The sequence below is a fragment of the Miniopterus schreibersii genome, assembly GCF_964146895.1.
Source record: "Miniopterus schreibersii genome assembly, chromosome: 14".
Taxonomy (NCBI): Eukaryota; Metazoa; Chordata; class Mammalia; order Chiroptera; family Miniopteridae; genus Miniopterus; species Miniopterus schreibersii.
In genome coordinates, this window is record NC_138114.1 from 3,485,486 (window position 1) to 3,629,664 (window position 144,179).

At 40.6% G+C, this 144,179-nt stretch overlaps 1 protein-coding gene and 3 pseudogenes across 6 annotated transcripts; 2 read left to right on the forward strand and 2 right to left on the reverse strand.

Annotated features, from left to right (window-relative positions):
* Positions 1-31,443: 31,443 nt before the first annotated feature.
* Positions 31,444-121,076, reverse strand: WAPL (WAPL cohesin release factor). 3 transcript variants are annotated; one of them, XM_081158748.1, is made up of 19 exons: positions 121,015-121,076; positions 116,906-117,426; positions 92,138-93,184; positions 88,926-89,044; positions 60,843-60,938; positions 59,704-59,856; positions 59,296-59,432; positions 58,245-58,356; positions 56,304-56,531; positions 53,129-53,240; positions 52,658-52,755; positions 51,188-51,264; positions 48,448-48,623; positions 47,999-48,114; positions 47,210-47,374; positions 45,124-45,331; positions 42,447-42,535; positions 35,045-35,140; positions 31,444-33,759 (listed from the first exon to the last, which is right to left on the reverse strand). In XM_081158748.1, exons 2-19 carry the CDS (start codon positions 117,402-117,404, stop codon positions 33,694-33,696), a joined length of 3,594 nt encoding a protein of 1,197 aa, XP_081014874.1. In that variant the 5' UTR covers positions 117,405-117,426; positions 121,015-121,076; the 3' UTR covers positions 31,444-33,693. The 3 variants fall into 3 exon arrangements, with proteins under 3 accessions (XP_081014874.1, XP_081014875.1, XP_081014873.1); XM_081158749.1 differs by having other exon boundaries at positions 88,926-89,026; positions 120,617-121,044; XM_081158747.1 differs by having other exon boundaries at positions 120,617-121,044.
* On the forward strand, positions 36,026-39,703 carry LOC308567172 (small ribosomal subunit protein eS1-like; annotated as a pseudogene). Its single transcript has 2 exons — positions 36,026-36,194; positions 39,064-39,703. The product of its transcript is annotated as a small ribosomal subunit protein eS1-like (transcript).
* LOC308566914 (outer mitochondrial transmembrane helix translocase pseudogene) lies at positions 102,422-103,503 on the forward strand (annotated as a pseudogene). Its single transcript has one exon. The product of its transcript is annotated as an outer mitochondrial transmembrane helix translocase pseudogene (transcript).
* A 16,432-nt stretch (positions 121,077-137,508) lies between the features above and the next one.
* LOC308566740 (small ribosomal subunit protein eS6 pseudogene) lies at positions 137,509-138,159 on the reverse strand (annotated as a pseudogene). The gene has a single exon. The product of its transcript is annotated as a small ribosomal subunit protein eS6 pseudogene (transcript).
* Positions 138,160-144,179: the final 6,020 nt, after the last annotated feature.

Below are 144,179 nucleotides of genomic sequence, written 5' to 3' on the forward strand. Positions count from 1 at the left end.
CATATATTCTTTGGAATTAGTGTTTCTTGTTTCTTCAGATATATATTCCCAGAAGTAGAATCACTGGGTCATAAGGCAGTTCCATTTTTAATTTTTTGAGGAAACTACACGCTGCTTTCCACAGTGGCTGTACCAATCTGCATTCCCACCACCAGTACACAAAGGTTTTCTTTTCTCCACACCCTCTCCAAAACTTGTTTGTTGATTTGTTGATGGAGCCATTCTGACAGATTTGAGTTGATATCTCATTGTGGTTTTAATTTGCATCTCTCTGATGATTAGCGATGCTGAGCATTTTTTCATATGTCTCTTGGCCATCTCTATCTCCTCTTTGGAGAAGTGTCTATTCAGGTTCTCTGCCCATTTTTTAATTGGATTGTTTGTTTCTTTGGTGTTGAGTTTTATAAGTTCTTTATAAATTTGGGATATTAACACCTTATCAGATGTATCGGCAAATATGTTCTCCCATTCGGTGGGTTATCTTTTTTGTTGTTGATGGTTTCCTTTGCTGTGCAAAAACTTTTTAGTTTGATGTAGTACCATTTGTTTATATTTTCTTTTGTTTCCCTTTCCCAAGGAGATATATCAGAAAAAATATTTCTATGAGAAATGCCCGAGATTTTACTGCCTATGTTTTCTTCTAGGATTTTTATGGTTTCAAATCTAACATTTTAAGTCTCTAATCCATTTTGACTTTATTCTTGTGTGTGGTGTAAGAAGGTGGTCTAGTTTCACTTTTTTGCACATATTTGTCCAATTTTCCCAAAACCATTTATTTTATTATTATTATTTTTTTAAATCCTCACCCAAGGATATTTTTTCCATTGCTTTTCAGAGAGAGTGGAAGAGAGAGAAACATCAATGTGAGAGAGACACATTGGTTGGTTCCTCCTGCATGCGCCCCAACCAAGGCTGGGGATTGAGCCTGCAAATTGAGATATGTGCCCTTGAACCAGAATTGAACCTGAGAACCTTCAGTCCACCAACCATTGCTCTAACCATTGAGCAAACTGGCTAGGGCCCAGCACCATTTATTGAATAAACTGTCTTTACTCCATTGTATGTTCTTGCCTCCTTTGTCAAATATTAATTTACCATAAAGGTGTGGGTTTCTTTCTGGGATCTCTGTTCTGTTCCATTTTTCTATATGTCTGTTTTTATGCCAGTACCATGCTGTTTTGATTACAGTGACCTTGTAGTGTAGTTTGATATCAAGTAGCATAATTCCTCCAACTTTGTTCTTCTTTCTCAAGATTGCTGTGGCTATTTGGGGTCTCTTGTGGTTCCATATAAATTTTTTTCTTTTTTAATGTTTTTAATTGATTTTTTTAAAGAGAGAGAGGAAGGGAGAAGGATAGAGAGAGAGGAATATCCATGAGAGAGAAAGACATCATCTCGATCGGCTGCCTCCTGCACACCCTGCACTGGGGACCCAGCCCAAAACCCGGGCATGTGCCCTGACTGGGAATTGAACCGGTGACCTCTTGGTTCCTGGGTTGATGCTCAACTGCTGAGCCATGTCGGCCAGGCCATATAAATTTCTGAAGTATTTGTTCTAGTTCTGTAAAATATGCCATTGGTATCTTGATAGGAATTGCATTGAATCTATAGATTGTGTAGTATGGACATTTTAATGATGTTAATTCTTCCTATCCATGAACATGGTATATGCTTCCACTTATTTGTATCTTCTCCAATTTCTTTCTTCAGTGTCTTATCATATTTTGAGTACAGGTCTTTTACACCCTTGGTTAAATTTATTCCTAGGTATTTTATGCTTTTTGAAGCAATTGTGAATGGGCTTATTTTCTTAGTTTCTCTTTCTGATAGTTCATTATTGGTGTGTAACAGTGTAACTAGGAGAGTGATGTGAGAGGAATGGCAGCATGAGAGATCCCTTTGATCTCTTCCCCTGAAATTTCAATAAGTTGAATAGCTATAGCTCAACAAAAGATTCCCTGCTCAACATACAGGCACACCTGAGAGAACTGCACATTGAAGCACCTAAAGGTGGACATGTGGGAACAAATAGGGGAGGCCAGAAGGAAGGAGAGCTCATATGAGCCACAGACGCAGCCCTGCAGCTGGGAGCTCATGGCAGACTCAGTCCAGAGAGGGGAGGAAGCTGGCTGGCTGCGGCTGGTGCTTCCTTCAGCCAAGAAGTGCAGACAGACTTGTTGGGCACTCCTGCAGGAGTGAGCAGTGTGAACTGTGGCTGAGCAGAGACCTGGGCAAGGACACAGCACAGAGTTCCTGCGTGGTTGTTAGGCAGTTGGCATTCTAGACAAAGAAAGAAAGCCACAGAGCCCTACCACCCCAAGGACTCTCAAAACTCGCCGCCTGTCACCCTTGATGCTGGGTTGTGGACCACATTGTCTGCAGACCTGAGAACTAGTACGACAATCACTATTTCTCCTGAGCAAAGGGTGCACTCTTTTTTTTTTAATCCTCACCCTAGGATATGTTTTTATTGATTTTAGAGAGAGAGGAAGGGAGACAGAGAAAGAGAGAAACATCAATGTGAGAGAAACATTGATCAGTTGCCTCCTGTATGCGCCCCAACCAGGGATTGAATCCACAACCTAGGTATGTGCCCTGACCAGGAATTGAACCTGCAATATTTTGGTGTATGGTACAGTGAGCCACCCAGCCAGGGCTAAATGGTGCACTCTATAACTTATCCCTGGTTGGGGACCTGTGGGTGAGGACCCCACAGATGTGAGGTTCAAGGTCACCATTACCAAGAGGACAAAACAAATAAGGTGGCCAGATTCCCCCAGACAACCTCATCCCTAAGCATCCTGGCTATACTGATGGCAGCCACAGAGGTCAGCTTTGGAATTTCACAGAGATAAAAAATTTGTGATTCTGTGCCACCTACTGGGAAATAATAGAAACACCTCTTCATAGAAATCTGCTTGAGAAATGCCACTAATACATAGATGCCTGGACAGAGAAGGAACCCATCAAATACCATGAATAACCAAGGTAGTGAAGCAGCTCAAAAAGAAAATGAAAAATCTCCAGAAAGCAAACTTGAACACATGGAAATATGTAATATAAATTACAGAATTCAAGGCAGCAGTTCTGAAAATACTCAACCAGGTGTGCGAAAATACAGACAGCCAATTTAATGCAACCAGAAAACAAATGAACAAAACGAGTATTTTACTAAAAAGATTGAAACTTAAAAAAAAAAAAAAACTAAACAGAAATCCTGAGGGTGGAGATTTCAATAAAAGAGATAAAGAATGAACTAGTGAGCATAGGAAATAGAGCCAACCAGATGGAGGAAAGAATTAGTGATATAGAAGATAGAAATCTAGCAATAACACGGAGGGAAGAAGAGAGAAACCTGAGCATTAAGAAAAAATGAAAAGAGCTCTACAAGAACTATCTGGCTCCATCAGAAAAAAGCAATATAAGAATAATAGGCATGCCAGAAAAGAAGAGAGGGAGAAGGGAATGGAGAGTCTAAACAAATAGTTGGTGAGAACTTTTCAAACCTATGGAAAGAGTTAGATCCTTGAATCCAAGAAGCAAACAGAACACCTAGTTACCTCAATCCAAAGAGACCTTCTCCAAGGCACATTGTATTAAAACTGTCAAAAATGAATGACAAAGAAAGAATTCTCAAAGCAGCCAGGGAAAAGAAGGAAGTGACCTACAAAAGAAAGTCCACCAGGTTATCATCAGACTTCTCAGCAGAAACTCTACAAGCCAGAAGAGAGTGGAACCAAATATTCAAACACCTGAAAGAGAGAAATCACCATCCAATAATAATATATCCAGCAAAGTTATCCTTTGAATATGAAGGAGAAATAAAGACTTTTTCAGATATGCAGAAGCTGAGGGAATTTATCACCAGAAGACCTCCATTGCAGGAAATACTCAAGGGAGTTATTCTACCTGAAACAAAGAGCATAAGGTCACAACACTATAAGTAAGATCACCAACAAACTTACAGCATAAACACGGATAATATGTGACAACAAAAACATCAAGGGGATGAGGGTAAAGGTCTGAACTGGCAAAGGAGCATGGAGATCAAATGCACTCTAAGAAAAACTATATATGCAACTTTCTTTTTCATAAACCTAATGGTAACCACATACAAAACCCCCCAAACTGAGACATTACTTTAAAAAAGAGAAAACAGAAGAAAGAAGTATGAAACACCACCAAATAAAAACAGCAGATGGAAACACAAAGGAAAAGACCCAATGGAGGCACAGAGCCACCAGAAAACAAAAGATAAAGTGGCTATAGGAAGTCCTCATACATCAATAATTACCCTAAATATAAATGAACTGAATTCACCAATAAAGAGACACAGAACAGCAGATCAGGTCAAAAAACAAAACCCAACCATATACTGCCTCTAGATGACATGTGAACTGCAAACACAAAGATAGATTCAAAGCGAAAGGGTGGAAAATGATTCTCCAAGCAAATAACATCCACAGAAATAACATACTTATATCTGACAAAATAGATTTCAAGGTAACAAAGGTAAGTAGAGACAGAGATGGACATTTTACAATGATAAAGGGGACACTACATCAAGAAGACATAACACTTAATATATACACACCCAACCATGGAGCACCGAAATATATAAAGCAACTACTTACAAAACTAAAGGGAGAAACAGATCAAAACACAATCATAGTTGGGGACCTTCATACTCCACTGATCATCCAAAGAGAAAATCAATAAATAAATATCAGCCTTAAATAATACCAAATAGATATAATTGACATTTATAAAGCCTTTCATCCCAGAACATCAGATTATACATTTTTCTCGAGTGCACGTAGAACGTTCTCAGGGATAGACCATGTTGGGTCACAGAAACAGCCTCAACAAATTTAAGAAGATTGGAACTATGCCAAGCTTATTCTCTGACCACAATGCCTTGAAATCAGAAATTAACATCAAAAAGGAAGTAAAGAAACCCACAAATACGTGGAGATTAAACAACATACTCCTAAAAAATGACTGGATCAGAGAAGAAATAAAAGGTGAGATCAAAAGATAGGCCAATGAAAATAACAATACAGCATTTCAAACTTCTGGGAGGCAGTGAGAGCAGTAGTAACAGGGAAATGTCTTAAAGAACTGGAAAAGGAAGGACAAAAGCAACCGAAAGTCAGCAAGAGAAAGGAAACAATGAAAATTAGAGCAGAGTCCTGGCGGGTGTGGCTCAGTTAGTTGGGCATCGCTCTGTGCACCGAAAGGTTGCTGGTTCAGTTCCTGGTCAGGGCATGCCTGGGCTCTATCCCTGGCAGGGGGTGTGTGGGAGGCAGCCAGTTGATGTTTTGCTCTCACAGTGATGTTTCTCTCTCCTCTCTCCCTCTCCCTTCCTCTCTCTCTAAATCAATAAAAAAAATAAAAAAAAAGCAGAATTGGACAAAATAGAGAACAAAGGACTATACAAAAAATTAATATAGCAAAGAGCTAGTTCTTTGAAAAGATTCACAAATTGATAAACCCCTGACTAGACTCACTAAGGGAAAAAAGAGAAAAAAACTATATAAACAAAGTCATAACTGAAAGAGAAATCACTGCAGACATCACAGATACACAAAAGATCACACTAGAATATACATAGGCCACCAAATTCAATAACCTGGAAGAAATGGATAAGTTCCTAGAAATATATAAACTTCCTAGACTGAATCATGAAGAACTGGAAAATCTAAATTGATTAATCAGCAATGAGGACATTGGAACAACCATCAAACACTTCCCCCAAAAATAAAAATTCAGGACCAGATGGCTTCACTAGTGAATTCTACCAAACATTCAAAGAAGAGTTGATACCTACACTTCTCAAACTCTTCCAAAAAATTGATGAAGAGGCAGTGACACATTTTATGAGGCCAACATAACCATTATACCAAAACCTGGCACAGATATCACAAAAAAAGAAAACTACAGACCAACATCTCTGATGACTACAGATGCAAAAATCCTAAACAAAATACTAGCAAATCCAGTACAACAAAACATTAAAAAATACATCATGATCAAGTGAGGTTCATTCTAGGGGCACAAGGATGGTTCAACATATGCGAATGAATCACTGTAACACACCACATTAACAAAACAAAGGACAAAAATCATGACCTTATCAATAGATGCAGAAAAGTATTTGACAACATACAACATCCATTTATGATTAAAACATTCAATAAAATAGCAATAAAATTACCTCAATTTAATAATAGCCATATATGATAAACCCTCAGCTAATATCATACTCAATGGCGAAAAAGTGAAAGCTTTACCTCTAAGATCAGGAACAAGACAAGGATGCCCACTCTCACCACTTAGTCTACATAGATCTGGAAGTCCCAGCAAGAGAAGTTCAGGCAAGAGAAATAAATAAAAGGAATCCAAACTGGGAAGGAAGAAGTAAAACTGTGGCTTTTTCAGATGACATGGTTCTGTATATAGAAAACCCTAAAGATTCTACCAAAAAAAAAAAAACCTATTAGAAACAATAAATAGGAGAGGGGAAGATGGCAGCCCTTTGAGAAGCAGCAGAGCGCCCCGCCCCCAGCCACAGACTCGATTTACTCCTAAAATCCTACAGAGCCAGCTTGGAAAAACCAGAGAAACATACCTGAGTGGACGGAGTGCGAGTGGGGAGCACTGAAGAAACATCATAGAGTCTGGTAAGAGAGGGGGGGGCGTAGAAAGGGGGAGTCCCCCCTGGAGCCTGTGCTGGGCTCCGGGCCCGGAGGCTTGGAGGCTGCAAAGCTCCCTCCCCTCGGGAGTGCGGATGGCATCCAAATGCGGGGATCCCCACCCGGAGAGACGAGAGGGGAAGGAGCGCCCCTTGGAGGGCAAAGGGACGCGGGGGAGAGGAGAGTCCACAGGGAGGGGATGGCACCTTCCTAGGAAACAAAGCTTCTAGTGGCGGCTGCGAACGGAGTCTAGTGCTCGGGGTGCCGACCATAGGGAAGGCTGTCCCAAAGTGTAAGGGACCAGAGGACTGCGCTGAGCAGCTGCACACGGGGACCCTCTGCCTCCCTGTGGGGCACTGTGTTGAGCCCCAGAAAGCACTGAATCTGCGTGGCGTGGGGGAGGGGAGGAGCCCTCCCGCTCTGAGCTCCCGGTGCTGAGAGGCTGGGATCAGTGACCAGCCCTGAGGGGCCCCGTGGTGGCGCATGGAGCCGCCCCAGCTTTGCTCAGACCAGCAGTGTGGAGAGCTGCATGGAGCTGACTTTGGGTCCCCTCCCGCTGGGGGCCTTGGAGCCAGGCCAGCGGGACCCTGCAGGCGGACTCTCTGCCTGTGTGTTGGTTTGTGCACTTTTGGGTTCTGATCTCGGAACTGGTTCCCACCTTCCCGGGGTGCACTGGGGGACAGACCAGCGGAGGCTGGGAGTGGGGTCTGCACAGTGGACGGTCTGAGGGGCGGGCCTGGTGCGACCAGCCAACCAGAGCGGAGCAGGGAGGGGCGGAGCCCGCCTGCCTCTCCTGCAGCCGGGAGCCCCGCCCCCAACAGGAAAGGGGTGGGTCTCGCTCACTGAGGCCCCAGACACCCCGCAGGGCACAGTCCTGAGGGGAAGGGAGAGCAGCTCACAGGAGGATATCACAAGAAAAGACTCTCAGGGACTGTTGTTTGGGAGCTGGAGGAAACGCTGAAACCCCTGCTGGGGGCTGGGCAGGCAAAGGGCTCACCAGAATGTTTTTTAATCGAACCCACTGAGCCCTGGCTGCTGAAATGGCCCACACAGAAAAGGCAACAGGCTGAAATCAATCTGAGGCTGCAGCAGGACAGAGCCTGGGGAACTAGAATCAGAGGACAGGGTAGGGGCTGAGGAGCTGGCGGGGGAGCAGAGACTAACGTCCCCACAGTGAGTGCCTGACAGCAACACCTCTAAGGGGAGTGACACCCTGGGCTACACTAGCCACCCTGCACCCTAAAGACTCTACAGAAGACTCTGGAGCAAGACCAGGCCACTGCAAGGTTGCAAAATAGCTGACAAGAGGAGGTGGCCCACGGAGAGCCTCAGATCAACCATCTACCGAAGGACACCAGAGCCAAACCCAGATGCTCCTCACATTGGCTGATATACAAGCACCTCCCAGGAGAACGGAAATCAGCCCACAAAACAGTGAGCCGCAGACAACACAAGCTGCCCAGAAGAAACCCACCTGGTTGATTGTCTTCTTTTCTTCTATTTTTTTGTTTTGGTTTGGTTGGTTTTAGTTTTAGTAGTTTTTGTTTTTGTTTGTTTTTTGTTTGTGTGTTTGTTTTTTCTCTTTTTTCCTTAGAAAGAAGAGAAAGGGGAGAAAATTTCTTTTTTAAATTTTATAATAATTTAAAAAAAAATTTTTTTTTTAACATTTTTTAACTAAATTTCTTTCTCTTTTTTATACAAGAGTTTTGTCTTGCTTAGCTTTTTAGTTTTGTTTAGTTTATTTCCTTTCTTTTGTTTTATCCTTGCTTCTACTATCAAGACTTTCTTGATACCCTGCTTAATGACTGGGACTTTATCATCTTACCCAAGTTTACTGCTTTCCTCTATAGTTTCCTCCAAATCTCTTACCGGACTCCCTCCCTCCTTGGGCTTCATCTCTCTCTCCTCTCGATCCATTGGAATACCTTTTTTTTCTCTTTTCTTATTCTACTTTTCTCTCATTCTTTTGTTTTTGTTTTTGTTTTTTTGGTTTTTTAAAAATATATCTTTATTGATTTCAGAAAGAGGAAAGGAGATGGAGAGAGAGAGATAGAAACATCAATGATGAGAGCCATTGATCGGCTGCAGCCCGCAACCCAGGCTGTGCCCTGACCGGGAATCGAACCCGGATCGCCTGGATCCTAGGTCGACGCTCAACCGCTGAGCCACGCCCAGCTGGGCTCTTTCATTCTTTTGTTATCCTCCCTTCTGTGTTCCTGTATTTTTGTTCATTTCTTAGTTTCTCTTATTCTCTTTATTGTATTTTTGTTTTCTGATTTTCAACTATTATCCTATTCCTATTCTCTCCCTTAATATTTTGCTGGCCATTCTTTCAGAAACTTTTTACTGCTTCTGTTATCTCCCAGTAGCTTCTCTATTTTTTACATTTTAGTTTATTATTATTTTCTAAATTTTCACCACTATTAACAACAATATACATCTCTCTCTCTAAGTGTTACTTTTCTTTCTTCCTCTCTTTCTTTTTTTTAAGCATTTTGTGTGTGTGTGTGTGTGTGTGTGTGTGTGTTCTCCCTTCACTCTCCCAGTTCTCTTTTCATGTGGGTTGTTTTTCATTGTGACTGTCAAGATATTTTGTAAGATACCTCTTGTTTCCTGGAAGTTTAGTTGTGTATTGTCCTGCCTTGCCAGCACCCGTACAACAGCTTACATGACGAGGTTGGGGCTGAAACACAGTTAGCCAACCTGAGAGAAGGGTCCTCCCAAGGACTGATCAATGACAATCTAGACCCAACCACAACAGGAGAACATAAAGAAACCACAAAAGGGACACCCACAAGAGGGACACGCCTAGAGCAAAGAGCTCAGAAGTATAAGGAAAACACACCTCTGGGCTCGACTGGACCCACAAGACAAAGTCCCATCCCACAAGACTGGGAGACAGCAAATATATCTAATATATAGATACAAACCCTAAGATCTACCAAAATGGGGAGACAAAGAAACAGCCCCCAAATTAAAGAAAAGGAAAAATCGCCAGAAAAAGACTTTGACGAGATGGGGTTAAGCAAGTTATCAGAAATGGAGTTCAGAGTATGGATGATGAAGATGTTCAAGGAACTTAAGAACACACTAGATGATAAGATCGAGGACCTCAGTGAAAACATGAAAAAAGAGATACATACCATAAACAAAACTCAGACAGAGATAAAGAACGCTATATCTGATATCAAGAATGCACTGGAAGGAATTAAAAGCAGGCTCAATGAAGCAGAGGATAGAATAAGTGACTTAGAAGACAAGGTAGAAAAAATCACTCAGAGCAGCAAAAAGAAAAAAACACTTAACAAGCATGAGGACAGTCTAAGGGAGATTTGGGACAACATGAAGAGAAACAACATTTGCATTATAGGAGTGCCAGAGGGGGAGGAAAGACAGCAAGGGATAGAGAACTTGGTGGAGGAAATAATGATAGAAAACTTCCCTAGGCTGGCGAGGGAGAAAGCCACACAAGTTCAGGAAGCACAGAGAGTTCCAAACAAAAGGGACCCAAAGAGACCCACTCCAAGGCACATCATAATTAAAATGGCAAATGTTAAGGACAAAGACAAAATATTAAGGGCTGCAAGAGGGAGACAAGCAGTGACCTACAAGGGAACCCTCATAAGGCTGACAGCTCATTTCTCAACAGAAACTCTTCAGGCCAGAAGGGAGTGGCATGAAGTTCTCCAAGTAATGAAAAGCAAGAACATGCAACCAAGATTGCTTTATCCAGCAAGGCTATCATTTAAAATTGAAGGTGAAATAAAGAGCTTCCTAGACAAAAAAAGGCTAAAGGAGTTCAGTACCACCAAACCAGCATTGCAAGAAATGCTAAAAGGACTGCTTTAAGAAAAAGAAGGAATAGTGAGAGAAAGGTACATCAGCATAAAGGGGGAAAATGGCATTAAATAAGTTGATGTCAATAGTAACCTTAACTGTAAATGGAATAAATGGTCCAATCAAAAGACAGGGTAGCTGAATGGATAAGAAAACAGGACCCAAATACATGCTGTCTACACGAGACCCACCTGAGAGCAAAAGACTCACACAGGCTAATAGTGAAGGGATGGAGTAAAATATTCCATGCAAATGGAAAGGAAAAGAAAGCTGGAGTAGCAATTCTTATTTCTGACAAAATAGACTTCAAAATAAAGACCATAACGAGAGACAAAGATAGTCACTACATAATACTAAAGGAATCAATTCAACAGGAGGAAATAACCCTTATAAACATTTATGCACCTAATATAGGAGCACCTACATATGTAAAAAATTTCTTGGGGGACTTTAACACATTGTGTGACAGTAACGCAATCATAGTGGGGGACTTTAACACCCCACTGTCAGCACTGGACAGATCAAGACAAAAATCAGCAGGAAACACAGACCTTAAATGACTCACTAGACCTAATAGATTTAATTGACATTTACAGAACATTTCACCCCAAAGCAGCAGAATACACATTCTTCTCAAGTGCACATGGAACATTCTCAAAAATAGCCCACATGTTAGGGCACAAGGCAAGTCTCTACAAATATAAGAAGATTGAAATCATATCAAGCATCTTCTCGGATCACAATGCCATGAAACTAGAAATCATGTAAACTAAAAATATTCAAACACATGGAGGCTAAAAAGCATGTTATTAAACAATGAATGAGTTACCAATGAGATCAAGGAAGAAATCAAACACTTCATAGAAAATGAACAGACAACAACCCAAAATCTATGGAACATGGCAAAAGCAGTCCTGAGAGGAAATTTCATAGCATTACAGGCCTATCTCAAGAAACAAGAAAAAGATCTAATGAACCCTCTAACACAACTAAAAGAACTAGAACAAGAACAGCAAGAAAAGCCCCGTGGAAGGAGAAGGAAGGAAATAATAAAAATCAGAGCAGGAATTAATGACATAGAGACTAAAAAAAATAGAAAAAATCAATGAAACCAAGAGCTGGTTCTTTGAAAAGGTAAATAAGATTGATTTAGCCAGACTCACTAAAGAACAAAGAGACAGGACCCAAATCAATAAAATCAATAAAATCAGAAATGAAAGAGGCGATATAACAACTGACCCAACAGAAATACAAAGGATTGTAAGAACATACTATGAGCAACTATATGCCAACAAATTGGACAACATAGTGGAAATGGACAAATTCCTAGAAGCATACAACCTTCCAAAGCTGAATCAAGAAGAGGCAGAAAACCTGAATAAGCCAATAACAACTAATGAAATTGAAGCAGTAATCAAAAAACTCCCAGCAAACAAAAGTCCTGGACCAGATGGATTTACAGGCGAGTTTTACCAAACATTCAAAGAAGAATTAACACCTATTCAAACTATTCCAGAAAATTCAAGAGGAGGGAAAACTCCCAAACTCTTTTTATGAGGCCAGCATCATCCTAATCCCTAAACCAGATAAAGACACTACAAAGAAAGAAAATTACAGGCCAATATCCCTGATGAACATAGATGCTAAAATCCTCACTAAAATACTAGCAAACCGGATCCAGCAATACATTAAAAAGATCATATACCACGACCAAGTGGGATTTATTCCGGGGATGCAAGGCTGGTATGAAGGACAAAAATCATATGATCATATCAATAGATGTAGAAAAAACATTTGACAAAATCCAGCACCCATTTCTGATAAAAACTCTCAGCAAAGTGGGAATAGAGGGATCATACCTCGACATAATAAAGGTCATATATGACAACCTTACAGCCAACATCATACTCAATGGGCAAAAACTAAAACCATTTCCATTAAAAACCAGAACAAGACAGGGATGTCCACTTTCACCCTTTTATTCAACATAGTACTGGAAGTCCTCGCCACAGCCATCAGACAGGAAGAAAACATAAAAGGATCCAAATTGGAAAAGAGGAAGTAAAACTCATTATTTGCAGATGACATGATATTGTATATAGAAAACCCTAAAGACTCCATCAAAGTACTACTAGATTTGATACAAGAATTTGGCAGCGCCCGGCCGGGCGTGGCTCAGCGGTTGAGCGTCGACCTAGGATCCAGGTGATCAGGGTTTGATTCCCTGTCAGGGCACATGCCCGGTTGTGGGCTCGATCAATGACTCTCTCATCATTGATGTTTCTGTCTCTCTCTGTCCCTCTCCTTTCCTCTCTCTGAAATCAATAAAGATATATTAAAAAAAAAAAAAAGAATTTGGCAGGTAGCTGGATACAAAATCAACATCCAGAAATCAATGGAACTCTTATACACCAACAATGAACTTTCAGAGAGAAAAACTAAAAAAACAATACCATTTACCATTGCAACTAAAAAAATAAGATACCTAGGACTAAACTTAACCAAGGATGTAAAAGACCTGTACTCAGAAAACTACAGGACACTGAAAAAAGAACTAGAGTGGAAGAATATACCATGCTCATGGATTGGAAGAATTCATATCATTAAAATGTCCATACTACCCAGAGCAATTTATAAATTCAATGCAATTCCTATTAAAATACCACCAGCATATTTCACAGACCTAGAACAAACATTTCGAAAATTTATATGGTACCAAAAAAGACCCAGAATAGCTGCAGCCATCTTGAGAAAAAAGAACAGAGTGGGAGGGATCACATTACCAGACTTCAAACTGTATTACAAAGCCATTGTAATCAAAACAGCCTGGTATTGGTACAACAACAGGCATACAGATCAATGGAACAGAACAGAGACCCCAGAAATAGACCCACGCCATTATGGTCAGTTAATATTTGACAAAGGAGGCAAGAGCAGCCAATGGAGTAAGGACAGTTTCTTCAGTAAGTGGTGCTGGGAAAATTGGACAGATACATGCAAAAGAATGAAACTAGACCACCAACTTTCACCATACACAAAAATAAACTCAAAATGGATAAAAGACTTAAATGTAAGTCACGAAACCATAAAAATCCTGGAAGAAAATATAGGCAGTAAAGTCACAGACATCTCATGTAGTGGACTTTTCACTGATACATCTCCTAGGGCAAGAGAAACAAAAGAAAAAATAAACATCTGGGACTACATCAAACTAAAAAGCTTCTGCACAGCAAAAGAAAACAGCCTCAAAATACAAAGGAACCCCACGGTCTGGGAAAACATATTTGCCAAGGATGCATCTGATAAGGGGCTAATTTCCAAAGTGTACAAAGAACTCATAGCACTCAGCAAGGGGAAGACAAACAACCCAATTAAGAAATGGGCAAAGGATCTGAATAGACACTTCTCCAAAGAGGACATATGGATGCCAAGAGACATATGAGAAAATGCTCGACGTCGGTAATCATCAGAGATGCAAATTAAAACCACAATGAGGTATCACTTCACACCTGTCAGAATGGCTCCATCAACAAATCAACAAACAACATGTGCTGGCGAGGGTGTGGGGAAAGGGGAACCTGGTGCACTGCTGGTGGGAATGCAGACTGGTGCAGCCACTGTGGAAAACAGTGTGGAGGTTCCTCAAAAAATTAAAAATGGAGCTGCCGTGCAACCCAGTGATCCCACTCCTAGGAATGTATCCTAAGAATCCTGAAACACTGATCAGAAAGAATATATGCACCCCGATGTTCATAGCAGCACAGTTTACAATAGCTAAGATCTGGAAATAGCCCAAGTGCCCATCAGTAGCTGAGTGGATAAAAAGCTGAGGGACATTTACACCATGGAATACTACGCAGCTGTAAAGAAAAAGGATCTTGTACCCTTTGGGACAGTGTGGATGGACCTGGAGAATATTATGCTAAGTGAAATAAGCCAGGCAGCGAAAGACAAATATCACATGATCTCGCTTATACGTGGAACCTAAAGAACTTAAGAAACTGATGAGCAGAATAGATTCAATGACATGGAAGCATAGATGAGACTGACGAATGTCAGAGGGAGGGAGGAGGGCGGGTGGGTGGAGGGGGAGAAAGTAACCAAAGAATTTATATGCATATATATACAACCCAAGGACACGGACAATGGTGGGGAGAGGGACTTGGGAGGGGGATGAGATGGGGTGGAACAGGTCATTGGGGAGAAAAAGGGATATCTGTAAATTTTAAACAAAAATAAAATTAAAAATTAAAAAAAAAAGAAACAAATGGAGTAAAGTTGCTAGATACAAAATCACTGTACAAAATCCACTGCTTGCCTATATATTAACAACAAAACTTCAGAAAAAGAAATAGATAAAAAAATTCTTCTGCAGTTGCAACCAAAATAATAAAATACCTAGAAATAAACTTAACAAAGGATATGAAGAACCTATATACTGAAAATTACAAGGCATTATTAAAAGATTCAAAAAGACACAATGGAATGGAAAGATACTCCGTGTTCATGGATTGGAAGAATCAACATAGTTAAAATGGCCATATTACCCAAAGCAATATACAGATTTAATGCAATCCCCATCAAAATCCCAATGACATATTTTAAACAAAAAAATCACCATATTTGTAAGGAACCACAAAAGACCCCAAGTAGCCAAAGAAATCCTGAGAAAACAGAACAAAGGTGGAGGTATCACACTACCTGGCTTCAAGTTATACTACAGAGCTATGATAATTAAAACAGCATAGTATTGGCAGAAAAACAGACACACAGATCAGTGGAACAGAATAGAGAGCCCAGATATAAAACCACATGGATATAGATAGAGAATTTTCTACAAAGGAGCCAAAAACACAACAGAGTAAAGAAAGCCTCTGCAATAAATGGTATTGGGAAAATGGAAAGGCCACATTCAAAAAATAAAACTAGATTACAGTTTGACCCCATGTACTAAAGTTAATTCAAAATAAATCATAGACCTAAATATGAGGTCTGAAACAATAAATTACATAGAACACATACGTACTAAACTTATGGACCTTGGTCATAGCGAATATTTTATGAATTTGACCCCAAAAGCAAGGGAAGTAAAAGCAAAAATAAATGAATGGGACCATATGAAATTATAAAGCTTCTGCACAGCAAAAGGAACCACCAACAAAACAAAAAGGCAGCCGACCAAATGGGAAACTTTATTTTAAAATAACAGCTCAGACAACAGGTTAATATCCACAATATGTAAAAAACTCATACAACTCAAGACCAAACAGACAAACGATCCAATTAAAAAGTGGGCAGAGGACCTAAATAGACACCTCTCCCAAGAAGACATAAAAATGGCCAACAGATATATGAAAAAATGTTCAGCCTCACTAGCAATTAGGGAAATGCAACTCGACTACAGTGAGATACCACCTCACACCCGCTGGCACGGCTGCTATCAGCAGGACAAGTAATCACGGTGTTGGAGAGGCTGCCGAGAGAAGGGAGCCCTCCCTCGCTGCTGGTGGGAACGCAGACGTACAGCCACTGTGGGAAACAGTCTGGCGATTCCTCAAAAAATTAAGAATAAAGTTACCATATGACCCAGTAATCCCTCTCCTGGGTATCTACCTGAAAAAGTTGAAAACTTTTTTTTTCTCAAAGATATATGCACCCCTATGTTCATTGCAGCATAATCCACGGTGGCCAAGACATGGAGACACCAGCGTCCTGCGGTGGAGGACAGGGTAAAGGAGCTGTGGGACATGGGCCCCATGGAATGCACCCAGCCCTAAGAAAGGATGGAACACTGCCACTTGTGACAGCATGCACCCACCTTGGGATGGACCTTCGTACTAAGTGAAAGAAGTCAGTTAAAAAAAACTAAGAACCATATGATTTCACTCATGTGTGGGATATGAAACTGAAACTCGTGGACGCAGACAACAGTGTGGTGGTTACCAGAGGAAAGAGCGGGTGGTTTGTGGGGGCTCATATAGGATGATGGAAAATGGTTTGACTTTGGGTGGTGGGCACACAGTGCAATATACAGATCTTGTGTCATAGAAATGTACACTTGAAACCTATAAGATCCTATTAACCAATGGCACCCCAATGAATTTAATAAAAAAAATATTTTTAATGCAACTGATTTCCAGATATTTATTTTGTATCCTGTTACTTTACTGAATTCGCTTATAAGTTCTAGTAGTTTTTTGGTGGAATCCTGTGGGTTCTCTATAGACAGTATCATGTCATCTGCAAATAATGAGACTTTTACTTCTTCCTTTCCAGTTTGATGCCTTTTATGTTTTCTTCCTGTCTGATCACCGTGGCGAGGACTCCCGGTACTATGTTGAAAAGAGTGGTGAGAGTGGGCATCACTGTCTTGTTCCCGATCTTGCAGTTTTTGCCCATTGAATATGATGTTGGCTGTGGGTTTCTTGTATATGGCCTTTATCGCGTTGAGGTATGTTCCCTGTGTTCTCACTTTGCTAAGAGTTTTTATCATAAATGGTGCTGGATTTTATCAAATGCTTTTCCTACATCTATTGACGTGATCATGTGGGTTTTTTCCTTCATTTATTTATGTGATGTATCACATGTATTGATTTGTGGGTATGGTACCAACTTTGCATCCCCGGAATAAATCTCACTTACTTTGTTATAGTGTATGATCTTTTTAATGTATTGTTAGACCGTACTAATATTTTATTGAGGATTTCAGCATCTATGTTCATCTGGGGTATTGGCCTATAATTTTCTTTCTTTGTAGTGTCTTTATCTGGTTTTGGAATTAGGATAATGCTGGCCACATAAGAGCTTGGGAGTCTTCCCTCCTCTAGATTTTTTAGAATAGTTTGAGAAGGATAAGTGTTAGTTCTTCTTTGAATTTTTGGTAAAATTCACCTGTGAAGCCACCTGATCCAGGACTTTCGTTTGTTGGGAATTTTTTTTTACTACTGCTTCAGTTTCACTAGTTATAATCTGTCTAATTCTTCTTGATTCCATTTTTGAAGATTGTATGTTTCTATGAATTTATCCACTTTGTCCAGATTGTCCAATTTGTTGGCACCAAAACTTAGTAACTTAAAACAACAGTCACTCATGATTCTGTGGATCAGGAATTTGAGCAGGGCTCAGTGGGTAAGGCTTCTCTGCCACATAGTGTCATCTGGGGTGGCTCATCTAGGGCTTCCCTCTTCTTAGCACGCCAACTCATTGGGAATTACTTTATTTCTCTTTGAACTCTTGTAAAACTGTCAGGTAATGGCTGCCACACTCCCTAAAACAAACATAAACATATGCTAAACCCGGCCTTGGGCTCTGTACCTCCATCAGTTGTCCTCTGTTTGGAAGAAACCATGCTTAAGGAATGCCGAGATACTGTCCATTCTATGATTAGGAGACTAAGGCTGGTCTTTTCTTTTAAGAAAGAAAACTTTGTCTTAGGTAGATTTCAGACTGGACAACTAAGTCAGTCCCTTCTCTTAACACTGTTCCCCACCACCCCTTGGCTTCCTGGAGTTCTCATTCAGGCTAGATCTTTGTAAAACCAAAGCATCAGCACAAATGTAGGTGGAACAAAACAAAAATCAATGTCAAAGGCTGCACAGATCAAACACATTGATCAGCCTCTGACCCAGCAGATTATTTCAGGGAATGCCCATGGAGCTCAGACAGGAGAGCCCGGTGTCCCTCCGAGCTCGCAGAGGCAGGAGCCCGGCAGTTGCGGGCCAGGCTTGAAGAATTGGGTTACAGCTCTGAGTTAGCCCTGCTGTGCTGTGACCCTGGCCTTCTCTAGGCCACAGATCCTTCATGTGTTGGTGTGACGATCAATGAGACAGTGCACATAAAGCCCCTAGCACCATGCATAGGTGTTCAGTTGACATTGGCTTCTGCAGCCAGCCTGCAGCCAGTGGGCGTGTCACCCACCTTATCAACCATCACTGAACAAGGCCCCAGGAGGCTATCCCCACTGAGCACTGCCCAGCCCTCGCAAAGGAGTCCGTCTTTCTGCCTCACAGGCTGTGCTCACCTGAGACCCACCCCTGCCGTGTACAGCACTGTCAGGTCATCTCACCAGGTAGGAGGTGTGACTACATGCCACTATATCGATTTGGTGTGCAGGAACCATCTACACGCTACATCACAGTGTGTGCTCACTCACCTCCAGGCAGGCTCAAAGTAGACCTCTTTATTTTTTACTTTTACTTCACACTGCCTTGAAAATCAGTTAGGAGTTAGCTTGTTCACACTATGAACTCTTCAAGCACAGGCCTGGAAGCCCAGGACCGGTGCATCAGCTCCCCTGGAAGTGTCTGAAACTCACAGGCTGTGCCAGACGCGGCTGGGTGCTCAGTGAGTGGCTTATACAGAGCCGTCCTTCACCACCCTCCCGGGGGGACGGCAAATGAAGCCGTCGTCGGGATAGCAGGTGCCTAAGGAAAACACTGTGCTTAACTCCATATTGGTTTCTCTTTCATGTGTCACTTACTCCTAAAACCCTAAAAATAAATGTATTTAAAGTTAGTCCGCTGGAACTGTTCCTGGCTGCCACGGCGGGCAGGTGGGCGCGGCATTGCCACTCCTGCTCCCCACCCAGCAAGGGGCCCGTGCGCAGCACAGGGGAGCTGTTTCCATGAACACTGTGCTCAAGTGGCATACACATGAGTCATGTTTGCTTTCTGTTGGTTTATTTTCCACGATATGCTCTATAGCCAGAGTGCTGACAACTCTAACACTGCAGCCCTGAAAGTTTACTTTTTATTATCTCAGTTTAGTCACTAAAAACCATTTAATGCTGCCCATGGCCAGTGACGCAGGGATTCAGCTCCAGCTCTTGGGAAACTGCTTCGAGGCCTAAAGGCCCCATGCGGGATGTGGTTTCCACCCTAAAGGCAGGCCCTGCTGCCACTCACTCTATTTTCAAAATTTAAGTTTTGCCTCTTTCAAAGTAATATGTGTGTGTGGCCTAGGAGTCCGAAGTTTTACAATAAAAAGGCTTAGAATGAAGACTGGTGGCTCCCGTGGCTCCCCCCCCAATCCTTTCCCCAGAAGCACCCACTTCGAGCTCTTCCCGCTGCTGCTTCTCCATTAGCCCCATATTCTAAACAGCACGCCCACAGGGCTATTCCTTACTTTTCCGCTGACTGGCTGGCTACCCGCAACGTTGAGTCATCCTCTCAGACATCACTTTACAACTGTTCGCACTGCCCTAGTTTTGTAACTAGGGGAGTAAAAAGCTCACTTGTTCTGGAAAGGAATCGCTTCACTTCAGTCCATGCCCATTTCAGAGCTCAACTCAAGTTTTATGTGTCAGAAATTCACGCAGTGGTTGTGAGAAAAATCTCCCCAGTAAAAATTCGGCTGTTTCATCTTCTCAGAAAAGTCCACACTTGCAGTCAGTCACCATCGGTACTGCTGGGGCCACAGGAGCGGTTCAGAGCTCCCGGCCTCCGGCTCCTCCCTCCGCCCACTACCAGAGGGTGGGCTCCTGCTGCTCCACAGGCCTCGTGGCAAATAGTGCTCAGCTCTCATCACAGCTTTGCTCAGAGGTATTTTGAGTTACATCCTGTTCCAGTGTTTTAAAACACTTTAACTACCTTAACTTTTTGGAAATTGACTCTATTTTCAATAGTATTCACTCTTTCCCGGGGTAGTTTTAGAGAATCAAGACGTTCAGTAAAAAGTTGTAAGAACCATCTCCAGGTTTGCATTAGTTTCTTCCTGTGATGCTTGTGCGTGCACATACCTGTTAACCCCTCAGGAACTCTTCTTTTTTCCCCTCGCCTGAGGATACATTTATTGATTTTGAGAGAAAGAGAGGGGGAGAGAGAGAAACATTGATGTGAGAGAGAAACATGGATCGGTTGCCTTCTGCACCCAACTGGGATCAAACCCACAACCTAAGTATGTGCTCTGACGTAGAGCCAACCCCCAACCTTTTGATGTGCAGGATGACACTGCAACCAACTGAGCCACCCGGCCAGGGCGAGGACTCTTAGTTACAGCTACCATGTTAATTATAGTCACTGTCTGCCACTGTCAATAAATAATGATAGTCTCCCAGAAAGGTGGTTTCCACTGAGCTGCTAGGACTGTTGTAACTTAGCTGGTGTGGTCTGCAGCAACGTCGTTGACTGTAACCCGATCACCGTTTAGGCACAGCTCAATATTTAGCAGCCTGTGCAGGCAGCTACTAAGTAGAAATACCAATAATACCAACTATTTGTTCATTTGATTTTCTGTCCTTTTAAATTTTTTAATATGAAATGAATAAATATATTCTCATCTAAATGAAATCCAAATCAATACAGACTAAACAAAGTTCACCTTAACACCTCCCCTTATCTTCCCCCAGACATAATCACTGTTGTAAGTTTGATAGGTAGCCTTCCAGGATGTTTCTATCTGTGCACTCACAAGTACATGTATGTAATATAAATATACACTTTAACTGATTACGATACACTGTGCAAGTTACTACATGACTGAAGTCCCCCTCTGGCAACATGACTGCAGAATGTTCACTCTCACTCTGTGTACAGTGCACGTTTTCTCCAAGTTGATTTCTAGAAATAAAATTTCTGGGTCAACAGGTGCCATTAAGTGGATGTCTAATAAGGCTGTAAGGATTGTGTAAGGCTGCGGCCCTACAGCCTTACACAATTGCTATCAACCTTTTAAGTGCTAGTGATGTATGAAAAATTACTGTAAGTCATTGATTGTAAAAATATTGATTGGGTGCCTACTGTGTGTCAGGCAATGTTCCGTTACTGCCGAGATTTAGTAGTAATGAAAGAGACGAGGTCCTGCTTCGCGGAGGTTTCGTGCTAGTGAGGGGGAGAGACGATGAACAGATTAATAAAAATATCTCTGGCAGTGAGATGGTGAGAAGTAATTGGATGGGGATAATGGATGAATTCAATGTAAAGAGGGTGGGGAGGGTCAAAATCATTCCAAGTTTGGAGGCTAGGAGCTCAGTGAAAGAAAATGAGGTATGAAAGCCGACGGGTGAAGTACAGGCCGTGGGTGGGGAGGGACCCAGAGTCCCCTGTGGACAGATCAGATAGGAGAGGCCGTCTGACGTCCAAGGGGAAAGGTGAGTGGGCACCTGGACTGACGCATCAGTTTGGGAGACATCCATACACAGATGATAGCCAAAGCCATGAATCTGGACACGACCACTGCGGGGGGCGGGGGGGGGGTGGGGAGAAGAGAGCCCTGGGCTGAGACCAGGGCCCCCGAGAAGCGCTGCACATATACCGATAGGTTTTTGTCCTGATGTAATTTCAGCTTGGTTGTGAGGTATTCACATTTTTACATATTGCTAGACTCAACTCACTGTTTTATTTACCATTCCACATCTAAATCATGAAAGACTGGATTATAATTTTTTCTTTTTTATAGTGTCCTTGGCAGGTTTTGACATGCTGGACAAACTGGTCCCATAAAATGGGTTGGTTGGGAACTGTTTCTTTTTTTCTATTCCCTTAAAGAGTTTGTAGAAGACTGTTTTTGTTTTTCTTAAAACGTTGGAAAAGTCACCAGTGACCTAGTATTTTCTTTTACAGGAAGGTTTATTATTTGTAACATTTATTGAGGTATAATCGACATACAATAAACTACGTATATTTAAAGTGTACAATTTTATGTTTTGACATGCGTATAACCAATGAAACCGTCAAGATGATGAGTGTATATTTCACCCCCAAAAGTTTTCTCATGACCATTCTGAATCCCCCTCCTGCCTTTCCCATCCCCTACAAATCCACAGGACCGTTATGTGCATTGTATTTACTTTGGTGAAGTGTTTCTTGAAATCTTTTGCCCATTTGTTTGTGAGTCATTTGTTTTCTTATTGTTGAGTTTGAGAGTTCTTTATATATTGTGGATACAAGTACTTTATCTGATAGATTGCAAATATTTTCTCCTAGCCTGTGGTTTGTGTGGTTGTACTTTGAGCAGTGTCCAAGAACAGAAGTTCTTTATCTTGATAAAGTCCTGCGTATCAATTTATCATTGGGATTCTGGAAATTATTGCTTTATATATTTGAGGTCATATTATTAGGTGAAAACAATTAAAAAATTTTTTTTGTCCCATTTTATCATCAGGAAACGAAAGTGTAATGTTTGTGATTCATAATACTTTTGCCTTTAAGTTTCAACTGTTGTTTTTTTGGAGTAGCAAATTCCTCAGGGCAAAAGTGATTGAGTAGTAGGTTCTTCCTTCTCACCTCTCAGGCCAAGTAATGTCTCATCCCGAGAGCTCTTCAATGCTTTCTTTTTAAGATTTAAAACATTTTTTTGCAGGGGTTTAATTATTTTCAGAGGGATAGCTGGTCTGCACTCTTTTGTTGGCTCTGTTTTTTGAATTTATATCTACCATATTGCTAACCTATATTTTTATTTCTAAGAAACTTTCTATGGTCTTACTTGGACTTTCCTTGTAGACCATTATCACCTGTCAGTAGTGTCATGCTTTACTTACTCCTTTCCCGCTTTTATGTCTGTAATTATTTGTTTTGTTTTATCATGCTACTAGGGCCTCAGATATAATGTTAAATAGAAGGACTAACATTGGAAAATCTTGCTTTGTCCATGATTTAAAGCAAATGCTTCTAGGGATTTGACTATTAAGAATAATTTCTGCGCTTGGTTGGTGTGGCTCAGCCTCGATCTATGGTTCAGGAGGTCACGGTTTGAGTCCCAGTCAGGGCACAGGCCCGGGTTGCGGGCTGGATCCCCAGTGAGGGGCGTGCAGGAGGCAGCCGATCAGTGACTCTCATCATTGATGTTTCTCTCTCTCTCTCTTTCTTCCTCTCTCTGAAATTAATAAAGATATATTTTAAAAAGAATTTCTGTAGGTTTTTACTAGATACCTTTAGCTGTGTCAAGGAAGTTCCAATCCATTTCCACTTTGCTGAAAGGTTTTTTTCTTTAATATCTTTGACTTCGTTTTGTTAATATCAAATATTCAAATAAAATATTTATTTCAGCTAATATTTTATTTTAAATATTTATCTTTCAGTGTTAATTGAACTTAACTGAATGCTTTTTGTGCGCCCATTGAGAAGCTCCCATGACTTTCTTCCTTTACTCTATTAATGTGTGGTGAATTACTGGTAGTTACTGATTTTTAAAAAAATGCTTTGGTTGATTTTAGAGAGAGGACAGAGAGGGAGAGAGAAACACTGATGTGAGAGAGTGACATCAATAGGTTGCCTCCCACACGTACCTTGGCCCAGGATGGAATCCACAACCTGGGCATGTGACCTGACTGGAATAGAACGGGCGACCTTTTGGTGCACAGGTTGGCACTCAACCAACTGAACCACACCAGCCAGGACCAGTTATTGATTTTTGAAATGTTAATTTGCCATTGCCTGGCCAGGCGTGGCTTGATGGTTAAGCATCGACCTAGGATCCAGGAGATCGAGGTTCTATTCTCAGTCAGGGCACGTGCCCGGGCTGTGGGCTCGATCCCGTCGGGGGCGTGCAGGAGGCAGCCGATCAATGATTCTCTCATCATGGATGTTTCTATCTCTCTCTTCCTCTGCCTCTGAAATCAATAAAGATATATTTTTTTAAAAATTTACCATTACATTCCTGTGATAAATCCAATTGGGACATCTTGTGCTCTCTTTTTAAAAATTACTGGGCTCCACTTGCTAACATTTTAAAGGCGTTTGGTGTCTGTCTGAGTGAAATAACCCTGCAGCTTCCTCCTTCCCTCCTACCCTTGTCCTCTGTCATTTCCATGTCATGCAGACTTCACTGAGCACATAGCGGGAGTTCCTTCCCTCTTTTTCAGTGCTCTAGAGTAGTTTGATAGGATTGGAATTGTTTATTTCTTGAAATTTTGTAGATGTAACTTTCAAAACCATAGACTTGTGTTTCATGTGCTATGGAATTTTTTCCATACTGATTCAGCTTTCCATTTCATTTCATGTCAGTTCTTGTTCACTTTATTGTTCCAGTAATTAACTTCATTTATCAAATTCATTAGCATTTATTTATTCAGAGTGTTCAGTTAATGTCTTTTGAGGTCTGTCTCTGTACTTATGTATTTTTATGTTTAATTTTAAAGTTTGTACTTTATTTCTTCCTTCTTAACCAGTGTCCCTGAAGCTAGATTACCCTTACTAAAGAATCAATTTTTGCCAAATTATTTTTAAGTTTCTGTTACCTTCTTTTGACGTATCAAAGGTTTATTCTATAACTTTTTAAAAAACAAATATCTCTATTGATTTCAGAGAGAGGAAGGGAGAGGAAGAGAGAGCAATAGAAACATCAATGATGAGAGTCACTGATCAGCTGCCTCCTGCACGCCCCACACTGGGGATCAAGCCTGCAACCTCGGCATGTGCCCTGACCAGGAATCGAACCGTGATCTCCTGGGTCCTAGGTCGATGCTGAGCCACTCCCAGCCAGGCTATTCTATAACTCTTGTTCTACCTTTAAAATTGAGGGTTTGTAATTTAGAATTTTTAGCCATTTTGGTTTTCAAATATAAACATTTAAGGTTAAACATTTCTCCTTAGGTACTGTTTGCTATATCCCATGATTTTTGATACATTTTATGTTTATCATTTAGGTCTAATTCTTTAAAAAAATTCCATTCTAATTTCTTTAACCCATGAATAGTCAAGAGGTGTGTTTTAAAATTTCTAAACATAATGGAATTGTTCATCTAATTTTTGTTACTGTCTTTTAAATGAATTGTGACCATTTTCACTTTTGACTAGTTTTGCCTGTTCCACAGTTTTGTATCAGTTGATCCATATCATATGTATGCTTTTTTATTTGGCTTCTTCCACTCAGCATTACATGAGGTTTGTCCACATTGTTGATTGAAAAAGTACATTCCTATTTATAGGTAAGTAGTATTCTATTGCATAACTGTATTACAATATGTTGATCCAGTGCCTATTGATGGACACTCGGGTTGTTTCCAGTGTTTGGCTATTGTTAATATAATGGCTATAAACAAATTTTCACAAGTTTTTCTGTTGAATGTTTTAGTTTCTCCTAGACAAAATGGAAATGCTGGGTTGGAGGACAGATACATATTTAATTTTATAAAGAATTACCAACACTTCTCCAATGTGGTGTTATGATTTTATATTCCCACAAACAGAGTCTCAATTGCTCACTGTGCCAATATTTAGTATTATCCTCTTTTGGATTTTGGATACAAGTCCTTTGTCAAGCATCTGACTTGTGACTATTGTGTCCCAGTCTTGGCTTGCCTTTTCATTTTCTTAATGGTGTCAACTGATGAACAGTAGTTGTTGACTTTGATGAAGTCTAATTAATCAATTTTTTCCTTAATGGTTATTGATTTCTGTATTTTGTCTAAAACATTGCCAACCCCCAAATCCTGAAGATGTTCTTCTTCTAAAAGCTTCATAGTTTTAGCTTTCACATTTAGATCTGTGATCCATCTGGAAATAATCGTTTGGCATAAGATAGGGGTCAAGTTTTCTCCTTTTGTTTTCAATGTATATCCAATTGCTTCCGAACCATTTACGATATTAAAAATACGTTTCTTTCTACATTAAATTGCTTTGGTGCCTCTATCAAAAATCAGTTGACCAAGTATGTGTAGGTCTATTTCTAGGCTCTCTTTGTTGTACTAATCTATTTTGTCCCATGCGCACTTGAGGAGAATGCATATCCTGCAGCTTTGAGGTGAAATGTTCTGTAAATGTCAATTAAGTCCATCTGATCTCGTGTCATTTAGAATGTGTCCTTGTTGATTTGTGGTCTGGAAGATCTATCCAGTAAAGTCAGTGGGGTGTTAAAGTCCCCCACTGTGGCTGTATTGCTGTCCATCTCTCCTTTAAAGTCCTCCAGAAGTTAGTTTTTTTCAACCTGTGTGAGTCTTTTGTTCTGAGGTGGGTCTCTAGCAGACAGCATATATTTGGGGCTTATTTTCTTATCCATTCAGCTACCCTATTTTCTTTGATTGGAGCCTTTAATCCATTTATATTTAAGGTTATCACTAATAGGTACTTATCTATTGCCAGTTTAATTCCTTATGCCTGTTTCTCATTCTATTTCAATTTATAACAGCAGTCCCTTTAACATTTGTTGCAATGCTGGTTTGGCGGTGATAAACTCCTTTAGCCTTTTTCTTGTCTGGGAAGCTCTTTATTTCACCATCTATTTTGAATGATAGCCTTGCTGGATAGAGTAGTCTTGGTTTCAGATCCTTGTTTTGCATTACCTTGACTACTTCATGCCATTCCCTTCTGGCCTGTAGAGTTTATGAGAAGTCAGCTGACAGCCTTATGGGAGCTCCTTTGTAGGTAACAGATTGCTTTTCTCTATCTGCCTTTAAGATTGTCTTGAATTTTTGGCATTTTAATTATGATGTTTCTGGGCCTGGGTCTCCTTGGGTTCTTCTTGCTTGGGACTTTCTGTGCCTCCTGAACTTGTGTGAGTTTTTCCTTCACCAGGTTAGGGAAGTTTTCTGCCATTATTTCTTCAAACAGGTTCTCTAACCCTTGCTTACTTTCGACCTCCTCAGGCACTCCTATGATGCGAATATTGTTATGTTTCATGTTGTCCCATAGGTCCCTTAGACTGTCCTCCTGTGTTTTGTTTTTTGGTCTCTGATAGTGATTTTTTCTACCCTGTCTTCTAATTCACTGATCTGATCCTCCCCTTCTGCTAATCTGCTGTTTATTCCTTCCAATGTATTCTTTATTTCTGCTATATCATTCTTCATTTCTGACTGGTCATTTTTCAGTTTCCTTATCTTTTTTTATGCTGTTGAGCATCCTTATAATCAGTATTCTGAACTCTGTATCTGATAGGTTACTTATCTCCATTTTACTTAGTTCTTCTTCTGGAGACTTCTCCTGTTCTTTATTTGGGGTTTGTTTTTCTGTCTCCCCATTTTGGCTGCCTATTTGGATTTTTATGTATTAGGTAGATCTGCTAGGACTCAGTCTTTTTGGATGGTCTCTGGTGCAGGCCAATGTCAGATGCTATTTGTGACTGGCCTTGAGTATCCTGTTTGGAGCTATCAGCAACCCAGGGCTTGTGGTTCCCTCTGCTGGTGCTGAGTGCATTTGGACAAGACCAAGATGCACACCAAAGTCTGCTTTTCCAAGGTTTGGGTCCAGAAGCAGATCAGGCAAAGACTCAAAGCACTCTGAGGTCTGCTTCTGCCTGCAGGCTGATTACTCTGATTCTCTTAATGAGCCTCAGGCTGTAGACCACAGCAAGGTGTAAACTCCACAGGGTGGGGCAAGAGGTTTTCCAATGAGTGGGGCAGTTGCTCCCCACCCCAGGCAAAAGCGGCCTGGCTGGCAAAGGTCCGCCTGAGAAAGATGTCCTCTGCAGTATGGGGGAATGACTTAGCACACGAATCCAGAGGGGTGCCCTCTGAGTTCTATCTCCAGAGCCCACAACAGTAGATTCTCCTCACACAGCTCCAGTCCACTCTGCCCTCACTCTGCTGGAGCCCAAGGTGAGTGGCTACACAGGAAACTTTTTTGCATGGCCCTTTAAGAGGGTGCCTGCACTTCCACCTGTCTCTCTCCCTGGCAGACAGAAACCCTGCTGCTTTTCACAGATGTTTTGTGGGCACCTTTCTCAGTTCTGGTGCTCTGGGCTGGGAAACCCAGCCTGGGTTTAGGCCCCAGAGTCCTCAGTGGGAACCCCTCACAGCTGAGATCTCCCTCCGGACCTTTCAGCTGCTGCCTGTGGGAGCCCGGCCAGCCCTCTCGCGCCTCCGCACTTCCTACCAGTCTCTATATGGTCTCTGCTTTAGGTCCTTGGTGATGAGGGTGCTCTCTAGCTTGTCTTCAGTTGATATTTCAGGATGGCTTTTCTATATTTTGCTTGTAATTCCAGTTTGGTCCTGGAAGAGTGTCAGTGTAGCTTCCACTCAATCCACCGCTATCTTGGAATCTCTGCAATCTGACTCTGGAGGACTGCTCGGCAAGTATAGAGTCTGTTGAGAAGGCTGCCAGAAAGAGCAGTCTGGAACACACAGGAATGGGCTGACGCTGCTGTTCCACAAGCAGATTTCTTTTCTCAATAAACTTTACAATTGATATTTGATATTAATTTTTCCTTCAATGTCTTATATTGTACCAGTGACCTTCTGGGGCAGGAATTTTATTTGTAGGAAACATTAAATATAATTTAAATTGCTTTTTATAAATATAGGGCAATAAGTTTCCTATTTCTTGATTCAGTCTTGCTAAGTTTTGTTCTTCAAAGACTTTGTTCATTTCACCTAGATTGTGAAATTTACTGACTTAAGTTGTTCCTATTATTCTTTTAAAGGTCATTAGAATCTATAGATACTGCATCTTTCATTCCTGACATCAATAATTTGTCATCTTTTTTCTTGTCTTTGCTAATCATCTCTCCATTTTATTAACCTCATTTTGAAAGCCAATTTTTGGCTTTGTAAAACTTTTATTAAGTTCTGCACATTCTTCTAACTTCAAGTAGAAATTAAGATTTATTTGAAGCCTTCTTCCTAAGCATTTCAAGCTAATTTTCCTGTAAGCACTGCTTTCGCTGAATCCTAAAAATTTTTGTTCATATTTTCATCATTTAAAGTATTTTCCAATGTCCCTTGTGATTTTTTAACTCATTAGGTATATTTAATTTTCAAATATTATTTTCTAGATTCTGTATTGTGTTGATTCCCAATATAATTCCTGTGGTCAAGGACTCAACAATCTGAAATTTATTGAGACTTGTGTTATGACCCATCATATGGTTTATCTTGGTGAAACTTTCATGTGCATTTGAAAAACTGCTGAGTGTTGTTCAGCTGGTGTGGCTCAGCAGTTGATCCAGATCATGGTTTGAGTCCCAGCCAGAGCACATGCCTGGGTTGCAGGCTCCACCTGCAGTAGGGGGTGTGCAAGAGGCAGCCCATCAGTGATTCTCTCATCATTGATGTTTCTCTCTCTCACACCCCCTCCTTTCCTCGCTCTGAAATCTAATAAAGACACATTTAAGGAAAAAAGAAAAATTGTTGAGCACAGTGTACCGTGTCAGGTCAAGGTATTTGATATTTTCATTCAGATCTTATTTTTAAAAATATATCCTATCAATTCCTGAGGGTCATTAAACTACCAAATTATAATTGTGATTTTGTCTATTTCTCCCTTACAGCTTTTGTTGTATTTTAAAAGTCCTGCTAGCATATGCAGACATAACTGTTATTTCTTACTAATAATAATTCCAACTTTGGTTTTGCAGGACACATCTTTTCCCATCCTTTCTTTCAAACTATTTGTATCTAGTGTGTCTCGCCATTTTTTAGTTTAACAATCTCTGCCTTATAATTGGGAGAATTTGGTGTACTTACATTTACTATAATTATTGGTATTGTTAGATTTAGTGGATATCCTTGACTTGTTCCTGTCTTAGAAGAAAAGCATTTTTTGTATTTTACATCTATTTTTTCCTATTTTTCTTATCATATTTGTTACTCTTACTCTTTCTTCACCTTCATTTGGTTAATGCAATATTTTCCAGTGTTCATTTTTGATTCTTGTAAGCAGCTCTAGCTATAGCTCTTTGCATTATTTTTTACTGGATGCTCTAGGGATTTTAATATATATTAAAATATCTTTATTATAATCTGAGTATTATACTACTTTACATTAAGACTTATGAAACTCGCAACAGTACAGTTCCATTTACCCACATCCTCTATATAATACACAACTCTGGATAGCAAGGGGTCCCTTAGATAACTAAAAACTAGGTAGTATATGGTTTTCTATTTTTGCTCAAGCCAGTACATGGTCTTTTGAGTTTTTAAACTGCAAACACAAAAGCTAAGGAAATAAAGGTTTCAAATTGTTTAGAGACTTTCTACATGGAGTCATTAACCCATGGACCCAGTATCAGAAGACCACTGACAGAATTGTGCAAACCTCTTCTAGTTTTTCCTTCTAATGTAAGGAAAAAACCCTGGGGGATGTGTTAAGACATTTTACACTGAAGTTTGTTCCCTCTCGCCTCTGCGCTGTAACTAATATGGTATTAATACAAACTTTGGAAACAATTCCAGAGACTTGCTGTTAAAGTAAACCAAACTCAGTGAACTCAGCGATAGGAAAGGCATTATTTCAAGCCTACAAAGCAGTCACAGCATTCTCCTCTGTTGTTTAGAACATTTAAAATTCCCAACAGAGTGAAAACAAGATTGTCTGCTAAAAGCTACCATTTACCAAGACCTGAGTTTGGAACACTGTGCTAATATGTCACATGCACTATTTTACTTAATATTCACAACCCTGAGGTAACTACATGCTATCCCCATTTTCTAGTTGAGTAAATAGGATAAAAGTTAGTTCAGGTATTTGCTCCGTCATGAAAATAAACTATTAATAATCAAAATTTATACATGTGACTTAGGCCTTTCTATATTCCTAGCTTGCACTCTTATATATGGTTCTACACTGTTTACATAAGAGGGGAGAATAGACAGGACCTCCCAGGAAAAGTCCTTCAACCCAGTTTTATTGGTAAAAGAAATGAGAGGTTGAGGAATGCAGGAAACTTCAAGGCTGACAACTAAGAGGCTGAAAAAATTCAAAAGCAGCTGTAAAAATGCAAAAGCAAAGAAGTCTTGGGTCATATTTAGAGGCAAAAAGACTAAAGCAACTTAAAAAACTCACCAAGGACCTAACTACACAATCAGAAATCCACTGTACCTAATGAACGCGAGTTGCTGAGAGTTAACATTATATTCAGATGAGTATTATTAAAAGGATGGAGAAGTACATAAAGTTTAACAAAAATTGCTTCAATTTTTGTGTGTAAGTTGAAAATGTGAAATTCAAGTGACACACAGTTTCCCATTAGTCAGCTGTGTCAAGTTCGTGAGACTTCTTCCTCCAAGACAGTGCAATAGATTTATGTTAAAGACAACATGTGTATTGAAAGTAGCAATTTTATTTGAGTTAAAATTATTTACAAAAACCCAAAGACATACTTCATGAAACTGGTACAAACTATTTTTTTCCTGCCGTTGGCTTTTGCTCCAAAGATCACAGCTGAGAAATACTGTATAAAATAAAAATAAGATTGAATTCAGAAAAGTACTCTACTGTTCTAATTTCCAATTGGTAGTATTTACAGAAATATTTACAATGGAAAAAAGGTTAATTTAAAACTTTAATTTGTAAGTCAGCCTCAAGTACCCTAAAATGCAGAGTTCTCTGAGGGTTAAACACACAAATGCGCTGCAGCTGATGAGGTGATTTCTGCCCCATCCCCCACCAAAATCTGCATCTGTATCAGTGCTTGACAATTAGTTAAATAACAAAACAAAAACTGTTAAACACTGAGGTAAATCAATTCTCAAATGATTACCAGTGTAACAGAAAAATGTTGTTCGCCCTGATTGTTCTCACCCAAATGTTTTATATTTCTTACCACCTGCCACAAGTCAGTTTTTACCAAAAATGTTCCTTTTCCTAAATCAATGATTAATAAATATCAATGTATTTTAAAATAATTAAACAAAATATATCTAATTCAATTTTATGGATATCATTTCCAGATATGCTTTTAAAATAGTTTGCTGAGCTAGCTTTTATACTCAGGGCAAATACAACCTCAGTCCTTCCCCAGTTACACTGGCATACTATGCTCTCAAAAGGCGATGGGTGGGGTCGGGGTAGCTGGGAGGAAGAAAACAATTTGCCTGGAACCAGTTACTTCCTTATAGATTTCCCAACAATCTGCATTATCAAAAATAGGAAGACATTAGAAGGCAGCCACTGCATTAAAAAACATTACAGCTGGCACTGATACAAGAGCCCCGATTTGTCACTTTATACAAGGAAATAACAAAGTCTAAATGAGTAAAAATTAGACTTTTAGCTATTTTCCCCAGTACACACCAAACTAATATTTTTATGGCTTCAAGTTTTACAAATCCAATGAAGAAACATGATATAACTACCTGAAAGGCATTTAAACGTATTAATGAAATGGATCTCTGGAAAGCCTGTATCCAGGCCTGATCAATTAAAGAAAGAATGGATAACCAGTGGTCGGAACAATAATACAAGAAAAATTGGCAGTGCTGTGAAATTAAATGTGTTTTGTGTGTTCCGTGACTGTTTCCCAAACACACTGCTCTATGAACTGAGAATCTGAATGGAAAAAAAGGGTCTTTTCTACACCAGCAATTTAAGGCTTTGCGTTTATGCATTTGATCCTGTCACTCCATAGAAGAATATACACGTTATCTGGAAACATGAATTCCACATTGGTGTTTTAGCTTCTTATATTTACTGTACTGAACATTAGAAAATACATCTAGAGTCCTCCCTCAAAACTTAACAATGTTTCAAGAGCCTGCCCTGACATTAGGCGTAAATTACCCTGGGTTTGTCTTTTCTGCTTCCTCCTTTATAACAGGGCGCACCACCTTGTAGTATATAATAGTCCCTACACTGTTACTTGTTTTCTTGCGTCTACAGTTATGACTCACTATGGTATCATAATGAACATGGTCATGGTCTGAAAAGTGAAAAATAGTTTGACAACCCAAATCAAATCAAGAATAAAAAATATGCTATTAATCCCTTGTGTCTTTGGATTCCATCTAATTTTAAATATAGACAGTAGTTCAGGGAACAAGAAGAAAAAAATTCACAAAATTATTAAAAGCTTTATTTACGATTGGAATCATTCAACAAAAAAGCAAAAGCAAATGAGCCTGAAAAAGGAACTAAGCTGTTGTCGAGAATGTCCTCAGAACATTCGATCCCTCAGTAGCTAAGCTGCCTTTGCACCTGGCTGGCATGACAACAGTGGCTCAACATACACAGCAGTTGCACTAACAGCAGCACAAATTTCCCCCTAAAACTTGCCCAGAGTAAAGCAAGAGAAGGGGAAGAGTATAAACTCTGCCAAAGTAAGTGTACTTAAATACTGCATGGAATTAACAGCCTGAACCTTTTTCCTCATTTTTGATAGTTGCAGATTGATGTAGTAACTGTCATTTAGCAAATGCAGAATGCATGACGAAGAAATCAGGAGGCCTTCGAAAGCCAAACGTGAACGATACTGATGAATGTTCTTGGTGTTATCTTCAAGGACTTCTTTCATGACTTTCTTTGTCTAAGACTAGCTCCAGCATCACCGAGCACCTGAAGCAAAGGTAAAGCAGCTAGCAATGTTCCAAGTACTCAATCACTCTAGAGATAGATTTCTGGCCTGTGGTTCCAACAGCACACTGAAAGAGAAAGGTGGGATGGGTAGAGAGGAAGTAACAGTTAATATTTTACAAATTTTAAAAAGTATTATATCAAAGCATGAATTCTTTAGCTTTAAAACTAAAATCACTGTGAATCAAAACACACTGAGCCCGGCCGGGTGTGGCTCAGCAGTCGAGCACTGACCTAGGATCCAGGTGATCGGGGTTTGATTCCTGGGTTGCGGGCTAGGCAACTGATCAGTGACTCTCATCACTGATGTTTCTATCTCTCTCTCTCCCCCTCCTTTCCTATCTCTGAAATCAATAAAAGATATATTAAAAAAAAAAAAAAAAAGGATCTTTCCACTAAAAAAACAAACAAAAACAAAACACACAAAAAAACAAAACACACTGAGATTAAATTGTGGCTTTGATAATATATAGTTATCAATATATTTGGCCATAGCCCGGCCGGGCGTGGCTCAGCAGTTGAGCGTCAACCTAGGATCCAAGGCGATCGGGGTTCGATTCCCAGTCAGGGCACATGCCCAGTTGCGGGCTTGATCAATGACCCTCTCTTCATTGATGTTTCTATAGCTCTCTCTCCCTCTCCTTTCCTCTCTCTGAAATCAATAAAGATATATATTTTTAAATATATATATATATATATATGTATACACACACACACACACACACACACACACACACATTTTTGGCCATAATAATTAATTATCTTAAAAGAAACAGAGCACATTTATTAAAAGAAGATCCACTTTGCCCTGGCTGGGTGGCTCAGTTGGTTGGAGCATCATCCATACACCAAAAGGTTTCAGGTTCAATTTCCGGTCAGGTCACATACCTAGGTGGTGGGTAAAATCCCTGGTCAGGGCACCTATGGGAAGCAACCGAGGTTTCTCTCTCCCTTCCCCTCTCTCTAAAAAAATCAATAAAAAGCCAGTATTGCCCAGTGGTTGAGCGTTGACCCGTGAACCAACCAAGAGGTCATGGTTCATTTCCCGGTCAAAGCAAATGCCACGATCTTGGGCTCGATCCCCAATAGGGGAGCATGCAGGAGGCAGCCAATTGATGTTTCTTTCTCGTCTCATCCATGTTTCTATGTCTCTATCTCTACCCCTTCCTCTCTCTAAAATCAATAAAAACATATTTTAAAAAAAAACAAAAAAACACATATCCTCGGGTAAGGATTTAAAAAAAAATCCCATATTTCTTCCACTCACTATGGCCATGGTATTTTTATTTCTACTGTCATTAATGTATCATATCTATATTTAAAACCACAAAAACTGCACTGGAAGCTACTTACAGTAAGATTCATAAAGCTCAGGAATTTTTTGAGCATCTCTGTCATTATTGAAAAGTCCCCTTCAGGTAGATACTCCCGCACAGTGGTCACATTGATCTGAGGAAACATCAAAGAAATACAGGTCAGCCCTGACCGGTGTGGCGCATTCGGTTGAGTGTCATCCCATGCACTGTAATGCTGCCTGTTCGATTCCTGGTCAGGGCACATGACCAGGTTGCAGGTTTGATCCCCAGTCAGGGCACATATGGCATGTTTCTCTCTCTCACTGATGTTTTTCTCCCCCCACCCCTCCTCACTCTCTGAAATCATTGGAAACATATTTTTAAAAAGAAAGAAAGACTGGTCAGGTGACAGGAAACAAGAGCTTGCAGCTTCCACTGTGTTGGTGGTTTTGGTGCACATTTTGTTCCAAACCTCTGCAGGGTCCCTGAAATCCCGGGTTAATGTGCAATTTCCTTTCCTCGATCCTCAACACCACTTGCATGTGTGTCCCTTCTTCCCTATCCCATCCTAACCACAGAAAGAAAGAAAAAAGGTAAAGCTGGCAAAGGACACAAAAGAAACTTATGTGTACATATTTACTTTTATAACTGCACAGAAAAATGCCTAAAACAACTAGATGTGCTGTTGATTGTGTGTGTTTGGGGGTTGGGGCTGTGCTGGGAAAGGGGGAAGGAAGAGTGCAGGTTTAAAATGTTACACTTCAGAATGTACTCAGAGCTGCTCATGGAGTAAAGAGTAAAAGATCAAAGAAAACTCCTCATGTTCTACAGGTGAATTCAACTACTTATGCAGGCTAGGCATTAACTAGTCTTTCCAAAGGTAATCCATGAGGAGAATGTCAGCAAGCCAAGAGAGATTAAAGTGTTTCCTCCCTTCCTTGTTAGCAAGAGACAGCCAAACTATACATAAACCAAACTGTTATAAGAAAAATATACGACCGGCTTTAAAAACTGTTCTATTTCAACTTTTAGCTCTCTGAGCAGCACCATGGTGGTTGGCATGAACAAGTGTTTCACAAAAGGCCGCAAAAAGGGAGCCAAGAAGAAAGTGGTTGATCCATTTTCTAAGAAAGATTGGTGTGATGTGAAAGCACCAGCTCTGTTCAATGTAAGAAACACTGGAGAAGGAGGGGAGTCAAGATGGCAACGTAGGTAAACAAAGTACTCGCATCCTCCCACAACCACATAAAAATTACAACTAGCCCGGCCAGCACAGCTCAGTGGTTGAGTGCTGACCTATGAACCTGGAGGTAACAGTTTGATTCCATATCAGGGCACATGCTCAGGTTTCCGGCTCAATTCCCAGTAGGGAGTGTGCAGTAGGCAGCTGATAGATGACTCTCTCATCATGGATGTTTCTCTCTCTCTCTCTCGCCCCCCTCCTTCCTCTCTCTGAAATCAATAAAGATATATTTAGAAAAAAAAATTACAACTAAACCACAGAACAACCAGCATCCAGAACCACCTGAAATCTAGCTGAACAGAAGTCCTACAACTAAAGAATTAAAGGGAAAAAAAGCCATGGAGACTAGTAGGAGGGGTGGAGGTGTGGAAGGGGCAGGTCTGACATCTAAGTGTGGCATTTTTTTAAAATCAGGAGGGATATCTCAGCTGTGGAGGTCCAGTGAGGAGCAAGGGGTCCCAGCCCCACTCCAGACCCCTCAGCCCAGGGTTCCAGTGCTGGGAGAGAAGTTGTCCTAACTTCAGGCTGCAAAATCCAGTAGGGATTGTGGCTGAGTGACACGGAGGCTGCTGGAGTCACAGGCAGATCCTCTTAAAGGGCCCGTGCATGGACTTACTTGGTTCACTCCCTCTGAGCTCCAGTGCTAGGGCAGCAGCTTGAAAGGATCCAGGGATATACAAGAAGAAACTAAATTGTCTCGCATCAGGGCAAGAACTAGGGGGCAGCTTTCTCCCAGACAGAAATGCTGGCAGAGGCCTTTGTTCCTTTACTGAGACCTCCCGAACACAGTGCTGACAGGCAGTCACCACATCCGAGTCTCTATCAACCTGGCTCACACTGTTCACCCCACCTTGGTGATTCCCTGAGACCCCACCTCACCCAATTTGCAGGCCCACTCAAGGCGTTATGTATGCAGTAGCTTTTCCTTATGAGTGGCTTTTCCTAGCTCAGACTTCAGACTTTCCTAAAATCTCTCAAATAAGCAGCAGCCATCCTCCACACTTTTCCATAAGTGCTCCAGGCCAGGAACTAGCAGCAGCCTGCCTTAGTTCACAGCCTGGTCTCTCCTGAGCACCTCTCCAAGCCCAACACAAGTAGCAGCCATCTGCAAATTGCTCTGTAGCTCATGCCAGGTGGCCCCAGGCAGGGCACAGGCAGTAGCTGACTCTGCACCTCCTGTGAGCTCCCAGAGCCAGTGCACCTGGTGGTCAGCTTCAGACAATGCCAGATTACAACCCTATACCACATTCACGAGTGACACACTCCAGGGGTGAGCTAGGAGAGCACCAAAGCCCCACTGAAGCAAGTCCTGCTCCGTGGGGTCAACTCCTGCATAGCAGCTCCTCTGCTGTAGTCACAGCTGGTCCTTACAGCCTACTGGCCCGAGGGTTAATCCATCCCAGTGATGCCAATAGCAATCAAGGCTCAACTACAACAGGACACTGCACATAGCTCACACAGGGGCACACCTGGAGGACCCACAGGTGACGGGAGGCTGAGCCACTAGGCCCAATAGGACACCTACTGACACCTACTACATAAGGCCATTCTACCAATTCCAGAAGACATAGCAGCTCTACCTAATACATAGAAACAAACACAGGAAAAAATCCAAAATGTGGAGACAAACATGTCACAAATGAGAGAACAGAAAATATCTCCAGAAAAAGAACTAAATGAAATGGAAGCAAACTAACTACCAGATTCAGAGTTCAAAACAATAGTTATAAGGATGTTCAAGGAACTTGATAAGAACTTCAAGAAACTTAGAAGAGCAATGACACAAAAAGTCAGAAATGAAGGATACACTAACTGAAATGAAGACTAATTTACAGGTAATCAACAGTGGAGTAGAGGATGCCAAGAATCAAATCAGCAAATCCAAAAATATGTAAGGAACCTCTGGGACAACTTCAAGAGTATCAACATTCGCATCAAGGGGGTAACCCAGAAGGAGAAGAGAGGGAGCGATAAATTGAAAACCTATTTGAAGAAGAAATAACCAAAATCCTCCCTAACCATGTAAAACAAAAGACAGACAAGTCCAGGAAGTGTAGAGTCTCAGACAAGAGGATCCCAAAGAGGCCCACAGCAAGACACAACATAATTACAATGCCAAAGGTTAAAGACAAAGACAGAATCTTAAAAGCAGCAAGAGAAAAGCACTTAGTTACCTACAAGGGAGCTCCCATACGACTGTCAGCTGATTTCTCAGCAGAAACCTTGCAGGTCAGAAGAGAATGGCAAGAAATATTCAAAGTGATGAAAAACATGGAACTACAACCAAGATTACTCTACCCATCAAAGCTATCATTTAGAACTGAAGGTCAGATAAAGAGCTTCTCAGACAAGGAAAACCGAAAGGAGTTCATCACCACCAGACCGGTATTACATGAAATGTTGAAGGGTCTCCTTTAAGAAGAAGAAGAAAGAAAAAAGATGATGAAGAGGAGGGGCTGGAAGGACGAAGGAGGATAAAAAATAGGAACAATAAAATGGCAATAAATACTCATCAATCAACAATTGAATCTAAAAATCAAAATAAATGAACAAGAAATCTAATGAACAAAATAAACTGATGAATAAAGTAGAACCAGAGGCATGGAAACATGGAAAAGACTTGATGAATCTCAGACAGAAGGGGGTAGGGAAGAGATTAACCAAAGAACTTATATGCATATATGTATTACCCATGGACACAGACAACAGGGTGGGGAAAGACTGAGGTGGGGTGGGATCCGGGTGGAGGGGGGCAATGGGGAGAAAAAGGGGACACCTTGAACAATGAAAATTTAAAAATTAAATTAAAAAAAGAAATATTTGAAAAATACTAGTCACGAGAACTCAAGGAACCAAAATCGCATCTGATGGTCTCAAGGGTCATGTTTCTGAAGCAAGCCTAGCTGATCTGCAGAAAGATGAAGTTGCATTTAGAAAATCCAAGGTAATTACTGAGGATGTTCTGGGCAAAAGCTGCTTGACTAATTTCCATGGCATGGATCTTACCCAAAACAAAATGTGCTCCATGGTCAAAACATGGCAGACCATGACTGAAGCTCATTTTGATGTCAAGACTACCAATAGTTATTAGCTTCGTCTATTCTATGTTGGTTTTAGTAAAAGTGCAACCGTCAGACTCAGAAGACCTGTTATGCTCAGCAGCATCAGGTCCGCCAAATGCAGATGATGATGAAAGTCATGACCCGAGAGGCGCAGGCAGATGACTTGAAAGTGGTCAATAAACTGATTCCAGATCCCATTGGAAAACACATGGAAAGACTTGCCAATCTACTTATCTGCTCCACGAAATCTTTGTTAGAAAATCAAATGCTGGAGAAGCCCAAGTTTGAACTGGGAAAATTCATGGACCTTCACGATGAAGGTCACAGTTCTAGAAAGGCTACTGGGGTTGAAACAGGAGCCAAAGTTGAACGAGCTGGTGGACATGAGCCTTCAGTCCAAGAATCTGTTTAAAATTCAGACTTTTAATGGTAAGATAAAAAAATCTTATTTGTGGGGAAAAACTGTCCTATTTCAATGTGTTTAAAATGCTTTAGTTCATAAAGAAAAAAAGGAAAAGCTCTTCTTAAAGGTTCACCTATAATAAAAACACAAAAAAAGATATGTGGTCCTGAGGTTGGGGGTGGGGTGTGCAGGGGAAAGAGCGCTTCTGGTTTGATATTTGTTGATAGGGGAAGGGAAAGAGAAACTATAATTACTCTCTTTTAGGAAATCTTCCACCAGTCCCACCAGAATTTTAAAATTCTTCTGTCTGGGTACTTTTGAGATTATAAAGAAGCAAAACAATGGAACCAATACAGCTTCGGACAAGATCTAATAAAAAAACATTACTAAAATAACCGTGCGCTAGGGTATGGAGTATCAATCAACCATATTCTAAGGGAACCTCCCCACCAAAAGCCACTACAGGTCCCCGGCACAAATCTTGTAGCTAAAACACTTCGAGATTTTACAAAACGTTTAATAAATATACTGAAGTGGAGGGCGTAAGGGTTTGGGTTATGGTAAAGCTGCATTTAAGAATATCTTTAACCCATTTATAGGGAAGATGCACGATAGTGCAGTGAGAAGAGTAGTGCAGTAGGTACAAAAAGAAAAGGTGAAAACAGCATGGCCTACTTGGAAAATTTAGGAAGTACCCACAGGGTGTGACAGATTGAGAAATTGCAGAAGCAGTTTTAAGTTTGGGGTCTTATAGCAGTACAAAGCCATCATTCCCTCAATGATGGTGAGCCAAGAAAGATTGGTAAGAGGAATAAGAGGAGTTATGTGATCAGATATGCCCTAAGGAAGTTAGCTATGGTGGCAGTGTGCAAGATTTCAGGGATGGAGAGAGTCAAGACAGCAGGCAGGACAGGCGGACGAGCGATGAGACTGACCACTGCATGCATCAGATGCTTGGTGGGCAATGGACACTGACACCAAGTCTCCTGGGCTTCCTCAGCATGAGGCCCTCCACCATAAAGCAGCATTTACTGTATACAGCCACCTGCTTTCTTATCTCTCTTCCACTTACACGCTGGACAAACCAATTTCCTTCACATTCTGTGCTATCAGCTAGTTTTTCTGGGTTAATCACGATCCCCAAGACAACAAAGACACCAGGGCTCTATGAATTCACAACATTCCCCACAATGTAGAGACTATCATCTCTTTAGAGATGAGATAAAACAAATAGGAAAGATATCCCAAGATAAACCCCATGCGGTAATAAAACAAGTTAATTCCAAGAACGATTATTTAAGAAAGAACATGACCGAAACTAAGGTGTTTAAAATAGAATACCCCAAAGTTTACATAGTATGTCCCCCTGCTTTTTGAGACCCGCCTCTTCCTCCTTCCCTTTGTTGAAAGGGCTGAGCTGAAGAGAGTCACAGAAAGGGAATAAAGATCTTGCAGGGCCTCCACAGACATGAGGAGAAATTTGCTCCTGATCCTAAAAGCAGTGGTGCCAGCAAGGGCCACCCCAACATGGGCTAGTGTGTGTTCAGATCAGAGCTTGACTGCAATATAAACAGGTGGACAAGATTCAGAAACATACACAGGACCCAAGACACATGGACACAGGGGGAAAGGCAATAAATACAGAAACTCAACAGCAAAAATGACATAGTGCTTGTGGTGGACAGACCACAGCATGAATGCCTCTCCTAATGAAGCCCTCACGTTATGACTGAGATTCCAATCTTCCAGTCTCAGAATGAGCAGCTCACCTCCCACTACAGAACAGGCCTCCACTTCTTGCACCTCCTAAACGACCCCTTGACTCCTAAAAAACCTCTTTCATTTGAAAATTTGGACCTTCTGCTGGTCCCTACCCTTAAAACAAACAAACACACAAAACCTCCCACCACCTCCAAGTGTCCCCCATTTTAAAGCAGACTGTCCCAAGGGCCACACCCATCTACTTCTGTGCTCTCTCAGCACAGAACTGTCTGGACATCCATACTTCTTATACTCAGATCACGACAATCTAAATCTCACAGAGTAGCCCCATCTTCTGGCCAATGAGTAGTTCAAACAAAAGAATTTGAGCCAATATTGGCCAAGATGAGGGAAAATCTACTTGGTGTAGTGGGTGTGAAGGGATCCTAGAAGGTAAAAAAAAAAAAAAAAAAAAAAGCATTGCTCTTAAAAAGAAACATACAGGAAAAGGCTGCCTTTTCCTGCTAGGTATAGCTAGAGCCAGCACAGGACCATGAGGGGAGCTAGCAAAGGACGACAACATGCAGAGAACAGTGGAGTTTAAAGACAGAAATTATCTGAGTCCTTGGTATCACTGAGGCTAGGCTTTTCCACCATAAGCCAGCTAAACACAGGTTTTATATTATGCTCCCTTTTACCTCAACCAAAGGTATGTGAATTGATTCACAGTCACAGAGGTGTAAAGTACAGCATAGGGAATATAGTCAATGCTGTAATAACTGTGTATGGTGGCAGGTGGGCACTGGAAATATTGGAGCACTTAGTAAAGTACATGACTGTCTAACTGCTATGCTGTGCACCTAAACCAATACAACATAATACTGAATGTGACCTGTGATTGAAAATAAAAATTTTAAAAGTTCACCAAATATTTCAGAGTTTTTAACACAAGGGGGAAAAAACAAAGTAATAAATAAGTTAATTAGATAATAGTATGAAGCTGTCAATGGAGTCTTTAATACACATAAAACAACACTGAAGTGTGACTTACTGGACTCTCCTGGCAGAGACACCCAAGAAGCAGTGCTGTGTATGAGGCCACAATGCAATCCTCCATGTGTTTGCCAGCATGCTGAAGAGCTAAGAATAAACAAAAAACTTTAACAGTGTATCAAAAAATAAAATGCAAGAAACCAACAACTGTTATCTTCAGAACTGTTAAACACTCATAAATGATGCTAGAAAAATGGGATAGCCACACAAAACAGTAACTCAAATGGAAGATACTATAAGAGCTAAAACCATAAAACTCTAAGAAGAAAACACAGACTAGCCCTGGTGGGTGTGGCTCAGTGGTTGGAACATTGCCCAGTACACCGAAAGGTCACAGGTTCGACTCCCAGTCAGGGCACATCCCAAGGCTGAGGGTACAGTCTCGGCCTGGGGGCATGCAGGAGGCAACCAATCGATGTCTCTCTCTTGCCCTTCCTCTCTCTCTAAAATCAATAAAAACATATCCTCAGGTGAAGATTAAAAACAAACAAAAAAACATAGACTAAATCTTTGTGGCGTTAGGTGAAGAAATGGTTTCTTAGATACAACACTAAAACCACAAATGACAAAATAAAAAACAGGTAAGTTGGACTTCATCAAACTAAAAACTTTTCTGTTTTAAAAGATACCATATACCATCAAGAAAGTGAAAAAAACCACCCTCAGAATATATCTGCAAATCATGTACCTGTGATCAGGGTCAGATATCCAGAATATATAAAGAATTTGTGCAGCAAAAAGACAAACCAATTTAAAATATGGGCACTTGAGTAGATATTTTTTCAAAGATATGTAAATGACCACTAAGCTTGCGAAAAGATGCTCAACACCATTTAACTGGGGAACTGAAAATCAAGTGACATGCACCTTCACACCCACTCTGATGGACAGAATAAGAGAGGTAACTGTGAGGATTCAGCGAAACTGGAACCCTTACATGTTGCTGGTAGGAAATTAAAATGGTGCAGCTACTTTAGAAAACAATTTGGCAGTTCCTTAAAATATTAAACATAGAATATTTTAAACAAAAAAAAAATTAAACATAGAATTAACAAATAATTCAGCAATTCCACACTTGGGTACATACCCAGGAAAACTGCAAGTACATATGTTCATACAACAACTTGTGCATGAATGTTCACAGCATTATTATTCATAACAGCCAAAGGTAGACACAAGCCCAAATGCCCATCAGCTGATGGCTAGATAAACAAAATGTGGTACATACATACAATGCAATATTATTTGGCTCTAAAAATGGATTAAGTACTGACACATGCTCTAACATGGATGAGCAGTGGAAACATTAGGCTAAGTTAAAGAAGCCGGTGACAAATGGCCATACGGGATGATTCCATTTATATGAAATGTCCAGAACAGGCAAATCCAGAGACGAAAGTAGGTTAATAATCTCAATGGCTACGGAGTGGAGAACAGGTAACTGCTGTCCATGGGTCTGGGGTTTCTTCTGGGGGTGATGAAAATGTTCTGAAGTTAGACAGTGAGGATGACTGCACAACCCTGTAAATATACTGAACACTGCTCCATTGTTTACTTTAAAAGGATAAATTCACCTTGTTATGGGATGAAATGTATCCCCCTCCCAATTTATATGTTGGCCTCAGGATATAACCATACTTGGATATGGGGTGTTTAATTAAAAAGGCAGCTAATTTAAATGAGGTCATTAGGATGAACCCACACAGTCTAATATTACTGTCCACATAAGAAGAAATTAGAACAAAGGCATACACAGAGGACGACCATGTAAAGACACAGGGAGAAGTTGATCTAAAAGTCAAAAAGAGAAGCCTCAGAAGACACCTTCATCTTGGACTTACAGCCTCCAGACCTACGAGGAAGTAATTCTGTTGTTTAAGACACTGAGTCTATGTAACTTTGCTATAGCAGCCCTCACATGCTAATACTTATCCCAAATAAAGCTGTTATTTAAAAAGACTGCTAAGCAACCAAAAATATTATGCCAAAGGAAACATCAAAACTTAGTAAATGAGAAAATAAAACATTTCTTACAATATCAGAACTAATGACATTAGGTTTGGAGAGCAGTGGGCACAAGAGAAAGCGACTAGACTCAGAATCAAACCTTGCTGGCGCTTGCTTCCTCGCTGGATGAAGATGAACATGTTACTTATATTTCATACTTGAGTGACATGAAATCACAAATGGCTATTTTGCAGAACTTGCATGAATCAAGTATCACAGTTCCTGACAGTAGACAATGTTTGATTAGTGAAGACATTACCTTCAGTATATTCCTTACTGTGTTTGCCACCAACTACGTGTACCATTTGAGAATGATAACTGTTATTTATGACAACAGAACTCAGTATATAAAGTGAAGCCAATAAAAGAATCTCAGTTTCAAAAATGTAAAAACCTTTAGGGGTCACACTGTTCAGCTGCTGCTCTTCAGAGAGAAGCAAGGCTGGCCCGGAAGGAAAGGCAGAGCTTCCTGCACTGCACATGTAGCCTCCTCCCTGCCGCATGTCCACAGGCTCCCATGAGCACTGGGACAGCAGAGCTTGTGTGCCCTAAACTAGAGGCCAGAAAGTAGTTAATAAAAGATCATGACAACACATGAATCAAAAGTACGTTCTGGAGAAAAAACAAGCTACTGTCTTCAATCTGAATACAGCACAAAGCGAACGTACCTTTGTTGAGGTCGAGTTCTTCCTCCTCTTCCTCCTTCTTCTGTTTCTCTTCCGCACCATCCGTCTTCTCCGTTGACACCCACTGTATTTCTCCACTGGTTTCTTGCCACTCTCCACTCTTATCGTGCTGAGTGGTGGGAGCATCCTTGATCAACTCATCTGTTTTACTTTCTGCCAACTGCGCTGCTCGCTCTCGCTCAAGGAATAACTGACAAAAATTATTTTCAAAGAGAATTAAAAAAAGATCACCAACCAAGATGTACGCAGCCAAATATAAAGTTGTGTTTATTTTTAACCATCACTAACCCTAGGAAGCATGCTGTCTGATAAAAAGGTTAAATATCAGTAACAGCCCTGTTCTGACCATTTTGCTCTACATCCTACGAAGGCCGAAACCGAAGCATAAATGCTGCTGGTATTCACCCAGGTAAAGTAAGTGTATCTACTAACGAGGCAGGCATTCTGTCCATAAGAACGGAAATCTCAATACTTCCTTTAATTTGGATAATACTGACCAAAAAGTTGAAGCAAAAATTCAAGCAAAAAACCTACAAATTTGAATAATTTTTAAAAACCCAAGCAGAACAGATGAATTAACTGAAAAGAAGAAAGAACACTGAATAAAAACTACATAATATTGGGTAAAAGTAACATGGCCTCAGAGAAAAACCCAGAACTGGAACTCAACTAATAGTATTAAAAATGGAAGTGCACTTGTCAACAGGAGTACACAGTGGAAACCCTAAGTCAAAAAGGGAAGACGCTGACCCTCCTTGCCTTCACTTACTTTATGTTCCCTGTGCTGGCACAGTGCCGAGCATGCAGAGGGCATTTTACATACTGGTATGATTGGGGAAAAACCCCAGGTTACTAAAAACAATTACCTGAAAATCAAATGCCAAGTAGATCTCAAAGACTTGCTTAATATACAGAAGAGTGATATATAAAATTTAATACCCTTTAAATAGAAGTTTTATATGAAACAGCATTTCTTACAATTGGTTCAAGGATCCCCAGGGACTCCCCAAGGTCCTTTCAGGGAGTCTGTGAGGTCAAAATTTCATTCATGACATTCAGAGGTTAACTGACTTCTTTCATTCTCTCTGACTATACAGTCAAGTTTTCCAGAATGCATGTCATGTGATTATGTTATTGCTATAGCGGCTAATGGGATGGGTGCCCGTGTTTCACAATATTCTGTTTTGATTTCTAATTCAGTAAATATGGCGAGAGAGAGCACACATAAACAAAAAATCTTTAATTTTTAAGGGTATAAAGATCACAATGTTTGAGATGAGAATGGGCTCCTCGTGATGACTCAGGAAAAGATCAAGTTGTGGATTACTTTTTGAAGACACAGTTCAAGTAGTATTAGTTTCAAAAAGGCCAAAAGAATTAACAGGTCAGCAAAGGCTTCAGGAACAATGAAGAGGATGGTTCACTGTCACTTCTGAATATATGCAAACTGTCATTTAAGGAAATGACAAAGGCAGCTAGGAACTTATGAGACTGGCAAAAAGTAAAAATTGTAATGTCCACCGTTGTCGAGAAACAAGAACTCAGTTTTTGGGGGGAAGTATAAATGGAAGGGAGAGGGAGTATGTATTTGGGGTAGAATGGGTTGAGGACATCAATTTTAAATATTCACATTTTAACACAATAATTCCTAAGCCAGAAAATTATTCCAAAGACATACTTTGAAAAGCACGGCCCAATATTTAGATACACATAGTCCTGGGCGCAGATCAGACCAGTAAGTGCTGGAGGACTCACACTGGATGAGATGGGGCTGGAGGCTGATTCCTAATTTGTTATTAATAATCTATTTTTGACTCATAAACAAATATGCCTTGTTTATGCTTCTCACTAACAATGCCTAAGGAGTAATTACAACTGCTGGAAGACAGTCAGCAGAGTGAAAGTAAGGGTATTCGTTATGACCCAGTGTACCTCCCCTGAACTAGTGAGAGCAGAACGAGAGTGAGAGAGAGGTGGGGGGGGGGGGGGGGAAGAGGCGGAGAAGGTGCAACTGATGAGGAAACTGGGACAGATGCAACGAACTGAAGGTGTTTAAGTTGTTGCTTACCTGCACTAAAGCCTGAACGGCGTGAACTTGTCCAGCTATCCTTAAATTATCATCTCCTTCTCCACTACAGAAGGAAGAATCGAAAGAACACGATGTTTCCATGTTGACAAGACAATGCCGATTCCGAGCACTGTACTCCACTAGGTTTATCAACAGACCTAGGCCCTATAGAAATAGAAACATGCATGTTACCCCAGGTGAAAATTAAAAGCAAATCAGCACAATATACATAACTTTTACTGGTAATTAGAAACCTAATCAGTGTCCTACCATCTATGAAAAGTTAAAAACTAGTATGTAAGGTAATGATGACTTCACCACATTTTTATTTTTTTTTAATCCTCACCCAAGGATATTTTTCCATTAATTTTAGATAGAGCTGGAGGGAGGGAGGGGGAAGGGATGGGGAAGGGAGGGGGGAGGGGAGGGAGGGAGGGAGGGAGAGAGAGAGAGAGAGAGAGAGAGAGAGAGAGAGGGAGGGAGGGAGGGAGGGAGGGGGGCCCATCAATGAGACGTATCAGCTGGCTCGCAGCCTGACTGGGGCTGAGGGTCAAAACAGAAAACCCAGGTATGTGCCCCTGACTGGGACTCGAACCTGAGACCCTTCGGTGTGCAGGGAGACTTCACCACTTTTTAAAAATCACCATTTTCAGTTCTTATATTTATTATTTGTACATGGGGCCTTCACAGCTCTCTTTTGTACAATAAGATTATGTTCATAAGGAATCTACTGAAACCCGAAACATATGGAACAGCTGGCTCTAACCCCACCCAGTCACTTCCACTCACCAGCACTCGAATATCAAATCTCTGCTCCTGAGGTAGGTACTTTGGAACCTGAAGCACACAGTTCATCGCTGTGCCAATCAAGCCATCTTGTTCTCCTGTCTTGGTGCTGCCCCACTCTACAACAGCAAACAGGGTGGGAAGTGTTACTGGTTCTTCCTGATACCAACAACCCATATTTATTAACAAGGATATTTAAAGTTAGCAATGTATACCTATTTCTTTTTTTGAAACACATTGCTAACTGTAATATTTCCAAGCCAAGATACCAGGCTGGTTCTAAAAATATCAATGCCTGAAAGCAGTTAAATCTATATATGAATAATGAATTACATGATGACACACACAAAAAAAATCACTACACATCAAGAAAAGAAGAAACAAGGGAACAAATTATTTTTACATGTACGTAAACACTCTTTCACTGAGAATCTGTAACGAACATTGCTTACCATTATCATTAGTTAAATTGAGCAACACCCCGATGATGGCCCGCATGCAGTCCTCCACTGCTTTGCCCACGTGGTTAGTGACATTCTGCTGAGGCAGAGGCTTACTATCAGAAAAGCATATGCTGTTCTCAGCACGGTTATACTGCTGAATCAATTCTTCACAATGTTGCAATGCTCTTAAGAGAAAACAAAATGAAGACTATTATGCTAAAAAAAATAGTTATACTAAAAATGTCTTACTTGGGCCTTAATGTTTCAAATCCGTCATAAATGCTGCCAAATTAACTTATTTTCCTATTCCCAAAGTTATAATGTATTAACTAATCATGTACCAAGCATGTCCGGTATCACACTAGCTGCTACATTTGATTTATTTTGGGAAAATCTGATAATTTAAATTTTCCTAGGCCAAGTTAAATTATAAATTCTATATAGAAGTCTTTATCTGTATGACTTATAGAGTTGTCCCTATTTACCATTCTCTCCAACATAACTGACTGACCACATCCCCTCCTGAAACAAGCTAAAATTTTTAAGTGCTAACACAAGGCACGTCTCAATTTCATTTAGGTGTTTTCAATGCATGCTCTTAGCAGGTAGGGACTATTATTTATATTAATACTGCACAATAAATAGCCGTGTATAGATAGGTATGAAATACTTCATGAACATTAGAGCAAATGACAGGAGGTCATTTAATTGATGTGTCTCCTGGCAGACATCAAGGTTATCAGCTGTGCCCAAGGACTCTCAAGATGCTACTCAAAATAACAAGGATATGTAATGCTTAAAGTGGATCTAGTATTTCTGAATACTCTCCTTAAATCACCAAGTCCACTAAAAAAAGTCTATGAGAAAAGACGCAAGCTGACTCCAACAGTTGATTTTTCAAAACCCTTAAAGAAAACTGTACTGTATCTGTCCCCCCTCTAGCTGCTCCTTAAAACATACCCTTTGAAAAGGAAGGCATTACTCATGTCTAATCTAAAATAATTTCTTATTTAGATGTTTAGGGATGTTAGCTAGAACTACCATGCTGTTATTGTTAACTCAAGTGCCTTAAATAGTACTGAGTTAAATCACAGTTTGGATCGAATGGTGGGAGGAGAAGGGCAGGGTATATTATTTAATTTTTCAATACGCCATACCTGCATTTATCAGGGTTCTATGCAAAAGTTTTAAAAGCCAGATGAGTGACCTTTCACAAATATCCAACTCTTACCTCTACTGCTCCTTCTAAGACATTTGACACAAAGTTCCTAATTACAACAAAAGAGCTAAAACCTGCCTTTGTCAGGAGTCATGAAACGTATGAGACATTTTAAAAATCTTAAGAAACAGATTTAACTTGCAAGAATACTCTCTGGTAAGGGAGGGTAAAACGGTAAAAAAACTAGAACACATGCCTTAAGGGTACTAAGTGTGATACAAACTTTACAAAATACAAGAGAGATGGAGAAGAAATTTACAGATTAAGAAAATCTATTAGAAACTAGACACTACTAGAAATTTGAGAATACTGGAAATTGAATATTGACTGCACATGATAATATTAAGCAATTAATAATTTATAGGGTATGAAAATAGTAATGTGGCTATATTTTTTAAGAGTCCTTTTTTACATATGTAAGAATTTATGAATAAAATGATCAACCTGTAGTTTGCTTCCAGATAATCTAGAAGGGGGAATGACAAGGTTACAGACAGAAACAAGACTAGCCATGGCCATAACTGATGGTGGCTCAAGCTGAATGATGTGTGCATCAGGGTTTATTATACTATTTTGTCTCCTTTCGTCATGTATGAAATTCTCCAAAATAAGAGGTTAAAAACCAGATAAAACTTGAGTCAGGGAGTGAACAGGCCTCTGATACTATACTAAGGACTTTGGATATGCATGCATACACAGTAAGGAATCACAGAGAGTAAGAGTTTGAGATTATTTTTACAAAGCAAAGATCTGAGGAAGGTTAACCCCTGCGGTATTGTATTTGACAGGCTAGAGGCCAGAGAGCAAGGGTAGAAATATCAAGAATTAAGATAGAGATATTAGGATGAAACCTGCTGCTCTGAGGTGATAGCATTAACCTAATGTCATACAGGTTGGCTGAGAGTGTGTGAAATGGGGGAAGAAGCTACATATAAATCTGGGGGGAAATGTACAAAAAAGGGGCAGATGAGGGATAGTGGAGTTCATTTATAATAAAAATAAGGACTGATACTTAGTGTTTACTATATGCCAAGCACTGGTCTAGGCTTTATACATATATATATACATACACACACACACACACACACACACACACATACACTAACTCTTTTAATATATATTGTTCATAATATATGTAACATACAAGAGACATTTAAAAATCATTTTTTAAATTTAAAAATATATTTAATATAAAAATATATTTAATATGCACATTTTAAATGTTGTAATTTAACATATAACATGTATATTAATTTTATTGTAACCACCATCTTGAGTAAGTAGATACAATTATGAATCCCGCTCTGAAGAACTTGTAGCAAGTAACTGTCCTGCTCAAAGTTACAAGGGCTGAAGTTCTAAAGCTGGGATCCTCACACTTCACAGTCATCCTGGCTCCAGAGTCTGTGCTCCTACCTTGTACTATACACAGATAAAAGCATTTCATGGAGGAAGAGGAGACAATAGTGTCTTCTTTATGGTCAATCCAAATGCTTTAAATAAAATGAGTGATATTTCACAAAAACTTACTTAGCTGATGAAACAATGAGTTGTGAATCTTTATATGCTATCAAGTAGCTTTGATTCTCTGGATTATGCACTGTTACCTAAAAGGAAAAATTGTGAAATGATTATGGCAATCCATACCTTTCACTCATTTACATACAACACACTAGGACTAGTGCTCCAAAATACATAAAGATGAGAAATTCAGCCCATGTCATGTAAGGGAATAACAATCCACATGTTCCAGATTTAAAATAATCGAGCTATCGCTTTATTACAAAATTAAAATATCACTGTTACAATTGCTTGCTCATAATTTATGTATTCTATGCCATACATTCACTGTAATGAATTTCCAAGCGCTTTGAATGTCAGAAAAGAGCAGTCTCTAACTTATACACAAGATAATAAAGTTCTTAAATGGATTCATTTAGAATAAAAAATATATGGGGGTGGGAAAAAGGTTTACAGTTGTAAGTACATGAAAGTTTATTTTTATATTATTATTTATTAGTTGCATTATTTGCATACAAACAACTATAAACCTACTTTTGCCCACCCCTGTATGTATGTCTATCAAATGTACCTGGAGCACTCCAGAACAGAGAATGAACAATTTCAATTATGCCAGAAATTTTTAAAATTTTTTATTTACTGATGAGAAAAGAGAGAGAGATCGATTTGTTATTCCATTTATTTATGCATTCACTGGTTGCTTCTTGTATGTGCCCTACCAGAGATCAAACCCACAACCTTGGTGTATCGGGATGGCGATCTAACCAACTAAGCTCCCTGGCCAGGGCCAGAAACTTTTAATTACACTACATTATTTTCCCACAGATGTTTCAAAAAGCACCTAGCTACTCGAATCTGATCAATACACAATCTATGCATCCTGAATTTCACTGGCAGCATAAAGTCTAATCTTCAATAAACTAGGTCAAGTTATTCATAAAAGCCAAAGAACAAATATACTTATTGCATACAGTTCAACAGTACCATTCTTCAATGCCAATTATTATTAAGAAAATCCTTAATAGTTAAAAACAAACAAACACCTACTGCATTTAACTATCATTTTCCCTAAACAAGTTAATATACAGGGCGTCCCCAAGAAATGTATACACACTTTAATGGCTGATAGCTCAATTTTGAAAATGAAATGTATTTTAATAAACACTGCCTTTATAATTATTCAAAGTGTGTGTATACATTTTGGGGGGACACCCTATATTTAAGCAGAACTCCACATTAAGGAAAGAAGAAAAACATAAGGCAATATAAACAAACCTGACATGCAAGGTTTCGTATAGGGCAGCAATACACATATTCTTAAAAGACTAAACTGCTCATTTAACTCGTTCATTAACATTGGTAGCTCAAAGAATCACAATGTGAATTTTCTTAAAAGTGAAACTCTATAGCGATATATAAGTTATTTGGCAGTCACAGTTAAGATTAAATAACTTTCTTCAAATAGTGGTCTAGACTTACACTTTCTAGAACTCGTAAACACCTCTCTGCTCCCCATAGGGAGGCTACCAGCTTCTCTTCATTCTCATCTCTACTTAGATGATCCACACATTCTTTCACTAGGAGAGAAGAAACAGGTGCATGTCAGTTAGTGCGCCTCACACCTCAACACCCACCCCTTAGCGAACATTAAAAGCCAACTATACACATGCTATGGATATGCTGGAACCTCTCTGAACATTATTTAGTCTAAGCCCTATACTATTACAAGTTGAAATGTATGAGACTCTAATTTGTTGTAATTATTTTCTTTCCATAACTTCCTAATTTCAAAGCATTAATGGCATTTCCTTTAAAAGTTAGAGATTTGCAAGATGCTACTAAAAAAACATCTTTACAAACTGATGCAGTTATTTCTGAAATATGTACGTAAAATATTCTCTTCAGGCTTTTAAATAATATATAAAAATGTTATACGTGTATTTATCATACCTTTATCTACAATATGATCCAGACCACCCAAAAGCCGGAGTTCTTCTTTAAACCAGTCTCCTGCTCGTTTAGAAGTAAGGGACAGTAACGTCTCCATGGCTAAATGCCCAGTCTAAAAATCAGAAGTACCATTAATGAATCTTCATTCTTAGCAATGACTATGAGGCAACACTTCTAGAGATTTCCTTTAGAAAAATTCACTGCATGCTACCAGCCCATAGTATTCTTTTTTAAAAATTTTTAACTGATTTTAGAGAGAGGAAGGGAGAGGGAGAGAGTGAAACATCAATCAGCTGCCTCCTGTACACACCCCAAACTGGGACCAAACCGCAACCTGGGCATGTGCCCTGACCTGGAATGGAACCAGGGATCTTTCAGTGCACAGACCGATGTTCAACCTACTGAGCCACACCGGCCAGGGCCACAGTGCAGTAAGTGCTTTTATAACTAAAACTGAAGTGATGTTAGTTTTTACCTGAATAGTCTAAGTTGAAAAAATGATTTTAACCACTGGCTTGCTTTCATGGAGAAAACCCATTATTTAAAGTAGTCTATCATTTATCAGTTCATTGAAATAGATACTGGTGTTATTTCTCAGGTATAGAGGCTCAAGGGTAGGACTGTTGAATTAACTTATCACGAAGGTTAAAACAAGTAACACTTCAGGAGCAAAGTGTGCGTGTGTCAGCTGTCCTGAATCCCTCAAAAGCTCATCACTTCAAAATTTTTCCTGAGTAAAAAATGGTATCTTATTGCTTTGGTTAGTATTGTTCTAATTATAGTAAACTTCAGCATCTTTTCACATATAAATTTTCTACTGCAGAAGCAGCTTTGATACACATTGTGTGGCCACCATGACAAAATTATATATAATTTCAGGACCACCACTAGAGGAAGCACAAAAAGTGTGTCATATTTACAACAAGACTGAAGGTTTTGTTTCTCTTTATTTGCCTTTAATTATTATTTTTCTTTTATATTGTATTCCACTCTAGAAGCATATAGCTATCCCCCAGCAAAGAGCTGTATGGTTCTTGTTGCAATAGGAGCTTCAGCATAACAAAAGAAATGGTTTAATTAGCAAAGCTGAAAAGACCTGGTTTTCTTCCAAAAGCTTCTTTCCTTTGTAAGATGTAAATTTACATTAAGTCCTCCTGGATTATTTGGAACTGAATATAAATTAGGTATTTAGAAATGCAAAAAACATTTCACCATCAAATCTTAGTATTACAGATTTAGAAAAGATCTAGAACATTTTAGTCCAATCTTTAAAAAGGTTGATGTCCAAGGTCATAAACATAGAACTGAATTCAATATCACAGAAACAGATCCATTTTGCCTAATTCTCCTTCTAAGCCCCTGAACGAGTAACAGGGAGACTCAATGAGACTGGTTCAAGTACATTAGGCTCACGAGTCAGAGTCTGAAGCCTAACGAGGCTTGCTCGATTTAGGAAGAAAGGGGACAGTAACTTGATGTTAACATGGAAAAGCTCCTGTTTTTATGCTAAAAAGGGAATTTATCATTTATTTCTCTTGGCATAAAAAGGATTGTTGACATTTTAGGCTACGTTTAGTGTATTATAAGCTAGCATTTTAACACAGCCTACAATTCAAACATTTTACTTGAAAACTGAAATAGTCCTGAGTTAAAAAAGCACAGCCAAATCATTAATGAGAATATTATATTCAGCTACTGTTAGCTCTGTTATTTAAATTATATCTGAAAACATTATAATATTAATATTTTAAATTATCTTTACATGGTGCATCAAGAGTAGCAATATATTTCAAGGAAGAAATTAAGCAACTAATAAAACAAAACATACACGGGGGGACAGTCAATGTACAAACTGTCTAAGATTTAAAACAAACAAATATTAAGTTAGGAGGGAAAGAGACATTCTAAAATTAGCAATTCTGTTCTGGTTTTAATCATGTAAGTAAACTATTTATTTAGTACAGTATAAGAAAATACCCTAATAAATTCAACAAACCATGGAGGAAATGCAACAAACAAGTTTATCATGTTATTTAATACCAAGTACCTGGAAAGAATTTAATGTTGAATAATATGGGAGACAAAACAAACAAAACGCTAAAGGTATGCAGCAAATAAAAATTATAGGCTTATATTTATTTTTTAATGTCATTAAAATTTTGTACATGTTATAAAAACATTAAAAGTAAATAAAAACTGTGACTACATTTTAAAAGTAGCATAAAAGTAGTCTGGTGAGACAGAGGGATTGTTTACCCTCTATCTGAGCATAAAGCAACTGTCTAACTTCGATACGTGAAAGTACTATTTAGTAGTGTATGTCAATTTTGTATCGTGCCTTTTAATGCACTTGCTTCCCCCCCTCAAGCCCCACTTTATTCAGATTCCCTACTCTATCTTCACCAAGCAGAGCAATATCCCTAAGTCACATCTGGCTGGCACAGCAAAGCATTCTGTAATTTCTGAGGCAATTGCTGGAGTCTTCAGTTCAGTAAGCAGTAGGAAAAAACACTGTTTATATCGTTTTGACATTGGAAAATACCTGAAAGTCAGGTTACGTATAAACAAATAATTTTATTTTTTCAAAACGACAAGGTGAATTATCTTCTACTTGCCTGATAATCTTGGGGGGTATTATTGATTCTACAAGTAAAAAAGACGGATAAAAAAGAACTGGAATCAACCAAAAGCAACACAGTCAACTTAAAACTTGGAGAGATGTGTTGAACATAAGGGTAACTACTGGCCACTGCCCCAATTATAAGGGACACTGCTGCAGGGAGGGCAGCTGTCTCCAATCCTCCTTCTGAGACGTGGTACCTGAAGCAATGAATGAGACTCCCTGACACTGGCCTCGAAGATTCTCTGAAACTCACAAGAGTTAAGAATGCAAATTCCTAACAGCTTAAATGTCATTTCTATATTTAAAAAAAAAAAAAAAATCAAGAGAAAAGAATTAGGCAAAATGCAATAAAAATTTCACTGGTAAAAAACTAAATATAGATGGGCTAATTTAGGAATCTCAGGCAGAGAACAGAATTACACTAAGGACTAAACCTCGGGAGGATTGTAAACCAAGAGGTTAAATGATTTGTCCAAAATCACACACCTGCTGTGACTAATTTAAAACTTTCTGAAAGTAATTTTCATTTTATGATGGAAAGAAGGAACCCACCGTTATATTTTCTAGATCAAGATGCTTGTTGTGTACAGTTTCACAGAGCCTTCGAATTTTTTCCTTGATTTTGTTCATGTCTTTTTCATTCAGTAGCTTAGCTGAAGAAGCATCTTGTTCCAGTTCTAGGAGTCGAATCATTAGATCCAGGCTAGCTCTATCAAGATCCATGTTCAAACGATCTCTACTCAGTATGTACATGAGGGCAGCAGTACAAAGGGAAAGATTCTACAACAGACCCCCCAAAAGTGATGTAATCGATTAGTGGCAATTTCAGAAAATAAGACCACTTTGACATTTATTCACATGGTGGAAAGCTTGAAAATGTTTTATTCATTGAAACCCCCACCCCTTAAAATATTCTACAGAAATGTGAATTAAATAAACAAAGCATTGCTGCTTCAAGTTGTGCTTTCTGCACATCTCCTACATATTTCTGTGGCCATTCCATGCTAAACAAGGCGTTCTCAGAACTTTCTTCTACCCGCTCTCTATATTTTACAATATACTTCACTATCATTCTTTATGATTAAGTAGATAAAGTTGAATTTCAAGAAACAAATTTCAATGAATAAAATCAATAATGTGTGTTTTTAAACCTATATCAGAAACTTAGCTATGTTTTTCTGTAAAATAAACACAACTGAGTTTGTGTCGATATATAAAATTAAAATGTCCAAACACATTTACACTCATTTCTTTAAAATAAACCAATCAGGTCTGGTTGAACCAAGTATTTAAAAATAAAATTATGTGTTCTCAAAATCATTCAAATCAAGTAGTTGGCACATTTTGCTTGTAATAGGTACTAAAATCCACAAGTAATGAAAGTGATACAGTTCAGGTAAGTATTATTCCAACATTTAAGATACATTGTAGTTACACTTATTTCAATACATAGAAACAATTAACTGTGTAGACATTTAAACTTTAAATCCCCAAAAGTAGAGATATTTCAGACTAAGTGACTAATTAAATGTTTACACAGAAAATTACTTTTGGAAATTAAGATGACATAGTATAAGCCACGGGTGGGAAATCATTTGGTCTGGCCCTGCCGAGGCAACCGCAGTTACAGCCATCACATTAGGGGTAAGTGTTTGACCAAATATAGCAGGCTAATTTTTAAGTAGATAATTTTGTATGGCCCATGAATGATGTTAAATATCCAAATGGCTCTTGGCACAAAAAAGGTTCCCCACCCCGATATAGGCCTTGGGAGATCCACTGCCCCCAAGAACACACATTAATGCCTTGGTCCTCTCACAAATGCATAACAAAACAAATTAACAGTTCTCCTCCCCTAACTGTTCTGTATCTGCTACAACTTGGTAATGGAGTTATCCCCACTCAGGGGTAGGTACATTGCTTTCAGTTTCAGAAGACTCAGATTGTCTCTCCTATTCTGCATTTGAAATATAATTTCCCTAAACAAAAATACAATAAAGGTATTTCAAGATAATTAGTAATATTTATTTTTAACTTCAAAAATATTAAACCTGACTTTTATTACGTATTTTTAAGAGAAAGCAACATCAAAGTCAAAAAGAAAATGAGGAGTTCTTTTTCACAATGAGTGATGTCCAGATTCAACATCCAGACAAAATGCTCTTAAAAAAAAATTCAAAATCTTTTTGTCATGCTATTGATATCAAAGAGTAGTAAAAGATTTTTTCTGGTACCTTCTGATTAGAGAAAATCAATGTTTATAGAATTAAATATCCCATACGTTATGATAACTAAATAAAGGTCATGAGAAAATAATCTTCAATGATTTATTAAACAAAAACTTCTGGCATGAAGCTCTATATATTTAGCAAATAAAACTCAACCACATTTAGGAAATATTTATATGTGAACATACAATAAAGATATTTGTCAATAACCAAATAGACTACAATTTTTAAATAATGCTTCTCAATACCAGAAACTTAAAAATACCTGATGGTGCTGGGAATCATCCAAGGTTTTAAAGACCATTGCTACCATTCCGTGTGCTCTCAGGTGCATTCGAAAACTGGGCATGGCACATTTAGTAGCCAAGCTAATAACACTAGAAGAAAATAAGACTAGGTTAGGGAGACTACAAATAGCTAGTGCATTAGTATTTTGTTTGCACAATACCAAAACAAGCAAAGGGGGTTAGGATGTCAAAGCTATTGCCTGTACAGATCACAATATAAAAAGCCTGGGCAAACCAAATTATTAAAAATTTACATATGTATAATACGTGATTAGGTATGTTATGTTAAACTATATAAATAACAAATGAGTGTCTTTAGGTTATTTCTTTTTTTTCCAAAAGAAATATGTTTTTATTGATTTTAGAGAGGGGGGAAGGGAGAGGGATAGAGAGAAATACTGATGAGAAACATCGATTGGCTGCCTCTTGCACGCCCCCTACTGGAGATGAAGCCTGCAGCCCGGGCATATGCCCTGATGAGAATCGAACCAGTGACTCTTGGTTCATGGGTTGATGCTCAACCACTGAGCCACTATGGCCAAGCTTTAGTTTATTTCTTACGTTACTTACTACCATTAAAAGCAAAAAGTCTCAGCTACTTTTCATAATGCCTCTAATACACGAATTTTATAAATATTTAATTGAATATATTCTGATTGACTGGATAATTCAATCAAATCAAGATATTCAATCCATTATAGTATGCAAAAGATTACCCAAATTAAATATGCTTAAATGAATCAAATTCATTTAAAATAGTGAGCTGAAAAAGAACTTAGGGATTCTTTAGCATAACACTTCTTTCAAAAATCTGGAAACTGAAGCCTAAAAGGCTATGGATATCTAACTTTCCTTCATCTATACAGAATAAAGTCCCATATAAGAAATCAACCACATTTTAACATATTATCACTGGCTATAAACTACATCCACGATAACAAAAGCACAAATGTTTAGCTCTAACCACTTGAAAAACTTTAATGAGCTATAGCATGCATATAATTATCAAGTGTAAAAATAAGAGCTTACCTAAGGCAACGTGTGTTTAGAGGCTGAGTGCTCTTTAAGCCACTTAACAAATACTCAATATCATCAGTGAACTCTTGATTTTCACCAAATTCCACCACATCATTGAAGTGCTTCACGTGCTGAACAACAGTATATAACTGCCAAGAAAAATAAGTCCATCTCTTTTGTAACTATGAACTAGTATAGTTAGTTAAATCTACAAACTTGCTGTACTTTATTTAAAAGTGTATAAAATCGCTTATTATATGGCAACTAAAAGATGTTTTTAAAACACTGGTAGTACTAGGACAAGACAAGTTTGTGACTCAAAGCTGTGAATAGCAGTGTACTGTATAAGTTGAAGACATTAAAAGGCTAAATGTTACACAAAAATCTGTCCGTGCAGAGTACAACTATATGGCTGCTTACTTCTTTGTCTTCTTTTCTGCATTTTAGTGCAGTAACTATTTCCTGGTAGGGCTGAGTAGGTATCGTCACAGTTTTTATCACTTTGGGTGGTGGTGCAGGAGCCTTAAAAACTCCATCATCTTTTTGATTTGGTTCCTTTGAAGACATCCTCACCTATTGAAAAAAAGATGGGAGGAGGCCTCGGAAAGGTCATAAGGGATATTTTACGATTCCATTCACTACTAGGTAAGATTGATACACGTTTTATTCACAAAAGAACCACTCAGGAATTCCTTCTCTTTCTTAAACTTACATTTCACACAATCTGCTGCTATTTACCTCTAGGACCATTAAAAGGAATAAAAACCACAATCCCATATATAAATAGCATTAATACGAAGTTAGGGATGGGACAGAGAAACTACAACAGAGAGACAAAAGAATTTTTAAAGTACAGGAATCTGTAGTTTAGGGTAGAAATAAATAGCCATAATAAGAGCACCGTATATAATTACTAATACACACAATGATAATTTTATACTAGTAAAAGGAGCTAACATATTCAACTTAAGAAGAGAGGGAACTAATTATACATTGTATTTTAGAAAGATCTCTATTCCTAACTTTTGCTGCTATCAATAGCTCCAGGTGACTGAGGTGTTACCATTATCTAGAAGTATTAATATATATGGTCCTACCAGTTATTCTGAAGAAATTAATTTGTAAGACTCTTTTTCAAATGTGTTATGAATCGAAAGGTATTACTGGAATGCAGAAAAAAGTTCTCTAAAAAGCGAATTAACCACTGAAAGCCACTTTAAGATATATGCAGGATGGAATTTATAATACAACTCTTAATACAAATTTCAAATATGGACAACTTTGCCCTTTAAAACGAAATACTATAATTCCATAAAATGTGGGTCAGAAGAAGCAAAAATATTTTTTATTAATAACCTTTTATCTATAACCTAGAAGGCCCAGAATTTCTATAATCCTGTCCACAATCCTCACTTTTCCAATGAATTAAACTAAATAGTAATTAGGAAGTCACTAAATTTTAATTAGGAAGTCCAAAATAAACAGGAAAGTCAGAGAAATTCAAATTATGAATAAAGATAATAAAACAAACATGAAATTAAAAAGTACAGTTCACTTACTGTGACACTCTGAGGTTTTACTACTGGTGGTCCAGGTAGTTCTTCTGAGTCTGGATGGTTCCAATGTCTGGCATTATACACAGCTTTCGTAGGAGACTACAGAAATGAGGAAAAGGTCAACTGTTTCCATATTTTTGCATCCGTATAAAACTGTCTCATTTCATAAAATAAAAATCATAATGAATCATTTAAATGCATAAACGTATACCCGAGACAGAGCAGGACGGACAATACGCAGCTCATATTCCCACCATGCTCCCACGCCTATGGCAGACGAGTCAACTGTGGTCTTCTCCCACAGAACTGACAATCAGTGCTCCAGAGGACAACTATTACCAACCAGCAGAAGAAATTAAACCTCTTGACAGGCTTGTGCTAACTTATTAATCAGTATAATTAATTCAATATGTTCTTTATTCCTCATGCTAGTGATTCACGCCCCACATTCTTCCAACCATGGAAATAGGGCAGCAGCTTGTAACAAGTGATAAAGGCCCACATTCATTTAAGTGAAACTGCTAAGGCCAGATGAGTGCTATTATGCAAGTTTTCAAATTTTATTAAGGTAAATATGGTACATATGCCACATGTTACAAAACAGCAGAGTCTAAAGCAGTACTATGTAATAACACTCGATTTCTGCAACAAAATGTACACGTATTTACACCAAGTGGGTTATTGTCCCAACTCAGTTTAGGGTAGCCTGCTGGCAAATCAATTTACTATAAACAATGAAATATTTTTTCAGTTTAACACTCTGGATTTCAAAATTGAAAATTCAGAATAAAGAACTGTGAACCTGTATAATCAAATCCATACGATTAAACTTGTATAAAATGAACATATCCTTATTTTCGAAGGAGACTGATTAAACAAAGACTGACAACGTTTCTTCCATCCTTTACAAAAGTGATGTTAAATTTTGTCCTTTATCCTTCAAATGAATGGTTTTCATCTCACTAGAGATTTTCTGTTTATTAAGAGTTTAATAATCTATGTATTTTCAATACTATATACAAAAAAATAAGAGTACAAGGAGAGATGTACTTCAGGACTGGCCAAAAAATCAACATTAAAAAAGTAACCATCTTCCCTTACTAGCTGCAGTGAACTAACATAATTGGAATTAAACACCATACAAAATTATCTTTTTATACAAATTATTATCTTCAAAATAACCATGTTATGACATCAAGATCACAGTGTAAACTCTACAAGAACTGTTTGTTCTTGCTTATTAAAGATTTTTAGAGAGAGAGGAAGGGAGAGTGTGAAACATTGATCTGCTGCCTTCTACACCGCACTGGAGGATGCCCAACCACTGAGCCATACCAGCCAGGGCAAGAACTGATTTTTAAAAGATCAAATTTAAATTGATTCACATATTAAATGTGTTAGAAAATCTTAATACTAAAAGGAATCCTACTGTGAAACTTACATGAAGTAGAAAGTCTCTCATTTGTATTCTGTATACAGACCCATTGTTCTTATGTAACATGCTTGCAAAAAGTGATGGTGCATTAGTAATCTAAAGCAAGTCATGCACTCACACAGTCACTTAATTAGGCCTCTTGAGGCACAACCACATAGGCACTCAAGCATCCACCATATAATCTATATGCCTACTAGTTGATAGATCCCTCATTTAAGCAACCTCTAATACCGAAAGCACAGACCTTTGGAAAGAACAGGTGCCTCAAAGCTCAAGCACTTTACTTAAAAAGCACTGATTTCAGCCCTGGCCAGGTGGCTCAGTTGGTTGGAGTGCTGTCCTGAGCAACAAAAAGGCTGTGGGTTCGATCACCTGTTAGGGCAGCTGATAGATATTTCTCTCACACATTGTTGTTTCTCTACTCCCCTTGCCCTAAATCAATAAACATATCCTTGGGTGAGGATGAAAAAAAATAAATATGAAAAGCACTGATTTCAGGTAACCCTTCGGATAATACAAAGGTTATTTGCCCTGGCCGGTGTGCTCAGTTTGTTGGGAGAAACCCAGTGCACCAAAAGGTTTCCGGTGCAACTCCCAGTCAGGACACATGCCTGGGTTTCAGACTTGATACCCAGTAGGGCATGTGCAGAAGCCAGCCTATCGATGTTCCGCTCTCCCATCAATGTTTCTCTTTCTCTCTCCCTCTCCCTTCCTCTCTCTAAAAATAAAAATAAAAAAAAATCAATAAAAATATTTTTAAAAATAAAAAGGAGGGAGGAGGGAAGGGGGGAAGGGGAAGGGGAGGAAAGGAAGGGAGTAAGGGAGGGAATAGGTTATCTGGTACCAGAGGTAGCAAAATAGCAGAGCAGGTAAAGGTTCTAAATTAAATTGACACCCTCCTAGTTAATTGTGAGTGGCAACACATTGAAGTTAACAAAGACAACTCAGGAATCAGATGGTCTGGATTAAAAGACAGATAAATGGTAAGCTCTCCTACTACCAGTTGTTACTCAACATTTTTCTCATCTCTGTTAATAACTACCTACTGCAATGGGCTGTAGTGAAGATTAAATAAATATATGTAAGACACTTGGAAGAGTGCCTGAAACAATATATGCTATACAAGTATTAATTATTATTGATAATACCAATGACAGTTATTATGTAATTATGTGCAATTGTCTGAATACAGCATCTTCAGAAAAAAAATTGGAATATATATTGTCTCCCAACTAACAGAGAGACTGCAATAAACAAATGGAATAACTGACATGAAAACACTCTGTTAACAGGTATTATTAAAAAGCAGACTAGGATATATTGTTCTAACTCATCTCAAAAGTCCTTGAGATGAGTTAGAACAATATAGAGGCAAAAATCCTCAATAAAATACTACAGAAACAAATTCATGAGCACATTAAAAGGATCTCACACACCATGACTAAGTGGGATTTATCTCTGACATGCAAGGATGGGTCAACATGAAAATCAACCAAAGTGATACACCACATTAAACGAAAGGACAAAAATCACATGATCATCTCAACAAGTACAGAAAAAGTATCTGACAAAATTCAACCTTTTCATGATAAAAACATTCAACAAACTTGGGATAGAAGGAAATGTGACCTCAACATAATCAAGGTCATATACTTTTTAAAAAAATCCCACAACACAATATTACCCTCAACAAACAGAAACTAAAAGCTTTTCCTCTAAGATCAAGAACAAGACAAGACACCCTCTCTCACTGCTTTTATTAGAAATAGTATTGTACATACTAACAAAAGGAATTAGACAAGAAATAAAAGGCATCCAAAACAGAAAGAAGTAAAATGTTCTCTATTCACAGATGACATGATATTATATATAGAAAACCCTAAAGATTACACATACAAAAATAACTTTTAGAATGTATTCAGTAAAGTTGTACAATACAAAGTCAAGATAGAAAAATCAGCTGCACTTCTATACAACTAACAAAAAAACAATCCAAAAGATAAAATGAAGAAAATCCCATTTACAATAGCATCAAAAATTTTTAAATGCTTAGGAATAAACTTAACCAACGAAGCAAAAGATCTGTATATCGATAGCTACAAAACACTGCTGAAAAGAAACTAAAGACACAAATAAATGGAAAGACAGCCTGTCTTCATGGATTGAAAGACAATATTGTTAAAACGTCCATACTACCTCAAGTGACCTACAGATTCAATGTATTCCTATCAATGATATTTTTTACAGTAATAAGAAAAACTTAAAATTCATATGGAACTACAAACAACCTTAAATAGCTAGAACAGTCCCCCCCCTGCCCAAAAACACCTTGGAGGACTTATGCTTCCTGATTTCAGAACACATCATGAAGCTACAGTAGTCAAAACAGTAGGGTACTGGTATAAAGACATACATATAGACCAATGGAACAGGGTAGATAGCCCAGAAAGAAATCTACATATATATGGTCAAATGATCTTCACCAAGGGTGCCAAAACTACACCAGTGGGGATAGTCCCTTCAACAAATGCTGCTGGGAGCCTAGCCAGCGTGGCTCAGCAGTTAAGCAATGACCTATGAACCAGGAGAGCCCAGTTCAATTACCAGTCAGGACACATGCCCACCCAGGTTGTGGGCTTGATCCTTAATAGGTGGTGTGCAGGAGGCAGCCAATAAATGTCTCTCTCATCACTGATGTTTTTCTCTCTCCTCTCCCTTCCTCTCTCGGAAATCAATAAAAAAATATGTATTCTTTTTTAAAATGGTGCTGGGAAACTGGATTATACAAAAACCAACTCAAAATGGATTAAAGACTTAAAGATAAGATCTGAAACCATGAAACTCCTAGAGAAAATGCAAGAAAAGATACAGAACACTGGGTCTGGCAATGACTTCTTGGATATGACACCAAAAGCACAAGCAACAGAAGAAAACATAGACAAGCAGGACTAGATCAAACTAAAAGCCTTCTGCACAGCAAAGGAAATAACTAAAAGAATGAAGTGGCAACCTACAGAATAGGAGAAAATACTTGCAGATGATATACTTGATAAGTGTTTACTATCGAAAACAGTTGACCCTAGGGGGACATCTGTAATACTAACAATAAAGATAAATAAAATTAAAAGAAAGAAAATATAGCTGACCCTTGAACCACACAGGTTTGAACTGCATGGGTCTACTTATACACATTTTTTCCAATAAATACACCTGGCCTTTTGTATCTGCAGGTACTACATCTGACAATCAAACCAACAGTCGATTCAACCTATGGTGGATTGTGAAACAGTATTTTCGAATTCTCACCTGCAGATCAAAATACTGTCTTCATTCCACATTTGGCTGAATCCACAGATGCAAAGCACCGAGTGTAGTTTTTTTGGAGAGTCAAAAGTTATACATGGATTTCTGACAGGGGGATACAGGGATGCAGTCAACGCCCCTAACTCCCACATTGTTCAAGGGTCAACTATAAAAGGAACTCTTACAATTCAACAGCAAAATAAATAAATAAGAAATAAGAAATGGGCAAAGAACTTTGAATTTCTCCAAAGAAGACATGCAAAGGGCCAACAAGGCATATGAAAAGATGCTCAACACCATTAATCATTTAAAAAAATGCAAATCAAAATCACAATGAGATATCATATCACACTCAAAAAAACAGAAAAAAACAAACGTCGGCAAGAATGCAGACAAATTGGAAAGGTTCCTTAAACACTGTTAGAGGGAATTTAAATGGTACAGCCATTATGGAACACAATATGGAGGTCCCCAAAAAATTAAAAATAGAACTACCACATAATCCTACAATCCTACTTCGGGGTGTTTATCCAAAGAATTGAAATCAGGATCTCTAAGAAATATTTGCACTCCCATGTTCACTGCAGCATTGTATCACAATAGCCAAGAAGTGGAAACAACCTAACTGGCCATCAACAGATGAATGGATAAAGAAAAATGTTAGATATATCCACACACCAGATTATTACTCAACCATAAAATAGAAAGAAATCCTATCACATGCTACCATATGGATGAGCCCTGTGAACCCTGATTGTGGGGGGAGGATACCTACTAAGAAGGGTTCCTGGTGGCTATCTGGGCTCAAATAAAAAACCAGAAGCCCAACAGCCATTTCTGCATAACAGCCTCTCATGCAAACTGTACTTCCTGCAGAAGCCTCTGCGCTAACCTGCCTACCTCTGTACTGAACTGCCTACCAGCACTGTTTCTCCGTCATTTCCTGGAATCCTATTTCAATCAATAGGGTTGGGGCTTTCCCTATTTAATCAGAGCTGTAGAGCTCTGACCAATCAGTATGGTTCTATTCTGGCCAATCAGAACAGTGTCATTTGGACCAATCAAACTGTGAGAACTTGGCATCCTCATTTGCATGAGGATGGACCAATAAGGAACCAGGGGCAGGATCTTCTGTCCTCCTAAGCAAGCTCCCCTCTGGCTGGGAGAGTGCATTCTCCCCTGAAGACAAACTTAAAAAGAGCAGAGCTGCTTGGCTGAACAAGGGCCTGACACCCTGGCTGCCTGGCTGGGGAGCAGCCTCGCAGCCATGCTGTTTTCACAGCGGCTCTGCATCACAACTGAGCTGTTCTACAGCAGTGCTCTTTTCACAGGAGTGCTATAGCACTGTTTGCACTGAATAAAGTTTCCTTCTTGACCACACCCCAAACTGGGGATTCCTGTTGGCACTGAACTGGAGTCAGCTACCACTGGTTGACACCCTTAGGATGTTGTGCTAAATAAGGCAATCTCAGAAGGGCTAATACTGCATGATTCCACTTATATGAACTATCTAAAGTTGTCAACCTCATAAAAACAGAATGAATGGTGGTTGACAAGGGCTGGTGGGAAGAATAAATGGGGAGTTGCTGTTCAATGGGTATAGAGCTTCAGTCATACAAGATAAAAAAGTTCTAAAGAGATCTGTTGTACATCATGGTGCTCACAGCTAATAATACTCTACTGTACATTAAAAGTTTCTTAAGAGGGCAGATCTCAAGTTGTGGTTTTAACCACAATAAAAAAATTTTTTAAAAAGCCCTTGAACACTTAACTGTGTAGACAATAAATGAATAAGTTATATTAAAAGGACATATTCAATCAACTTTGTTTACTCTGTTAAACGAATAAGGCAGTTTTTGATGATGTTTTACCATTTTAATGGTAATGAGTATCTAAAAGAAAGTGGATCCAATTAGAACTTTTCCTTGACTATTAACTGGAAGTTGTACATGGTTAATATAGAGCTTAATATAGGGAGGGGGAGGAGATAAAGACACATCCTACTTTCCAAAAATTGGTATAATATCTGAATGTGGTTAATACACACTGGGGAGAGGGACCACAGGTGCTTAACAATGACTGACTCCGAGCTCTTTACATTATTCCAAAATGATATGGAAATTCACATGCACCTGAATGAATTGTATATGAAAATCACACAACGCTTATATGACGACATTCAGTGAAAGTGATTGTGTACAGTATCTGCAAAAAATATATAGCAATCAACTTTCCATGAAAAATGAAATTCATCCTTACCATACCATTTAGCAACCTAGCTAAGTTTTATCTGGGTAATTCTGATTGCACCACCAGGCTCATCTTTAATCTTGTTAATTTTATTCTGGTTTGTAAAGCAGACACATCATATTAACCAGATTCCTTAACTTTTTCTCTCTTAAAATATTTGTGAATTCTGTTTGTTCTGCAATCTGACTGAGAATATTTAAGAGTAAGTACAAAGCTCTTTAGGAATAAGCTAAGATTTGAAATTTTAACATAGTTCAGTCCTAGTCATCTTGAATATACTATTTTTTACTATTCAATTATCCAGGGCATGACAAACAAAGAGAACCTCAAGTTTAACACTCTATTACAGCTAAGGAAAAAATATGCCAATGACAGACCTATGAAACATTTATCCATGAGAGAATCCAGCTTCTATCAAAATAATAGATACAAATTAGTTTTTACAATTATAATGCCAATGCTATGGTTAACATAGTGGTGTGTTAAATCACAATTATAAAGCAGAGGAAAGAAAAGTTACTTCATGAAAAGCTAAGAAGAAATGACAGTGTTATACTATCTTTCATTAAAGTAGTTCCCAAAAGGAAAAAAAATTAGAATAACTGCTTTTAAGTCATAAAAACTTTTAAAATATTACCAAATTGATTTCTGAGTTTGAAAGAAGACTATGTACTAAATGAGGGCAAATACAATATAAGCTAATCAGAATTCATCCAGCCTGCCCTGGCCAGGTGGCTCAGATGGTTGGAGCGCCATCCTGTATACCAAAAGGTTGCAAGGTTTGATACCCAGTCAGGGCTTGTACGGGAAACAACCAATCAATGTTTCTCTCTCACACCAATGTTTCTTTCTTTTTCTTTCTCTCTCTGCCCTCCTTCCCTCTCCCTCCACTTCTCAAATCAATAAACAGATCCTCCGGTGAGGATGAAAATAAATTCATCCAGCCTTTCCCACTGAAGAATAACCTGAGAACAAAATCACACTCTTACCAGTAATTCAATCAGCATGTGCCACAACTAAGGAAATTCTGAAAAAAGCAAAGGGCTGCAATGCACAAGTATTGGGGGGGTACTTTGGTGGCAATTCAAAGGGGAAAATTAATCTGGATTTGGCCTTTTAAAAAATTGTTAAGGATGTATTTTTTTTAAAGGTGGGTGTTAGAACCTGAGGAAGTTTGGGGGAGAAAGTTTTACAAAGATTAGGATACCTTTTAGCTCTTTAGAACTTTTTTTTTTTTTTAATCTGCTTTATTCCCAGCTTTAACTACATGGATATTTTTGGTGCTGAAGTTCCTAAGAAAATTCCACAACTATACCAGCCCCTACTGCGTGCACGAGGTTAAGGTCCTACTTCCACAGGGAAATAAATTTCTATCCTTGGGGGTTTTGAACAACTAGACCTCTAGAACTTAAAAAGCAGTTCCTTTTATTAGGATTCTTCTAACATGGGGAAAATGTAGCCATCATCCATTAAAACACGATCCAATTTGGATACAGGTACTCTTCAGGTGTTCCTAGTTCTCCACATGACTACCTGACTAAGCCACCAGCATTACTGCCAGCCCAGTCTACAGCCTCTCAAGCTGCACCAAAAATGGGCTTCACAAAACTAAAGATAAAGCAATTTTGGCCTTTCTTCCTGGAATTTAGAGGGCTATATGGGTAGGAAGGGTAAGGAGGTTTTGCATCAAGCTTTCCTTCACACTCAGTACTAGGGGGTGGGCTGCTAACCTACCCAGTACACACCTGTATTGAGTGTATGGCATATACTTACCCATCATCCCACAAGGAAGCGGAGTAAATTAACTAGTCACTCTGGACCAAGCCCCTCAAAACAGAGGCAAATTCAGTGAACCAAGGCATGTGGTAATAGCCCCAGTTCACCTAGTTTCTTAAAGAACCATATTAATCTCCTGATTCAAGAAACACCTCTGGCCAGGACAGAGCATGGAAGGAAAATGGAACTTCTGGGAAGGGCCATGCCATGTGGAGTTTACAAGGTGTTGTTTAGTCCACAGCACAAGAAGATGGCAGCATTACTAACATTTAGTCAGCTCTTTAGAACTTTTAACTATAATCATATAATCTCAAATTGTTCTAAATTATGACAAAAATAAACTTAAAATTTAATAATTTGTTCACTATTCGGAGGATTAAATTACTGTAGAGAAAACTACAGACATCTCTAAACTAAAACCAAGGATGTCAGTACTGCTTAAGAACTAGATATTTAGAATATGTTAACATGAAGAGAATATAATACACAGGTATACAAAGGAGAAACAGCTGAAAAACCTTTCCTCCCTGATTCAATTAAATTCTACATATAAACCTTTTAAAGATACAGCTGCTATTTTTATGAGAAAACTGTCAACTCCTATCGACCTGAAGAACAATGCATACTACTACTCAGCTGTTTGTGAAGATAACTTCAAAAGTATAATTGGTAGTGAAACTTTTATAAAAGCAAGCCATTATCACATCAGAATATCACCTTGAAATAGCATAATATAAACATAAACTCTTAATGTCCAAGTAACAAAACATAAAATTCCATACTGTGTGAAAATACAACTTAGCTTTTAATTCAACAATCATAAAAGATACTAGAATGAACCATGATAAAAATATCAGTTGAAATAGGTGTCACCTTTTAACAATTAAAATACCATTAAATATATAATGGGCCAGTTATATTGGGAAGATGATTATCATACTAAGAAATATGAGAGGAGAAACTGTAAATACATTGAGATACCTGTGGCTAAAGAATATTGATTATCCCCTTCACTTTCCTTCAAAAATAGTTAACTGGACACACACTTGTCCCGATTTTCCAGTATCTCCTGCTGTTTGGGCACATGACTAAGTTCTGCTCAATGATGTATGAACAGAAGTGCAGTAACATTCCAGCTCCTGGCCGCCTAGAATTGTTCATTGCCTCCCCATTCTCATTCCTTCTATGTTCTTAGATACTCTAGAAATTGTAGACCACCACCACAGAGGAAGCTGGTCAACAACAATACAGCAACTTGAAAACAGTCGAGATAAATACCTAAGAACTAGTAAGCCAGAGAAAAATAAGCTACCGATTTAAAACTAATTTGAGAGATTAAAGATGGCAGCAGACTGAGTAGAAGATACACTGACACTCCCCCGGGACCAAACTGGAATTACAACTGAAATATACAAAAACCACCCTGAATAATCAACTGCAACTGAAGACCAGCTGGAGAGCACTCTCCTAACCAAGGAGGAAAAGGGGAGACCGCATAGAGACTGGTAGGAAGTGCGGAGGCACGAGAGGGCTGGCTGGGCTCCCACGGGCAGCAGCTGAAGGTCCAGGGGAGATCTCAGCTGTGGGAGGCTCCCACTGAGAACTCTGGGGTCTAAACCCCAAGCTGGGCTTCCCAGCCAAGAGGCCCAGAACTGAAAAAGGTGCCCACATAAACATCTGGCTGTGAAAAGCAACCAGGTTTCAGTCTGCCGGGGAGAGATGGCTGGAAATACAAGCACCCTCTTAAAGAGCCAACGCACAAAGTGTCGTTTGCAGCCATTCACCTTGGGCTCCAGCAGAGGGAAGTCAGAGTGGACTGGAGCTGTGTGAGGAGAGTCTGGGGTTGTGGGCTCTGGAGATAGATCTCAGAGGACACGCCCCTGGATTCCTGTGCCGAGACGTTCCCCCATATGGCAGAGGGCATCTTTCATAAGCAGACATTTACCTTCCAAGCAGCTTTTGCCTGGGGTGGGGTGGGGGGAGGCAATTTCCCCACCCTGCTGGAAAACCTTCCGCCCTACCCCTGAGGAGTTTCTACAGCCTGAGGCTCATTCAGATAATTGTATTAATCAGCCTGTAGGCAGAGACAGACCTCAGAGTGCTTTGAATCTCTGCCTGATCTGCTTCTAGACCTGGGCCTTGGAAAAGCAGACTTTGCTGTGCATCTTGATCCTGCCCAAATGCACCCAGCCCCAACAAAGGGGACCTCAAGCTGTGGGTTGTTGATAGCTCCAAAGAAGGTGCTGAAGGCCCGTCACAAACAGAGTCTGACATTGGCCTGCACCAGAGATCCTCCAAAAAGACTGAGAGTCCTAGCAGGCCTACGTAATACATAGAAACAAACACAAATAGGCAGCCAAAATGGGGAGACAAAAAATAAGCCCCAAATAAAAGAGCAAGAGAAGTCTCCAGAAAAAGAGCTAAATGAAACAGAGATAAGCAATCTATCAGATAAGGAGTTCAGAATACTGATTGAAGAATGCTCAACAGCATGAAAAAAAGATAAGGAAACTATGAAAACTGACCAGTCAGAAATGAAGAATGATAGAGCAGAAATAAAGAATACATTGGAAGGAACAAACAGATCAGTGAATTAGAAGACAGGGTAGGAAAAAAAACCATTCAATCAGAGATCCAAAATGAAAAAACAATTAAAAAACAGGAGACAGTCTAAGGGAGCTGTGGGACAACACGAAATGTAACAATATTCACTCATATGACTGCCAGAGGAGGTCAAAAAAAAGAAAGGGTGAGAGAACCTGTTTGAAGAAATAATGGCAGAAAACTTCCCTAACCTGGTGAAGGAAAAAGTCACACAAGTTCAGGAGGCACAGAGAGTCCCAAGCAAGAAGAATCCAAAGAGGTCCACGCCCAGACACATCATAATTAAAATGCCAAGAATTCAAGACCAAGAGAGAATCTTAAAGGCAGCAAGAGAAAAACAATCTGTTACCTACAAAGGAGCTCCCATAAGGCTGTCAGCTGACTTCTCATCAGAAAGGGAATGGCATGAAGTAGTCAAGGTAATGCAAAACAAGGATCTGAAACCAAGACTACTCTAATCCAGCAAGGCTATCATTCAAAATAGATGGTGAAATAAAGAGCTTCCCAGACAAAAAAAGGCTAAAGGAGTTTATCACCGCCAAACCAGCACTGCAAGAAACGTTAAATAGAAGCATTGCAAGAAATGTTAAAGGGATGGCTGTAATAATAAAAAGAAATAGAGAAACACAGGCATAAAGAATTTAAATGGCAATAGATAAGGACCTATCAATAATAACCTTAAGGACTTTAAGGGAGAAATCAACATCAATGCAGTCTTAGTCGGGGACTTTAGCACCCCACTGACTTCACTGGATAGATCTTCCAAACAAAAAGTCAACACAGAAACAGTGACTCTAAATGGAACACTAGATCAAATGGATTTAATTGATATTTACAGAACATTTCACCCCAAAACTACAGGATATGCATTCCTCTCAAATGCACATGGGTCATTCTCAAAGATAGACCACATGTTAGGACACAAAACAAGTCTCTACAAGTTCAAGAAGACTGAAATCATATCAAGCATCTCAGATCACAATGGCATTAAATTAGTAATCAACCACAGTAAAAACACTCAAAACATTCAAACACATGGAGGTTAAAGAGCATGTTATTAAACAATAATGGGTTACCAATAAGATCAAAAAAGAAATAAAAAACTTCCTGAAAACAAATGAAAATGAACACACAACCACCCAAATCTATGGGACAAAGAAAAAGCAGTCCTAAGAGGGAAGTTCACAGCACTACAGGCCTACTTCAAAAAGCAAGAAATAGTGCGGTGAAGGTCTAGGGGTGGGGTGGGGGGGAGGGGACCAATGGGGGAAAAAGGGGGCGGATATCTGTAATACTTTCAACAATAAAGATAAATTTCAAAATAAAAAATAAATAAAAATAATAAAAAATAATAAAAATTAAACTAATTTGAAGTTTTTTACAGCAACTGAACCAAAACTTAGGACAACAACCTTTGAACAATCTCCCACTGAAATGTGGACCAAATAATAGGGATATGCTGAATATACAAAATTTTGCAAACACTGAATTTGTATACAGCAGGTCCTCTAATAACATTGTTTTCATTATAACATTGATATCAATGAATCTATCAACAATGTTAAGTAAAGACTGACCGCGCATACATAACCTATACAGGTATAACTGTAAGAACAATTTAAAGGATAATGAAGAAATGAAGAAACAAAGAAACAAAGGAAAAAATATAGTCTAAAGCCAACTGTAAAAAAAATTTTAAATATACTCTGGGGAAGATTTCTATAAACCCCAATAATGATTTCCAAGAGTTATTACTAATAAAAAAAGTAGAGTGCAAAAGAGCATGAGGGCCAGGCTGGTGTGCCTCAGTGGTTGAGTGTTGTCCTATGAACCAGGAGATCAAGGCTCGATTCCCAGTCAGGGCACATGCCCGGGTTGTGGGCTCGATCCCCAGTAGGCAGTGTGCAGGAGGCAGCCGATCAATGACTCTCTCATCATTGATATTTCTGTCTCTCTGCTTCCCTCTCCCTTTCTCTCTCTGAAATCAACAGACATATTTAAAAAAAAAAAAAAAACATGAGGGAAAATGAGAAAATTTGTAGTCATCTTTATAAATAGAAACAAAAACAACAGCCCTGGCTGGTGTGGCTCAGTTGCACTGAAAAGTTTGCACTGTTTTATTTTCTAACTCTTCCGTAATTGTATTATTATTTACAAAATAACTTTTAAAAAATTTTAAATTATTTGCAAATAAAAAATATTTTTAAAAATTTAAGTTCTCTCAAAAACCTTGTAAAATAGAGTATAAATCATTTATTATTCTATCAGTTAATGTTATTTTAATTTCCATGAAGCAACTAGATCAAATGCAGACAAGAATAAAAGAAAGTAAGAGAAATCAAAAAGTAATAAAAGGTGAACATAACCTTTATATAGCCAATTTTACAAAGTGGGAAGGGATAAAGATACCCTTCATTTATATTCTGAAATTAAATACTTTTAATTAAATAACCCATCAATAACAAATCAAGGTTTAATAGCAACACCTTCCTTGTTTGAGGCATAGAAAAATATTAAAACACAGCCCATACTAGGCCCAAAGGTAGTTAAGAGTTTTTCGGTTTTTTTGTTAATCCTCACCAGAGGATATTTTCTCCATTGATTTTTAGAACAAGTGGAAGGGAGGGGGAGGGGGGAGGGAAAAAGGGAGGGGGAAGGGGAGGGAAGCATCGATGTGAGAAAGACACACTGACTGGTTGGCTCCCACATGAGCCCTGACGGGGGGCTGGGAATCGAATCTGCAATCTAGGTACATGCCCTTGACTGAAATTGAACCGGAGACCCCTCAGTCCTAGGGCTGACACTTTATATACTGAGCCACACCAGCCAAGGCATGAGTTTTTTATTTTTAATGGCCCTTCCTGAAAAGCAAAGGGATACACTGACAACCTCTGCTCTGGCTTTTAAGCAGCTCAGTTGTATTTCTGGTAGGTCCCTAGGAAATCTATCAAGACAAAAAGGCCTGAATTTAAATTTCATGTCATTCTATTCCTTACTTTTTCTTAATACAATTTCCTCATTTATTTTCAACCTGGTTCTACTAAATTTACATATGTACACTTTCTCAAATATTTTTATACAGGCAGCATATAAATCATAACGAAACATAAAAGTACACAACAGTATTTCAACTTAACATGAAATTCCAGATCAAGCTAAAAGCAAGGTAAGAAGAGAAAAAACAAAACAAAAGAGAAATAAACAAGAATGGATTATTAATTTGGAGGTAATCATTATATTCTTAAGTCCTCATGAAAGGAAAAAAACATTTTTCTGGACTACAAAGGTATAGAACATAGTGATTATCCTAACACATAGGATCTAGGCTTTCCATTTCTAGACAAGATGGAGTAACAGAGACCAAATTTACCTTTCCACCTGAAACTAACAAACTGGACAAAATCTATGAAATGTTTTCAGACAATGGACATCAGGTAGCACAATGATCCGTGAGAAGGGGAAACACTTGAGGTAAGCCCCACAATTGCCTGAGGTATTCCGAGTCCAACCAGTAGCAGGGAGATGAAGGTGGCTAGAGTTCATAGAGCACAGCGCTCCTCTGAGAGCTGCACAAAGAACTTTGGAGATTTACAGAGGGTTCTGCTCAACTATGTAGCTGAATACTGATGAGCAAATGTGTGGGGAAAAAAGTACTGAAGGCAAGGAAAAGGACTTCCCCCAAAAGAGCAAAGGGAACAATCCCTAGACCATTTCTTTTCTCAGGAATGGAAAAAGTTCACGTTCCTAGTAGCCATAGTAGAAAACCTTGTAATTCAGGGGAAACAGGTAATATATTTTGGGGGAAGAGAAGGTGAACCCTAAAGGCTGCTCTCCCACTTAAAATTTAAAAGCCTCATAAAGATCAAACATAACATAGATGCAGCTCAGAATAAGCCAAAACTTAATAGGGAAATATCCAATATCAAACAAAGTAAAAGTAAAAGTCTAAATGAGTAGCATCCAATCAAAAATTATCAGGCATACAAAGAAGCAGGAAAATATGACCCATAATGAGGAGAAAAATCAATCCATACAATCAGACCCAGAAACTATACAGATGATAGAATTAGTAGACAAGGACATTAAAAGTAACTAACTATAGTCCTGGCCGGTTTGGCTCAGTCTGTTGGAGGAATGTCCTGTATAGTGAAAGGTCATGGGTTTGATTCGAGACCCGGGTATGTGCCTAGGTTACGGGTTCGGTGCCAGGTTGGGGCATGTCCAAGAGGCAATTGATAGATGTTTCTTTCTCTCTCTCCCGTCCTCTGTCTAAAATCAATAAACATGTCCTCAGGTGAGGATTAAAACAAAACAAAAAAATAACTGTATTCCACATAGCATTTAAGAAGAAACACTGAATATGTTAAATAGACAAGAAAACTATAAAAAAAGACCCAACTAAACTTTCAGAGATTAAAATTATAATGGTTGGGATTAATAACTGATTAAACACTGCAGGACATTTTGAAAATGTGGCAACAGAAACTACCTAAAGTGAAACCAAGAAGAAAAATAAATAGAAAGGATGGACAGAATATCTGTGCACACTGGAACAAGTTCATCCAGCCCAATAAATGTAAATGACAAGGCAAAATTGACTATAATTGTAAAACTCTGCTCTGCCATTCATAAGGCTAGAATAACAAGCAGATAAAAACAGCTGTAAAGTCAACAGGAAAGAGCACTATTCCAAAGGCCATGCTCCAGTTGTGTGGTGTTAAGAGAAACACTCTGACTACTACTGCTGCTGCTTACTCACAGTGAAACTGTTTACTAAAACCATACGCTGTCAGAAACTTTGCCATTTCGAATTATATCTGTAAGGTTAAAATATCCCACTCTCTCTCAGAGAATCTAAGTCACTTTGGAGAGATGCAGAGCTTCAAATAAAGGGTTTCTGGACACAACATTCCACAACTACTTTAACATCATAGTTCCCAAGTAAAGAGGACCCCTGGGCCCACTTTGTAGCCCTGACCTGATACTGACCCCTTCACAGATAGTGCTTTGCTCTGAGCCTCTCAAACAGTTTCACTTAAATTTCACCTAAAATCCTCAGTTCCCCCAAAACCCACAAAAATTTTTCTTTGGTAAGATTCCCCATGGTTCCTCTGGTGTATAGGATGCTTTATTGCAATAAGTAGACTGATTTGGTCAGACTACAGGTTTTACCTGTTAATTTTAGGATGACTGAGAAGCAGGACAAATATAAACTGGAATTTCCAAAGGAAAAGAGACAAAAAAATATTTGAAGACTAATGGCTGAAATCTTTTGAAATTTGATAGACTTACCAATTTTCAAATATATAAATATATAAAATCACATATAAAATAAATAAATTTAGTACTAAATGACAACTCTTAATTGAAATATATTTCCAAAAATCCCAGAAATAAACATTAATAAACTCCTTGTATACCTCAGACACTGAGAATTTAAAGGTGAAAAAAACATAGTCACCATCCTCAAAATACTCCCAGTATTATTCATCTTATGTTAATTTGTGGCCATCATTAGCATGAAGTCATCAGAGTATCAGTAAAAATTGAGCAAAGAGTTTTCTGAATGTTCGAATCCAAATGAACCATAAACAAAATATATTACTAACTGGAAAAACAAATTCCAACCTATAAACACTTTAATACACATATAAGTACATACAAACTCTTTGGCTAAGTGTCAAATATATGTAAAGTTCTCGGGCTCTTGATTAACATATGGCTGTATTTTCTCATTTCAAACTTCATTTTCTGGAAAATAAGTTATAGTGAAATATTTCGAACTTTCAAACTTTAAAGGCTCTTGAACTAAAGGAAATAAAAACATTAATAGTACTTTTATTCATCATTAATATCCTTCCAGAATAAAATATTACAGAAAAACCCCACACAAAATTTAGACTACACAGAAAGAATAATATACACTTTCTTAAGTCTTTATGGAATACAGAGCAATGATTTAAGTACCTGGCTTAATAGGTAAGTTAAATACTATCTATATAAAAGGGAGGTACATGTTTCTGCTTTGGAACACACACACTGAGGAAATACTAAGACTACTGCAATGTTTCCATACAGTAAAACACTCCACCTCAGCAGACAGCCTCTTTAAGACAATTATCTTATTCCTTTTTGTATCCCCAGCACCTGGCACAGTGAAAGGCATGTAGTGTATGTTAAATAAAAACAATGACAAAGAAAAGCCAACTAAAATGAACCCTCTTCCATACCCAGGCTCTGCCAGAACATGCTCAGCTTCAACAGCTCTTTGGATCACCCAACCAGGAGGTATAAATGGGGAGCCGTGTGGCTTTTTACTTTTACACTCTGGCCAGTATTCCTCATCAGCAAACCAATGGCTACGGTCTCTTTTCCTCATACTTCACATCCATGCCTCAGGTTTCTATCTAGCCAGTGAGAATACAGTGAATCTCACACTGCCATCTTGATGGCTAGATCCCAGGATGGTCAGTAAATCCCCAGATACAAAGGTAGCCATAAGTAGAGCAATTTGACAGAAAAATTAGATGCTTCATGAGAGTGAATTCTAACTGCTAGCAAAGGATACTGTGAAGGAACATCTGTTCTTGGGTGGGACTAAGACTACTTGTCCTTTAAAATCTCTTCAACTGTAAGATTCTGCTTTTAAGTTGACAATCTATATAAACTCATTTTATTTAAAAAAAAAAGTTTATAAACTATAAAGCTACACTTAACTTTAAAACTACAGCTTTAGGCAATTTTAACTTTTTAATACAACTAAATTGGTAATTATGACTTATATTAAAATCAATTTTTAATTGCCCAGAAGCACACCATCCAGTGTCAAATTGAATGAGAGGGAAGAAAAAAACAAAGTCCAGAATGTTCCTTTAAGAGTCAGACAAAAGATAGTGCCAGATAGGCCCAGCATGAAATCACAGGGAAATGATGAAAGTGAAGATATAAATACGTGAGAATTGAAACTAAGTTTGATATTATAGTTAGTTTCATTAATGACCCAGCAGCAGTCTTAACTGGCAATATAAGATGGCAGAAGACCCATGTGAAATATAACCCTCCTTCAAACACCAAAGGTTAGTTAGGATGACTATACAGATGATGTCTTATGAAGAGGGCAGATGGGCAGCAGCTGAATTAAAAACTAGAAATTAAACAAAAAGCAAGGCAGGCAGAATAAATGATCTAAGTATATCAGCATGTATAGACAAATGCAAATAATAGAATGCAGGGAAACAGTAGCCAGTGATCAGACACAGGATGGTACTTTTTAAAGCATTAAAGCTGCCAAATTATCAATAAAACTGTATGTAGAGCCCAGCTGATGTGGCTTAGCGGTTGAGTGTCAACCTAGGACCCTGGAGATTGAGGTTTGATTCCCAGTCAGGGCACATACTCGGGTTTCGGGCTCGATCCCCAGCAGGAGGCATGCAGGAGGCAGCCAATCAATGACTTTCTCTCATCACTGATGTTTCTCTCCCTCTCCTTTCCTCTCTCTGAAATCAATATATAATTTTTTTTTTAAAGTGAAATCTACCATATGACTTAGCCATTTCAGTTCTATTAAAAACAACGGTACGTAGAAACATGTTCTTAAATCCAGGTATGTCCCAACCTAATCTCTCAAACCCTATCTTTACTTTCCTCCTCAGCAAGTGACTTTTCTGAGTAATCATTTCACCTATGTTCTTACCGTAAGTTTTCTTCACCTGCCTCATTGTCTTTTTGCCTCATGTGTGCCCCCCCCCAGCCAGCCCTCAATAGTGTTATGAACAACCCTCGCTGGTGAGGTGTTGGAGAAAATTCTCAGAGTGGGCAGGCTTAAAAAGTTTATATTTTCTAACATGGGGAGGTGGGGAGAGGGAACAGAAACTCTTGGCGAGTGGCACTAAAGCTGAGGAGATTGCCTGTGTGGTTAGAAAACTGGTTATATACATGAGGACTGAAAATACGTAAACATGTTGAGCATACCGGGAACCCGATTTCTCACTGTTGGCAAAGTGAAGTAAAATGTGGAAAGTGGGAAGGTTAGAATAAAATATGTGCAGCTGAACTCAAATTGGAGGTATCCATTTTAAACTCATGGTTCTAAATATATATATAGAGCCCGGCCGGGCGTGGCTCAGCGGTTGAGCACCGACCTAGGATCCAGGCGATCGGGCTTCAATTCCTGGTCAGGGCACATGCCCAGGTTGCGGCCTCAATCAATGACTCTCTCATCATTGATGTTTCTATCTCTCTCTCTCCCTCTCCTGTCCTCTCTCTGAAATCAATAAAGATATATTTAAAAAAACATATATATATATATATATATATATATATATATATATATATAGAAACAAAATAAGTGTGCGTGTGCGTGTGAGAGAATATATGCATATAATAATTTTCCTACCTCTACTGACTCAAAAAAAGGCCTAGAAGCAATGATGCTCCCCAAAAAAGACCACACTTAGTGATGAGATCTTCATTTCTAAATACCATTCTCCAGTGAAAGAAAACAGGGGTCTTTGTAGAAATGGTTGAATACAGGACTGGGAAATGTATATGACGAGCCTTGAACATCTTAGTGTGTTTTAGTAAGAAAACACAAAATGATGGGACTCATTAAAAGTCAGTTTGAAGAAACAGCCACAGGCTAAATCTTAAAAAAAAAAAAATCTTAGTATCAAAATAATGGTAGTACTATCAGTTAAAGTAAAAGTGATCAATAAAACAGAAATCCACCCTAGCCAGTTTGGCTCAGTGGTTAGAGAATCGGCCTGTGGACTGAAGAGTCCCAGGTTCCATACTGGCAAAGGGCACATACCTCGGTTGCTGGCTCCGATCCCCTGCCCCGGTTGGGGCATGTGCGGGAGGCAGCCAATCGATGTCTCTCTTTCACATTTATGTTTCTATTTCTCTCTCTCTCCATTCCACTCTCTCTGAAAAGCAAGGAAAAAATCTCCTCAGATGAGGATTAAAAAAACAAACAAAACAGAAACCCATGTTCACACTGACATAAAGGAACAGATATATGAATATATGATATTTATATATAATGCAACAAATACATAAATACATGTATTCGTAGAGACATGGAGGGGAGGAAAAGATCTACCTTGGAGTAGAATGTCAAATATTAGTAACTGTAGAAGGAATGATGTAACTAGGGAAAAAAACATTCGACAACCATCATAGTGAACACTGATTCAGACAAAAATTAATGCTAAAACTAGTGGATGAAAGTCTGATGAGGAAAGCTGAGGAACCTGACATATACCACCAAGGGATCACAACATCAATAGTAATGGTACCAACTGACCCTGTGCCACCTGATGGGATACAGTGAGAACACAGCATCTCTTCTGTGGCGTCTCTGCCAAATTATACATAACCTAAATCTAATCATGAGGAAATATTAGACAAACACAAATTGAGGAATACTCCACACACACAAAACAAAAAACAAATTGATCTTAACTCTTTAAAGAGATCAAAGACATGAAAAGAACAGGAAAGAAACAGTTGTTTCAGACTGAAAGAGAATAGAGACTGGCAACTAAATACAGGTGCTTCTGAATTGGATCCTGGGCTCTTTGGGAGATTGTTTTGCTATAAAGACAATTATCGAGACAGTGAAATTTGACATCTGTGGATTAGACTGCATTACTGTATCAATGTTATTAACTTCCTGGTTTTAGTAGGTATACTGAGCTATACAGAAGAGTGCTTTCGTGTTTACAAAGTACAAACTAAGGTATTAAAGAAAAATGGACATCAAGTCTGCAACTTATTATCAAGTCATTCATAACCCTGAGATGGGAGGGCCTTCCATTTTGACTCCCCGCAAAAGACATTTTGCAATGTCTGAAGACATTTTTGGTTGAAACAACAACAGGCAGTTGGGGGTGGAGGGGAGGGATGCTGCTACCAGCATCTAGAGGGTAGAGGCCAGGGATGTTGCCAAGTATCCTCCAATGTACAGGGCCACCCTCCACCACAGACATTTAATGCAAAACATCTGGTGTTGAGGTTAAGCCTGATAGGTAAGGTAGGAAACTCCTGCCATATAATCATGGGCTACCTGTTTACCATTCAAAAATGAAGTCAGTATCTTGAAGACCCAGATACTCCCACTGACCTGTCAGCTACATGATGGTGTTTCTATTATAATAGAGAACTGGAACAACTGCTGAGAATATTTCTTATACCCACTTACCTAGCACACCCCTCCCCCCGCCCAAACCTTTCTTTTTTCTCTGGAGATTTGGGAGATAACCTACATAAAAATTCCTTGGGGGACTGAGCTTATCTTATTTTTTCACAGGAAACATGAACCCTCATTTCTTACATGTAAAACAAATCTATCATTTTCACCATATTAATGTACACCATCTAACTTAACGCTTAAAACTTTGATCCCATTTATTTCCTCTATTCCTTTACACTCATCAAAAGGTACAATTTTCCCTGGTTTCTGTTTCTCAATGTTCTCTTCTTTTTAACACCTTTTAAGTAGTCTTTTAATGTCTTGAAGGCAAGTGGATGGCCTATTTCTTACAAACACTAGGGATTTTTAACTGCTTAACTTCTTGTTGCTCGCTTCCTGAAGTAGGCTTCTAAATTTTTTACCTAGATACTTCCATAAAGATGCATAACTTCCATGGGATCTAAAACATTTTTAATTCTTTCTTAAAGAACTATAACACTAAGGATAAAAGTTTCACTTTTGAAGCTTACTGATCCATCTAAATTTTAAAATTATGACATAATTCCACTTAAAATTAAAACGGTCTTGAAAAATATTTCACTTGGAGGTTGAAAGGAAATTAAAACATTACTAAAGCAAGCCTCTTTGGGGAATAAAATATTTGTTTAGCACTACTGTTTTAAGGCAGGGCTTTACCCATATTACATCATTCAAAAGAGTTCAATCCCATAGCTCTTTTGATTTTATAAATAAGCACTATTTCCTCTGGCATTATCTATCAACAGTAAATAGGTCTTCTGCTTACTAGGTTGCATGACCTGATTTACTTTAGGCCAGAGAGATTCCTTCATAATCGGGTCAAGTACATGTGCACTGCTGCCTTCTATGCCATTTAATAGCAAAACGTGACTCCAGTATTAAGTTTAAAACAAAGTTTAAAAACTGACCATAAATAAGTACAAATGAGCTCAAATGCTTATTGAATTAAATACACAAGATAAAATTACTTCAAATCTTTTGAACAAACACGACTATTATTACTTCATCCTTAGTGAAATAACCTAAAGACAAAAATAACTAGAAATAAATCTTTACTTACTGTTCATAGTAATATTGGTATTATAATGTTATTTTATTTATTTATTTTTTAAAATATATCTTTATTGATTTCAGAGAGAGGACAGGAGAGGGAGAGAGAGAGATAGAAACATCAATGATGAGAAAGGCATTAATCGAGCCCGCAACCCGGGCATGTGCCCTGACCAGGAATCGAACCCCGATCGCCTGGATCCTAGGTCGACGCTCAACCGCTGAGCCACGCCCGGCCGGGCGGTATTATAATTTTAAAAGTAATGAGTGCTGTAGGATAAAGGAAGTAAGCTAAGTACAAAATTTTATAACTTTCAATTTAACTATCATTAGGAACTCTTACCATATTTTTCAACATATTTCAAAGCTCTGTCCAATGAAAGAGCCTAGAAGCAATGAATAAACCCAGAATCCAGATCCAGTTTCTAAGTACTAATCCACACACAAAAAACACACAACACAAGAACTTTCCCAGCAGGCATGGTTCAGTGGTTAAATGTCGACCTATGAACCAGGAGGTCATGGTTTGATTCCCAGTCAGGGGATATGCGGGCTCTACCCCAGTAGGAGGTGTGTAGGAGGCAACCAATCAATGTTTCTCTCTCATCGATGTTTCTATCTCTCTACCCCCCTTCCTTCCTCTCTCTGAAATCAATAAAAACATATTAAAAAAACAAATTGTGACAAACAAACAAGGATCCTTGGTTAAATGGATGATTCCATGATTGAAACAGGTAAAGTATAAGATGAGTCTAGGTAAATCTTTTGTGCAGAAAGCAAGGAAGTGCTCAAAGATGATGGGGCTATACCAAAAGGACACAAGACATAGCTTGAAATGGTTCACACTGGCCAAATCTATTGTAAATATTGTTATTAAGTAAAAATTATTGAGTCTATAGTGATCAAAAGAATGGGGGGAAGTAGAGAGAGAATTCCTCTTTACAGAATTCCAGTTATTAAATATGGAAGAAATAGCAATTAGAAAACTCCATTCTGCAACTGTCAGTGTAACAAATGATGCAGGCAAAAATCAACAATGGATGCTAAAATGATGAAGTAAAATAATAATAGGGGACAGGATACTCACATGGTGCCAGAGCGGCACCTGAAAGCTTACTTACTAATTAAATTGTAAAAGGAGAAATGTACCTTTATTTTGGAGAAAGCTCATGATCACAACCTTCACTAGGGAGTCAAGCAATGTTAAAAGTAGAAAAACCATGTGTTATGTAGCTTCTGATGTGAAGCAACACATACAATATCACTTTGAAGTATTCTTGCCAAAATATGTTTAACCTGAACCTAATCAAGCTTATCAGACTTAATTTCCAGTGTTCTCTCACACTACAGTACTTTAATATAGTGGTGTAACAACTTACATATCATCAGGAAATAATCACATAAATTCTGTATATGGAACATTCTCCAAGACAAATATCCTAGGCTCCTAAAAATATCAGTTCCATGGGAAATTTTTAGAAGATGAGGAGAGTATTCAAGACTAAAGAGATGGTACTATAATCATATCACCAGTTAGGTATGAGACTGTCCTTTTTCTTAAAAAATGTATACTTATCTACAACTCACTTAGAAATAAAACAGAGCCCAGCCGGGTGTGGCTCAGCGGTTGAGCGTCGACCTAGGATCCAGGCAATCAGGGTCTGATTCCCGGTCAGGGCACATGCCCGGGTTGTGGGCTGCAGCTGATCAATGACTCTCTCATCGTTGATGTTTCTATCTCTCTCTCTCCCTCTCCCTTCCTCTCTCTGAAATCAATAAAGACATATTAAAAAAAAAAAAAGAAAGAAAGAAAACAAAGAATATGTATGCAATTATGTCAAAATGTTAACGGGAAATCAATCTAGGCAGAGGGATATGGGTATTCATTGTACTGTTCTTTTACATTTTCTCCATATATTTTCAACTTTTTCATAATATAAGGTTGAGAGTGGGGAAAATAAAGGAGAGTGCAATAAATCAGCAGTTCTCAAAGTGTATCCCCTAGGGATCCACAAAACTTTCAGGGTGTCTACAAAGCCAAAACCACTTTCACAATGATAATGTTATTTGCCTTTTTCGCAATGCTGACCTTTGTACAGAGAGTACAAAAGCAATGGTGGGCAAAGCTGGTGCCTTACCACACACTAGGGTAGGGACACCGAAGGGTATTAAGTAGTCATGTTCTTCACTGCCACATACTTCACAGTTAAAAAGTAAAATGCCAGTTTTATATCAGAAACAGCCCTTGATGAAGGATTAAAGAATATTAATTTTACCATATCACAACCCTTAAATGCACTAATATTCTGTGTGACTAAACAAGTCCGCATAAAACACTTCTGCTGTGTACAATGTATGGTAGTTGTGCTAAAGAAAAAAACATTCCTGCTTGAGTTGTGAGCTAAACTAGCCACTTTTTTTCTGGAACACCACTTCTTACTTGAAATGACAAACTAGCTTACACAGACTTCAGTATTAGGCACACCATTTTCTCAAAAATGAACAAAGTGGGCCCCTCACTGTCAGTCATTTTCCTTAAGTAATTTCTACCCGTGAAAAAATTTCAACTTTTAAGTAAAACCTAAAATTTTAGAGAACTTTTTATCTACCACTATAAACTTGATGGCTTCCCAATACTTAAAGGCTTCTCTTATGAGTTTGGCAGTGATATTAATGTGATATTTTGATACTGTGTAATGAGGTGTAAGCCCATTTGAAAGATTTGCAAGCATCAGGATTTTCCAAATGACAAATGTATAATGTTACAAAGCAGGCGTGTGTAAAAGATCCATTCAAAGTGCAAGGCAGAGTAATAGATTTTAATGTAACAGCATGGAAAGTTCATTAGAATGGTGTTAGATCCCAACTTGCAACCAGTCTTTATTAAACTCCCCATTTGTTGAGTTTAGTGTAGTATCAAAGAAGGTTTACAATTACATGAAAAGGCCATTGGGAATACAACCACATATCTGTGTGAGACTGATTTCTTCATATATTTCAACCAAAACAACATAATGAAAAATATTTAATTCAGGGGAAATGAGAGTCCAGCTATCTTTTATTAAGCCAAACTTCTTTTTTCTATTTCTTTCTTATTTATTGCTTTTGGAGAGAGAAAGGGAGAAGGAAGAGTTGTTCCACTTATTTACGCATTCATTGGTTGATTCTTTCATGTGCCCTGAGTGGGAATGAAACATGCAACCTTGGTGTATAGGGCAATGCTCTAACCAACTGAGCTACCCGGTTAGGGCCTATTAGGCCAAACTTTACAGACAGTTGCAAAAAAATGTAAGACAATGTTATTCTACTCACTAATTTAAGAAAACTTATTTCATAAAAATATGTTAACATATAATGGGTTATTATTAGTTTTACTTTATTTTAGAGAGAGAGGAAGGGGGGAGAGAGATATAAAGATCAATGTGAGCGAGAAACATCAATGGGTTGCCTCCTGCCATGAACCCCAACCGGGGACTAACCTGCAACCTGATCATGTGCCCTGACCAGGAATCGAACCAGTGCACAGGACAACACTCAACCAACTGAGCCACACCGGCCAGGTCATGTTATTGTTATTTGAAAGTGAAATACTAGTAAGTATTTTTGTAATGTTTTCACTTCTCTAATTTGATAAATATTGATATAACATATAATCAAAAAGCTCTTTGGGATTCTCAATAATGTTTTTGAGACTGTAAAGAGGTCCTGAGACCAAAAAAATGATTTAACTGTTGCTCTGGAAATCAATACATTCCATACACAATTTTCAATAAACCAAAAACCTCACCTATGTATTAATGACTATAGTCTTTTACACCACACTACCCTGGCCCCTGGCCCCAGAGCAAGCCAGCTCCATTGAAATTAGCATTAAGCACTTTTTTTTCTCATGGGGGATGGACACCTGGGGGAGTAGGAGTACAGCACAATTACTTTGAGAAGATTCCAAATTGGCTCTTTACAGAGGTAAAACAACAAAAACAAAATGAAGCCATAAAAATTTTTAAAAATTTTAAAAGACACACTCATTCTTTAGTTGCTCAATGATCTTCAAAAGGTTTACACAACTTCTAACTGTAATTTTCAATAACAAATATATCTAACACTATAACAAGCTATTTAAGTAAAGAAATTTTTAATAAAAAGGTAAAATCAAGCAAATTATTCTCAATATCTATCCTGAGCTGTATTAAAATGACTTACACAATGCAATAAGAATGAACTTGGACACTAACTTACACCTTATACAAAAATTAACTCAAAATAAATCAGAGACTTAAATGTAAGATTTAAAACTATAAAAGTCATAGAAGAAAACAGCCGAAAAGCTACATGACATTCAATTTGACAATGATTTCTTGGATATGACACCAAAAGCACAGGTAACAAAAGAAAAAAATAAATTGGAGTTTGCTGAAATTAAAACTTTTGTGTATTAAAGTACACTATCAAGTGAGTCTCTCAAATGAGGAGATCTATGTTCAAATTATGTATCTAATAAGGGTTTAATATCAAGAATATATATAGAAATCCTATAACTCAACAAAACAAACAACTCAATTTAAAAATGAGCAAAGTACCTGAATAGACATTTCTCCAGAACAGATACAGAATTGGTCAGCAAGTACATAAAAAGATGCTCAACATCACTAGTTCAAAAAATGTAAATCAAACCACAATCAGATACCATTTCACAGCTATTAGAATACCTATTATCCAAAAAACTCAGAAAACATGTGCTGGTGAGGATGTGAAGAAATTAGAACACTTGTGCATTGCTGGTAGGAGTGTAAAATGGTACAGCCAAGGTGGAAAACAGCTGGACAGTTAAACAATGACTTACCACATGTCCCCAAAATGCTTATATTTTTGAAATATTTTCACTTTTATATAATCAAATAGATATATATCAAATACCCAAAAGTGAAAACAACCCGTGTCCACCAATAGATGAATGGATAAATAGAATATTATTCAGCCATAAAAAGGAATGAAATTTTGATATAGGCTACAACATGGACGGACCTTGACAAGATTATACTTTATGAAATAACGCACTTACATGAGGTACCTACAACAGGCAAGTGCATAGAAACAAAGTAGAGCAGTGTTTACAGGGACTGGGAGGAAGGAGCAAAGGGGGAGTCAAAGTTTAATAGGTATAGAGTTTTTGTTGGAGATTATTAAAATGTTTTGGGTATAGATAAGGTAATGGTTACACAACATTATGAATGTATTTAATGTCATTAAACTGTATATTTGCATATAATAAATATTTTAACACACTTTGAAAAAATGGTTATGTTTTTAAAAAGTGACTTGCATTTATTCTTTGCAAGAAAATTTAATTGCCATAACCTTTGTAATTTTCAGATAAAAAAATTAAGACAAGTCCTCCAATAAAAATAATATGAGTCACTGATAATGCTTTACTTACCCGTTTGGGGCCACTAAAAATCTTTCTGGTATTTTCCTTGGATTTATCTCCTTGTTTACTTGGGGGCTTCTTCACACTTTCAGGCACACCAGGCAAGTCCTCTGTAAAATCCAAGTTTTCTGAAATGGTAATCAAAACTAGCTAGCTTTCTAATATTTCAAATGATCTACCAAACAACGTATGAACATCTGGTGGGGAGAGAGGGAGGCATATTGTGTGTGGAGGAGGGGAATAAAGAAATAAGAGCACTACACAGTTGATAAAATACTTCCAACAATATTGTCTCATTCTCCCATTCTCACCCTGCTTGTCCCACCCCCAACTCCATTAAGAAAAAAATCAGAAACCTAGCTGCTCCAGTTTTATTTTGTATGAATGGTAAAATCAATTCTTTTACAAAGTAACTGCTGGCTATGGATGAACACTGACATTGGTATGGTCTAGTTTAAATACACACACAATATCAAGTGGTACCTCTAACATTTTCCTAGAATTTAAGGAGACAATCATGTTGGCCTTCAAAGAATGCCCACTTACATCTACAAAGACCACATTTAAAATAAAAAATTTAAAAGGATAGCTATCTTTGGCAAAAGATATAAAATGACCGAATACAATGTAGTTCAATGATTTAGGGGGTCTTCACACAAAACTAACCAAAAGATCTAATTAATTCCCAAATGGTTATAAATGTTTGTTTATTTTCAAGCTTAAAAAAACAACAACAGAAAAATAGACTTTTCTCTAGGCCAAAGTTTGCTACTGCCTGGCTGGCATGGCTCAGTGGTTCAGCATCAAACCATGAACCAGATCACGGTTCAATCCTAGTCAGGGCAAATGCCCGGGTTGTGGGCTCCATCCCCAGCAGGGAGCATGCAGGAGGCAGCAGATCAATGACTCTCTCTCATCACTGATGTTTCTATCTCTCTCCCCCTCTCCCTTCCTCTCTCTAAAATCAACAAAAACATTAAAAAAAAAAAAAAGTTTGCTATTTTATGCATTATATGAAGACTCAAATTCCAATTCAAATGGTCTCTAATTTTTATTTGGTATCAACCTAGTTTTTGAAAGGGAGCCTAATGATTTCATATTTTAAAGTTTAAAAAATTACATTATCCCAAGATATAAATTTCAGCCAGATTTTCAAATGCAGATTAAGATAATTCACTATCAAGGTTAGCACAGAGCTAAAGTAAACTGCAGCAGGACAGGAGCTCAGGTTTTATACATTGTTATTTATCATCTCCCCCACACTCCCAGAAGCAACTTTAAAGCTTACTGCCCAGTCAGATCTCAGTAACTAGCAATGTTCCTGCAAACTTCAGTTCTCCAAAAGAGATTCAAGACAATATTAATTCTGACAATACCCTTATTTTACTTATTTTTTTGCAGTGGGGGAGTCAAGAGGGAGCCCTTAAAGGCTACTCCTGTATAATTCTAGTTTTGAAGATATGAGTGATTCTAATCTAGCAAAACTATTTTTTAGGCCAAATAAAGCAAAATGGTGGGTAATCCCAAGTATGACTTACACTCCATGAGAAGCGCTATGTGGAAGAATACTATTACAATTCTAATTTACTATGACACTTCCTCTATGACCCTAACAGGACAAAAGCTTTATTTAACAAGTGAACTGCTACAGAAAAAATGTATTTGATCAAATACAAATAAATATAGCACCTGTATCCCACAGGCCTTCACATTTCTTCCTCACTCAACAGTCAATCCACTTCACAAAGCCCTTGTCAGGTAATGACTTAATTAGAACAAAGCTAACCTATTTCTTTTGTTTGTCTCTCACAGAAGAGACTATTAACTCCTTGAGGACCTCTGGTCATTACTGGTCCTATCTTAAGAGACAAATTAAATTTTCACCATTAAGAATGAATAAATAACAGACAATAGTGTGGAGAAGACCTGGAGTGGGGGGTAGGTGCCAAGTGGGGGAAAAGGGGGAACATCTGTAATACTTTCAACAATAAAGAAAAAAAATTGAATACTTAACTATCACTTTTAAATTTTATTAAATCAATTTAAGAGGATACTTTCTAAAAAAATTTTTATAAAGTTTCTTTTAAATGTTTTTATTATTGATTTTAGAGAGAGAGGAAGGGAGAAGGAAAGAGAAACATCTATGTGAGAGGGTAATAATAACATCCATCAGCTGACTCCGGCATGCCTCTCCTGGGGATCAAGCCCAAAACCCGGGCATGTGCCATAACAGGGCAGTGAACTGGCAACATTTTGGTGCACATAACACTCAACCAACTGAGCTAAGAGGGTAATTGTTAAGATTTAATCTTAACTTTAAACTTAAGATCTCTTGAGAATGTTTTTAACATTAGTTGATTCGTTTTGAGCCAAATACAAAGGCTCTTTATCAATTTCAATTTTCTAATATTTCCTTCCTTACAACCATCTACTATCAGTGTAGTTCTAAATGTCCAAAATCTTTCCTTATGTCTCAATTGGATTTTAATTTTCAAAACGGAAACATCAAGATGTTTGCTAATTCTGAACACACATGCACTCTCTCTTTAAAATTCTGAAGTGCTAATGATAGAATTAAAAAACAAATATGGCCCTAGCCAGTGTGGCTCAGTCAATTGGGCATCATCCTGTGCACTGAAAGATCGCAGGTTCAATTTCTAGTTAGGGCACATGCCTGGGTGGCGGCTCGATCCCCAGTAGGGGATGTGCAGGAGGCAGCTGATCGATGTTTCAGATGTTTCACTCTCACATAGATGTCTGTCTGTCTCCCCCACCCCCCAAATCAATAAAATAAAAAAACGAAAAGATTCCACAATCTACAAATTGGCTCCTTACAATGTGGAACTTGATTATTAACATTCAAAATGTTGTACCTTTGGATAAGTTATAAGTTAATCTGTCTGTAGTTCTAAACAGTACTTCTATTCAAATTAAACATAACAAGTTAGCCCAACCAGCATGGCTCAGTGGTTGAGCGTCAACCTATGAACCAGGAGATCAATTCCCAGGTCAGGGCATATCCCCAGTAGGAGGCATGCCGGAGGCAGCTGATCAACGACTCATCATTGATGTTTCCATCTCTCTCTCCTTTCTCCCTGAAATCAATAAAAACACATTAAAAAAACAACACAGAAGTTAAAATTGAGTATCTACGAGGAAATTAAGTAGCTGCTAATTTAAGCCACAAAAGCATCTATTACAATATTTTTTAAAAGTCTTACCTGCATTATTAGTACTAGACTGACTGTCCTGGGAATTATCATTGCTTTCTGGAGCAGGATGCAAGGAGGAAGATGCAGCTGTTTTAGTTCTTTTTTTGCTTGTCTTTCTTTCCACTTGACAGTCATCATCATCATCATCATCACTTTCACTGAGATCATCAAAGCCAAAATATTTAATTTTGTAATTAGAACTCCCTGAACCTCCTTCATCACCTCCTGCCTCATCATGATCTTCAAAACCAAAGAATTCAAGTTTAACATCCTTTTTGGATTTAGTATTACTAGGTCGAAATCTAGTAGTGGTCTTGGAAGTTGCAATATCTGCCTTTTTTCTTAGACGGCCAGCCTCTCCCAAATCGGCAGGAGTTGATGCAGTGAACTCATCCATGCTGCGTTCCATAGTATCCTGTATGGTAACATTGCAAACTGACAAGCAAGATGGATGTAAGACAGTATAATCTCTAGTCCGTCCAACCGTCCCTCTAAAACTGGTCCCACAACTCACACTGCCTTTCTTTGCCTGATTCAGGCCATCTTTACTCGGTTCACTGTTTGCTTTGGCTAAGGCCTGACTGGTGCCGTCTAAGAGCTTATCAAAATTTGATGTTCCTTGTGAGGATTTTGCTTTATTGACCCGACAGTACGTCCTACAGTTGCTGGGCCTAAGAACACTCTGCATGATGTCTTCTTCCTCAAGGGCTTCGTTTAGATTTTCCAACCGATGCTTTAACTCCTCATCCTTCATCCCCAAAAGTGGGTCACTTTCCAAGTTTAAGATACAATCTTCTGACCTGACATCCTCAAAATCGTTATCCCATTCGTACAGACCAGTTCTTACAGATCCCTTAATCAGAGAGAGTTCTGATGGAGAGTCTGGCCTTTTTCCAAGCTGGGAGTTCCAAGTATCATTGGTTTCCTTGATTTCGTCAGCTTTGTATCCAGAAGCCACCACAGTTTCTGCATTGGGTTTCTTAGTACTGTCTTCAGCATTTTTGTAAATATGGTGACTATTCTTTTTATATTCGTCACTAAAATTCTCCACTTTATCTATAAAAAATTAAAAATAAGTCAAAGATTAAAGTCGAGTGATATCAAAGTAAAAGTTAACAAGTAACAAGAATATGTGGCTAATAGCATAAAAATCAATTAATCTTGAAAAGACTCCAATAATTTTAAGTTGTGACATTAATGTTTACATATTTGACATTTCCCCTTACACCTTTTTAGTATATATATACCTCTCATGTCTTCTAGTGACCTCTCCCTAAGCATCCAAGTCGCTTAAAATTGTTTCCCTAAATTCAAGAGATCTCAGTAGTGCTAAGCAACTGGAGCAATTCAAAATGACACATAAATGACTCAGCCAAACCTCAGAGGTAAAATGGGTTTTTCAAATAAAAATGCTTAAATTAAAATGTATTTAGTCAAATAAACACAGAATAGCACAATCAACAAAAACATTCCAGTGTGTATTTCTCTAGTGTAGGACTGCCCATCGGGCATGCCAGCTCTGTTTAGAAACTTGTCCCGGGATCAGGTTTCTTTAGCTATTTCTGCTTTCCATTCTTTCTTCAAATCTTAAAAGCTATATGACTTCAATAATTTTAACAGTGGCTACAGTGGCTATTTATGCATATCAGCCAGGAGTACATCTTAAGCTGCCTATTCATTTTGTACATGAAGAATTCGTTTCTGTTGCCTTGAACTCTTCTCATCATTTTTGTTAACCTTCTAAATGAGAGATGAAAATATGATTCAAACTCGTATTGTGGTTAATTCTCCCAGCACTTACTGGTAGGAAAGTACTGGCAAATATCTATGCCAAAAAATAAAGCTTGCCCTAGCCCATATGGCTCATGGGTTCGATTCCCAGTCAAGCGCATGTACCTGGGTTGCAGGTTCAATCCCCAGCCCCCGTTGGGGTGCGTGCAGGAGGCAACCAACCAATGTGTCTCACATTGGTGTCTCTCTCTCCCTCTTGCTCTTCTCCCCCACTCCCTCCCTTCCACTCTCTCTCTAAAAATCAATGGAAAAGATATCGTCAGGTGAGGATTAACAAGAGAGAAAAAAAGTGCACCTACATTTGCTAATGTTATCCAATGGGTTTAAATATAATTTAACCTGTTAAGTTTTGCATCTACTTACCTTTAGAAGGCATCTAAGTTACAGGTATACCTGTTTTATCCTTAGATATTTCCCAAATAAAGGCAAGGAACTATAGTTTTCATAATCTCAGAAGTACCAATCACTAAGCATAAAATACTGAAAACCAAAAATTAAATGCTGACTATGACATCTCATTTTAAAAGACATCGAAGCAAAGCGAAGTCTAAAAATCAAACCTGAAGAAATAACACCAGTGCTTTTATAACAACTGGAAAGAGCACTGGTAGCTGAGTCTGGAAACTAGTATTGCCCTGGTTAAACTAATTCTTTAGAGTTCAGGGAAGACCCCTAAATTTGGGAGCTTTCCTGAAAGCTCCAATTTTCTCACCTGTTCAAAAAGGAAGCCACTGACCCAGACTACTTTATCCTTACTGAAGGAATTATTTATAAACAAATGTCTATGGGAATGCTTAGTATTTAGCTACACAAAGGTCTATGAGATGTCACTAAATGTCGTACTACATCCTATTTGTAACTGTATAGCATCCCACTGTCTTAATGTCACAAAATTTACTTAGGCTGCTTCTGATTATTTTATGTAATAAACACCTTCTGACTTAAAATAAGTTTAAGTGAATAATAAACTTTATTATCTATGTTTTTAAAAATTACTACTCCAAGCTTTATTACTCCCATTCCCCCTAAAATCAGACAGAAGAATCCATATTATGTTTTAACAGTAACTATTTTCATAACTAGGATACCTTGCATATAAGTATTGTGAGCTTATCTTATAAATTTGTTTTAAGTGCAGAGTAATAGAGTCCTATAAAAACAAAACTTGTATCTAAAAGATAGTTAAGTTATATTAGTAAGTATAATTCAATTGTATAACATAAACAATCCTACAGATGAAGTATTAAAATACATTATATATTTAAACTTCTGAAATACGTCACATCGAAAAAAGCCAATTAAAAAAAAAAAAGTTCTGCATAATTAAAGCTGTCCAAGTTCTCTACAAGAGTATTCTAACATTTATAAAGTAAATGCTTTCTATAACCCTTCATCGTTTAGCTCTCCAGTATTCATAACTATACATTTAGAAGAGAGAGTGTGCTGTCTTACCCTAAAATGTGGACCAGCAATTACTTTCAACTGCCCTCCTCCCTCAAACATCCCAGCTTCTGTCAGATAAACCCACTTAACATCTCAAAACTTCAAGTTTTGAAAAAAGAGGTAAATAAAGATGACTTCTTAAAAGTCCCACTTAAAAGTGGAAGAGAGGCTAAGCATTACTCTTTTTAAATCTAAACTACATATATAAACAGGGATATATATAATACACATATAAATGTTTACAAACAGAAATGCATTCTAGCTAGGGTTACATTTTAGGAATAACTGGATGAGTGCCAGCTCTGCCATTTACTGGCTAAAATGAGGTCTTAAGTTCAGATAGTTCCTTCACCTGAAAAAAAGAACTAATAAAATCTGTCTCAAGGACAGGTTAAACAGATAAAAGAATATAACAGCCCTGGCTGGTGTTGTTCAATGGTTAGAGTGTCAGCCCGTGCACTGAAGGGTCGCAGGTTCAGTTCCTGGTCAAGGGCACGTAACTGGGTTGCAGGCTTCATCCCTGGCCCCGGTCAGGGTGCCTTCGGAAGGCAGCCAACTGACGTGTGTCTCTCACATCGACGTTTCTCTCCCCCCCTTTCCACTCTCTCTAAAAATCAATGGAAAAAATATCCTCAGGTAAGAATTTTATGTGTGTGTGTGTGTGTGTATAATAGAGCCCCGCACAAATGCTAATTATCATAGGTATGACAACTTTGCCATAATACAGAATATATTTTTAATAATCTACTAGTAAGACATTTCTTAGTGGAATCTAACCTATAAATTCATCAATGCTCCCTTATATCCTGTTTCTATCAGCTTCATGCAAGGAATCCAAAACCACATTCTAAGGCCTACTGTTTTTCCTCAAGCTAGAGGGTGAAGACTGGATGTGTAGAAAGTTCAGCACAAGACTTATTAGCCAAGCACAGCCAACAAGCAGATACTTAATGTGCCTTTTAACATCACTACATTTTAGCATCACTAGATAGTTACTCAATATTTAGTATAGTAGGTAACACAGAGGGAGGGAATTGATCTTAATGAAGACTACATGGAATTTGGGAGTTAGGAGTATAGCACCGGACGGAACCACACTGCTCAGCTAGTAACTAGATGTGTAAATATTTGACAAGTCACATGACTTCTTCTGGGCCCCATTGTGCTTATCTAAAAAACAGTGAGCAACCTCTAAAAGATTAATTAAACGTATAGTATTTCCTTAAGGATTCTTAAGTTTGAAAGGAAACAGATGATTTCCTTAAAAACAAAACACAAATGTATCAATATGAGTGTATACATAGTTTTATAAAGGAAATTAAACAGCTGAGATGATTTAAAATCTTCCATGAGTGAAGTGAATTCTCTGAAGTATTTTAAAAAGTGGGAAGGGAAGTTTGATCAAAGACCTATGAATGCATTTCACAGGTTCTGCAACTCTTGTGAAATTCTATGGGGGAAAAAATGTTTGTGCACACACTTTTCAGGGAGAGCATCTATAGTTTTACCAAGTTTTCAAACACTGTAAAATATATTTTTTACTGGTTTGAAGGACAAGAGAAGGAGCTAAATATATGCAGGAAATCAGTATATGTTAACTATGGAATTGAAAACATGGATTATTCAATAAAGGATACTGAAATATGTGGGGGAAAATAAAGTTGGTTTTTACCTCAAACATGAAAATATATTCTAGATGAATCAAAGACTTAAACATTGAAAATGAAACTAGATACATATTATAAAGTAAAATGGAATTTTTAAAAATGCATTTCCCTGGAATGAGGAAGTTCTTTCTCAGATAAAAAACCCTTAATCCATACTAACTTACATAAAACCTAAAATTTAAGCATGGCAAAAAAAATGTCAAAAAGACAAAATGTGAAAAATAATTGCAGCTCATATTATTTTTAAAAAGTAAATTTCCTTAATTTGAAAAGAGCTCCTGAAAATCCAGATGAATTAAGAGACCTAAATATGGAGGAGAAAAGGTAAAGCTGTTAAAAGACAGGAGTGTATCTTTATGACCTTACACAGGGAAGGATTTCTTAAACAAGATACAAAAGTATTAACCATAATGAAAAAGACATTTATTTCATCAAAAGCAAATTCATCCATTAAAAAAAATAATAATAAATAAAACTACTTAAGAGAACTGCCAGGCAAACCAGAGTGGAGGTGGAGGGGACTGAGACTATGAAAGGAGTGCCTACAACTCAATAGTAAAAAGATACCAAGGGACTTGATTATCACTTGATAAAGAAAGGTTATTGAGACCTACCGGGTTTGGCTCAGTGGTCAGAGCATTGGCCTGCAGGTTGAAGGGTCTTGGGTTCAATGCCGGTCAAGGGCACCTACCTAGGTTGCAGGCTCCATCCCCAGCCCTGGTCGGGGCACTTGCAGAAGGCAACCAATCAATGTGTCTCTCTCACATCGATGTTTCTCTCTCTCTCTCCCTCTCTCCCTTCCTTCCTCCCTCTCTCCTTCCCTTCTTCCCTCTCTCTCTGAAAAGCAATGGCAAAAAATATCCTTGGGTGAGGATTTAAGAAAAAAAGAGGGGTATCAAATAAACATATAAAATATAAATATATTAAAAGGTGCTTATATTCATTAGTTATTAGAAAGATGCAAATTAAAACCATAATGAGATATCACTACATAATCATCAAAAGAGCTAAACGAAACACATCCTATACCACACACAAAAATAAATTCAAAATTGATAAAAGACTTAAATGTAAGACACGAAACCATAAAAATCCTAGAAAAAAATACAGGCAGCAAAATCTCAGACATCTTTCAAAGCAGTATGTTTGCCGATATACCTCTAGGGCAAGGGAAACAAAGGAGAAAATAAACAAATGGGACTGTATCAAAATAAAAAGCTTCTGCACAGCAAAAGAAACCATCAACTAAATGAAAAGGGAACCCAATGTATGGGAGAACATATTTGCAAACAACACACTGGATAAAGGGTTAATATCCAAAATATATGAGGAACTCATACAATTTAACAAAAGGAAGACAATTCAATTAAAAAACGGGCAAAGGACCTAAATAGACACTTCTCCAAAGAGGATGTACAGATGGCCAAGAGACATGAAAAAAACGCTCTTAAGTCACTCATCATCAGAGAGATGCAAATTAAAACCACAATGAGGTACCACTTCACACCTGTCAGAATGGCTCCATCAACAAATCAACAAACAACATGTGCTGGTGAGGATGTGGAGAAAGGGGAACCTGGTGCACTGCTGGTGGGAATGCAGACGGGTGCAGCCTCTACGGAAAACAGTGTGGAGGTTCCTCAAAAAATCATAAATGGAACTGTCATTTGATCCAGTGGTCCCACTTGTAGGAATATGTCTTAAGAAACCTGAAACACCAACCAGAAAGAACTTACACACCCCTATGTTCATAACTTACAATAGCTAAGATCTGGAAGCAGACCAAGTGCCTATCAGTACATGAGTGGATAAAAAAGCTGTTGTGCATTTATACCATGGAATACTATGCAGCCGTAAAAAAGAAGGATCTCTTACCCTTTGGGACAGGCATGGATGGAACTGGAGAGTTATGCTAAGCAAAATAAACCAGTCAGAAAAAGATAAGTACCACATGATCTCACTCATATGTGGAATATAATAAACAAAATAAACTGATGAACAAAATAGATCCAGAGGCATAGAAGCATGGAACTGAGGAATCTCAGAGGGAAGGCAGCGGTGGGGGAGTGGGTGGGGAGAGATTAACCAAAGAAATTACATGCTTATGTGCATAACCTACGGACACAGACATAGGTATGGTGAAGGCCTGGGGGTGGGGTGGATGGGGGGGTGGAGGGGATCAATGGGGGGGGGGGAAGGGGACATCTGTAATACTTTTAACAATAAAGATAAATTGAAACAAAAAAAACAACAACAAAAAACATATCCTATGACCCAGAAACTCCACTGCAAAGTACTTATCCATGAGAAACACATGCATATGTGCACCAAAAGACGTATTAATCTGAACCATATAAACTTCCATTTCTAAAATAAAATATTAGCAATTCCATGTGGTTCAACATAATAGAAGTATGCTTATAGCAACATCATTCCAAAACAATAAAACCTAAATATTCATCAACAGTATAATCTATACAGTAGTCTCTTCAGACAACAAAATACTGCAAAGCAATAAAAATAAGTAAAACTACATTTCTGTAGGAGCATATCCAACTGAGTATAATATCTTAATGTAACACCTACAGGGAGCAATTTGGTAGTATCTTTCCTTTTTTAATCCTCACCTGAGGACCTTTTCCCATTGCTTTTCAGAGTGCAAAGTGGGGAGAGAAACAGTGATGTGAAAGAGACACACTGCTTGGTTGCCTCCCACACACTCACTCTGACTGTATCCTTGGCTGGAATCAAACCCAGGACCCTTCAGTCCAGAGGCCAATGCTCTAACCACTGGGAAAATCCAGCCAGGACTGGTAATATCTTTTAAAATTAAAAATGTACACAAAGAAATAAGCTTACCCTTTAAGCAAGCAGTTTTACTTACAAATATTTACAAATAACTTTCCATGAGTATGAAATAACATAACACGGAAACTCGCTATAACATTGTTTCCTAGTTTTTGCTTTCATAAACAATACAAATACCTATTAATAAAAAACTAAATTATTACAGTATCTAAATACTCTGTAGCTCTAAAAAAACAATAAGGCAGGTCTATATTATGTACAATTTTGGCTGCCCTTAGGGATGGGACCAGGGAAAAGACATCTGTACCTCTTGAACTGTATACTGTCTATAAAACAGTCTATTCAAAAGCTTAAAACATAAAAACTGGCCAAGGTACATATTAAGTACTTTAAACTAGTACCTTAGTTATCTTTTCTGAAGTGCTTATCTGTTAAAGAATTACATTTATGTATAAACTACAATGTCCAAAATTTCCTTCAAAATAACTAACTGTGAAAAGAGATGGGGGGCATAAAAATAAAACAAGATTGGCTACTAATTAACATTTATTGAAGCTGGATGCATACACACACCCATCCACACACAGATGCAGATATCTTTATATATGTATATGCTGGTCTGCATACATTAACAGATATATTTCCTTCACCCTTCTTATAAGAAAGTCAAGATACTTCCTTTCACTTTTCACCAAACCCATCATTACACAGATGAAGAAAAAGAGGCCCTGAGAGGCTAACAGCAAAGGTTACCAATTAAACCAATGGCCAAAGACTTCATAAAAAGACCCATACTGAGTTCTGTTATATTACACTATAGTGATGGCTGCTAAAAAACCAAAATACTAAAGTAGAAAAACCATCTTTTTTTATTGCTGACCTTCATTTTTACTTAAATACCGTGATCTTTTAATCCACATCAATAAAAGAGGTCCAAATGAGAGGTTAAAAATCTAATGTTGGGTAAATGTGTATCACATGATGTGCTGAAAAGTAAATTTAAACAAAACCTTTGACTTCTGCTAGGGAGACCGTAAATTATAAAGAAGTGGCTTTGAAGATCATAACCCACGAAATAACCTGGGAGGTAAGCAGGTACTGCCATTACATGCAAACTACTTATAAATTAAATATCTGAGTAGCTATCATGTGAAGAGGGGAAAACTTATTCAATGTGAAGAAATCATTCAATTCATAGGAACTATAAGAATGGATAAGCAAGAACATTAAATACGAATTAAAACTATCCAACAAAGAAGGGGCTGCCTAGGAAAGAGTGTACTCCTTTGTCTAAAAGAAATATTTGATAAAATGAGACTTGATTAAAATTAATAGCTTCTGCTCTGCAAAAGACACTGTTAAGAGAAAGCCATAGACTTGGAGAAAATGTCTGCAATAAATATATCTGATAAAAGCCCTGTATCTAGAATGTATAATAAAGAACTTGTAAAGTTCAATGAGAAAATAATCCACCCAATTGAAAATGAGTAAAAAATCTGAACAGACATCACCATAGAAACTATACTGGTATCAAATAAGCAGTCATTAGTCATTGGAAAAATGCAAAAGGCTAATTTTCTTCAAATATATGAGTAATTTTTACACATCAATAAATCTAAAATCCCAGTTAAAAAAAAAAAGCAACTAGAGACATAAAGAGAAAACAGAAAAAGAAATGAGCAACTTATGAAAAGATACTCTATTTCATTCACAATTAAAAATCACAGTACACAACATATGTCAATTTTATCTCAATAAAGCTGGGGCGGGAAACAAAGTTAACTATGTTTATATTTACTAATCCCTCAGTATGTGCCTTGTACCATTCTAAATTCTTTCCATCTATTAATTCATGTGATCTCACAGCAACCATCTGAGGAAGGTACTATTATTACAAGTTCGTAAGTTTTTATGCAAAATTACAACATCCAAAAAGTTCTAAAAACTAAGTTTTCTCAAAATGCATTCTGAAGCAAAACCTGACCTCACCTAAGCGAGGCTATTGATAGCATTCATCTTAAGATTTTAGAGAGAAAAACACCGATCAGTTGCCTCCCACAAGCATCCCAACCAGGGATCAAACCTGCAACCTAGGTATGTGCCCTGACCAAGAATCGAACCTGCAACCTTTTGGTGTACGGGATTATGCTCCAATCAACTGAGCCACCTGGCCAGGGGAGGGCGGTATTTTCTTTTTATTATGAAGAAACAGTGTCTTTGAGTGCCAGCTCTGATCCTGATGGGTTGTTAATGTAAAATATATACACTGTCTATATTCCAAAATAATCCTAAAGTCCAAGATAAATCTGGCCCCAAAGGCTCCATATAAGGAAATGTGAACGTGTATCCCATTCTACAGATGAGGGACAGTAGACAGAAGGTACCGGTCAACAGTCAAAAGTGGGTGTTTGTCTGAAAAATAAAGCAACTTAAAAATAAAACGACAGCCGCAGGCTGCGCATGCTCGGGGCGAGGGGGCGGGCCGCTCGGGCAGAAGCGTTCTCCGCCAGGCGGCGTTTCCTTCCTGTGTGAGCCTAGCGAAGGCTCCTGCGGCCCAGGGTTTTGCACGGGGGTAGCTGTCAGGATGGTACATGCTGAAGCCTTCTCTCGTCCCTTGAGTTGGAATAAAGTTGTTGGGTTAATTTCCCGTTTGACAATATTTGGTGCAGTAACGTACTTTACAATCAAATGGATGGTAGATGCAATTGATCCAACCAGAAAGCAAAAAGTAGAAGCTCAGGAACAGGCAGAGAAGTTAATGAAGCAAATTGGTGTGAAAAATGTGAAGCTTTCAGAATATGAAATGAGTACTGCTGCTTATCTTGTAGACCCTCTTAACATGCATGTTACTTGGAGTGATACAGCAGGTTTAGATGATGTCATTACGGATCTGAAAGACACCGTCATCTTACCTATCAGAAAGAAACGGTTTGAAAATTCCAGGCTTCTGCAGCCTCCAAAAGGTGTTCTCTATGGGCCTCCAGGCTGTGGTAAAACGTTGATTGCCAAGGCTATAGCCAAAGAAGCAGGCTGTCGATTTATTAACCTCCAGCCTTCAACACTGACAGATAAGTGGTATGGAGAATCTCAGAAATTAACGGCTGCTGTTTTTTCCCTTGCCATAAAGCTACAGCCTTCCATCATCTTTATAGATGAAACAGACTCCTTTCTACGAAACCGTTCAAGTTCTGACCATGAAGCTAGAGCCATGATGAAAGCTGTTTATGAGTCTCTGGGATGGACTGGATACTGATCACAGCTGCCAGGTCATAGTGATGGGAGGTACTAATCATCCTCAGGATCTTGACTCAGCTATACAGCTATAATGAGAAGAATGCCTACAAGATTTCATATCAACCAGCCTGCTTTACAACAGAGAAGCAATCGTGAAACTCATTCTGAAAAATGAAAATGTGGATAGACATGTGGACCTGTTAGAAGTTGCCCAGGAGACTGATGGTTTTTCAGGAAGTGACCTGAAAGAGATGTGTCCCGATGCTGCCTTCCTCTGTGTCAGGGAATATGTCAGTTCTGCCTCAGAGGAAAGCCATGACGAAATTGAAATTCAGCCTGTGCAACAACAGGACCTGCATCAGGCAATTGAAAAGATGAAGAAATGGAAAGATGCAGCATTTCAGAATGTTTTAACACGTTTGTTTAGATTAAGAGTAAAGGTCATGTGTACCAGTCAGTGCAACCTGGTTTGGCGTGCTGTTATCATTAGGGAAATAGAATGGAAGGGGGAATGTTCTTTAAACGGTGAGGGAGTTGAATGAATTTATTAGTTTATTTAAAAATAAATAAATAAATAAGTACATACATACATACATACATAAATAAAGCATACCTATCAAACACAAATTTTACATGTAATTTTAAAGATAAAAAGTAAAAACTTCAAAAGTGCTACTCAACTGGGCCCACTACACAGAGCAGTCCAAGTTAACTCAACCTCCCCTCATCCCACGGTCCAAACAACCTGTTCTGAGAGAGCCTTATTGCCAACTGCCGGAGTCCACTCACTCCTGTGGCCTCCCACTCAAGCTGCCCATCTCCATCCACCAGTAGAACAGGAAACACACCACATACCCAGCAACTCCTCAACCAGTAGACCTCCCTTCTAGGTGGCAATTAACTCTTTAAATTAGATACATGGACCCCTCAGACCTCTGGACTTACACTAACACCTTCCAAAACATATACAAACACAATTAAATTTTAAGGAAATTCACTTCTAAATCCTCAACTTTGCATGTAATCTGGCCCAAAAACAACCCTCTGGGAATTAATCATTCTCCCACATTATGAATAACGGCCTATCTCTCATCTATCCCTAATACGACTATGGTACATTGCTCTTAACTCTGGAGCATGATCTAGAGAGAAATAATGTGATAGATTATTAGCCTCTGTGCTTAATAACTGAGTAACTCTAATATCTAGGTAACAAATTCTTTGCATGTCAGGTGCTTCCCAATTATTGCTTTCCAAACAGAAATTGCTATAACAAAACTGTGTCCATTATTTTTATCAATATGGTTTCTCAATATTTATTTGAATCCTCTCCCAAGAATATTTTTTTTCCCATTGCTTTTCAGAGAAAGTGGAAGGGGGGGAGAAATATTGATATGAGACACACATTGATTAGTTGCCTCCCCGGGGCCAGGGATCGAGCCTGCAACCAAGGCACGTGCCCTTGACTGGAATCAAACCTGGAACCCTACAGTCTGAGGACCAATGCTCTAACCACTGAGCAAACCAGCTAAGGCGGTTTCTTGATATTTTCACATATATACTAAAAAATAATTGATTGGTAACAAAGCCTTTTCTAATTCTACTACCTATGATATTCATCCTAATACACAGGAATTGAAAAAAGCCCCACCCATGTCATTAAAAGGTACATTTCCAATATATTTGCCTTTAAAATGTATAGCATCCATATTTGATCAATTACGTGCTAGTCATTGTGGCCATACAATCTAGAAGTATTTTTACATACTTAGAGCATTTTAATAACAGAAAATTCTTGAAAGATTAAATATTAATTTATATACATATTTTGTACAAAGAATTATGAAAAGGACGACCATTAAAAGACTAAATGTGAATATATTCATTAGCATAAAAAAATTCTGAAGAGGAAGTAGGACAAAAATACAATTTTGTTGTTGTTGTTAATCCTCGCCTGAGGATATTTTGCCCATTGATTTCTAGAAAGCGTGGAAAGGAGGGGGGGAAGGGGAAGGGAAGAGGGGGGAGGGGAGGAAGGGAAGGAAGGAGTGAGTGTGAGAGAGAGAGAGAGAGAAAGAGAGAGAGAGAGAGAGAGAAAGAGAGAGATCATTGTGAGAAAAACACATCAATTGGATGCCTCTCGCATGCACCGCCACTGGGCCCAGGGATTGAACCTGAAACCCAGGCACGTGCCCTTGACCAGAATCAAACCCATGACCTTCTGGTACTCAGCAACATTCTAACTGCCGAGCCACATCAGTCAGAGGCAGAAATACAATTTCAAAAAGGAAAAGAGGTGTTATAAATCTGGCCATTAAAGAACTTTTATTTCTTTAGTGTATGAAAGGGAACAGCAAATAATTAGCCATTTGCAATTAAAAAGGAGATTTTGATAAAAGCAGGATAGCAGCTACTTGGTGGTGAAGGAAGGGTCACATGGAAGACCTTCTGGAGTGACTGGCAAAATTCTATGTCTTGACCTGGGTGGTGGTTATAGAGTGCTGCTCTTATAAATAATTCATTAAGATAAACTGTTTCTATATATTAGGTTGTGCACTTTTCTGTACCTGTTTTACTTCACAATAAAAAGGTTAAAAGAAATCACTATGATACCTAAAGTGTATGTTAAGATTTATTTTAAAATGTTGATATTTACAGGCAATTGTGTATTATTTTACAGGTAATTATAACCTTTGCAAGCATTTAAGATCATGACCAGCAATCCCACAGCTTGGTACTTACCCAAGAGAACATGTCTACACAAAAACCTAAACGTCAATGTTTACAGCTGCTTCATTCATAATTTCCAAAAACTGAAAACAATCCACGTCCTTCCACTAGTGAATGGATTATAGGAAATATACCCAATGCAATACTACTCAGCAATAAAAAAGAACGAACTACTGATGCAACAACATGGAATGCTCTTTAAAAGCATTATGCTAGCCATGGCTGGTGTACTCAGTGGTTAGTGTCAGCCGCGCACTGAAGGGCCATGAGTTTGATTCCCAATCAAAGGCACTACCTGAGTTGCAAGTCTGAATCCTGGCCCCGGTTGGGGAGAGTGCGGGAGGCAACCAATCAATCTCTCTCTCTCTCCCTCTCTCTCCCCCTTCCCCTCCTTCCCTCCCTCCTTCACTCTCTCTAAAAATCAATGGAAAAATATCCTTGGGTGAGGATTTTAAAAACATTATGCCAAATGAAAAAAGCCAGATTGTTAAAGCTACATGCTACATGATCCATGTATATGACATTTTGGAAAAGACAAAACTACAGCAAAACAGATCAGTAGATGCCAGGGGTTAGTTCCTAACCACAGAGGAACTTTTGAGGTGATGAAAATATTCTATTATTCTATCTATGGATAGTGATTACATAATTGCATATACTTCCATAGAACTATACAGTTTGGTGTTTACATTATTTTAGATAATATACCAAGTATCTTCCACTTGTCCTTCCAGATCCACTCTCCACCCTAATCTCAGCCCTAGGATGCTGACCTGTATCAAAAAGTTTCCCACTGACTGGCCGATGTGGCTCAGTTGCTTGAGCACCATCCCATGCAACAAAAGGTCACCAGTTCAATTCCCAGTCAGAGCATATGCCCAGGTTTTGGGTTTGGTCCCTGGTCGTGGTGCTTATGGGAGACAACCGATCGATACTTTTCTCTCACATCAATGTTTGTCTCCTGAAAAAAATAAATAAGTAAATAAAAACATATTTTTAAAGTTTCCTGCCCAGCGGCATGGCTCGGCGGTTGAGCATCAACCTATGATCCAGGAGACTGCAGTTCGATTCCCAGTCAGGACACATGCCCAGGTTTCCGGCTGGATGCCCAGCAGGGGGGCATGCAGGAGGCAATCACTCGTGTCTCTCACATCATTGTTTCTGTCTGTCTGTCTCTCTCCCCCTTCCACTCTCCCAGAAAAAGCAATGAAAAAAATATCCTCGGGTGAGGGTTAGAAAAAAACAAAAATATCTTCAGGTAAGGATTACAAAAAAAAGAAAAAGCTTCCTTACCCTCAGGCTTTAATTGGGTTCAACCCATTAGGAGCCCCAGCAGGACAAAGGAAGGAAGGAGGTAGGTTCAGGTATTTTACTCCTCCAGTGCTTTCCTTATGAAGCCCTCTATATGGCTCAGATAATCCTTCTGTCCCTGTGAAAATAGGTGATAATAGCTCCACTGCAGCTAACTGGGCCAGGGCACCATTCCTTCTGCTTTCCCTAACATTCCTCTCACATCTTTGTAAATAACCCCTATATAAATAAACCTTCCTGGTATTAGGCTAATTGGGGCATGACTTCTGTTTCCAGCTGGGATCTTGACTGATAAATCAAAATGCAAACTTTAAAAATTTATTGGGAAAGGGAAGGAATGAATGAAGTGGGATCAGTTTTCAAAAACTGTTCAGATGATTTATGAACAAAGATTTGAAAACTGCTCTAGGAAAATTTGGTTCTAGAACCACCAATGCCTGACTCTCATAGTTTCTCTGGGTCATGATCCAAAATGTAAACACACCTTGTCATCTACCTTCGCCTGTACTTTAATACTCAAAATGGATCTGTACTTCTTTCCAATCCCAACCCAGCAACATTCCCTCCACACACCCCTTAAGTCCAGAGTATCCAGCCCTGAGTGATCAGCATACTCACATATACATGGGGGCTCATTCCCTTTCCCAATTCCTTGTCCTAGCTGAAAACTTAACTAAGAATGCCCCCAAGTATCTCAGAGTAGGACGGTTCTGGGGTCAATGGTATGCTGGCTCTCCAGAACCTCTTTATAAAACTATTACTCCACCACCCTCTCAAAAAAGCCCATTCTTTTGAGGCTTGTGGCACCTAGTTAGTTACCCTCTAATCTTCCCTAGACCTGACATTTAACACCCTCTAATTCACTTATTTAAGAATTTTACACAAAATTTATAATCTACCTCTCCATGCCAGTTTTGCTATCATCCTGAATTCCACCAAATCCAAACCCCTCTAACCTCCCAGTTTTCTACATTCCTTCTCAGCCACCAGTTGTCACAATTTCATTAGGAACTTATGTCCTAAAAGGCTTCACTTCAATGTATCTTTATTGATTTCAGAGAGAGGAAGGGAGAGGGAGAAAGGGGCACAGAAACATCCATGATTAGAGAGTCACTGATCAGCTGCCTCCTGCACACCTCCCACTGGGGATAGAGCCCACAACCCTGGCATGTGCCCTGACCGGGAATTGTACTGTGATCTCCCGGATCATAGGTTGACGCTCAACCATTAAGCCACGCTGGATGGGAAAGGCTTCACTTCTTCAGTATTAAAATCAAAGAACCCACTTTTAAATCACAACTTGCCAACTATCCAACTTGACTGTTCCAGTAATCCCATTTTTTACTTTTATTTAATAAGACTCTCGGTATATTGACTTCTCTCTCTTCTTTCTCTTACCCACCAGGCTTGTTCAGTTACTAAACATTTTAAATCCCACAGTCCAGCCTGGCCGGGCGTGGCTCAGCGGTTGAGTGTCCACCTAGGATCCAGGCGATCAGGGTTCGATTCCAGGTCAGGGCACATGCCCGTGTTGCGGGCTGCAGCCGATCAATGACTCTCTCATCATTGATGTTTCTATCTCTCTCTCTCCCTCTCCCTTCCTCTCTCTGAAATCAATAAAGATATATTTTAAAAATAAATAAGTAAATAAATAAATCCCACAGTCCATCATTTCAATCACCTTCTGGGCAATATGCTAAATTATTTTTCTTCTGTGCCTGTTCATTCCCCATCTTGTCAGATAAAATGCCAATTCGGGATAATTCTAATTATCCTACCCAATATTCTATATTCTGTGTAGGTTCTAACAGGACCTACTGAGGGGGTGGGGGTACAGGGACAACCCATTCACTCATACAATTAGTAACCGTAAGTTTTTAGTAACAAACTTCAACTAAGGCCCCAATAATGTCCAGAAATCCTCTCTCCGGACTCCTTCCACTGTCTGCAAAATGTTTGAACTCTTTGCCTTTCCCCTCTAGCCCCCATATTACCCCTGCCTACCTTCTTTCTTTCAGAGATAACTACTTCTGTCATTGTATGGGAGAAAAAAAAAAGCTTCCATCCATAAACCATCTTATCGTCCATCCTCCTACTAGGCTCACATTTTCACCCATCTTTCCCCGTGTGCAGAAAATGCAGTATCCCTTCTCCCAAGGCCACTGTCCCCATGTGCTCTGGATCCTATGCTTCAAGGCTCTCTCATTGTAATCAAACCTTCCAGAATCCCTCATATATCTCTAGGTGCCCTTTCCTTTCCTTTTCTTTCTGGTTAATCCTCACCCAAAGATATTTTTACCATATTATTATTATTATTATTTTTTTTAAAAAGAGAGTGGGAAAAAGGGAGGGGCCAGAGAGAGAGAGAAAACACCAATGCGAGACACACTGATTGATTATCTCCCACATGCACACCGACCAGGCCCAGGGATTGAACCCAAAACCCAGGTACATGCCCTTCACCAGGAATCGAACCCATGATCCTTTGGTCCTAGAACCAACGCTCCAACCACTGAGCAACACCACCAGGGCTCTAGCTGCCCTTTTAATTCTCCCCTCCAAACATCTTTAACAAGTTGTATATAGTTGTTACCCCTATTTTCTCATTGTACTCTCACTACTCAGCGACAACTCCAATCCAGTATGCACACTCCAATGCCTGCTTTGCAGTCTTTGCATTCATTGACTTTGCAGCAGCATTTCTAATTCAGCTGATTCTCAGTGAACACCTTTTTGCTGGTCTCTATAAAATATCACTTGCTTAGCCCTGGCTGGGTAGCTCAGATGGTTAGAGTGTCATCCGACTATACCAAGGTTGTGGGTCCAATCTCTGGTCAGAGCACATAAAAAAAGCAATCAATGAATGCATAAATAAGTGGAACAACAAATTGGTGTTTCTCTCCCTCTCTCTCAAATCAATAAATGATCACTTGCTTGATTTTCCTTCAGGTGCTCTAGTTGCTCCTAATTCAACTTTCTTCTAGTTTTCCTTCCTCTTCTCTCCATCCATCAAGTACTCCAAGTTCTTCACAGCTCAGTACTTTTTCCTCACGTTCCCCTTGACTAGATCTAACCCTATACTTTCAAGTAACATTTATATGCTTAATCTCAAATTTATCTTCTCCAAGATTTCTTATCTGAGTTCCATACCAGAAGATCCTACTGCCTCCTGAATATACTGCAAACATCTCAAACCCATGTGCCCAAAACTGAACTGATGAACTTTACCTCAAAACATCATTTTGCAACACCTCCTTGTGAGCTCAGCTGCTCATACTGGATACTTGGGAATCATTCCTGATATCTCCTTCCTCACTGTCCATGTCACCAAGCTCTGGCACTTTTAGCCTTTCTCAGTGTACCAGTAAGTCTCAAGTTAAATGTCAGCCTTGCCCCCACGCCTACCTCAAACCAGGTAAATGAGTGTCTTATGCACTCTCATAGCACCCAATACTTTCCATAATTTTCAGCACACTTCTTATTCTTTATTCAATCTGTCTTGCTCACCAGAATCTGAATACTCATCTTGTTCATGGATATACACCCAACACTCATCATATAAAGGGCACTAAGATAATAGTTGGATGGTTGGACACAAGGCCTCCCCCAGACCTTCTGATGAACAAATTCATGCTCCTCTACCATCAAGGCCTTGGAAAAGTTGAGGACTGCTTCCTAAAGAGTCAGTGACTTAGACCAAAAAACTTATGGTGTATCACCTGGCTCTAAATTCTAATGTGGAATACATATGGAAAATGCTCTGAAAAGCATCAAGTACTATACAAAAATGTGTTGTCACCTGCACTTTTGTTATTGCTCAAGTCTTAAGAATGATGCTTTTACTAAGAAAATCTTTTACAAATTAAAGTTCTACTTTAAAACGAAATGAATTTAATTAAAATTATAGTGTCTCCTTCAAATTTTACATAATGTTGTATTCAGCACAAAAAATTAGAAAAGTAGAAGATATTACCTGTAAAAATAAGGTCAGTTTTATTCACTAGGTATTTTAAGTAGTTTGGACATGATTCTTATTATTTTTTAAAATTACTTCAGTAGAGGCAAGAGAGAATCTGTAATTTGTTCTTTGTCAAAATAAGGTTATTTCCAACATCAAGACAAAACTAATCATATAGTGACAGTCTGTTAGTTTAAATATAAGGCTTTAATATGATAAAATTAAGATTATTCACATCAGAATACAGCAGCACTTTGGATGTTTCTCAAATCTTGCACTTAATAGTCAAAGATATTCAGTTTCTGTGCTTTACCCTCCATAAAATGAGAGTAAAGCCTGCCTTATATAGTTGTGATTAAGGATCAACTGATATATACAGGGCTCAGCACAAAGTAGGAACTTAATAATAGGAATCTTACCCACTTCTTTTTTAAGCTTTTTAATTACAGTTTACATTCAATATTATTTTGGATTAGTTTCAAGTGTATAGCACAGTGGTCAGACAATCACACACTTCACAGTGCTCCCCCCAATGTTTCCAGTACCACCTGGCACCATATGCTGACTATAATCCCTATGCTGTACATTCCATCCCTGTGACTATTTGTGCTTCTTAATCCCTTCACCTTTCACCCTGTCCCTCAACCCCTCTCCCCTCTGGCAACCATTAGTCTGTTCTCTATGAGTCTGTTTCAATTTCGTTTGTCCATTTAATTTGTTCTTTAGATTCCGCAGATAAGTGAAATCATATGGTATGTCTTTCTCTGACTAAGGTATTCCACTTAGCACAATACCCTCTAGGTCCATCCATGCTCACAAAGGGTAAGATTTCTTTTTCTTTTCTAATAGCTGAGTCTTACCCACTTCTCTTGAAAGAAGTTGACTTTAGGTAATGACTTAAGTGTATTTAATCAGCAAAGACATTCAATATCTAAACTGAGGCAAGTAGCTCTTGCTGATACTATACCTTCAGAATTCTTTAATAATCCTCATTAACCACCTGTACTTTATCCAATGAGCAGAGGACAATCCCATCTCAGGTAACAAGTTCCTGGCCTACTTTAAGCTTTCAGGAACAGGACAATCATCTCTCTTTCTAAAAATCACCCTCAGTTATAAATCAAAGTTCTTCACTTCCTGAGAGTAACAGCCCTTTAAGTTACAAATATTCAGTACAGCTTTGAGCAAATGGAAAAATTTTACTGGCTACAAAACCAGTCATGCAAATTAAGAGCCTATGCAGTAGTTAAGTTATCTCAATATTTGGCAGGATGTGTAGACTGAATCCCAGCTGGCTGGCAAGTACAGTGTGCCAAGTAGAAATATAAGTCTTTGCACACTTTATTCTAGACTCTAGATTAAAAATCTAGAGCAGAAAGCACAGATGGAAAATGAAAGTAGCTTCATATAAAAGGCAAGAGCAGTTTTCTTTTACCCTTAATGCACACAGCCCTGGATTCTACACTAAAGAATATTCCGAGATCTCTAGAAGGGCAAACCTTTAGGTCATGTTAACAGTGTTGTTGTTTTTTTAATGTCTTCATTGATTTCAGAGAGAGGAAGAGGGAGAGAGAGGAACATCAACGATAAAAGAGTGTCACTGATTGGCCGCCTCCTGCTCAACCCCTACTGGGGATTGAGCCTGCAACCTGGTAATCTGCCCTGACCCAGAATCGAACCAAGATCGCCTGGATCACAGGTCTATCTATGCTCAACTGCTGAGCCACACCGGCCAGGCTGTTAACAGTCATTTTTAAGTGGCACACTTGAGAAATCACTGGCTTTAATAGCAACTGCAACTACAGTATTTGCAAATGAAATAGGAAATCCTAAATCTGCTTTGAAATAATGCAAGGAGTAGAGGATGGGAAGTGGAAATAGTGTGTAAAATAGATGAAACAAGATTTGCCATACGCTGACGACCGTTAAAGCTGGTAAATTTTTAGTTTTTGTTTTTTTTTAAAAAAAGACATTTTACCAACTCAATTATTCTTTGCAGTTCTGTTTGTAATCTTGCTTCTTAAAAGTTTCCTTACCCATCAAGCATCTATTTGGAAAATGGCAACCATTACATGTTTTATCATGGCCTCATTCTGAGTTACCTCTTCAAGTAAGCCACAATTTTTAATAGTATTATGCAGTGTAAAATATTTAAAACAAAGAATTTTAATAGTACCTAAAAGTTAACCACAAACTCCCCTACAGAGAAAGAGATCACTTTAAAACTTAATACCAAGAGAAATGATACAGTACGTTTGAACTTAGACAATCCCTTTACATTGATGTGATGTACAACAGTCCCCCCACTCTTATATGCAGTTTCATTTTCCAGTTTCAACTGTCCGTAGTCAACCAGGATCCGAAATTATTAAATGGAAAATTACATAAACAATTCATAAGTTTTATATTGTGCGCCATTCTGAGAAGCGTGATGAAATATCTCACCATCCCGCTCCAGGATGTGAATCATCCCTTTGTCCAGCATATTCACAATGTATATGTTACCTATCCATTAGTCACTTAGTAGCCTCTTCTGTTATCAGATGACTGCCATGGTATCACAGTACTTGTTTCAAATAAACCTTACTTTACTTAATAATGACCCCAAAGCCATTCACGTAACTTTTATTATAGTGTATTATTATAATAGTTCTATTTTGTTGTTGTTAATTTCTTACTGTGCCTAGTTTACAAATAAAACTTTACCACAGGTGTGCATGTATAGGAAAAAACATAGTATATATAGGATTCGGTACTATTTATGGTTTAAGGCATCCATTGGAGGTCTGAGAATGTATCCCCTGCTGATAAGGGGGGACTACTCTAATTATACAGTGAAAAACAATCTGAATGAACAGGAACATTTCACTGGAAGGACACTATGGAACTTAACTTGTACGCTCTGAATAAGCTTGATTATAAAACTTCTGAAAGATTCTTGAATAAAATGCCTGAACATGATCTACAAAGGATTTCAGAAATTCCTGACACCTAAGCAGGTAGGTGTACAAGCACTTTTATCTGAAGTCCAAAATTTTATCATTCTCAAAAGGATCTTTAATTCAAAAAGGTTAGGAACCACTTTAGATTTATGGATTCCTTTTATTAAGAACTTAGGTTTGGCTCTGGCCGGTGTGCTCAGTGGTTAGAGTGTCAGCCTGCACATCTTGGATTGATTATAATACATTTTAAAGAGCTGATGTGGGAAACAATTTTTATGCTCTGCCTTTTTATGAAAAGACACGCACCTGGTTTGCGGGTTAGATCCCCAGCCCTGGTTGGGGTGCGTATGGGAGGCAACCAATAGATGGGTCTCTCTCACAATGATGTTTTCCTTCTCTCCCCCCACCCCACCCTTCCTTTCCATTCTCTCTAAAAATCAGTGGAAAAAAAATATCCTCAGGTGAGGATTAACAAAAAAACCTTAGGTTTGGGTTTCTAAACTTCTATAAAATCAGAAGGCTTTCTGAATGAGAATAAATCTTACAGACGTAATGCAAGAAAAGAGTTTAGACACGAGGAATTCAAAATTTAGGGGGGAGGCAAAGGAAAAAAGATTATAACGTATAAAAGTATTCCCAGAACTATAACCAACTAGTAAACATACGAACTTATAAATGTTCTATAAGAACTTAGGATAAGGCTGCCATGAGATTTAAAAGCACTCCCTCCAAGTCCCCCCATCTTATCTTACAGGGGGCTGCCAGGGTTGCTGCAGCTCTCAGTGGCCAAAGGAGAGAAGGAAAAAAATGAAATATTCAGTATTACTCCCTTCCCACTAACAGTGCCTTGCGAAGGAAGAAGATGGACAAGATGTTCTTTAACATTTGTTCGTCTGTATTTTAGTATACATTTTCAACTCACAAATCCATTATAATGGAGTCTGGATTCCCAGTCAGGCCATAGTATCACACCAAAGCTACCATTTAGCTACCTCGGCCTAGGAAGCTAATATCTTATTTCTACAGAAAATGGTTTCCAGTTACCACTGAACAGCTTCAAATGGCAGTTTGGACATATATATACAGTATAGATGTAACACCAGCACAGCTACTTATGCAGTTGCTGCCTTTGAATATTTAACTGTTCTCCCTTTACATAAACATTCATCTTCTTGATACCCTCTGCCTGTCAATGATGCCCTATTCTCCAAAAGACAGCACTTGGAGAAGCCTGTATCTGCCTTTCATGACCACTTTTACCACTTCCCCAGCTTCATCTTCCTTCCTCCAGCCTATTCACCCTGTGGATCAACTATCAGAGGAGGGCAAGACGTGACTGAAGTGAAAGCATTCCCAGAGGCTTGGCACAGTGGAGGACACACAGTAGCTGCTCAATATGTTGAAAATCAACAAATTAATCTCATCCCAATTCTGTCACTAGCTGACCCTGGACCTCTTTGAGCCTGATATATAAAATAAGAAGAGCTGAGTTAAAAGTTTATCTTGGCTCGATTATATCTTTAGGAGCTGATCCGGGGAATGGTTTTTATGCTCTGCATTTTAATGAAAAGTTATGAACGATGGTTCAGAAAAAATGTGAGCAAAGCATAAAGACAGCCAAATCAGAATTAACCAGGAGGATCACGGGAATGACAGTAACAGCTGGCTCATCCTCTCATCCAAGGGTGAGAAAGAGTAGAAAGGTTCAGCACTGTTACTAAGACTATGCAAGGCAAAGACTTTTATCATTCTGCTTTGAGGCCTCCCAACATTAAAAGCCCCAAAAGAAAAAATTCCTCTGAAGAACTGAATACTAAGAAAGTTTTGTCTTTTAACTCCTTTTCAAAACATGTGATCTACATCTGCCAAGAAGTCAAGAACTAAAAAAGTTTGCTTTCAACTACAGTGCCACCCTTGTCCCACTGTCGACAGGCACATGCAGTCAGTCTCCTGCCACCTCCACCCTCAGCTCTCCAGCTTTGTTTAATCCTCACCAGAGGGAGGGAGGGAGGGAGGGAGGGAGGGAGGGAGGGAGGGAGGGAGGGAGGGAGGGAAGGGAACATGGATGTCAGAGGAACATCGACTGGTTGCCTTCTGTAGGTGCCCTGACCAGGGATAGAACCTGCAGCCTAGGTACGTACCCTGACTGGGAATCAAGCCATTAACCTTTCAGAGAACAGGGCGACACTCAACCAACTGGGCCACTCTAGCCAGGCAGCTCATCAATCTTTTAGTTAATTGCACTTTTATCATTTATTCTAAGTCTCAAATCCTTTACAAAAGGAGTAGGGGAACAACTGATAAGGCATATTGTTTTAGGAATGAACACTAGATGCCAAATTTTCAAATTAACACTTTAAAAATACATCTGATTTTGTGGATTGAAATCCATTAGTACAAGCTGCTACCTGCACCAGACTATAAACTAATCTCAATTTGTAATGAAGTTAAATTCTTCAATGTTTGCACTCAATACCTCCTTAATCTTTCTAAACTAGTTTTGGAGGAAAGCCTAACACTCCTAAACCTAATCCTCACTGTAAATGCTCATCTCATTTTCATTATCAGTAACCAAATCCTCCACAGTAATAAAAACTATTTACTATGTAATCCTAACGCAACAAAAGAGATGTTTCTTATTGGAACTGGGAGTTAGGGACTTATGAACGACTGTTCCCAAAATGAGTAATAGTCTGGAAACACCCAAGTTGTTTCAACCGCCAACTGGTACTTTAAAGTTTTTAAATCTCTTCTACAAAATTATTTGTAGTCCCCATTAATCATAAATGCAGAAAGAAAACCCAACAAGTATAGTATTTTAGAATTTAAATCCTTTCACTAAATTGCTTGCACAAAGCTCTTTTAGCTCACAATAAAGAAAATCAAAACTTACCTAAAGTCATTAACTTAGCACAACTACTTCTGCTTGCATCGTCTTCTAAGATTCGGTTTGTGCTCTTTTCTTTCTCAAGCAAAGTATCCTCCAAATGTAAGCATTTATCAGACACAACACTGTCTTCATCCACCGCATGACTAATTTTGCTATTAGCTTCAAGTACAGAAGTGACATCTTCCAGCTGAGCAGCTTCACTAGTTTCTGAATGAGAGGAACCCTTACCCTGGGCTAAATTCTTTGAAGAAACTGGTAGAGACTCATCATCGCTATCAAATCCAAAAGGATCGCCAGTATTTTCTTCTTCCACCTTAGGTTTCTTCGGAATTTCTTGGATATCTGGTTTGAAATTGGGCCTCTTCTGCCCTAATTTAGCCATAAATGTGGTCTCTCCCCATTTTGTGCTAAGGGTGGTCCGTTTGTTGGAAAAGACTTCATCAAATTTTGAACTGCCATTTCCACCTTTCCTACTGTATGTTTTCCCAAATCTGGATGTCATTTTGACACCTGTTTCATATTCTCTGCAGGAGGGGAAAAAAAAAGAATATATATAATCACCAAATACTTAAGTATTAACATTGAGCATAAAAATAAGAACCCAGGGATTCTCCCCATGTGGCTTTCAACATTCAAGAAACAAATCTTTAAAAAACTGTTAAATAAATATGGCAAGGGCATGTAAAGTGAAAGGCTCATTTTTCACTCTATGTATTTCCATATGTCAATTTTTTTTACAGTGAGTACGTATTCATATGCTGCTTAGAAAAACTAACCAACTTATAATACAGCATACACAAAACTTCTAGTGGAGCATCAATTTTTTTTTCAAATGAATCTTACTATTCTTAACATACCTTAAAAAAGTAATCTTAAGGGTAATTTTCCCTAGTATAAAAATCTTAAGCACAAAATATCTACAGTTTTCAGGATCTCAGAAATATCAAATTGACTAAATTTAGTTCTTGAAATTTCAGAAAACTTATTAATATGAGGGAGGAAATTGGGAAAATTGTTCAATTTTCTCATATATTAAAACATGCAGCTTTTAACCCAGCTTTAAATTCTAACTCTTGGTCTAATGCAATTTGAAGTGTGACTTGAAAAATATTCTTTAGCCCTGGCCAGTGTGGCCCCATGGCTAGAGCATCAGCCCACGCACCGAAGGGTCTCTAGGGTTCGATCTGGGTCAAGGGCACATACTTGGGTTGCAGGTTCAATTCTCAACCCTGGTCAGGGTGCATGTGGGAGGCAATCAATAGATATGTTTCTCTCACACTGATGTTTTTCTCCCCCCTCCCCCTTCCAGTCAACTCTTTCTAAAAAATCAGTGGGGAAAACATCCTTGGGTAAGGATTAAATATATGCACACGTACATGTGTGCACACACGCATGTACACACACACTTTAACTGGCCATCTACCTAAATACAGGCAACCATACTGATTCTCTCTTCCTAGTCCCTATAGGGCTGTGCTCCTTGCTGAGTTACATTTTCTGGAGCTGGTGAACTCCAGCATATTACAGTGGTCTGTGGATTATTAAAGGAAGCAAGAGAAACATAACTTTTCCTCTTCGCTTTATAAAAGATAAACCAATTCGTCTGATTTAATCTACATTTTTTTGATATGTTTTTTATTGATTTCAGAGAGACGAAGAGGGAGAGATAGAAACCTCAATGATGAGGGAGAGTCATTAATAGGCTGCCTCCTGCACGCCTCCTACTGGGGATCAAGCCCACAACCCAGGCATGTGCCCTGACTGGAGTCCAGACATGACCCCCTGGTTCATAGGTACACACTCAACAACCGAGCCACACCGGTGGGGCTGATTTATCTACATTTTAATAACAAATCTAGGTCAAAAATTTGCAGGAAGGTAAATCAAAACAGGCAAACAAGTTACAGTACTTTTTAAACACTACCAACTCTTATCCCTTTCTTACACTTTGACCTTCTCAAGTTTAAACAGCAATATTTAAATATAACTAGAAAACAATGAACAATTGCCTAGGGGCTTGAAAAAAATCTTCACCCTTACAAGAACTGAAATGATATAACATGTATTTTTGAATATATCTTGACCTATCCTTTAAATGTATTTCCTGTATTAACTTAATCACTATAAACTTAGTTTTATATAATTTCAGTAGAGAATTTTCCCCTCTCATATGCTTGGTTAGAAGCAAAATCTAACTTGACAAAATAATTAATTTGGTCATCATACACAGCTGCATTAAGAGTCCATAAATACTTTGAAAACCTTTTAATATATCTCCAAACTTTCTGCTAGGAGAGATCTATTTTTCCTTCTACCGTAGATTTACACTAAAGAATCTTACTGTCTTTCTTCAGTACAACCTAAACAAAACCAAGTATATTTGGTAGCTACAAGAATTACAAAGTAAAGTGATTTCTTTTCATTCCTCCAAGAATGTAAAGGCTGGATCTGCAGACCTACATTTACACGCCCCCCCCCCAAAGCTAGAATGTTTTGGATACACTTACACCATAACGACCTAAAAATGTTGACTGAAGGCCAAACCAAAAACCTAGACTTGCGCTCCTTAGGTCCACACCAGAAAAACTCATTGCAAAAATGGTCCTGGAACCACAAAGCATTCAATGGTTGTAAAATCAGTTACAAGTCTGCAGGTGAATATCAGGTATTAAGGAGTTCATTAAATATAAGAAAAACCATGCTTATCTTTTTAAAAAGAATTTCTTTTACAAAGATATACTGAAAAATCGATGAGATGATTTCAGCGATTCTCTCACTTCAAGGGAGTGTGAAATGTAAGTGTAAACGAGAAAATTTTAGTGGTGTTAATAACTTAAATCTGAGTGATGAGGACATGGGAATTTAATATATAATGCCACCTACTTTTGATATCCTTTACAGTTTTCCACGTCTTTTTTTAAAAGTCACTAAACAGATTACTGTGATGACATTATCTAAGCCTATGGCGTCGAGTGCGTATAAATTGAAAACTAAGTGTGCGGACATATTTTACACTGTATTTTAAGTAAATTTCAAGTACACAGGCTCTCTCGCCCAGGCTTCCACCAAAGGAGGAAAGGATGATTCCAAACCAAGTCCTCTCGGTCGCTGGGCCTTTTCCTTCCCCAGCCAAAGCCAGGTCGCATTTTCAGGGAAGTGCGCTGGGATAAAAAGTCCTCGCACTTGCCCCCGTCCAAACCCAGAGAATTTCGGCTCCCCACACCCAGGGGCTCCCTTTCAAGACCGTAAGCTGATGGGGCAACGCTAGCCCCCCAGAAACCCTCTCCCGCAGCTGCCGGCGCGCCAGGGGCAGCGCGAGGCGCCCGCTCGGGCTCGAGCTCACGCAACTTTTCTGCTCCCCGCCCCCACCGCCGGGAGAGGGACGTCGCTTCCGACGCCCCGGAAGCCTCTGCCACCGAGTCCCCGGGTGGCGCGAGGCCGCGGCGGCGGCCAGGGCGAGAGGGGAAGGCGGCACGGACGCAGGGCTGAAACCCGCACGCTCGGCCGCGGCTGGGGCGACAGGAGACCCGCGGCCGCCCGGAAAGAACTCGGAAAAGGGACAAATAATAGAAGAGAAAGAGTTCAGGTTCCCTGCCCAACTTCCCCAGGCCGGGCGCGAGAGACAGCCAGACCCCCGCCACCCCCGCCAGCACCCTGCCTCCCCACCCTCCCGGGCGCGCCCCGGCCCTAGGCGGCCGCCCAGACCTCACTCACCCTCGGCGCCTGGCCGGTGCTCTGGCCTCGGGCCGCCTCTGCCTCTCCCGCCCCCAACGGCGCACGGGCGGGCGCAGGAGTCCCGCGCGGAAGGACAGGGCCCGCTGGGGCGCGAGGAGCGGCCAGGGGCTCCGCCACCGTCAGAACCCGCGACTCCGCTCGCGGTAAATAGGAAACCGGGGAAGGGGGGGAGGAGCGGCGGCACCGCAACTTCCCTCCGGGCCTTGAGCGCCGCCAGCCGGGCCTGGGCCTGGCCTCCCTGGCCGCCGGAGCCGCTACGTGCCCCCGCTGGGCCGCCGCCGCCTCCTGCGCCGCCGCTTCCGCCGGTGAATGGTCAGCGCTGGAGTTTGAACAGGGCCCTGAACCATCTCAACGCCATTTGCGCTCCCGGCCCCCACCTCCTTCCTCCAACAGCCGCTCGCTCCGTCACTGCGCTTCCCACAGGCCCCGCGCGGCGCCCGACCCCGCAGCCAATCGCGCGGCCGCTTACTCAAACCGCCGCGCAGGCGCCGCGCCCCGCACGCCCCGGTGCCCGCCATTGGCCTGCCGCGGGGCCCGACGGGAGTTGTAGTCCCGGTCGGCGAGGGCGCGGGTGCTGAGAGCCCGGCGCGGGAGCGGCGACGGGCGGAGCGGCTCCCGTGTTCTCGTCCCGCGCGGGCTCGGGCGCCAGTTGCGGCGCCCGGCGCCGCCGGAGACGCGCGTGTGGCGGGGAGGCCGGGGCGCAGTGCAGGCAGCTGTGTCAATCGTTTCCCCTCCAGGGACCCGCCGGTGTCTGGGGACGGCGGCTTGTGCAGCTGCTGCGGGCCCGCTGGGGCCGCGGCTCGGGAGCGGGGCGAGGAGCTCGCGCCTCAGAGCCGCCGCGACCGGCCCGGTCGGCGCGGCCGGGCAGGTAAGGACCGTGGGGCGGGAGGCCGGGCGCGGCGGCCCAGTGCGCCCCGCCCCCCTCGCTTCGTGCTTCTCCCCGCGCCCGCCCCGCGCCCCTGAAAGCGCCCCGAGCGCGCTGATGGTGTGGAGCGGTCGTCGTTACCTTGTTGGGTGTGAGAGCGATAATGTGGTTATGCTGGGGGGGGGGGGGGGGGGCGGACACCCACTAAAGTTTTGACGGAAAAAATGATCTGTTGCTGGTGCCTAGAATGTACTTTAAAATAATTGCTCTAAAAACGGAGGGAGGAAGCATGGAACAAGCCAGCGGGGTGTGTACAAAACAAGTCACTTCAGCCTCTCTACTTGTCCATCTGTAATTTTCCATAATAAGAAGTTTTTAAAAATGAACCAGTGATTCCCTGGGAGGACAGGGAGGCGGGAGGTAATGAGAGGAGAAAGTACTTATTTCTCGCGGTGCAGTCCTTGTGCCACTTGGGGTTTCTTTCCAGGTCACTGTAGCAGAAGTGAGTGTGTGTCGGTGCAGCAGAAAGGGGTGGGGGGTGTCGGTGCAGCAGAAAGGGGTGGGGGTGGGGGGGTGTCGGTGCAGCAGAAAGGGGTGGGGGTGGGGGGTTGTCGGTGCAGCAGAAAGGGGTGGGGGTGAGGGGGTGTCGGTGCAGCAGAAAGGGGTGGGGGTGAGGGGGTGTCGGTGCAGCAGAAAGGGGTGGGGTGGGGGGTGTCGGTGCAGCAGAAAGGGGTGGGGGTGGGGGGGTGTCGGTGCAGCAGAAAGGGGTGGGGGGTGAGGGGGTGTCGGTGCAGCAGAAAGGGGTGGGGGGTCAGTGTAGCAGGTGGGGGTGGGGGGGTGTTAGGGCTTCAGTGGGAAAACCCGGTTCTTAGGAGCTCAGTGGGCTCCTCCTGCGGGGCGTGACTCATCGCGCTGACGACCTTGTGTTTGGTGGGCAGTTAATGGAAATCCTCCTGGGAAATTAGAAAACTGCTTACTGGCTTTCAGTGAAAAGCCTGCCTCTTCCACAAAAAGATAATTTGCTTTGAAGGCACCCAGAAGATACCAAGTTCCTCCAATATATTTGGAAAACTCAAATAAAGACAAAATAGTTCAGAGATCCTGCAGCCCTTCCCAATAGAAACTTAAGGTGGATCTTAGCATGGTTGAAATGTTTTACTTTAGCGCCACTGCTTGCAAAATTATTATTCTGACATTTACAATTTCCCAAATGCTGTGTTGGTACTTTCTTTGGTTCAGAATAAATCAACTCTTAGCCTTTGTGAATGGAAGTTATAACAAGTCTGTATATTTCACTGCGGTTGGTGTGTATATAACTTTTTTACTTGGGTCAGTTTCATCTTTTTTAAAAATCAGTTTAGGATCTTATTTTATCTGTTTGTTTGAAGATTGCCCCCTGAGGTACAAGCTGCCCTTACCATAATTATTTAAATAACACGGTGCTGGGTGTTAATTAAGGGGTAATTATCAGAGGCAAAGGCTAAGATCAAAAAGCCATAAGTGGTAGAGACAGTTTAAAGATCTTCCTGTACAAGGGCACTGTGAACCAATCCTCCAGAACCTCAGGATGAGTCCCTGGCTGGTGCTGGGACTTGGCTGGGTCAGTGACTGCACTAAGCTGAACTGAAGAGTTAATTTTTTTAAGAAATAGATAATCTGTGGAGCCCTTTTGAGGGCTTTTTGTGTGGTATTGCTGTTAAGTAATGGAAGTTAGTAGTGTTAAATTCTTGTTACTCAAAGAATGATCCCCAGGCAGCAGCATAGTCTTGACCTGGGAGCTTGTTGTGAGCACCATTCCTGTCCCCACCCAAACTCCACTGAATCAGAATCTGCACTTTAACAGGACTCCCCCAGGTGACTGGTCCACACATTAAAGGTTGACAAGCACTGATTTCAAGGAGACCCATAGCATTTGGCAACAACCTATACTTTTCATGTGGATGAGGGAGGGGACCGGGAGAACCTTAAGAACCTACTATGCATCAGGTATGATCCAGGCTCTCTGGAAAGCTGCTTTTGCATCCCTTCCTGTTACCCCTATTTTACAGGTGAGGGAATGGTGAGGCTGGCATTCACTCAAGGTATTGCAACTATTGAAAGACTTAAGCTTTTTTTAAACATTTGATTTCTATTATTACTTACAGACGTTCTTGAATCTGGTAGAAAATAGTACATGATTTGAAAAGTAAAAAATTGTGTGTGTTTAAGTATATTGGAGCTTGGTATATGAATTCTGAACAGAGCTTGCTAGGCCTCTCCACCCCTACATGCCCCCACTCCACAAATGGAGAGCCTGCCCACTCGAGGGCCCCTCCTGGAGGAAGTCCAGACTCTGGACCTACAGGCTGTACCACCACCTTTACCAGTTACCGCCTTGGTTCCAATATAGCAATCAAATGCCCTGAAGGGCCCATCCCCTTCCCTTGACTTCCTTAGCTTCGCAGTTTGTATTCCTCAACCTAGATGGGTTCTCTTCCCTCTGTTGGAATCCGCCTCACACACAGCAGGCAGTCAGTAGGTGCTTTCCTCTGCTAGAAGGCCTCTATGCCAACTCTCAATCATCTGATTTCCCCCCCTATTAAATGTTATATTTATGCCAGAAATTGAAATCCTGGGTCCGAGCAAGCTTGTACCCTTTGATACAGCAACTCCCCTCCTGTGTGCTGCAGAGAGGAGGGCAGAATCCCCACGGCCTTTAGTTCCACTCAGCTGGACTCATATTTGCTTTAGCTGAAAAACAAAGAAAACTAATAGGAGAGTCAGTTCTGCCATGATTGTGCCTTTGTTCTAGACCAGATATGGGAACTGTCAGAACTGGGGTTGCTAAATAGATTTGTTTAGTCTTTTTCTGGTAATGTTAGTAACATATATTACACCTTAAAAACTCAGTTCAGCCCGGCCAGCTTGGCTCAGTGGTTGAGCATCGACCTAGGATCCAGGAGATTAAGGTTCGATTCCTGGTCAGGGCACATGGTTGGGTTGTGGGCTCAATCCCCAGTGGGGGGGCAGGAGGCAGCCAATCAATGACTCTCTCATCATGGATGTTTCTAGCTCGCTCTCTCCCTCACCCTCCCTCTCTCTGAAATCAATGAAGACATGTTAAAAAAAACACCCTAAGTTCAGAGAACTAAAAGTCAGAAATTACCACACTGGTTACAGAAAATTCTTCCTTGTCACAGAATGTGGAATAAAACTATACATCGTACACTTGGGCCTTGTAGTGGTTGTGTTACAAGACCCTACAAGAGGTGGGCCAGGCACTGCCCTTCCTCTCTGACACTCCCCAACTCCTCTCTCTGCCCTGTTCATATTGGGCAGATGTGACTTTTCAATTAATTTCACCCTGACCAGCCTATTTTAAATTGTAACACCCCCCATTCCCAAATGATCACTATTCCCACATTATTTTTCTCCAGAGTATTTATGTAACATATCACACATTTTGTTTCTCTTTCGCATTTATCTTCCCTGTGAGGGCAGGAATCTTTGCCTGTCTTGTTTTCTGCTCTATCCCTAGCACCTAGAAGAGTATGTGGCACATGTTAGGTACTCAACAAATATTTGTTGAATAAAAATGCCCTCATTTCCTTTTTCATGTAAAATTATATCTTAAAAAGCAAATGACTTGAAACTAACAATAGTTTCTCATAACCTGTGGCTCCATAAATTGTTGCTGGTTTTCCCAATGAGAGGGGAGTGCTTTCTGGAGTTACCTTTTGTTTTTGCTTTGGATAGGCTTTCATTCTGAGAATTGAGAAAATGAATACTACTGTAATCCCAATTACCTTGTTTTTCAGGATAATTGGAACATGTTCTCTGGAGATGGTGATATCCTTTGGGAAACAAACTGCTGTCTAAGCAGTTGAAAGACAAAGCTAGGGAAATTCCCTGGGGACATGTTGCCTGTCAAGGATTGGTACCCAGCAATCTCTAAAGCTCCAGCTACCTGACTCTTGTCTTGAAGCAACTCTCTTCTCCCCAGGGTTTTCACCCCTTCCACTCCAAGCAAAAACCCTCCTGAGGCTTCCCATAACCAAGAGGAAAACCCCAAATCCTTAGCATAGCCTACAAGGTCCTACATGATCTGGCCCCTGATGACTCCCATCCCCTCCCACAATGCCTAGCCTGCGCCTGTCTACTTCCAGAACCTGCCAAACCAGCTTCTGTCAGGGCCATTGTGCTTGCTGTTCCCTCCACTAGTCCTGGAGATGGGCACATGACTCCCTCCCTCACCGCTTTCGGGTCTTCGCTCTGTGTCTGCTCAGTAGTGCCCACCCTGACCGTGATATTTTAAGTTCAGCTCCTTATCTTCCATCCCAGCACTTCATATCTCCTTTACCTGTTGTGTTTCTCCAGAGTAGTCATGTTTGCTTTACACATTAACTTGTTTACTTTTTGTTTTCTTCCACTAGAATATAAACTGAGGACAGAGATTGTTGGTCTTTGTTTGCTGCTATATGCGCAGCAGATCTAGAATAGTGCCTCATACACAGAAGTGTGCCATAAATATTTGTTGACCGAAAACCTCGTAAATTGTGTTCAGCTCTTCTGCATCTGTGCAAGTGTTTTGTGTGCTTGACCTATCGATAATTGCAAAAGGTACATTGTAACCTCCCACTGTCAGAGTAGTTTTGTCAATTTTCCCTGTAGTTCTATTTTTGTTTTTATATTTTGAGGATAATATATTGGGCACATATAAGTAGTGTATAATTGTTATACCTTCCTGGTGAAATTGAAAGATTTTTAAGTAATATGGAAGATTAATTGCAAAAATTGCCTGACTTTTCCATCCTTCCCTGTATGCACATCTTTTGCAATGTGACTTTGCAGCTCCTCAGAGAATCTGGGCTGACCTTGTAAACTTGTGCTGGCCAAAAGAATGCGGCAGAAATGATATAGTTCTGAGCCTGAGCCTTAAGAATCCTTGAGCGCTTCTACATTCTCTCTTGGATCCCTGCCTCCACCATGGAAACAGGCCTGGGCTAGCCTGCTGGAAGATGAGGAGCCAGATGGAAAAGAGCTGAGGTCATCCAACACCAGTCAACAGCCAGCAGACCCCAAACATGCGAGCCTAGCCAGGATCAACATAGCCACCTACCTGACCTGCAGCCACCCACAGATGCTTGTGTGAGTCCACCTGGGACCAGAGGAACTGCCCAGCTGACTTACAGACTCATGAGCAATAATAACTAGTCATTATGTTAAGCCTCTGAATTTTGAAATGGTTTGTTCTACGGCATTATTGTGGCAATAGATAATTGATGGTTAATGCCTCCTTATTTGGATTTCAGCCTTGGAAAGGCTTTTCTGACTGCCCAGGCAATCTAAATCAGCTTCCCAGTCTCTATAATTCGGGTGCATTATTTCCTCAGTAACACCACTCTGAAATGACTTTACTTCTTTATTATCTGCCTCCCACCCTGGACTGTAAACTGTGTGAGGGCAGAGACAATGTCCATTCTGGTCCCTGCTCTGTCCCCAGTAGAGTACTGCACGGCCTAGCTGCAGTGTCCACTGAGCATTGGAAATGTGACCAATCCAACTTGATTTGTTGGATTGAAAATATAACATACCAACTGGATTTCAAAGGCTCAGTACAAAAATACATATAAAGTATCTCAATTTTATACTGATTAAGTGTTGAAATAATATTTTTAATATGTTAAGTAGAATATATTATTAAAATTTCATCTTTTTTACCCTTTTAATGCAGCTTCTAGAAGAAGTAAATTTGTGACTTACATTGTCACAAATGTAACAAGAGAGCACTGTACTGATACAGAATTCAGTAAATATTTATTGAAGGAAATATAAAATAGACTTACTAAGCCCGGCCGGGCGTGGCTCAGCAGTTGAGCGTCGACCTAGGATCCAGGCGATCGGGGTTCGATTACTGGTCGGGGCACATGCCCGGGTTGTGGGCTGCAGCTGATCAATGACTCTCTCATCATTGACGTTTCTATCTCTCTCTCTCCCTCTTCTTTCCTTTCTCTGAAATCAATAAAGATATATGTAAAAAAATAAAAATAAAAAATAGACTTACTAAAATAAATGAGCTATCAAGCCAGGGGTTCACAGGGAGAGAAGAGGGGCAATGAGTGGGTGAAGTGCCAGGAATTTTTTGACGGTGAAATAATTCTGTATGATACTGTAATGGTGGGTCCATAATATTATGCATTTTTCAAAACCCAGAGACTTGTACAACACAGAGACTGGACCCTCATGTAAACTATGGACTTCAGTTAGTAATGTATCAATGTTGGCTCATTAATTGTAACAAATATACCACACTAATGCTAGACATTAATAATAAAATACAGGGGTGAGGAGGGAGGCACATGGGAGCTCTCTATACTATATGCTCAATTTTTCTGTGAACTTAAAACTTTTTAAAAAGTCTATTTTTAAAAATGAATCTACTCTTTGCACAGCCACCAGAATGGTATTTCTAAACATAAATTTAATAAATCATTTCCCTCTTTAAAAAACTTTTAGTGGCTCCCCACTGTCCCCCAGAAATAAATGCATATGCATTGGTATTTGCCTTAACAGCAGCTTGCCACCCTGCTACACTCCTGGTTCCCACCACCTCTCCTCCCCAGCTGTAACAAGACCGCTCAATCAAGGGTCTCAAGCCTCCATTGCTGGGCTCAGGCAGTCCCCTCTGCCTGGATCACCCTCCCCCTCCTCTTGTGGGACCTTATCATATGTCAGACACTCTCCCATGTAAGTCAGTCATCCTCTCTTATTTCCATAGGTTCTCAAAAGTAGATACAGAAAAACCATGCATGTGGCATTTTGTGCCACTTTCTAATAAGTTTGGAAAATGGATAATATGAGTTTATATATTAATCTTGGAAATGTTAGAAAAGATTTCTGATAACCATGGGTGGGCTAGGGATTAATATCTTTAAGATGGAAACAGTGGGAGCAGAACAAGGTATTAAATGTCAGTGAAGATCTGCTTGGGCTCACCTGTGCAGAAGGCAGTGGGATACCCTGCTGGAAGCAAGATCCATCTCAGCAGTGAGGTGGTGTTGGCCACCTGCCTCCCTACAGCCATGGGAAGGAGGCCTCTGGGCTGTCACCTGCTCTGAAAGCCAATCTGCCTCTGACTGCTGCTCACCCAAACCAGGATGCCAGGATGATTCAGTTTCAGGTATTTCACTTCCAGGGCTGATGACAGTGTGGCAGTGACGTTACCCTCACTCTCCCATCTTAACCGTGGACCTCAGGAGAGCATGCAACAACACAGGTGAGCAGGCCTCCAGGTGCGGAGATTACAGTGCAGATTTCTCGTCTTTTTCTCAGGGGTGCTGTACTCTCCCACCACTTTGCTGATGGGAAGCTTGAGGAATAATGCAGAAAGATAAGTGACTTGCTCAAGGTTACCCAGCTACTTAAGAGGTGCCAGTCTTTCCAAAGGTTGCAGGCATGAAGCATATGCTGTCCTTGCCCCTAAATATCACGACAGGTAGAGGAACCCCAACCTTCTGCTGTCCTTTCAAGCAGGAGGTCCAGACCTGTCCAAAGGATTGAGGATCCAGGTGAGACCTCAGGGGTATTTAGAGGAAAAAGAGGGGGAGTCAGGAATGACCTAGTGCCTGAGGGAAGGTATAGCAGACATGGGAGATCATGCACCTGTGAGCGCCAGGGGTAGAGGGGCAGACCAGTGTACAAAATTAGGCTTATTCTCCAATTTGAGGCCATAGTGCCTTGTCTGAACAGGCATGTATATCTCTTCCCTCCTGCCCACTGGGCCCTCTGACAGTACCCAGCTGCTGTCACTGGGATGAGGGGCTTCCTCTAAGCTGTTCTTCCTCCCTCCCCGGTGTCCCTCATGCCCGCAGCACCCACAGCGGCCTTGGGGCAGAGGAAAAGGAAGAACTGGGTTTCTAAGAAACACTTATGAATAACCTGGGCTGGGGTTTCTTTGGGTGACCAACTCCAGCCCTTGGGTGGGTAGGAGCACCCCTCAGCAAGCCCCCACCCCTCTGTATACATACCAGCCCTGCCCATGGTTTGGGCGGCTTGGCAGCTCTGAAGAGTCCCTGGGCTGGAGGGCGTCTCCCAGGAGAGTGGGAAGAGTCCTGACCTGCTTCCTTAGGTACCAGTGGTGCTGGCTCCATGGTTGGAAATGATCACCCTCTACTGGGCTTTCCTAGCTGAAGGCACAAGCCTTTGGAAGCCCAGACGAGCCCGCTTGCAGGATTTAGTGGAGTAAAGAGCCTTGAAAGAACTTACACAGTGGCTGAGCTTTGACCCAGGATCCGGGAGATCGGGCTGGATCCCAAGTCAGGGGCCTGCAGGAGGCAGCTGATCGATGGCTCTGTCATCATTGGTGTTTCGCTCTCTCTCTCCCCCCTCCCTTCCTCTCTCTGAAGTCAATAAAGATATATATTTTAAAAATTTTTTTAAGAACTTATATGCATATGTGCATAACCCAAGGACACAGACAATGGGGGCGGGGCGGGTGGAGGGGGAGAGAGTAACCAAGGAATGTATATGCGTATATGCACAACCCAAGGACACGGACAATGGTGGGGAGAGGGCCTGGGGAGGGGAAGGGGTGCAAAAAGGGACATCTGTAATATTTTAAACAAAAATTAAAATTTTTAAGAGCTTATATGCATATGTGCATAACCCAAGGACACAAACAATGGGGGCGGGGCGGGGTGGGCGGGGTCAATGGGGAGAAAAAGACATCTGTAATATTTTGAACAATTACCAAAAAAAGCCCCTCCCAGGCACACAAGTCTCGAGCCCTGGAGTCATACCTGCACCATTGGAACCCCATGAACAGCCGGGGGGCGCCCCAATCTGTTCTCACCCCTAGAGGCTGGATGGAGCACCCTGTCTAGAGGGAAGCGGGTGGGCTTGCGCCCGTCACACAGGGTCAGCCGCGCGAAGGGCTTCGGAGGTGCCTGGGGGGTCGGCGCCCGCAAAGTGCCCGCGGGCCCTGCTGTTGCCCGGACCCGCCCTGCCTGCCGCCTGGGTCCGGCCGGCGGGGCGGGGCGGGGCGGGGGCCTCGTGCCCGGCGCCCGGCGCGTGGGGCGCAGCGAGGGCCCGCGGGTGGGGAAACTTCTCCAACTCCCGACGCCCGCGCGCAGGGCGCCTCTGGAAGGACAGTGGCGCGGCCGCGGGTCCCCCGCCTCTCGGGCCGCCCGGCGTCGACGCGGCTCCGGCCCACCGAGCGCGGGGCGGCCGGCCCACCCGTCCCTGCGGCTTCAGCCGCTTCCCGGGGGCGAGGCGGGGCCCGGAGGGAAGCGGCGGGACCGTGCGGGAGCCGGAGGCGGGGCGCCGGGGCCCGCGGGCCGGCCCGCGTTTTCACGGCACAGGAGCGCCGCGGGGCCGCCTCCGTCGGGCCGGGGACCATGCGTCCGCTTTCTGGGCAGATGGACGGCCCCGAGCTACGAAGCTGAAAGGCCGCAACCGGGAGCGGTTCTCAGCGCGGAGCGGGGTGGTTTTGGGGGCTCCCCGCGGCCGGGACCCGAGAGCTGCGGGGACCGACTGGGGGCAGCGAGGTCGCCCCGTCTGAGGCCTTTGCGTCCAAAAGTGCTTAGCGACGCGCGCTGCGCGGCCCCAGGAGGACACCCCCGCGGCGCCCGCCGCCCGCTGCGCCCGTGGGAGGGAGGCGCCCGCGGGGAGGCCGCGGGCGCGCACCCGGGGGGGGCTCCGGTCGCCCAGGCCGCCGGGGGCGTCGCGGCTGCCCTGCCTCGGGCGCCGGCGACCGCGCGCCCCTCCTCCCGCGCCCCTCCTCCCGCGCCCCTCCTCCCGCGCCCCTCCTCCCGCGCCCCTCCTCCCGCGCCCCTCCTCCCGCGCCCCTCCTCCTGCGCGCTGCTCGCCCCGGGCTCCCGAACCGGCTCCACGCGAAACACGCGGCGCCTCCGGCCGCGGCCGCCTCCCGCCCCAGCCCCGGCGACCCCGGCCCCGCGCAGGCGCGCCCTGGCTCTGGGCCCCCTGCGCCCGGCTTCCCCGCGCTCGCCGCCCCCCGCCCCCGCCCCCCTGGAGAAGGCGCGGCTCCGACGGCGTCCCCGGAACCCGCCTCCGCCTGCGCGCTGCTCTCCGAGTCTCGGGGACCGTGGGCAGGGAATTGCTTTCGGTTTGATAAAATGAGAAGCGCACAGTCCTCTCCCCCCGAAAGGGCGTTAGGGGCGCCGGGGGTGGGGCCCTGCTGCTCGGCCGCCCGGAGACGCCCAGGCAGTGCAGTTCCCTCGGCGCCGCCCAGAAGCCGCGGCCCTTAGACTCCCCGGAGCCCCGGCCACTGGGAAGGGACACCTACGCCCTTGGCGCTCCGCCTTGAGAAACGCGTGGCCTCCCGGTTTTGCACCCCGCTTCCGGCTCCTAGCCGTGAAGTCTGCCCAGGCCCAGGTACAAGGACTGGGTTCCAGGACCTTCCTGCCCCGCCCCTGCTCCCCCCGCCCAGCTGGCCCCGCTGCGCCCCAGCAGGTACCCGCTGCCCAGCTCCTCTGCTTGTGCGGCCGTGAGCTGCCCAGTGGGACGCGCCCCCTGAAGCCCTCTGCGTCCAGGCCCCACTGCAGCCGGGTGTCACCTCTCAACTGCGCCCAGAGGGCACAGGCCAACGCCTGTAACCATAAGGCCTTGGGGCTGCCTGGGGCTGGCCGGTAGTGTGGGTTCTTGACTTAGCGCAGGAAAAATTTCACAACATGAGTCCAGGAGACTGTGAGGGAACATTTATTAAAGCTGGGGCAGGAAAAGAAGAAAGGGCTTGGCACAGGAGAAGCACCAGGAGAGCCTAGGCTGGGCGGCCCAGGCTCTCTGGGAAGTCAGAGAAAAGGGGGCCTTGGGGTCAGTTTCAGGAGTTAACCTGGGACAACCTGTCACTGCCCATCGCTCCCCTGGTTGCAAGTCTTGTGGGGTTCCTTAGAGTTTAGGAGATGCCTGCCTGTGGGGGAAGAAGAGGGAAAAGGAAATGGGGGGCACTCACCAAAGGGAGAGCACAGCTGGGTCCTTTGTCTTGAGGCTTTTCTCTCTTGCAGGTGGCAATCTTAGGGGAGGTCTCAGGGGAGGGTTTCAGCAGAATATTCATCAGTTTTCCAGGTGTGCTCCTCCAGGGTTGTGGTCTTCACTGATTGGTCAGTGCCAGGGCAGGGTGTTCTCAGTCATGGTGCTGCCCACCTGGTTTTGCTGCTTTTCTGGGTCTGAAGCTGAAATACAACTGAGGCCTAGATGTTATCTCTAGGAAGGTGACCTATATCAGCTGTAAATTGCTCTACCAGTTTGTTCAGCTGTCCGTCTCAGTTTCCTGGTTCCACTTGTCCTGGCTGATTGGCCTGTCTTACAAGGGCTGTCAGAGATAGTAAGGCCAACCCCCAATGGGTTTATGGCTTAGAACTTGAAGAAGATCAGCTTGATCCAACATGGCAACTAATTTCACCTCGTGGTAACCCCATCCTCATTGTAAACTCGTTGTAATGTATTAGCATACCAAACCACACACCCCGGCCACCATGATCCAAAAGGAAAGCCCATATAAGGACACAAAATGGCCAACAGGACTCTTATGAGAAGTCTCCACCCCTCTCCCGGAAAAATCCTGAGTATTCCTCCCCCGTATTGAATTCCCTTCCCTTTGATTAAATAAACCTCAATAAAAGAATTAAATCTTACTAAAGAGGGACAGGTCTGTCTGTGGAGTAGCCACTCTCTGTCTCACTTCACTAATAAACTTTCTCTTTAAACTCTGCTGGCTTGCATTTGAATTCTTTCCTGCTCAAAGCCAAGAGCCCACAGTGGGTTGCGGACCCTCGGTCCCCGGACCCTGGAACGCCTGTATCGCTACAGCCACTGGCTGAATCTTCTGACGCGGAGCTTGTTGCCTCCTGGCCTTCGCCTTCATTGGATTTTCTCAGGCCCTGTTACCGACTTGCTCCCGGGACAGAGCTTTCCTTGCTCTTCTTTGTCGCCTCCCCCCCATGGATCAGCTCCCTCTCAGAATTTATCAGGTTGTATCACTTGCTGAGGACCCTTTTGATGATTCTACTTCCAAGGTAATCTCCCAAATGCTGCTTTGAGAGGAGACGCCACCAAAAATGGTTCAGAAGTCCCCAGGTGAATCTTTAGATATCAGAAACTTCTCAGGATTTTGCTGCCCAGCAGAATTACTTTGGGACTTCCCTAACTGAGGGCTCTGCTCCCATTCTGTGGGCTGCTCTGAGCTCAGGGGAGCTGGACCACCAGGGCACGTGGATGTAGGGCTGCTGTGAGCCAGGCAGCAGGTTAGTGGTTAAGGGTACGGAGAGCTTGGGGTCCAAAGATGACAACCACAGTCTCTGCTCTCACGCAGCACTTCCTCCACTGCCGCCAAGGCTTAGAACTTCCTCAGCTCCTCCTGACTGCGTTAGTTTCTCCTTCCTCCGCGCACCTTTACCTTCCTCTCTTTGAGCACTGACACTCATTTGTTAGTTTTGCCAGTGCCCACCAGAGCAGGGCCGGTACCCGCCTGAAGGAAGGCCACCAAACAGGCGATGGTCAGGACAGGCTCCAGAACCTGACTCCCAGAGGACAGCCAGGAAAGAGGCTCCACGGCTGGGCACACGCCAATCTGTGGCCATGGGACCTGCGGACACAGACAGGTTTTTTATTTGGGTCCTTTTCTTTTTAAAAGCAGGATATAAAAGTTACACCTAGCTCTCAAATTTTGGTTTAGCATAACAGGAGCCAGGGCCCTTGAGAAATGGCAGGTTCTAGGACTGCGGCAAGAAAATGTACAAGAAAAGCCTGGAGCACCACGTAGTGCCCAAAAGCGAGGCAGTCCTGACACATCGGCCTCCCGCACAGTGCTGGGTTGGTTTGTTGTGTCAGAGGGATCAAAGTAAACGGAAAGAGCTCCCAGTGGCTAAGGCGGGAGCAATTGGAACACATTGTGACTAGGTCTCTGTTCTCCCAGGTCCCCTGGCGATAAGAAACACACACATATCCACCTGTTTGTCTGAGAACCACGAGTTCACACCCATACCCCCAGCTCCTAAGGCAGTGTCACAGGATTTATTTTCCTCCCTTCCTGTATTCGCAGCTCACTCTCCTGACAGTGGAAAAGCTGCTCCAATGGTCCTTCATGCCTTCACCTGTGTGATCAGTCCCTGCCTGCAAACCATCCCCCAATGCTGCCCACCCCCCCACGGCCTCCTCAAACACACTTAACTCCAACTCGCCACACGGGGCTGTCTCTCCCACGCGGATCCCTTCTCCATCCCGCTGGGCCTCTGACAACCCACTCCCACCCTCACGTGTGTACACCCTCCTCACCCTGCTCGGGCTCCGAGACCTCGTACCAGGCTGCCCCTCTACGTCTTCAGTAATGGTTTGGAAATATATCTGCAAATTCTTTGATACTCCTCCTTTCAAAAAGTGGAACCCCTTGCCTGGTTGGCGTGGCTCAGCGGTTGAGCATTGGCCTGTGATCCAGGAGATCGAGGTTCGATTCCCAGTCAGGGCACATGCCTGGGGTTGTGGACTCGACCCCAGTAGGCACCATAATGAAGGCAGCCGATCAATGACTCTCTCATCATTGATGTTTCTCTCTCTCTCTCCCTTCCTCTGTCTGAAATCAATAAAGACTTTTTTTTTTTTTTTTTTTAAGTGGAACTCATTTTCTTGACTGGGGCCTGCATTTAGCAACCCACTTCTGATGAATACAATATGATGGAAATGATAACCATATGACTTTCTAGACTAGGTAGCAAAAAGCATAGCTTCTTCCTGGCTCACTATCCGGGATCACTGGCTCTCAGGGAAGCCAGCTGCCATGTTTTGAGGATGCTCAACAGTCCTGTGGTGGGGGCCATGTGTGGACAGGCCCACATGAAAAGAAGCCAACTTGTTAGTACTGACTTTCCAGGCATGGAGTGAGCCACCTTGGAAGCTGATCCCCAGCATCAGCCAACACTTCAGAAGATTTCAGCCCTCAGTCAACAAGTCTGCCAGCTGAGGCCCCAGATGTCACAGAACAGCAACAAGCCATTGTTGCTGTGCTCTGCCTGAATTCTTGACCCACAGAAACTGTGGGACAGTAAAAGATTATTGTTCTAACCTACTAAGTTTGGGGGTAACTTCTTATGCCACAAGAGATAACTAACACACGTGCGTTATCCTGCTCGGGCTGTGACACCTCACTGAGCAGCGCCTCTGGGTGCTGTCCTCCTCGCCCTCCTGGGCTCTGACACCTGTGCAAGACACACACACACACACACACACACACACACACACACCTGCTTAAGCGCCCTCCTCAGCCAGCTCAGGCGCAGACTCTCCACGCTGGACAGCCTCCTACACAAGTGCCCTCCTTGCCCAATTCAGTTGCAATACCCTGCTCTGTGCCTCCATCGTTCCTTCCCCTTCCTTGCTTTGCCCTACCTAATGCCCTCAGGATCAAATTTTTCAGGAAGCTAACGGAAAAGAAGAGAAGGGAGGAGTAAAAGTAAAGGGCAGTGGAAGAGGAACAAGAATTTGTGAACTTGTGTTTATCCATCTCTTTCCTTAAATTGTCCAGCAGAGTTCAAAGCAATGGCATCACCCATAGTCCTTGAACTTCTTATTTCCCATATGATGTTTTTTGGTGGCAGCCACTGGGTCCCCCAGAACCTTGTCTCAGTGGATACTTCATTATGGGAAACCCTAGGCAATAGTTAAGTCACTTATTTCTTCATACATGCTATGACTTGAAAGTTCCCACCCCTAAATAACTACTGTGTTAGTTATCCATTGGTGCATAACAAGCTGCTCTACAGTTTAGGGACTTAGCACAGCACACACTTATTATCTCGCGGTGTCTATAAGGCAGGAATCTAAGCACAGTTTATCTGTACCCTTTATGTCAAGTTAGCAATCAAGGTATCAGTAAAGGCTGTGGTCTCATCTGAAGGCATGACTGGTGAAGGACCCAAGTTCAAACTCACTCGTGTAGTGGTTGACAGGATTCAGTTCCTTAAGAGCTGTTGCTCAGAAATCACCCTCAGTTCCTTGTCATTTGAACCTCACCAACATGCCAGCCCTAGCCAGTTTGGCTCAGTGGTTAGAGTGTTGGCCCTCAGACTGAAGGGTCCAGGGCTCGATTCTGGCCAAGGGCATGTTCCTCGGTTGCAGGCTCAAGCCCTGGCCCCAGTTCGGGTGCATGCAGGTGGCAACCAATCAATGTGTCTCTCTCACATTGATGTTTCTCTCTCTTCCACTCTCTGAAAAGCAATGGAAAAAATATCCCATCACTTCTGTCATATTCTATTTGTTAGAAGCAAGTCACGCCCTGGCCAGTTTGGCTCAGTGGTTAGAGTGTCTGTGGGTGAGCAGACTGAAGGGTCCTGGGTTTGATTCTGCCCAAGGGTATGTACCCTGGTTGGGAGCTCAATCCCAGGCGCTGGTTGAGGCAAGAGCAGGAGGCAACCAACTGACGGTCTCTCTCACATCGATGTTTCTCTCCCTCTCTCTCTCTCTTCCGTTCTCTCTGAAAAGTAATGGAAAAAATATCCTCGGGTAAGGGTTAAAAAAAAAAAAGAAAGAAGCAAGTCACTAGGTCCGGGTTACACAGTAGCCCGAACACAGGAGGGGAAACTCTTTGGGTGCCACCTTAAAGACTGCCTACCACAACGATCTTCAGCTCTATCCAGAGAAGGTGACCAGTCTCAGAATCTCCATTTCCCTGAGACTATTGCTTGCCCCTCACACCTCATGTGAAATGCTGTTCTATTCAGGGTTCTTCATTGCAAGATTAAAAACTAATCTGGGTTAACTTAGGCAAAAATTGTCTCTATAAAATTAGGCTTAGAGTCCTAAAAAGTTCTTAATATTCTCAAAAACTACCACGAGGCATGTAGGGAACACTTTATGGTGTTTTGAATGAGCAAGTGAGAAAATTAATGTATACATGAATGAATTAGCAAATTCTCTGGTAGTAAGTGGATGCTATCTGATGGCATATTCAGCTTGGGAAACCTTTTTTTTTTTTTTTTTTTTGATATCTGTTCTTACTTAGTTGTTACTATTAAAAGGCTCATTTTTGACTGGATGCAGACTTAGAGGTAGACGCTCTCAGAGGGATGGCCTACATCTCATGGCCATCTGTCCCTGGCGTCTTTCTTTGGCCTCCTTCAGTCTCTTAGCCAGAAGTTTAGCATATTCTGCGGCCTCTTTCTTAGTTTTCTTAGCATGTTGTTTCTTCAGAGCAATACGCTGCCATTTGTGTTGCAGGACAGGTGGAGTAACAAGACGCTGAAACTCAGGCGCTCTGATCAGAGGTTCCTTGCCGCCTTTGTTCAGGGGCTTTCTCACACCATATTGGCGGACTGAAAAGCCTGTGGATTCTGCTGGCTCTTTTGGGCCCCAGGCGACGAGACACAGTAGCATCCGTGAGACCAGGAATGCCTTTCTCCCTTTTCACCGTGACCAGGTTGAGAACACTGAGACTGGCACCCACGGTGCAACCCTGAGCAGATCTGCGCTTTCTCTCTCCGTCCTCTGTGGCCTACAACAGGAACGCCCCTTCCTCAGCAGAGGCAGACACTCCACGGGGCAAGACTCCCTGCTTCATGGGGGAACCTTGCTTGTTGATCCCACCACTGATGTGAACCCCGCAACCCTTCCATTCTCCTCCCAGAGCGTCAGCAGCAACTTCTGTGGCCATACGCTTCTCATAAAAGGTACAAAGTTTTCATTCTTCATCCACTCCAGTGAGTTTCTGGCAGCAGGAAAGAGATGCTCGGCTTCATCCTGAGGCTGCCGACCACCTCTGAGGTGCCACGAAAAAGAGCCAGTTGAGGAAAACTCTTAAAAACTGGAGCTTAATACCATCAAGCTTTTAAAAAATTTTTAAATATTTTTGACTTTTAGAGAGAAGGAGGGGAGAGAGAGAAACATTGATATGAGAGCAACACGTTGATTGGCTGCCTCCTGCATGCCCCCTGCTGGGGACTGAGTCCACAAGCTGGCATGTGCCCTGATGGAATTGAACCCGTGACCTTCCGGTGCAGGGGCCGATGCCCAACCATCCGAGCCACGTAGGCCAGGGCTTCCTTTCTTTTTTCCCTTTTCTTCTCCTTTTTTTTGGAGCAGGATACCTATATTCACTCACTCGAAGAGTTGTCAACAATCTATTACTTAGTGAGAAAAAGCAAGTTCTAGGATATGAACTTATTCTGAACAAGAATTCAGGTACATTTAATTCCAAGAAGTTATCAACTTTTAAAGCATCCAGGAGCAAAATCTGGGACAAGATCGTGGTGGAGCTAAAACTGGAGATTTGGAAATTTTTTGAGAGAATTAGAGTAGTTTCCCAGAACGTACTGGACACTCTAAAGAGAATCAGTATTGGTGGCTCCACTACTTCTGTGCAGAAGGGAGTTTATCAATTTTCTATTGCTGTGCCATAATTATCCTAAAACTTTGTGATTTAAAATACTGGCAATCATTTTATTATTATTAACTCTTCCTGTTCTTGGAGTTGACTGGGTTCAGCTAGGCACTTTTTGATGGTATATCTCATGCAGTTGTAGTCAGACCATGGCTGGGGGTCGAAGGCCATCTTACAGCTAGAACCTCAGCTGGGGTTTTGGCTGGAAGGCCTAGCCCTTACCTGGCTTTTCTAGGGGTCCAGGTCTCCTCACAGCAGGGCAGCCGGATTTCATGAATAAGCGTCCCAGGGGGAGAGAGGCAGGCAGAAGCTGGTCTGCTCTTATGACCTCACCTTGGAAGTAATGCACATCACTTCCTCTGTATTCTAATTGTTAGAAGCAAATTACTAGGGTCAGCCCATAATCAAGGGAAGGGAAATTGGACTCCACTTCTGATGGGAAGAATCTCCCAGAATTTGTGGACATGTTTTAAAAACCATCACAGGAGCCATTTAGAAGAATGTTCTGGGCTCTGCAAGCAAAGGCTTCCATGGCAAATGCAATGACAGCTGATAGCAAGGGCACACGCCAACTTCAGAAAGACAGCGTGGGAGTGGCCTGGGTGTGCAGTGGTCTTGGACATGGAGCAGAGAGCCCATTCCTGGTGCCCAGTGCTGAACCTCATCTCGGGCACGGAACGTGCCCACTCCCCAAGCAGGCTCCTTCCAGGGCAGGGCAGTCTGACTTGGCAAAGGATGCAGGCAGACTGGTTTTCCCAGCCCTGTTATTCCACTTGCTAACTCTTAAATTTGCATGAGCTACCCCTTATCTCTCTAGGGATTATAGGGGTCAGGGTCCTGGCAGAAAACAGATGACAGCTCCCCTGGCCTAGAGCACAAAACCCGCCGACGAGGCTGTGTTGGGGCCGCAGGGGTGGAGCGTCGCGCAGGCCCACAGCCGCTGGAGCCCGGCAGAGGGAGCTGGAGAGCCAGCGCCGCGGCTCCCTCCGCGGGCCCGCCTGCTACTGCTCCTCACCGGCGACCGCAAGGGGGAGCCAGAGGAGGAAGGGTGGCCGATGCTGTCTCAGCTCAGCCTCAGGGGGCCCAGTGCGTGGAGAGGGTGGGAAGCGGATATGGACCGGGAAACGGAAGACAACCGCACAGAGGTTAAACAGAAAAATGCATGGAAACTGCCCGGCCCAGAGAAGGCACCCATAGACATTGCTTCCAATTCCCTGCTCAAGATGTAGAAAAGGTGGTGCATCCAATTCAATGGGCTTTGCATAGTATAAAAAAGGCATACAAGCCCTGGCTGGCGGTGATCATTGGTCAAAGCAATCGACCCATGCACGGAAGGGTCTGGGTTTGATTCTACATCAAGGGCATGTTCCTGAGCTCCAGGTTTGATCCCCAGCCACGTGCAGGAGGCAACCAATCGATGCGTCTCTCTCACATTGATCTTTCTCTCTTTCTCACTTTCTCTCCCCCCCTTTTCCACTCTAAAAAAATCAACGCAGGGGGGACATCTGTAATACTTTCAACAATAAAGATAGATATTTAAAAATCAATGGAAAAAATATCCTCAGCTGAGGATTAACAACAACAAAATGCATACAATGTGTCCTGACATAGGCATTTAAAATGAATGTTTGTCATTTTCCCACCAGAAGGGGGAAAGGCAAGCAGTGTCTGCTGCGAGACATATCACAGCCTATAGCAGTCTCTAGTGGTTGTTTAATACATGGAAAAAATGTGAGGGTGTGGGATATTCCAAGCCAACCAAATGTTATAAACCTTAGTGATGGTTTTCATCCAAATGTGACAGATTTGTCTAGGCCTCCTAGAATTTGGACACCACATTTTTAATTGCACTCTTCTTGGAACTCAACTGAGGATGGAACTGGGCAAAAAGCGCCAGCAGAAGATTCAAAATAAATTTCAAAATCATAGCAAACTGTGCTGCTTGACAAAAATGAAGCTGATATAGAAGAGACTCACACTCCCCTGTTCACTGCAGCATTACTCACAATAGCCAAGGTATGGAAGCAGCTTAGTGTCCATCAACAGAGAGTGGAATGGTGGTCACCAGCGCCTGGGGGTGGGGAAATTGAAGAGATGTCGTTTAAGAGGACATACTTGAAACTAGCAGATAAATAAAAGTCCTGGGGATCTAAACTCAGTACAGTGATTAGAGAAACTGAATTATAAACATTAAACTTGCTAAAAGACTCCATAATTGCTTCCACCACTAGAAGTGATAATTACATGACACAATAGAGGTGTTAGCTAATGCTACAATGGCAATAGTATTGCAATATAAATGTATCAGATCAATATGTTGTACACCTTGTCAATTATATATCAATTTAGAAAATGAGCCTGGCCGGTGTGGTTCAGTGGTTGAACGTCAACCCATGACCCAAGAGGTCCCCATTTGATTCCCAGTCAGGGCGCATGCCCAGGTTGCAGGTTTGATCCCCATCCCCAGTCGGGGGGTGCAGGAGGCAGCCAATCAATGATGCTCTCTCATCATTGATGTTTCTAACTCATCCTCTCCCTTCCTCCCTGAAATCAATAAAAACATATATATATATATATATATATATATATATATATATATATAAAGATGTAGTCTCTGTGGAAAACAGTACAGTAGTTCTCAAAAAGTTAAATATAGAATTACCATATGATCCAGCAATCCCACTTCTGGGCATATACCCAAAAGAACTGAAAACAGACACTCAAACAGATATCTGTACACCAGTGTTCATGGTTGCATTATTTACAACAGCCAAAAGGTGGAAACAACCCAAGTGGCCATCAACAGATAAACAAAATGTACATCTGTACAATGGAATATTACTCAGCCTTAAAAGGGGAGATTCTCATACACACTAGAACATAGATGAAACTTGAAAACATTGTGCTAAGTGAAATAAGCCATGTACAAAAGGACAAATATTGTATGATTCCACTTATATGAGGTATATAGAATAGGCAAATTCATAGAGCAGAAAACAGAATAGTGGTACCAGGGATGCAGGGAGGGAAGGATGTGGAGTTATTGTGTAATAGGTGTGGATTTCTGTTTGGAATGGTGAAATGCCACTGAACTGTATACTTAAAAATGGTTAAAATAATATTTATATTACATATATTTTACAACAATAAAAAATGTATACATCCAAATAAAGTAATTATAAACCCTCTTAGTGTAGATTCTTTGGGGTTTGGGGAGGATTAAAATTAGATGCATATGTTTAATAAACTTGTTCATCTACTCAGTGAATATGTGTTAAATGAATACATGAATCAGAACTGGTAGAAGTCTTTTGGATATATACAGAGGAGCAATTATGTAACAGTAGAACATTGTCACCCACCCCACTATTCTTTTGACATTGTTTCTGTACATGCTGACTCTAATATGTAGCTTGTATATAAACAGCATGTTTGTATAAGAATCCTAGGAACTAACTTCAGAAGATGCAGACTCCGACCTTCAGTCCTCCCAGTTCTCGGAGATTTGCTGAACTTCAACCATAGAACCAGGATGATGTAGAACCAGGGTGAGGAAGAACCAGGGTGACATAGAGCCAGAATGAAGAAGAACGAGGATGATGTAGAACCAGGGCGACGTAGAACCAGGGTGATGAAGAACCAGGGTGAGGAAGACCAGGATGACACACACTAGACCATCACTTGACCAGTTTCCAGGTCCTTATAGGAATGGACTGTGCTGGCTGCACATAGAGGACTTTTCAACCCCTTCCCCTTGATCTATTTGTTCTGGTTCCCCTCTCCCTCCTTGTAAAAACCTCTGCCTGCACTGAGGTGGGGAGATGGGCTTTTGGACAAGAGTCCCCATCTCCTCAGGTAACTGGCACTTGAATAAACCACTTTTCCACCAACACGTGTCTAATGAGTTTGGTTTTTGTGGTGGCAGGCAGCCAAACTTGGGTTCTGGTTACAATTACAAAAACTTTCACCTTTGAAACCCTTTTTCTGTCTCTTAAATTTCAAAAGGAGTACAGGATATGTGTTCATGGTTGTTATTAAAGAAAATCATTCCTTTTCAAATTGTAAGTATGTGGGATGTCACTTTCACAGATTCTCTCTCCTACTTCACTCTCAAGTTTTTACTTCTAGTCACTACTTGGCTGAAATCATCACCTACATGTACCTGTCAGAACTTCCCAGGAAGCTTCAGATACCAGCCTAAGCCAACATCCAGGTCCAGTAGGCTCTTCCCAGGAGAGCCTCTTACGTTCTCCTGTCTGGTTCCTATCCCTGCTGCTGCCTTGTCTCCCTCTCCTTCTCTGTCTTCTATTAACAGACAGGGGATTTGGCCCTGGGCAGTCTACCGTGGGCCAGCTGGTAGTGTGTGGGTTCTTGACTATGTGCAGGAAAGATATCATAACACAAGTCCAGGAGACTTTGAGGGTACATTTATTAAAGATGGGGACAGTGAAACAAGGAAGGGCTTGGCATAAAAGAAGCAACAGGAGAGCCTAGGTAGGCTGGGCTGCTTTGGTTCTCTAAAAATGTTATAGGAAAACAATGAGCCCTGGTCAGGTGGCTCAGTTGGTTGGAGTATCAACCCGAACACCAAAAGGTTGTGGGTTTGAATCCTGGTCAGGGCACATACCTAGCTTATGGATTTAATCCCTGGTTAGGATGCATATGGGAAGCAGCGGGTTGACGTTTCTCTCTCACGTTGATGTTTCTCTCTCTCCCTCTCTCTCTCCCCTCCTCCCTCTCTCTCTAAAACTATTAATAAAAACATATCCTTCGGTGAGGAAAAAAGAAAGAAATGAGCTGAGGCAGGGCTGCTGTTAGCTCACTGGGAAGTCAGAGGAAAGGGGGCCTTGGGGACAGGTGCAGGGGGTTAGTCTGGGAGGAGCTGTGGCTGCCCATTGCTCCCCTGATTGCAAGTCTTGTGGGGTCCCTTAGAGTTTAGGAGATATGTGCCCATGGAGGAAGCAGAGGGGAGAAGGAAAGACATGGACCTGTTCACAGGAGGGAGAGCTCACACGGGTCCTTTATATTGAGGGTTTTTACAGTCTGGGAGTTTAGGGGAGGCCTCAGGGGAGATCTTGGTAGATCTTCATCAGTTTTTCCAGGTGTGCACCTTCAGCATCGTGGGCTCCACTGATTGGTCAGTGCCGGGGCAGGGGGTCATTAGTCAGTGCAGCTGGTCCTGGCTTCACTCACCTGGTTTTGCTGCTTTTCTGGGCCTGGAGCTGAAATACAACTGAGGCCTAGATGTTATCTCCAGGGAGGTGACCTTTTGTATCTGGTTGTGAATTGCTCGACCAGTTTGTTCAGGTATCTGT

Bases quoted from the DNA above. Each gene is read 5' to 3' on its own strand.
- WAPL (XM_081158748.1), bottom strand. From the start codon at position 117,404: ATGACATCCAGATTTGGGAAAACATACAGTAGGAAAGGTGGAAATGGC. The intron at 60,939-88,925 runs GTAAGTAAAGCA...TCATTTCTGTAG, and splicing joins TTTTTAGTGGCCCCAAACGG to TCTCCTACGAAAGCTGTGTA. The intron at 52,756-53,128 runs GTATGATAAATA...CTTCTCTCCTAG, and splicing joins GGATCATATTGTAGATAAAG to TGAAAGAATGTGTGGATCAT.